The sequence below is a fragment of the Labeo rohita genome, chromosome 5 (genome assembly GCF_022985175.1).
Source record: "Labeo rohita strain BAU-BD-2019 chromosome 5, IGBB_LRoh.1.0, whole genome shotgun sequence".
Classification (NCBI taxonomy): domain Eukaryota; kingdom Metazoa; phylum Chordata; class Actinopteri; order Cypriniformes; family Cyprinidae; genus Labeo; species Labeo rohita.
The window spans coordinates 10,106,894-10,215,834 of record NC_066873.1 but is presented as its reverse complement, the minus strand read 5'-3'; the positions used below and the strand labels follow the sequence as shown (position 1 = coordinate 10,215,834).

Sequence of the window (108,941 nt, the reverse complement as noted above, 5' to 3'; positions counted from 1 at the left end):
ATCGATTTCCACAAAGTGTATCACTGTGGAGCTAAAAATAGTCTCTCTCTGGCCAAACATCAAGGTTGCTTTCTGAAGGTGTGTTTTTAATGTTCATAAACCAGGTTTTTTATTCAATACTTCTAACAAATGACAGGTGAACTAAGCATTAAAGGAATACTCCACTTTTTTTGAAAATAGGTTCATTTTCAAACTCATGTTGAGTTAGTTGAGTTTTACCATTTTCAAATCCATTCAGCCGATCTCTTGGTCTGGCGCTAGAACTTTTAACATAGCTTAGCATAGATCATTGAATCTGATTAGACCGTTAGCATCTCGCTCAAAAATGACCAAAGAGTTTCAATATTTTTCCTATTTAAAACTTGACTCTCCTGTAGTTACATTGTGTACAAAGACTGACGGAAAATGAAAAGCTGTGATTTTCTAAAACCGATATGGCTAGGAACTATACTTTCATTCCGGCGTAGTAATCAAGGATCTTTGCTTCCGTACCATGGGTGCAGCAGGTGCAATGATATTGCGCAGCGCCTGAAAATAGGCTAACTTCCTTCAACATAACCCAGTGGTTCCCAAACTGTGGGACACGGCAAGGCTAGTGTACAGTCAGCCGATTTTTATAGAGATTCGAAAGAGATAAACAGCCAAAAATATCTGAAATCGGGAGTAAGATGTTAGTTCTAGATTAAATGTGAACATGCATTAATTCATCTCACTCACAAAAAACAGATTCAGTATTCCAAAACTGAAATTCAACTCAGAATATGACGCAAACCTGCAGTAATTAAATATGTTAAGTAATACAAATATCCTTTATGCATTTACTACCATTTTATTAACCAATGTCTTTGCTGATCCAATTCATCCATACTAATAAGCAAAAATTACTCAAGATAATCTAACATTTGTTTTCCTTTTTTATTGCTAAAGAGTTCTTTTTTTTTTCTGCGGTCTACTGTATAGACGTGAATTTGCTTTTCTCAAAGCCTGAGGCTTTTGGTGTGAAAAGACTTTTACATTTGCCAAAAATAGAACTTTTTATATTAAAAACAAGCCCTGCCCAGATTTAAAAAGTAACGCAAAAGTGAAGTTACGCATTACTTTCCATAAAAAGTAACTAAGTAATGTAATCGGTTACTTTTTTAGGGAGTAACTCAATATTGTAATTGCATTACTTTTAAAAGTAACTTTCCCCAACACTGCTCGTGACGGTAGGTGGTGCACGGGGCACAAACTAACGCGGGGTTAATTGTAACACACATGGTTTAAATATTTCCACACATGCTACCATAACCAAATTTATGGTATTTACTAGTTTCTATAGCAACACTATACAGAGGAAAAAAGTGTGCCAACATTCAAAAGCTTTTTGATGATATCGCTGAATATTTATTTTACCATAGCACAAGTAAATTTTTGGCTGGAGTAAATTTTTCTTCCCAGTTTTTAGCATTCATTTAAAATGAGACAATTGGGGGGCCTGAATTTCTTTTATTCTGCAAAAGGGGGGCCCAGCAGAAAATTTTGGGAACCACTGACATAACCAATGTGATCACCTGCTTGCACAGGGAGACTATTTTTCCCCCTTATTTGTTGCACAGTGGGCTATTATGTTTTTTTTTTCATTCTGTTGTCCAAACAAATGTGAGCAAATTTGGATACTGGCCTAATGGAAAACACAATCTATGGCAAAACATCCGTTGCTAAAGTCTTGGGCGTGGTGAACCTACGCATTTGTTTTTTCACTATGACTACCAGTAAGAACGTATAACAGTGACTGTAATCTGAAATAAAAATATCAGATCTGGCCACATATAAGTTGCAATTTTTGTCCATCAGATTTCAGGGAAAAAAGAAAATCTGATTTCCATGTTAACAAAGCCAATGAGAGATAAAATGTTATTAATACCCTTAAGGGGATAGCTTACCCAAAAATAGAAATTCTGTTATCACTTATTCATCCTTAAGTTGTTTAAAACTTTCTGTCTTCTGGAAACATGGAAACATGGAAAATATTTGGAAGAATTCTAAATGTGTGTGTGTGTGTGTGTGTGTTTTAATACAATGCAAGTCAAGCATAAAATATGCCCATTTTTCTTTTGTAGAAGTCTTTTTTTTCCTGTTTTTTTTTTCTCTTGCATTAACACTTACAACAAATAACATTGTTGTTAGGTAAAACTGAGAAATATTTGGGGCCTCCCAAGCAGCTTTATTAATCCCCAAAAATCTGGGTGAGGAGCATTTCCACATTGTGCCCATCCCTTGGCCTTCTGGCTGTAAGCAACAGGAGTGCATTGTGGGTGGGAGAGCAGTCTTGGCATATTCTGGGGGACAGCTGGTGACAGACTGTTTGTTCTTCTTTAGGACGACAGCCCGGCGCAGTCAGGGAGAGGTCACCTTCTCCACGCCTTACCGAGCTCTGAGAAGCCTGAGATTCAGATTCGTCTTTCTATTCACTGTCCTTCACGTTTCTCAGCCACCAAATTGGCACAGGTGCGAAATACGTGCAGAGATGCCTTGATCTTTAGCTGTTTCCGCGAACACTGGATGAACTGATATCTCCTCCAGCGATATAAGCGGATTAAAACTGGCAGGCAGAAATATTTTGTCTGAGTGAACGAGAACGATCATGATGATTAAATTACATTTTTATCTCTTCATTGTTTTGATCTCATGAAAATAGCTGCATAGCTGGTCAACAGCATATGTTTTAAATGTGGGTCCCAGCATGAGATTCTGGTGTGCTGGTGTCTCCATTAAGGTTTCTAGTTTTTTTTTTTTTTTAAATCAGTGTAGAAAATAGTTGTGACTCTGGGTATATAGGTGTACATGTTCTGAAAGAAGAATGATATGGGTTATTTATGTTTTTGTTCAATTATATTATGTGATTTATTCAAATATACCAAAACTGTGATTTAAGTGTTATATTTTAAATTATAATTAGACCTACACTGCCATTCCAAAGTTTCAGATCAGTAAGATTTGTAACATTTTTTTGTTTTGTTTTTTTGCAATGAAGTTTCTAATACTCATTAAAGTTCCATTGATTTGATCAAAAATACAGAAAAAGTAATATCATTAAATATTATTGCAATTTAAAATAAGTTTTCTATTTTAATACACTTTAATACACTTCAGAAATCATTCTAATATGCTGATTTATTATCAATGTTGGAAACAGTTGTGCTGCTTAATATTTTTTGGGAACCTGTCATACTTTTTTTCAAGAATCTTTGATGAACAAAAAGTTAAAAAGAACAGCATTTATTCAAAATAGAAATCTTTTCTAACAATATAAGTCTTTACTATTATGTTTTATCAATTTAACACATCCTTGCTGAATAAAAATATTAATTTCTTTCAAAGAAAGAAAGAAAAAAAGAAAATTTACTGACCCCAGACTCTGAAAAGTAGTGTATATTGTTACAAAAGATTTCTATTTTAACCCTTCAACTGTCACCTTCTATCTTGAACATAGACATGAAAATGCACTATCCAAAGTTACATTTTTATAATTCATGAACGAAAATATTTTGTAATATTATTTTGATGTACAATTTTTGAGATTTTAAGTTTCCATATATATATATTATAAACTTTAATTATACATATTTCTGACCACTTTTATATAATAGTTTTGGCAGGAAAGCCTTTCATAAGAATAACCTTAATCAATTAGACCAACACCTTGGCAACACTAACCAGCGTAAACCATACTGTGCCAGCATGAAAAGTGAATTGAAAAAATCTAAGTTGGTCTTTTAAGGAAGGTGAGTGTGGATGTGAGTATGCACACCTCTACCCATAAGCACAATAGAGGCGCGGCCCGGGCTGTAGAGCAGCAGTAATGAGCAGATTTAAGGAGGTGTGGGGCTCTTTCTATATTCTGTCACTCATTGAGGGGGTGTAGAGCAATATCCCGCCGCACAATTATCCCCCCTCAGGGTTAACAAAGAACCCTTAATGACAACTCCACTGGCACCCCTCCAAATACAAGTGTACAAAGCAGGACAAGGCGGACGGCGGCGGCTTCACAAATGTCTGTCTGAACATTTGTGCAAATGTGGGCTTTATCCATGCTATGGACCACATATGCATGCATGCATATGTATTTCTAAATATATCTGTGATATATTAAGAAACTGTAGATCTGTATTCAAGTTCAAAATAAATTACCTGCCACAAACTTTTACATCTTATTGCATTAGGTTTTATTTTATATAATGTTTCACAATATTACTGTTTTTACTGATTTTAATCTAATAAATGAGCCTTGAAAGGCCTAATAATTTTTAGATGTCTAATTTAACTGTGTATGGCTAAAATCTGCTTGACCCTCATGAGTTTGCAAAAGCATGGTGCTTCTAGAAGGGGCTTTTATAAAGGGTTTTAAGATGGTGGTCTGCTACCTCCTTCAGCTTTGAGGGTGTTAATGAAGCACTTCAAAGGTAAAACTGTCCCTTGAGGTCACAGCGCTCAGCTACTGGAATTGAAATACGTGAAATGCATGCATTCAGAAACAGAGTGTTTCTAGCACGTAGTTGGGACGAGGGATTCAATTTGCATAATTTAAAATTGTACCTGCAAAATTGTTCTTTGCAACTCAGCAATCTCTGTTTAGGAAAGGTACGGCTATGCATTTATTTAATTTGGCGTGTGTCACGCTCCTTTTTGATCATTAAGGTACAATGGGAGAACTAAAGAAATGCTTTAAGTCTGTCAAATTGAAATTTTATACAGAAATTATAATTAAATAATTTTTTATAATAAATTGCTTGCTTTTAATACAGAATAACATTAGCATAACAGTTGTTTTTTTTAATCAAAAACTGTGTTGTTTCATAATTTTTTAGAATGTAAAGTAAACATCCAACAAAAGACTTTTGAATTGTTTTCTTCTCATATTTTTCAGTCATGCATACCCTGGATTCTGCATGCTTAAGATTTAAGGTCACATTTCAAAGATCTGTCATTTTGAGACTTATAAAAAACAAAAAAGCTACATACATGTCAGTGCTGCAGTGCCTTCAGGCTGATACCATCTGCAGCATTATGGCACTGGCATCCAGTGGCAGCCATTTGAAGACATGCCCTACCTAAGAATGAGATCTCTGTTAACAGCTCATAGCAGTCGAACTATGCGGTTTGGTTGAAGGCCAGGAAGAAAATTGACCAGGTGTTACTGTGCTATGTACAGCGATGTAATGATATAATAAACACTGCGTGTTACATCATGCTACCTGGCTACTCTGTGAAAAATGTCTGTTTGAAAACAGCAATAAATTACATAAAAAAGGAAATAAAATAAAAAATGAATAAATAAATAGTAAAACTTTAGTATAGGGAACAATTCTCACTATTAATGTTGCTGATTAGCATACATATTATTAACATATTGGTTGTTTATTAGTGCTTATAAAGCACATATTTTGCATGACCATATTCTACATTCCTAATCCTATCCAAACTTAACAACTACCTTACTAATAATAAGCAGCAAATTAGGAGTTTATTGAGGTGAAAGTTGTAGTTAATGGTTTGTTATTAGTGAGAATTGGACCTTAAAATAAAGTGTGACTGAATAATTCACCCAAAACTGTAAATTTGCTGAAAACCCTCAGGCCATCCAAGATGTAGATGAGTTGGTTTCGTATTTATTTAGTATTTAGTATTACATCACTTGCTCACTAATGGATCCTCTGCAGTGAATGGGTGCCAAACAGCTGATAAAAACATCACAATAATACACAAGTAATCCACACCACTCCAGTACATCAATTAATGTCTTGTGAAGCTACATATTTGCAAGAAATAAATCCATTATTATGACGTTTTAACTATAAAAAGTTTTTGGCAAAAATGCCAGTCCCTAATCCATGTTAAAGGAGAACTTTTTGTCTTCAGTCATAAAGAAATTATGGTTTTTGAGGAAAACATTTCAGGATTTTTCTCCATATAATGGACTTCATTGGTGCCCTGATTTTGAACTTCCAAAATGAGGTTTAAATGCAGCTTGAAACGATTGGTCATTTTTTTAAAAAAAAATAATTTTGTATACTTTTTAAGCACAAACGTTCATGTAGCACAGGCTCTGGGATGCGCGTCAACGATGCTATGAATTAGTAATGGGTCATTCTTGAACGATTCTTTCATTTTGAATGAACCTTTAATGTGACTCGGGAAGAACAAGTCGTCTTCGGGAATGGTTCATTCAGTCGTGCATGCGCAACATCCTATTAGGATCTGTACTGAAATTAGTTCACCTGTTTCGAGTCTTCGGGTTTTTCGAGTCGTTCGTTCATCTTATGGGGCTGTCACGTGATGAACGAACGGTAACATGACCAGATGATGAACGAAGGTGAGGTGAGCTAATAGTAGACTAAAGACCCATGTAAACAATGAATTAATCTTTTCTGTTTCTTATAGCATTATAGTTTTGTCTTGTTTGTAGTGTGATTAACGTTTGTGTAAGCAGTAGATGTGTTAGGGAAGTAACACACAACATTTTAATTATATTTTGCTTAAATGAACGAAATGACTCTGAAAAAGATTCGTTCATTTTGCTGAATGAGACTCAAAGCTCCGAGTCGGTAAAATGATCCGAACTTCCCATCACTACTATGAATCATGTGTAAGTTCACCGTTTGTGTACTGAGTATGGCGAAAAACTCCATCTTATTTTCTGTTGCCACTTGGAGGGGGACATCATTGTACCTTTTTTATTGTAAACAGTGTTTACAAACTTACTTTCTTCGTCTTTGTGCGTTTGCTTTGTAAACACTGGGTCTGTGTTTCGCATATGTTCCGCGTGACATTTCAATGTGATTCAATAGTACGTAGTGTCGTGAATGTGCATCCCAGAGCCTGTTTTATTTATTTTCCGAAAAAAAGGACCGAATGTTTCGCTAGATAAGAGATCGTTTAGAGCCCTTTGAAGCTGCATTAAAACTACATTTTGGAAGTTCAAAATCTGGGCACCAATAAAGTCCATTATATGGAGAAAAATCCTGAAATTTTTTCCTCAGAAACCATCATTTCTTCACGACTGAAGACAAAAAGACATGAACATCTTGGATCTTGGATTGTGAGTACATTATTTGTGAATTGTTGTTCTCCTTTAACACTTCCTCCAGTGAAAAAGTCCATTCCTTTTCCTCTCACATCAAAATCTAGAGACATATTTGTTTAGAACTGTTTTCACTTTAATCGGTGCATATTTCTCTCCTGACTCAGAGACAACTCTTTGAGCAAAATAAACCAAAATATCTGATCATCCTCCATAACGTGGTCGCTATCTGCAGTACATCTCATTCCGTATGTAAACACTGGAGTTACCAATGGCAATAACTGATGGATCTGTATTACAATCTCAGTTATCAGCGCTACAGTGCAAAGCAAAACCATATCTATGCCACCTAGGCCGGATAGGCAACAAGAACGGTTCAGCACAACAGTGGAAAAACCAACCTGATCTCATGACAAAAACGTACCCGTGGAAACGTTTTTACAAGGCACGAAATACGTACCGCCATGTATGTTTCGTTACATATTCGATGTGAAATGTCCACTGGGTGGCGCTAAAAGAGTGTTAGTTTTTTTCCACGGAACAGATGAACGTACATATGGTATTGTATATGTGATGTTGGTTTTGTACTGTACATGCTGCAGTTCTAACTTTAAATGTTCGTTAAGTGGCGCTGTAACGCTAATGCTCCATGACGTTTTAAAATAATGTACCATCTGCGCTACACCTAAACCTACCGGACCTGAGTGTTGCCAAGTCTGTCGTTTTTCCGTGGAATTTGGCTACTTTAACACTGTTGCTGTGGGTTGTTTTTGATGTCCATGGGTTGAAGCGACCCCAATAATGTCATATTTAACACCTGAAATGCGAATTTACCAGGGGAACTTTGACAAAAAATGTGTATTTTATCCCTCTGAATGCAATTTTTAACGGGGGACCCCCGTTTTGAGTAGCAACTGGGTGGGTTTTGTTGTGAAAACCTGGCAACCCTGCTACCTGATAGTATGAAAGAAAGCGAATGTGACATAAATACACAATTGCAAGTATGGCGTTTTTTGATCTCTCATCTTTTAGCTCTTTCATCATGAGTCATGTTTTTCAGGGGATTCGTACCCAAGGATTCCACATCTGAAGTCAAATTCTGTCCCGGCTGAGCTATCGAGCAAGCTTACGCTTGGAAACCGAAACATATGGAGCTGTAATCAAAAGTGTACCAAAATGATAATAAGTGCTTGCTGTTTTATTACCTCTAGTGTTCATTTATTTTGGAAAAAAGAGGTGATATGTACTTACTGGTACATATTTAGTGTCTTGTGAAAACGTTTCCACAGGTTTTTTTTTTTTTTTTTGTCATGAGATCAGGTAGCAAAAAGCTAAAGGTTTCAAGTTAGAAATGAATTGATGCATTTTTTTTTTTTTTTTTTTAATCACAGCTTTTTACTTCACTTCAATTTAAGAACTGGAGTCTTGTTGTGGTTAGTTGTGGTGTTTTTATCAGCTGTTTGGACTTCTTTGGACTTAATCTGTTTCGATGAAGAAACAAACTCATCTACATCTTGGATTTCCTTAGGATGCGTAAATTTTCAGCAGGTTTTGGGCGTACTATTCCTTTAAGATAAGTTTAAATCTAGTGGTAGAATAACATGACAGTAAATTATAACAGTATTTTTTTAGCTTTGCAAGTAAATTTATCTTGTTTTGTTACTGGAATATTATGTTACTGGACAGCTAGATGGGATACTGCCGGGTAACAATAACATTTTGCAGCATAATGAAATTTAACAAGGCAGAGACTTACTTTAACATCTGTTTTTTCTATAGTGATGTTATTCACCAGTATTTCAAATCTGCACCAGACCATAGACTCACATCATCCTCTTAACACAGCACAGATAATGAGTCAGTAATTCCATTCATGTCATTGTTCTGGTGGGTTGCTTCAGGCTACACAAATGTAAAAGAATGTAGTCCACTTCATTTTTTTTTTTTCCCAGCCTGTATAATTAAGACTAGGTAACCGTTCTACCCATCTCTTTTGTCTAAACATGTCAGGTAAAATGCTTTTGAATAGTCAGGATGTCAGGAACAATTCAGAAGTTGAATATCATAGTACAGATAAAAATAAAGCCTTTCATTTCTTTCAGATGCTATAGAAACTGTCAGTTTGTGATTACAAAACAACGGAGGTCTCCGGTAATACAATTCCCAAAGCCTCTTTCCTGGTGTCTTTTTGTATGTTGTCTGAAAGCTAACAGCTTTATAGTAGGTAGGATGTTTTTTCCTACTTTTTTTGTACTTTGCAAGGATGATATACAGTATTCTATTGTATACACCATGTATTTATTTGTGTTATTGTGTTTGGAATTTGAATTGTGTTACTGTGTTACTCTGAAACGCTCTTCCCGTCGTGCATATTCAACATCGGGGTGTGGTGAACACATTTCAAATTCACACTCGTGAGTTGTAAGGGAGCCAGTTCTTAAATTATGAATTTTGTCCAATGTTGCCCTACATCTACAGTATGTGGGCCAAAGGTTTACTTTATATGCGAAGCCCATCAACAATCACATCTGAGATTAAACACCGTTTGAGAGAAATTCATTATGCACCCTTTGTTAACATTAAAATGATGAGTTCCCTTTACTAATGGAAGTCTTTATCACATTATGAGTCTGAAAAGCCATCAAGCCTGACGCTAGTAATTTATGATTTATCTTGCCTGCGTGATTGCCCTGAGGAAGTCTGTAATGGACGAATCTGAGGCCTCCTTTTGACAGCATATGCCTCTCACCCCCCTCAAAATGTCATTTCTGAAAGCTGGCTCATTTTGGAAAAGCTCTTATCAAATAAACGCACAAGTCGAATCTGTGGCTGCTAGCTGTGCCTTTCTGACTGCAGCGGTCATGTGATTATGCCTTTCTACTGAAAGTAAGGGCAATTCTGCCCCTCCTTGCAAAAGAACATGGCTTTCCACAAAGAAAAGACTGTGTTCAGGGACTTTTCTGCATGTGAAATGGTCCCCACCTACTAAGATCTAGTGTTAACATATCAGCCATTCAGCAGAGCTCTTTAAAGCTGGATCCGAACAAGATCAAGCCTGCATTTGGCCTGCAGATTAAAAAATAGTGTCTCACGTGCTTCTTTTCCACTCAAAGCCACACAGCTGGTTGCTGACGGGGCGTTTTTTTTCTAAACCTGCATAAGATATTTAAAAGAGACAAAAACAGATGCTAAGGCAAACATCACTTTAACTACTGCATTATCTCAGGGACTTTCAAAGCCCCCCCCAAGTAAAATTTTGGCGCATAACTTGTCCAGTGCAGTTTGTGTTATGAACATAAAAGGCCAAGATAATGGCAGTTGAGGAATTGCTATTAATTTTCTATTAAACTTATGATTTCTGGATAAAACAGGCATACAATTTGTAGGTAACACTTTAGTATAGGGACCAATGGACCGTTCTCACATTTCCGGGTTTCTCATAGCGGAAGTCGTCATAGTTAGGTAAAATCCAAGAGCAGTGAATGGGAGAGTACCACAAATATATTTTTTGCATTCCCATTTGCTCAAATAGCAAAAGAAAAACTACACGATAGTGTTTTCACGACTTTCAATCAAAGGAAAAAAAATGAGAGAGACTGATATCGGCAGTCAGAAGAAAGAACAATGTCAAATTTACCGTCCCTCCCATAGACGCAGCATTAGAAACACCCTCTCATAGCGTTAACTAGTTTTTTTGCAACTTTATGAAAAGGTGGTATAATACAAAGTATAGTGTTATAAATGTACATACATATTTTTAAAAATCAAAATATAAAAAACTTTAAAGGATTTATGATGATGATGACCATTGAAACGCATCATCACAGGCTTGTGAAAAGGGTCCATTCTCACTTTTAGCTAGTTACTTATTAGCATGCCTATTAACATATTGGCTGTTTATTAGTACTTATAAAGCACAGATTATAAAGCACAGTGTATTAGTACTTATTTCAACAAGCTTTGTTGTTACAGTGTCCATAATATATAAAAAAATGAACAATATGGACTCTTTCTCCTGCACCCTGATATCACAGTTTATTTATCAGCAAAAGTGATTCCAGGGTTTTTGTTAAATGTGCTGTATGTTTTGACTGAGCTAAAGCATTAAAGTACCATAATGTTTGCAGATATTTAGGAAACATGCTAAGTCCAATTCTAAGGGGATAAAAAAGAATTGCAACTTTATACCTCATTTCTAACTATAACTTGCAGTTATGTGTTATAAAGTCAGAATTTCTAATTCTGAAAAAAAAAAGTCACAATTGCGAGATATAAACTCACAATTCTGAGAAAAAAATCAAATTGCGGAATATCTCACAATTCCGACTGCAACTTTATGTCTCACAATTCTGACTTTATAACTCTTTTAACTAATTATACGTTTATAATGCAGTTTTGTTTATATTATGCAAAATGTGTGTACATTTGTACACAATTCTGAAAAAAAAAAGACAGATTTACGAGTTTGGATCACGCAATTCTGAATTGTGAGATGAAAAGTTGCAATTACATTTTGACATTTTTTATTCAGTGACAAAAATGGGCTTCCACAGTGTTCCGTGTCAGAATCTATGTTTTTGTTTTGATCAGTGTGATTCTGGCCACTGCCAGTTTAACCAATAGTATTTCGACACCCTGGGTTGCCAGTTGCTGGAAAACACAGCGTATCACAGACATTAAAGCCAGTAAACGAACTGGGTAAGAGATCGCAGATTCTACCTAACCTAAAAAGCCTTGGCACCATTCGTCCACACGCAAACGTAGTATCAGGTCACTGAAACCAAAACTTTGAAAAATAAAACAAAAAAAAACAGATTTTCAGAAACTCTGGTTGCAGTGTTGCCATATAGGGGATCTAATTTTAGAGTTTGACAGCGAACACATAACAACAATGTATGGGATGGCCCTGATTGCAACACACAGCTATACAGTATAGTTCAAAACAATGTGCGCAAATATATCAGAGATACACTCCCCTCCCTCCACACACTGCTCTCACAGAACTCGATCACATAAATGAGCCAAAATGCTTTAGGTTTGTTGAAGTATTAGTTTCTGAAATATCGTTGAATATCGATTGTCAGTCACCTGTTTCTTGTGGTTTCTCATTAATATCCATTAAAATAAATAGTGTAAATTACATCTCTAATGTCATAGAATAGCTGTCACGGATCTGGTCGGTGCTCCGCGGACCGCTCGCTACCAGATGTCACTCTCTCCTTTTCGTTCACTCCGACTGTTACTTTGCATCTCGGACTGCATCTCCCATCCTCCACCGCACTGATTGCGTCAGCCCCCGTGACCAATCAGGCGTTCTATAAAGCCCCAGTCCTTCCCAGTGCACTTCACGGATTGTTGTAGTTTGTATTGTTAGCGTTTCCTAGTTTCCTCGTTCCTTGTTCCTAGTTCCTAGTGTTTTTTGATCGCCTGGCTCCCCGTTCTCGACCGTTCGCCGCCTGCCTTTTGGATTCCTTCTCGTTTATTGGATTATTCTCTACATTTTGCCTGTGTTATTCCCGTTTGCTCCTGTTGGACTCTGCCTGTACGACCATGTTTTTGTCTCGCCCCTTTAATAAAAGCTCGCTGACGGATCCGCTCGCCTCTTGCCTCTCTTTCCGTGTAGCAGAACAATCCGTGTCTCCAAGCCACTCCACAAGATGGCCGCCATTCCTGAACCTGTGGCCCACGTGCTGGACTCACCCCTAATGTCGGTATGGGCAGCTAAAGTGGCGCTCCTTCACGCCGCGGCGGCTACCCCTGAGTCAGGTCGAGACACAGAGTCAGGTCGAGACACAGAGTCGAGTCAAGACACAGAGTCAAGTCAAGCCAAAGCTGTCGTTCTCCATGAGTCAAGCCAAGACACAGCCGTCGTTCTCCATGAGTCAAGCCAAGTCACAGCTGTTCCCCACGAGTCAAGTCACGTTACAGCTGTTGTTCCTGAGTCAAGCCATGTTGTTCCTGAGTCAAGTCACGCTACAGCTGTTGTTCCTGAGTCAAGCCATGTTGTTCTTGAGTCAAGTCATGTTACAGCTGTTGTTCCTGAGCCAAGCCATGTTGTTCATGAGTCAAGTCCCGTTACAGCGGATCTCCATGAGCCAAGCCAGGTTACAGCAGATCCTCATGAGCCAAGTCAAGCTGCTGCTGTTATTCCAGAGCCAAGTCAAGCTTCAGCCGCTGCTCCGGAGTCAAGTCAGGCTACAGCTGTAGCTTCCAGGTCCAGTCAAGCCTCGAGGTCCAGTCAAGCTTCCAAGTCCAGTCAAGCTTCCAAGTCCAGCAACGTCAAGGCTGTCGTTCCTGCGTCAAGCAACCTCAAGGCTGTCGTTCCTGAGCCAAGTAAAGTCATTGTTAACCTTCACAAGCCAAGTGAAGTCAGGGCCGCTCCTCCTGTGTCGAGCAAAGTCACAGTCGTGGTTCCTAAGTCAAGTAAAGTCATTGATCTTCACAAGCCAGTTCAAGTCACCGCTGATCTCCAAGAGTCAAGTCAGTTCACTACTGATCTTCACGAATCTGGTCAAGTCACAGCGGCACTTATTGAGCCAAGTCAAGGTATTGCTGTTGTTTCAGAGTCAAGTCCCGTCCTGCCCGACGGCCCAGAGCCTCCCCATGTTTCATCAGACCTCCCAGTGCCTCGTTATGTCTCGTCTATCTGTCCAGAGCCAAGTTACGTCTCGTCTGACCTTCCAGAGCCGTGCCATGCCTCGTCTGACATCCCAAAATCACGGCCTATCAGGATGGCCGGCGTGCTGGACCCACCACTAGCATCAGTGAGGGCAGTGAACATCCCAATGGCCTTAATACCTTCTAGACCCACCTTTAAGGAGGTCCTGCCACCCGCCGCTGCTCTTCCCGTAATGGCGGTTGCCATTTGGTATGTGTGGTCTGCACACTGTGCTCCTGAGGTCACATCTGTTCACAAGTCAGCTCCTGAGGTCACGTCTGTTCATAAGTCCGCCCCTGAGATCACGTCTGTTCATAAGTCCGCCCCTGAGATCACGTCCGATCACAAGCCTGCTCCAGAGGTCCCGTCTGGTCTCAAGTCTGCTCCAGATGTCCCGTCTGGTCTCAAGTCTGCTCCAGAGGTCCCGTCTGGTCTCAAGTCTACTCCAGAGGCCCCGTCTGACCACGAGTCAGCTCCAGAGGCCGACCCTGTCGGAGAAGCCGCACCAATGCCTCCTGAGGTGTCAGCTTCGGCTGTAGATCCTCCTAGGGAGGCGGCGTTATCCTTTGGTCTCTCTGCTTCTCGCCCCTATTCTGTCTGCCTTCTCTGTCCCTGTTCTCCCCAGGTCCCAGTCCATTATGCGGGTTCCGCCCTGGAGGGTTCCTAAGCCTCCTGCTCAGCCCTGGAGGGCTCCTGCCCCTCCTGCTCTTCTGTTTGTCTCCTCTATCCCTGCTCTCCCCAGGTCCCAGCCCATGACGCAGGTCCCTGCTCTGCCCTGGAGGGCCCCAGCGCCTCCTGCTCTGCCTCCTGTTCCGCCCTGGAGGGTTCCTAAGCCTCCTGCTCAGCCCTGGAGGGCTCCTGCCCCTCCTGCTCTTCTGTTTGTCTCCTCTATCCCTGCTCTCCCCAGGTCCCAGCCCATGACGCAGGTCCCTGCTCTGCCCTGGAGGGCCCCAGCGCCTCCTGCTCTGCCTCCTGTTCCGCCCTGGAGGGTTCCTGCGCCTTCTGCTCTGCCTCCTGCTCCGCCCTGGAGGGCTCCTGCGCCTCCTGTTCTACCTCCGGCTCCGCCCTGGAGGGCTCCTGCTCCGCCGCCGCCCTGGAGGGCTCCTGCGCCTCCTGCTCCGCCGCCGCCCTGGAGGGCTCCTGCGCCTCCTGCTCCGCCTCCTGCTCCGCCTCCTGCTCCGCCTCCGGCTCCGCCCTGGAGGGCCTTTGCCCAGCCGGTTCTGCCTCAGTCTCCTGGCCCCCCCACCGCTCCCCTGGACTGTTTTTTCTGCTTGTTCTGTTGGAGCGTCTGGAAGCCGCTCCTTGGGGGGGGGCTATGTCACGGATCTGGTCGGTGCTCCGCGGACCGCTCGCCACCAGATGTCACTCTCTCCTTTTCGTTCACTCCGACTGTTACTTTGCATCTCGGACTGCATCTCCCATCCTCCACCGCACTGATTGCGTCAGCCCCCGTGACTAATCAGGCGTTCTATAAAGCCCCGGTCCTTCCCAGTACACTTCACGGATTGTTGTAGTTTGTATTGTTAGCGTTTCCTAGTTTCCTCGTTCCTTGTTCCTAGTTCCTAGTGTTTTTTGATTTCCTCGCCTGGCTCCCCGTTCTCGACCATTCGCCGCCTGCCTTTTGGATTCCTTCTTGTTTATTGGATTAAATAAGGCCTCTCGCCTCTCATTCCGTGTTTTTGTTCCCCCTTTAATAACAATAGCATAGTTTAATAATAGTGGGGTACATTGTAAAGCAGTGTTACAATGTTCCCCACCAGCGTGACTGGAATTTAAAACTGGTTAGTGTCTTCTGCTGGTTTGGGAAGCATTAATGAATCGAAACTGATAAATTACAGATTGGTGATTAAAATAATAGCAGATTTGTCTCATTTTAAATCAATACTAAAAACTGAGATGTACTTTTACTATTGTAAAATAAATATTTAGTGATATCTTCAAAAGGCTATTGAATTTTGGTGCACATTTTTTTTCTATATAGTATTGACATGGCAACTAGTAAATACCATAAATTTGGTTACGCTAGCATGTGTGGAAATATTTAAACCACGTGTGTTACAGTTAACCCCGTTTTAGTTTGTGCCCTGTGCTCTCCTAGGCATTGAAACTGGAGATTTTGGCTTGTGACATCAGAGTGTGGGCTTTTTTCAGGCTTCTGATTGGCCAACATTGCCACCTGCTTGGAATGCTTATGACAAAGCTTCATAGTGTGTTTTTGCATTTCATGTGGATGAGACTTTTTTTTAAACGAATGAGGAAAAATAAAAAAAGAGCCGTGTTTGTGTGGACTTTGCCTAAAAATCTCTATGACCAGAGGCATTTTAAAACAAATAAATTAACTCATGAACTTACAGTATAAGGCTTGTCGTTATCCATTGTCAGTTGCGCTCAATCTGGCAACCAGCATGACCGTTGCATCTGAGGGGGTGGAAGAAACTATTCTCTCCAGTATTTTGAAATTGGACTGCAGTACCCATTTCAACCTCTGTTACATACTGTGCCTCTAAATCTATAGATTGAATATCTGAATTTTTTTTATTCCCACCCATGGACAGTTGACTCAACAGAGGAGTGACACCAAAAACCTGAAAAAGTGCATTATGGGTGTTGATTTTTTTTGGCAAAAGGAAATGCCACAGCCCTTTTTCTGTTTTTTTTTTTTTTTTTTTTTTTATAGTTTTATTAAAATCCCATATCTCACCTTTAGTCATATGTAGAAACCAAAATATCACTAATTTGGTGGAAATATATACATTCATACATACATTTATGTATGTATACAAACATATATAAACATTTGCATGGTTCTCTAAAAAGAATGACATGATGCATTTTTGGAAATCCTTCTTTTCCCTCCTAAAAGCCTTATTTTTTTTCTGACAGCTGTTGTCTGCCTCCGTCTCTCCTCCACTCCCCCGCTCTTTCTCTTGTCTCCACCCATAGCAGCTGCTCCCTTCTTATGGGCTACCATGTGAAACTGGCATAAACTGGCCATGAAATCACTCCACCATTCTTCACCAATCCACCCCCATATCTGTGAATGACTCCTCTACACCTAACATGATATATCCTTTATCTCAACACAATGCCTTATAGAATATACAGCATAAAACTGGATGCTTTACAGACACCATGACATCAACATGAATGTGGCTTTTAGTCCATGTCTGTTAGCTTTGAGGTCATCTATATGCTAACGTAATTCTAAAACCTGACAAAATTCACTTTTACCAGAGATGCATTTAAAGTTTGCAGTCTGAGAAAACAGACCAAAATATTTATGACTTATGCAGATGGCTAAAGGCCTGTTCACACCAACACAAACATTCAGCACAAAAATTTGGTCATCTTCACAAGTACTTAGTCTGATAAGGCTAATGCATAAAAAACAACAGAGGGGCTAAATAAATATTCAGTTTTGCTATTTGACAGTATGTGACACTAAAATAAAAGCAAAAAAACCTCTATACGCAAAGCGCTGTGCAACTTTCTGTTACTTTGAAGAAAGTAAACCAGTATTTACTGTTGTAGTTTTATGTAAGAGCTGCAAATCTGAGCATATGACCAAAAGCGCAAAATCTCAATGGCTGGCTATAGCTTTATTTACAGTGTGATAAAAAATATACACTTGCACAAAAAAATATACATGTGTGGAAAAATATGTTGCATTGAAGGCATGCAAATGTTCGTGTCAGGTCTGAACAGATGCATTTGAGCTTTTTTTTGCATTTGCATTTTTTTCAAATTAAAATGTTTATCACACCAGATGTTTCCACTGAACATTTGTTTTTGTGTGAACAGGCCTTAACTCTGGGTAAATGCAATTCTGGGTTATCTTGTTCCAAGTTTCACACTGTTCATATTTTACCCTAGTGTCAGAGCACAGGCATCACATACCCCCTCAGATTTTTGAGCCCAATGTTGTCATATTTAAGTTAATTTCACAGTACTTCTCTGTGGATTTTTGCATATGGAAAATGGAGCCCCGCACCTGACTGTCAGGATTCTGGACTTTGTGTTCTGTGTTTTACCTCCAGCCTTAGTTCCTGTTTCCATATTTGGTCATTTTCCTGTTCTTGTTTAGTTTGATTGTTAATTAGCCCCACACCTGTTTCTGTTTCCACTGATTATGTTGCAATCTTTATAAGCCCTGGGTTTTCCTCTGTTCCTTTGTCTTGCCTTTATGTTTATGTGGCTTGAAGTTGTTTTAGTTGTCTCCGCTGGTCTTTTGGCTTTATAATTAAAGATCTTTTTTGGATTTCCTCATTGCTGTGCGCTTTTTCCAAGGCTACACATGACACTGACATGCAGAAATGTATAAGTAGTAAGAATTCCCATGACTTAATTTGTTTCCTCATCTTAGTAAATATTGGCCACGTTGTTCTAATTTGTTCCCTTGTTTTGATTTAATTAAAATGAGGGAACAAATTAGTTCAACATGGCCATGGTTTTGAGGCAGCGCATTCTTAAATCGTGCCCAGATTTAACTAAAATTAGGAAATTAATTATTAAAAAAAGGGGACAAACTCTTAATTTATGGGAACAAATATTTCTTAACTTTCCCAATTGCCCAAAGGACTACAGAGAACAGACTCTGATTTGCCAAATGCAATGTGGAATGCAAAGATAAACTGCCTTGTGTCTGGTGCTGATGTTTTAAATTCACTTGTTTCTATAAGCTGAATTTGAGTTGAATCAATGTAGGACAATGCAGCCTAATATTCTTAATATTCTGGAGTAGCGACAGTTAATGCATAATAATGTATGTTTTCCAAGAAAGACAAGCAGCATGCAATAAAATTGATTGGACACGTAGCCTACATCATGTAATGAGCAACCTGTTTGTATTTAAGTTTGTATCTAATTGAGTTATGATGTTTGCTTCACAGTTTAACATTTTCTCTCAAACACTAAACAGCACATGAAATGTTCTGCAACTGCACAAAGTTGCAAAAACATTGGTTATATGTTGTTAAAAAAGCAATGTTTCACATTCTATACTTTACTAAAATTCATGATCACAGAGTTAGCATTATTAGCACAGAGTAGCTATGAGTAGGACTTAATAAAAATAACAAATGTGACAATCATTTAACCCAGGGTCAAAGGTGTCATGACAAGCCTATAAGAGTGTGCGCTACATTTCAATGAGGATTTTCACGGTTTCTCGATTTAGTTCGAGTACTTGATTAGAAAAACAATCCTCCATTGTATTTTGCCCTCATTGAGCAACTGGCAAAATGGAAGTGGCGCATTCAGTGGGTGAGAATTAAAATGCATTATTGGAGCACTTTGTAAGGCTGCATGATATATTAAAGGGGTCATCGGGTGCCCATTTTCCACAAGTTGATATGATTAGGGTCTTAATGAAAAGTCTATAATATACTTCTCATCTCATTCTGAGGGATTGTTCCTTTAAATGGAAATGAGTTCTGCTCACCCCGCCCCTCTCTACTCTCTGTGGAGTGAGGTGCTGCTCTGAGAGATTGCTTGAACATATTTATGTAGATCGGGAGGCGCATTCCCTTCACAAACAAGCGTAATCCACTGCATCTTCAGCAGCTCAGATGTCGGGAGTAAATGACGACCACTGTGTTCATTATCACATCCAGCAACACAACACCTCAGTCACTCAATCTGAGATATTCTTATTTAACTTACATCCCTGCTCCGGCATCGAAACAATGGAGATTGGACTCTTACGGCTGAGGTAAAAAGCTCATGCCAATCAACTATCATGGGAGCGGCCTCTATCGTTGTGACGCCACACCGACAGAGCATCTAAGAACGGCTCAATTTAAAAAAGGGGATATTATTTTTACAGATTCATTAAAAACCACTGCATAGATTTTTATCATTATAGGGTAGATGTGTACACACACTGACAACACACATTAATGTTTAAACAACGTGTAAAAGTAAAGTTTGCATCTGATGACCCCTTTGAACCATTTTAAAAATCATAATAAAGTACAATACTACTGTGATTTCACAAACGCTACTACAATTCAATTAAATAAATATAGGCGATGCAGGTTTAATGGTTAAGTAAATGCATGTCAGAGCGTCAAGTGTTTTCACTGAGGCACTGAGTGTAAACAATGCCACTGAACTGAATGAAACTTGCATATTTTGCTGATTATTGCTACTGAAAATTAAAATAGAAAATAGTCAATTATTGTCACGGGCTGTGCTAATCGGTTGGACTGGGAAAAACATTTGGAGCACTATAGACTGACAAAAGTTATTATAAATCAAGAAAAGTGCAAAAAACTGTGCAAAAAAAGGAACAAAATACATTCGTGGTTGGCCAAACTGAACCAGGATTTCCACATTTGTGCTTGTTCTTATCATTTCCAGGCAGGTAGATGAAATGTCAGGCTGATAATCTAATAAGTACTGCTCGTATGTATCTTTACCACCTATTAAATTTACTTTTTCAAAATATTTTGCCATTTCCTGCTTAATAAGCCCTTTCTATATGATTTGGCAGCTTCCACACATATTTTCCATGGTTTAGACAGCATAAATTCGCAGAACAAAGTAGGCCACTTTCACACAGTAGCAGAATACGGTTGTCAGTCCTGTATTTGAGTCCTTAATACAGTTACGTTCACGCACAGTACGGTTATTTATGGGTATGACAACCGCATTCTATAAACGAACTCACATCCATACATCTTTAGGACTCACAACCGTATTCTCAGAGCACACGCGCTGTGTGAACAGAACAGGACTGGACAACTAGCTGTCTGTCACGTCATATGGTACGAGAGAGCCGCTCTGCCACACAAGCGTGCGTCTAACGTGTGCTGCGTGCTTTAATTTGTGGTTTCGGTAACTTACAGCGACGGACAAATGTTCTCGTCAGTTTTGTGTTTTGCGCACGACTCAAATGCTCTGCTCCCCACCCAAATATAAAACGACTGTTGGTTAATGAAGGTTTAATTGATGAACTTGTGGCTCAATTGGACTCTTGTCGTGACAGAAAGTGTTAAGACTTTCAGTTTTACGGACGTCGCCATCTATCACTTTGGTCACTCTTGCTATATGGCTACTAGTAAGGAATACGGGCTTGACTCCCGTTGCAAGTTCATACAGACAGTAGTCCAGAAGCTTCTGTAAGCTGCTGTGTGAATGGGACATTTCGAAACTCACACCTGTAAGTAAATGCGGTGGTCAATCCCAAAAACTGACAGTGTGAATGTATCCGTATTCAGTAGTACATTACGTGCAATCCATGCTGTTGTTTACATCTGAGTATCTCCAATATGGCTGCTTATCCAGGTAACTGACCAAACTGTGACATAAGTGCAAACCCTCTATCCACCTAATTTTTCAATGCGGAATTAAGCTGTTTTCTGGTAATGTGTTAGAAATAACAACAAGATAACGAAGTGCTGTAAATGGTAAAACTGTTTGGACTACAAATCATTGTTCATAATTGAGATAATACATTAAAATAATATGGTAAGACACACCAGTTTGCAATATCAAGCAGCTGGAAGACAGCTGGAAGCGGATGAGACCGGAATACGGACACATTAAGTTTACGCCCACTCTTACAGGAAAAATTAAGGTGGATATGCTGCTCCACGCAAACAGTTACCAGTTATCAAACTCTGCATATTGCTGTGAGTTTGGGTTTATTATAATGTTCATCTGGGAACGCAACGTGCGCCATTTCATCAGATGTGTAAGGTAAATCATTTATAAACCTACACAAACACAGGGGAAAACTACTTATCTCAATAAAACTCATTATCTTTCTAAATATGGTAACTGTTCATCGCAATTTCAAAATAAAAGCTCAAACCCTTTCTGAAATTACACGTTTTGATGTCCACATATTCAAGAAATTACAGTATCTATAGCTTTTCTGTCGCAAAGCAATGGCCAAATATTAAAGATTAAGTGGACATTCGAATTAAGTGTTGTTTATTAAATATTAAACAAGGAATAGATAGTGTAAAAACAATCGTCAGGCCTCTGCAGGCCTTTGATATAATGCACAACGTATGTTCGTTTTATTGTTTAACACATTATTTGTTTTCACAGTTTTGTTCACTAAAACCATATGATTACCTTATTTGAACCAGTTATTGCCTCATTGCTATTATACATGCATTTAAAGTAACTTCAAATGCTGTTGTTTGCTTAGGACTATTTGTATTACCTTAAAAAAATGAATTATCTGATTACTCAATTAATCATCAGAATAATCAACCAATTACTCGATTACCAAAATAATCGTTAGTGACAGCCCTAATTATAACCTTTGCCTTGCCTTTTAGTTACTCTTTTTATTATAAAAAAAAATAATTGTATAGCTAAATATATAAAATAATGTTTGCATTCTGTCACGTAGTTCTAATTTCAGCCTCAGAGAGCAAATTAAAAAAACAAGTTAAGTTCAAGAATTCTACTTTATTATGTGAACTCATGGTATGTTAGCCGTGAGCAGCTCTATACGAAGAACCTGCTAACTGTGGCTGCGTCTGTTTGATATGCAGCCATCTGTAGTTTCATTGAGCTGGTGTAATTTCTCAGAGCTCAGTCAGAAGTCTGAATGAGATTGAGTATGTAGAGGTGCAGTTCACAAAGCCCAGAGCACAGCGCGCTAATGACCGCCACCGCCTGCAGGCCGCTCTGCAGCGCTTACAGCAATCACGGCTGTCACTGCTCCACAGACTGTAATATTAACCATATTTGTTTGCTGAATTTGTTATCTCCTGGGCTTTGTGGCAGGCCGTGTCCCCCGAACAGCTGAGCTCTAATTGCTTTTCTCGCTTGATGCTCATGGCCCACGCCGAAGGCAGGGTTCTGCTGATTTTGTTACCCTTGTCAATTGGGGAAATTGGGGACCTTGTCTCGAACATCTCAGAGGAGCCCACGGGTTGACCTGTGCCTGCAGCTTTTTCCTTTTCTCCTCTAATGGGTTAAATCAAAAGCAGTACAGGATACCAGTCAGCATGCATTGCCTATACTGTACCTCACGCTCCCCTTTTGGAATTAAACACTACGCAGTTTGTTTGTTTATTTATTATCAGTTGTTAACTGCAAATAATTAGTAGTTTATTATTATTAATCATAGTTATGTAATATATTAATGTTTAATTTTAATGGTTAATTATTAGTAGTTATTATTATTATTTATTATTACTAGTATTATTAATGTTAGTAAAGTTTCATGTACTTTATTATAATATCCTTTTTTTCTTATTTAGTTTTAACTGTTAATAAGTTCTTCTTATTTTCATGTATTTATTTATTTATGTATTTATTTATTTGATTATAATGATTTATTAATCATTATTAATAATATTTATTATTATTGTTAATGTTAGCATTAGTATTAGTATTATTATTGAAATCATAGTTATGTAATATATTATTGTTTAATTTTAATGGTTAATTATTAGCATTACTTTTACTATTATTATTATTATTATTATTATTATTATTATTACTAGTATTATTAATGTTAGTAAAGTTTCATACACTTTATATTATTTATTTTTTCTTATTTAGTTACAATTGTTCATTATTTCTTCTTATGTATTTGTTTAATTATAAATGCTTTATATTTTTATAATTGTTAATATTCAATAATAATAATAATAATAATAATAATATGGTAATGTTGGTAACGTCTCATATACTTTTTATAATATATATATATTTTTTCTTATTTAAAATGTTATTATGTAAAAATTAAATTTATTACAATTTTTATTTATTTATTTATTTTTAAAGTATTTTATATTTTATAATTATTAATAATATTTATTAGTAGTAGTAGTAGTAGGATTGTTGTTAATGTTAGTAAAGTTTCATATACTTTTTTATAATGTTTATTTTTTTCTTATTTAGTTTCAATTGTTAACCATATCTTCTTCTTCTTATGTATTTATTATATTTATTACAATTGTTATTTATTTGTTTGTTTGTTTATACATGTTTTAAATTTTAGATTATTAATAATATTTATTATTATTCATATTATTATTGTTGTTGTTAATGTTAATGTTACTAAAGTTTCATATATTTCATTATAATATTTTTTTTTTTATTTCGTTTCAATTGTTAATCATATCTTCCTCTTCTTATGTATTTATTATATTATTACTATGAATTGTTTCTTAGTTATGTATTTACTTATTACTTTATTTATTTTAAAATGTTTTTATTATTATTTATAGATAATTATTAATAATCTGAATTTTATATATATATATATATATATATATATATATATATATATACATACATATATATAATATCAATAGTGACAAGGTGTCACTATTGCTCACATTAGGTTTAAACAAACCTCTAAGCCTAACATAAAATTTAAGAGCGTAACTCATCCTGCACTGTTTATGCTATAGACATGACTCAAACTTAAAATCATGAAGTTTAGTGTTGCCAGATCTCACAAAAAATAAGCACCTTTGGCTCCTGGTCTTACAAAATCAGAAGCACAGTACGTAACCACCTAGCAATGCGCTAGCAACCACATATTAATGCACTTTAGCAACCACCCAGGACGACAAAGAAACCACAGTCCTAGCAACCATTAAGAACTCTTCAACATCCACCTAGTTTGTAGCAACCATATATCAATGTGCCAGCAAACAAATTGCAAGGGCCTGGCAACCACTGACAATATTGTAATTGTGAGTTTTGCCTGAAGGGATAATTCACATCAAAATGAAAATTATGTCATTATTTACTCACCCTAATGTGATTCCAAACCTGTACGGCTTGGTATCCCTGGGTTGCGAAAGACAAAAGAAGAAATTTTGAAGTTGGTAACCAAACAGCTTAAGCCACTGACTTCCACTGTAGGGACAAAACAACTCGTTTCTCAGAGTATTTGTATTTATGTTCCACACAAGAAATTAAGTCATAGAGGTTTAGGAACAACTGGAGGGTGAGTACATTATGACACAATTCATTAAACAAGCAGCACTCAAATTTTCTTGAGAAAAATCTAGTCATCTATAGTTGTGGAGGTTGTTGCGCATGGCTTTTGTTACAATTACACAAGTGAAGGAAGGAGAACTGACAGCTACATCACTATAACAAATTTTGAATAATGAAGCATGTCCTTTCTTTTGTACCCCAGCGTAGCATGGATAAGTGATTTGAATGAGTCTTGGAGATCATAGAGAAGCGTTTCCACCTCTTACAAATCACCATTGTGAGATATCAAGTGTGAGTTCAAGGTTAAGGGACACTACAATCATAGTGAGGTGAATGTAATCTGTCCATCAGCCTAATGAAGATTAAAAGGTGCCAATCTCCTGTTTAATACTTAATATTGCCCCCTAAGTAGCCACCTGGGTCCCCGCAATGTCCCATCGTCAGTCTCAAGAAACCACCAGGCACTCTAGGGTGGACTATACTAGGGCTCCGCCCACTACCCTTTGTAATTTTCTGCTTTCTCCCACATTCAGCCAATCAGAAAGTAGCGTGTCAGTGGTGAATTTCCACAGTGTGATTTATTAGCCAAATATTGCCACTTCAAGGGCTGCTATGGTAACGACTGCTACGAGAGGTCAACCAAAACCTTCCTAACACACACACACGTGGAAATACTCACATTTATACACAGCAATACCCCCAGGGACTGCCTTTCACCCCTTCAGCAAACAGCCACACTCATATATCTACTGAGATGCACTTATGTGGTCACAAGAGAGACTGAGCATGACACTTTCAGTGAGAGGTTTGTTGCACAACGGGAGGAGAAACAAAATGTCAGAGAGGAAATTTTAAATCAGTATAGTCGATTATGAACAAAATTATAGATTCAATGCTTTTCTGAACAGATTACTAGCATATTGCTTACTGCATACTACTAATATGTTTAAAAATAGTATGTGAGTATACAATGATACATCTTTGCTGCATTGTTGTCACATGATGACCTCATTATGCAAAAAGTATACAAGTATGCTATTCTGAATGTAGTTATTTAGTGAAGAAGACGTTAAAATGGCAGTTGAAATTATTTCTGGTTCATTTGTCACATTGGAAACTGAAGGTCAAGTCAAGTTCATTGCATTGCTGAATACTGTATTCCCCAATGTGTACTTAAACTGCACCTTTTAGCAAATGTAGAAGGTCATCTTTTTATTTGATTCAGAAAATTTGCATATTTTGCTTTTGCAGAAATAGTAGGTGTTCTGTGATTTTCCAAAAATTATTTGGAAAGCCTACTTCCATTAGTACTAACATACTAGCATACTAACAATGATCCTAAAATATTGCGAAAAAAAAAAAGTAATCAAAAATGTATTTAATTAGGGACCAAGCACCAAAGGTGCTTTGGCACCTATTGTATCCGTTGTTTTTTTTCTTTGTCATCACCTTCTTCTTCCACTTTGGGAGTTTATGGCAGCCCATAGAACCACTTGCGGGTAAGTTATGAAATTTGGCACACAGATAGAGGACTCAATATTAACCATAGCAAATTTGGAGTCTCTAACTCAAACTCTCTAGCGCCACCTATATGCCATATTTGCACTCATATTTTTGCTAATAACTTTTGAACCATGATGTCTAGAAGCAACATTCTTTTTCCTCTGATTCCTTGGCTCATGCCAAGTCAAATATATACCAAAATGTAAATTTCTATGTGTCAAGATGTTTAGCAATTTTGAATTTTGAGAAAAATCTACTTTCTAACTTTCTAATCCTAGACGGTTTGTCTGGGTTTCACCAAAATTGGCTCAGGTCATCTTTAGACAATGTTGGCAAAAAGTTTTGGTAACACTTTAGAATACAGTTCCATCATTACTGAATAACTACACAGAGACAAATAATGACTAATGCACTATTAACATTCTAGTAACTACTATTGACTAACAAGAAATTCTGATTAACGAATCAGTAAATGATAGTGCTCAGTGGAATATGGTAGTTCAATTAGCTAATTAGTAACTACTATTTTTTTATATCTCCCCGAGAACTACTAAGAACTACTGTATACATGTTCATAATTAATGTGAATGATGCAAAATGTATAGTAAAGATCATGGTAACCCAGTAATACCATGAGTAATACCAAATACTTCAGAAGGAATTACTATCTTTTGGATCCGTATTCTAAAGTGAAGATCATGATAACGCTCTAGTAATGACTGAAATCATTGTAAGCTATTGAGGTATATGTAAGGTTTTGGATAGTAATGACTCAAGTGTTACTACATACTTCAGAAGGAATTACTAATTATTTGGATCCGTATTCTAAAGTGAAGATCATGGTAACCCACTAGTAACGACTCAAGTTGACGTTCGTTCAACTATGCTATGTGTGCTATGACTTATTGATTTGTTAATCAGAGTTTCTTGTTAGTTAATATTAGTTACTAGAATGTTAATAGTCCAGTATGTTAACAGTGCAGTGATACACCAAACCATTTTCGTAAATCCGAATCAACCGAATCAGCATACCAAACATTTTCCTATGTGAGCCATTTTGAGAGTGGTCCATTTCGAATTTTGTAGTAAAATGCTGTATTTTTCAACGCTTTAACATATTGTTATGAATCTCATGAATCTTACAGAATCATTTGCAAGAAAGTTATGAAATTTAGCACATGGATAGAGGACAGTCTCATCATTAACCACAGCAAATTTGGAGTCTCTAACTCAAACTCTTTAGCACCACTAACAGGCCAAATTTGCACTCATGTTTCTGCTAATAACTTTTGAACCATAAGGTCTAGAAGCAAAATAGTTTTTCCGTCTGATTTCTTGGTTCAAAAATTTAGAATTTTTTGAAATATTGACTTTTTCAAACTCATCCTAGAAGGTTTGTCAAATTTTCACCAGAACTGATTCCCAGATAGCACATGTACATCTGCAAGATGTCTGTTAAAGATCACCTGATCTGGAAAGGGTCTGCTGTGTACAAATATCTGACAGACGTCTGTAAGATGTCAGTTTTACATGCATTCTAAATAATAAACATCTTAAAGACATCTAATAGACGTCTATTTGACATTCAAAAGGAAAAGTCCTATAGATGTATTGCAGATGAGCAATCTAACACTCTAAAATATACATCTTCCAGATGTAAATGCAGACATCAAATAGATGTCTCCATGATGTATGTGTGCTGTCAGGGTTCAGATCATCTTCAGAACATTCTGGCAAAAAGTCATCAAAAGCTTTTATACCAAACCATTTTCGTAAAGTGCGCTAACGAATTTGATGAAGTTTGTGCAAAAAAATGATGAGGCTACATCTCCGCAGCACTTTAGCGTATTCTGATCAAATTTGGTATGTGTTATAACAAGCATGACCTGAGGGCACATTAGTTTCAGCACAACACCACCTACTGGTCAAAAGATATAAAATATTGACATTTCTGCTTATAGCTTCTGACCAGTTTGACCAAAAATCAAGATTGATTAGATTCAGAATCATTAGATTCAAAACAGCATGCCAAATTGAACAGTATGTAGCCCTATGTTGGCCTTTTTGGGGTTGCCTATTTTGAGTTTTATAGTAAAATTTTGTATCAACAAATGTCTTTAACATGGGTCTCCAACCCTGCTCCTGGAGAGCTCCCATACTGCAGAGTTCAGCTTCAACCCTAATCCAACACACCTGGACCAGCTAATCAAGGTGTTCAGTGCTACTTAATTACAGACATTTGTGCTGGAGCAGGATTGGAACTTAAGTCTGCAGGAAGGTAGATCTCCAGGAGCAGGGTTGGGGAACCCTGGTCTTTACATCGTAATTAAAGACAGCTCCTTAAGCCTTCTACACGCTGCACAATTTTAGCAATCCTATAAGATCATTGTTTATCACACTGTGTGACATGGATCTAATAAACCTGGGTACGACATGCATGTAAAGCGTACGATGATGACACCTATTGACTCGTAGGCTACGACATACATTATTATAGAAGAATAAAATGCCATCAGCATGTGCTAGTGCATGAGCACAATGAGCGTGGGTCGTGGCAGCAAACACAAGGTGACACTGTCAGAAAATGATCATAGGATATCTTTGGCTGTAAACAGCCATCTTTGAACCTTTCTCACTGTACGACATAGGACCACAGATAAGGAGCCACGATCACAGACATATCCACAATTGTTTCACAATGCCAATCTTTCATCTGGGACAGCCAAAAATCGTGCAGTGTGGTTCGGGCTTAAGGAAAGTGCAAGGTCATTCTTTCCACAAGTATAAATGGTATTTAACAATTCAGTTCGTAAACAGTTCGTAACAAATTGTTGGCACGTTTATATGAATTTGTACAATTTAATTTGTACATTTTTGCACAATCTTATGACCCATTGAGGAATAGGTGTCGAGGTGTGGTTAGAGGTGCTTTTCCCCCTTAAAATAATATGTTTTTGTACAAATCAAATCAAATTTTCTCATTTGATTGGGTTGGCACTTCTGTTAGAATACTGAATTTATGAATTGGAAGCTCTAAATAGATCCATTTCTCAAAAAAAATTACCATCATTATTAGCCTAATAATTAGCCAGTTATCCAATTGTTAGTGAAACAATATCATAGATTTTCCTCTCACATTTTGCCTCAACAAGCCACGAAATAGTAAACGCGATCCTTACTGGTCCAAAGAAACCCAGACATGAATACAGAAATAACCTTTTACACCCAAAGGGTCATTGAGGAGGGGTTTGGGGGCAGTATTGTTCTCTCTTGGTCAAACTCTCGTATTTCATCTTAACATTTGGCTGGGGTGAGTCTGACACCCCTGTTGTGACACGTACTGCTCTTCAGTCTGTGAAACTGGAGCTGGTGAGCATGACAGTCTCTGCCCTTCTCACAAGGTGGAGAATAGCCAGTCTAATCACATTACCCACAATCGCTGGCTTTAATCTGCTATGCCTGGTGTCAGGAAGCAATACGGCTGGATATTTTCAGGTGTAATGGTGTTACACCCATGACCTGCCCTGGTGCCATGGCAATGGCCAATTAAATGAGCTGTAAATAAGCTCTTTTAACAATCAGATTAGTGTTCTGACATTAGACGAAGCAGCTACGGGCTTGGAAGACACACTAAGAATATTTTTGACTTGGTGTCATTGAGAGATGACACCAGTAGATGGGATATTTGCCCAAAGGGGTGGTGTTGGATGACTGAATACCCAGGTTGGGACTGCAGGTGCTGGTGAGAATGGAATCTAGTCTTTGTGAGGTAAAACACTTGGATTCCACATGCACCCACACTCATTGCATCACTGCAATAACTGAACCCATGCGATGGGTGGTCTCGTCTATCCACATAAACCTTGTTAGATAATCATAACAGATAATCATCATGAACTTGGATGATTTTTTTATTCATTTAGGGTTTTTTTCACAGTTATCTTGTTTTCTTTAGCGGGATCTGGGAACCAAACCTGTATGACTTTCTTTTCTTCTGCTGAAAACAAAAGGAGATGTTTTGTGAGCTGTTTTTTCATTGCAGTGAAAGCTGATAGTGACCTGCTGTTGATCTCCAAAAAGGACAAAAAAATACACTGTAACACTTTAGAATAGGGTACACTTATTCACCATTAACTACGACTTTTCCCTTAATAAAATTTAATCTAATTTGCTGCTTAGTAATAGTTAGTAAGGTAGTTGTTAAGTTTAGGTATTGGGTAGGATTAGGGATATAGAATAATGTCATGTAGAATAAGACATTAATATATGCTTAATAAGTACTAATAAATGGCTAATATTCTAGTAATATGCTAATAAGCCAATAGTTAAGAAACCATAAAATAAAGTGTTACTAAATACACTACCATAAATGAGATCATACAACTTTGGTACTTTATTCCAAGTCTTCTGTGTGTTAGAGTTGTGACGTAAACATAACTACTAAAAGGATTGTGGAACTTACTGTCCTTGGCAAAGTAAACCAATGTTGAATAGATTGAATGTGCACACCTGTGGATCGACCTCTCTTAACCCAAGATATCACTCCATCAGTGACAGCAGACATCAAAATAACCCCCATTAACTGCAGACACTATAGTGTTACAAAAGTCAAGTTACATACAGTGGTCCCAGAGAGTATTTGGGTAAAGAAGACACACTTAAAATGTCTAACTCTCAGCCCATTAGATACAGAATATCAAACACATGCTTGCTAGAGCCTTTCTCAGAACTAACCTTTTTTATGTTGCTCAGTTTTTATGAACCTTTTAGTCTTTTGGTGAACTGTTCTGAACATAGTTTTTATGTATGAAGTCAGTTCTCATCATGTTGACATAGGTGTAGTTAATGTTAAAGAGACAGTTGACATATTAAAGGTGTTGTTGACGTAGAACACGTGTGCGCCGCACTTTGTTTACGTTCAGAGAAAAGCATGCATCGTGATACTCTCCAAACGGACACTAGGGTGACACAAAAGAGAAGAATTGTTTAATAAAGTCTTTTTTTGTTGTTGTTGTTGTTTTGTGCACAAAAAGTATTCTCGTAGCTTCATAAAATTATGGTTGAACCACTGATGTCACATGGACTGTTTTGTTGATGTTCCTCGTACCTTTCTGGACCTTGAACATTGTAGGAAAGCTCTTGGATTTCATCAAAAATACCTTAATATGAGTTCCAAAGATGAACAAAGATCTTACGGGTTTGGAACAGCATGAGGTTGAGTAATTAAAGGCACAATATGTAAGTTTTCAGAGGGCGCATATTCAAAACAAACAAAGAACCAAAGGCGTAGTTTGATGATGCTGTGTTTGAGTGTGGAATCATTTGAGTTGTCCTCTTCATCTCCACAGACTTGCTACTTCCAGTACATACACAGACATGCTGCTGTGAGCATGTAATAAATACTGCTGCTGCATATATAACATACATGAAATAACCCCCATGTATAACATACATGAAATCACCCTGTAGCAGATTTATACAGGTGGAACTGGGGAGGTAGAGGGTTTCTGAAGGGTGCTGCAACTGCTACTGCAAGCACTAGCCAAGTATTTGAATTTTGAGCTTCAAGCACATTGGCTGCTGATGTGGAAAGAAACCAATCAGCTGGAACACGTGAGTAATAATGTGATTATATCACATTATGTTTTATGATTATGTTTTACTAAAGAGGGAACATTAGTGCAAGAGCGCAATTCCAAAACAGCAAAGATGGAAAGGGAAATTTCTGCGGGTGATTTACTACCAATGGCAAATTAAAGAACACAGACGCAACATTTCATTTACAAATTAGTGTAGTCGCAAATAAAGAATAAAGAAATAAAGAAGCCACAGTATGTTGAAAAGAACCGGAGGCCAAAAAGTGAAGGTTTGCTAGAAGTTTTGATAGACCTGGTATTGCCTGACTCCTAGTTGAGGGTTCCAAGTCGTCTTTTACTTCCTGAAGCAAATTAAAAATAACATGGCTTGGCAAACAATATGCTTGGATAATGTGTTCTGGCATTCCAAATAAATTAATACATGTGGAGAAAATCCTCTCCCTTCTACCATGCATTCTCAGTTCTCCTCCTAGTAACAATAATAGCAGCCATTTCAAGCACAAAATAGTTTAAGATGCCAGTAATTTGACGAGCGCAAACATTAGTAAAATGCATTGTGTGATTCATTTGTATACTCTCCTCCCATAAATTTTGCATCTGAAAGGGAAACTCGTCCAAATGCATATTCTATAAGGTCCGGCACAAAAATAACTGTCCATGCCTTTTCAGCACTAATTCTTCACTGTGCAGTTTTAACACCAAAAGACGGTTTGTACTGGTCCTAGCCATCTAAAGTTTAATGACAGAACTGTGCATTTAAACTCAGCTGACAACACTTGTGGCATAATGTTGACCACAAAAATTAATTTGCACTTTTCCATTCTTTTCTTTTGAAAACAAAGCAAATATTTGGGTTGCAATGTGAACCAGGGCCAATTTGTAAACATCAAAATATCCCCATTTCAATAGTATAGCCACAATACATAAACAATATGCATGTTAACATGCAAAAAAAAAAAAAAAAAAAAAAAAAAAAATACTTGGCAACCATTTCTGTGTAAAGTGTGGTGCAAATGTCTTCTAGATACACATTTATACAGTTGGATTGGCGCTGATGAACACAGACAGATACTGTTTGGCATAGGTAGGCTACAGGTAGTGTTACTGAGAGCAGAAAAAAACAAAATTCACTGCATTCTAAGAAAGTAAAGGTGGTGCACAATAATCATGCCATGACATGAAACTGTCAACACAAAATGTTTTGCTCAAGACAAACAAATATTCCCAGCATGGATTTTCATCCAAGTTATCTAAACAAGTTTTCATCATTTTATGTAAGACCGCTCACTCTGTGTCATCATACTATATCTTCGTGTTCATGCTGGAATCCTTAAACACAAGAGGGTACATCGGGGTTTTTTAACTGCAAGTTCATGACATTGATTGATTGATTGATTGCTTGTCCCTACTATGAAAGTCAATGGGGTCCAGTGTTGTTTGGACAACAAACAGAGTTTGAACAAGATGGGGGTGGGTAAATTAAGACAGTTTTCATTTGTGTGTGTGTGTGTGTGTTTGTGTAGTCTTGAAGTCTGTGTTTGCCAATATGGCCCATATCTTCTGTTTGCTGGAACCTGTAACACCGCTATGAGAGATACAGATGGGCTGGTGAGATGAATTAACCCAGACAAGATAGTTGGATGTACAAAGGAAATATGGGACAGTTTGGGGAAGGAGGGGATGCAGACAGTGAAATAATACATAAGGATTGTTTTGAGAATGAATAATGTAAAATAATATATAAATAAATGTGAAATGTTATTTCTTCCCCTCAGTGTGAAGGAGAAATATTGTGGACAAGACGATGGAGCAGAGAAGAGAGGGAGATCTGGATTCTGGCTGAGTCAACATCAAAGCTGTACGATTCTCTTTTTTCCCTCTTTGGTCATATATGATTTCCTTCAGAGACCTCACAGCGCACTTATGAGTCTTAAGGCTCAGTGTGCGGAGCCCGTTAATAACACTGACCTGGATTTGGTTCACCGTTAGCTTTTGTTCTAATTACAGCTCAAGTGCACTCTCAAAATCTACAAAAATAGAGAGACTTTCCAATTTTCAATTACATGAAATTTTACACTTCGCTCAAAATGAGTTCAAGTACCATTTGCAGACTTTATTAAAGGGTTTGTTCACCCATCCTTGAACATTTTTGTTTTACATTTATCACCCTCATGTGGAGGTGTCACACTCCAAAAGGCACCATCAAACCACAATAAAAGTATCCATATCATTTGTGCTAAATTCCAAGAGTTCCCAATTTGGTAGCTTTGTGAGAGAAACAAATCTGATTCACTGATAATATATGATATGATAAACCATATTCTTGTGAATAGGGGAAGATTTTTTTAGTGGCTAGGTTACTCAAAAATAAAATATTTTGTCATCACAAACTCACCCCCTCATGTCATTCTAAACCTGTAGATATTCCAAAGAATGTTTTTCCTGGTATCATGGAAGTCAACGGGACTCAGAAACTTTGAAGCATGTCAACCAAACTGAAGCCTCACTGGTTTTCCCAGTCCCAACAAACAAATTTCATGCTTTTGATGTTCATTAAAGGAGAAGTTCACAAAATTGACAGATAATGAACAAAAATTGACAGATAATGTACTCACCCCCTCATCATCCAAGATGTTCATGTCTTTCTTCAGCCATAAAGAAAATATATTTTTTGAGGGAAACATTTCTCCATATAATGGGCTTGTATGGTGCCCCGATACTGAATTTCCAAAATGCAGTTTAAATGCGGCTTTAAACGATCCCAGCCGAGGGTCTTATCTAGCGAAACAATCGGTATTTTCATAAAAATAATACAATTTATATACTTTTTAATGTCAAACGCTCGTCTTGTTTTACACTGCCTGAGCGTTTTCTTCCGATTCATGACAGTTAGGATATGTCAAAAAACTTCCATCTCATGTTCTCCCTCAACTTCAGAATCGTCCTATATCGCTGTTTTACCTTTCTTGTTGATGGTGTTTGATCTTCTTTTCATGCTTACTTTGCTGGGTCAGTACTTCTGCAGTGTAGGATGGTTTTTAAATATATATATATATATATATATATATATATATATATATATTTATAGTTTTTTAATATGATATCTTTTTAATATGAAAGTAAATGACATGAATTTTCCTTTAATATTTAAAATGACCTATTCCTTTAGAGATGTTATTAAAAACCTGCTTTATTTTTGCACCTTTTATTTTGTATTCTCATCCTCAAGCTCTAAATTGCGGGAAAAAAAAAGACAAATCTGTTTTCTTTAATTAATTTCAAGAACTATGAGCATAGTCGTAAATGAATGTTGTGTTGTTATATGGCCCAGTTTTGAGTAAACGGCACATGGAATGATGGCAAGAGGCTGGGTAGACAGCTGGAGTGACAGCCCTCCACTGGCCCGCTCTCTCGCTCTACACACACACATGCACACATGCACACACCCCTCCCGCCAGCAGCTGTTAGCTGAGGTGATAGAGGAGTGGTGATAACAGTAGAGGTTGTTAACAACCTGCATGCTGACACACTGGGTTGGAAGAAGTCCCTGTCCTAAAACAACACACACAACCATCAACAACACCTCCTTCCAGAACAATGTGAAACATTTTTCTCTCTCATGGCTGAAGAGGTCTTTTTTCCCTCAAAATCTGTCTCCAGAGGAAACTCCTGACCACTGACTTGCCAGAAAATCATAATTTAATTTACAAAATTATTTTGTGCAATTGTAGCTTTAAGTCATTGTTTAACATAGGCATACCTGACATCTGATTTATTTAATATTTCAGTATTCAGTTCTACAATCCAATAGAATTTGCACTGACTATCCACCTTTTTTTCCCAGTAAGAGTGGGCGTGGCCATTTGTTAATTTTATGGGTCTAGCTTCCGGTCTCATCCGCGTCCAGCTTTTTCTAGCTGTACAAAACAGCTTTTTTTTTGCTTGATATTGCAAATTGGTGTGTCTTACCATATTATTTTAATGTATTATCTTAATTATGAACACACTGGTTTGTAATGCAAACAGTTTATTGCACATTGTTATACTTCTCGTTATTTCCCTATAGCAGCTAATGAACTGGAGGTCTCACTCATAGGCTTACTTCCACGTTAAAAAGACTTGGAAAAAGTACTGTGGTGCTACCTTGTATGTGATAGTATCAGATAGTAATCAACAGTTTTGGGGAAAGTTACTTTTAAAAGTAATGCGTTAAAATAATGTGTTACTTCCTAAAAAAAAGAGTAACTTATGGAAAGTAATGCATTACATTACTTTTTCTCATCTGGGCTGGGATTGCTTGCCTGTTTTTAAGTTCTATTTTTTATGTGCAAATGTAAAATGTATTTTACACATAAAAAAAGATACTTGTTATTTAACATATTTAATTATTGCAGGTGCGCACTTACAATTTCTCTCAACATGGGGACAGGAGAGTTGTGAGTCAGTAAATGTGAAAAGAAAGCGACTGGAGTTCTTGTTTGAAAAAGTAAGTGATATTTTATAGTAAATTAAACAGTAATGCTTTACTAGTTACTTAGAAAAAGTAATCTGATTATGTAACTCGCATTACTTGTAATGCGTCACCCCCAACACTGTTAATCAATACCATGGTACTTTGATGTAAATCATATTCACTCTTAAAAATTAAGGTTCTTGATTGGCATCCCTTCCAAAAAGGTTCCTTATAATGGAAAATGGTTCTTTGGATGATTAAAATGTTCTTTATTCTAACAAAAACCTGGTTATTTTAAAACTGTTCAGTGAAAGGTTCTTTGGGGAATGTGAAAAAAAAACAAACAAAAAAAAAACCTTTGTTTTGTTTTTAAGAGTGTAACATGGTACCATATAGGCCTATCGTATATACCATGGTATTTACACCGAACTCGAAATAGCTTCAAAGAATACGATGAAATTATTAAGGTCCATAAACGTGGTATGGTAACATGTCCAAAGCATCCTAGCATGTCACTTTTTTTGTTAGTAGTAGGCTATAACATAATCAAACACTAAGTCGTCTTACACTCTTTTACGCGCGGACACAATGAGCGACCAAAAAAATATGATTTTAACCTTATTGTGTAGGGTGAAGAGCATTAATTGAATGTCCCAAATTTCCTCCCACTCGCAGCAGGACAGTACAAAGCGAACAGACAGGCAGCATTTGTGCAACTCGACTCCATCTCCCTCCCTCTCTCCCGCTCCTCCTGGCCAAAACTGCCGTGCTCCTCTAGTGCGCTTCATTCAGATGGATAACTTCAGAAACATGGCTCTGCTGAACACCTCACTTTTACTGTTTGTGCTTCAAATATGCGCTCTGGCATGGCAAGGTAAGACAATTTCACCTTGTCTTTCCACGCGGTTCTGTTTTTTGCTGTGGTTTAATTTTGTGAGAAACTTTCTGGAGCGTTTCGACGGCGCGCGTTTGAATGGGATATTTGGGGATGCTGCAGTTACTGTCCGATAATACTGGGTTTAAACTGGGTTTAAAGTAACTGTTCTTTGTGTAACAGAGGGATATGGACTGTTTGAAGTCACTTAGACCCTATTTGTGACGCGTGTTCACCTTTTGGCTTTGTTATTCGCTTTTGAAAACAGTTTGTTATCAAAACACACTACATTAATATGTTAAGCGTGTTCAAATACAAATACATTTTTGTAAAGCAATACGCCGTTACTTTTAAACATGCAGAAGTCTATTTGTTTATATCCTCTTATGTTCAGTTTGCAGAAATCGCTACGTAAACTGTAAAAACTGGCATATATGCCTTCATAGAAAACAGCAGGTGGACTATGTGCACTGAAACAGACATACTGTACTAGAAAAGGGCATTTATCATAATATTCAATTTACTAATTAACCTGTTTTATCTTGTAAAGCCAAGCAAATGGTTTAAACGGATAGGTTTTATGTTTATAATTAGCCAGTTTGCTGTTGCCTCTAGTTGTTTTAATGTCTGAAGTGGTTCAGATCATGAGACTGGTCACAAATACAGGCTTTGTGTGTCTGTGTTCAGATACAATCTGTGGAACTCTATTAAATGGCGCTCAAAAATCTGATGATGTGAGAGATTTTCCCAGTGATAAAAAGCTGTTCACAATGTGCAATATTCAGTTTTTGAAATCATCTTTCATTAATGCATTATATTCATTAATAATGCTTATATCTGTGCATATTGCCCTGCAGGTCTCTGTGTTGTGCTCTCTTTAGTACATGACCTAGACAACTACTGAACTAGCCCTTCTCATTAGGGAACAGATGATGGACCCCCACTGCATAATCACTCCTTGTCCATCTCTATCTATTCCCTGTTGTGTCATCCGTCTACTTTTTTGTTTACCTGTGTACACTGTTTTTCCACCCTCATCCCTATTTTTCTCTTTCATAACGTATTTTGCTCAGTGTGGATCAGGATTGTCATGTAACGCTGGTTTCTCCAAAGGGTTTTAATAAGCCCCTATCCTACCTTCTGTTCACCCTTGTGTTAATAAGGTCCCACCAGTTCCCCAGCAGATGAACCAAAGCTGTCTGTCCTGGGATTATTGACCGAACGCCCCGTTAGATAACAACCCCTATGATTAAGAGGGGTCACCTTGCTATCTCAATGTAGGGGGGCGATTTTTCATCCAAGAACTTCACATTGAAAGTGTCAGCCTTACAAATTATGGTGAATGTGATGTGGATGATAGAACATGTACTGAAAAAAAGGCTTTGAAAATTATTATTATTAGTAGTAGTATTCATTTATTAGTAATTTTATTCATTTTATTTTTTACTATATTTTCATTACCATTTCATTTTCATTCACATTTTTCATATATATATATATATATATATATATATACTACAAATGATTACATTATTATTACATTATTATTAATATAGTCATTTCTCATCCATTACTCATTTTTGTGTAAATCGTAACATTGACAACTTATTTGTTTTAATTAACCATACAAGACCCAATCTCAAAAACAGTACAAAATTAAAATGTAAAATTATTAATATTCTTTTTATTATATTAAAAAAAACATTAATGTTATTATATTAATTACCAAAATAACTGACATATTTGGAATGACAATGCCCTGTCAATCAAAAGTGAAAACCAGAGCTTGAATGAAAAATCCTAATATAGGACATCCGCCAAAATATGCATTTTTAGCCCAGATGTCTGTACTCATTCCTTCAAGTTTATATGAGCTGCATTGTGTGCCAGTGACAAAAATGCCTTGCGTTAGACTTCCTGCTTCCCATAGCAGCCTGTGACCCACAGTGGAGGCGATACAATTGAGTGGCTGTTTCTGGTTTGAGAGGGTTTCTGTGCCCACAATCCTGGGTTGAGCCCCTGTCTGTCACTCTTGACATTGAATGTCATATATACGCCTGTGGGCTTATTGTTTTGGTTTGGCAGAAGGTGCAAATCTGTGAAGACCTCTGTTTATAGATAATCTCCATTGTTGTTTTGGTGTTCAGCTTCAGTGAGCAACAACGTGGATTAGATGAAGGTTGAGAGCCTTACACAAAACTGTCATTATTTGCATCTATGTGATATTGAGTATTGTTGTTTATGCACAGTTGTGTGTAATGGGCACAATGCAATTTCAAAAATCACTGATGCCTATTGATTCTGACTGATGGGGAACGCGATCTTGAGTTAAGGGTAATCTCCTCTGTCTAATCCAATCAGACTGAGACTTTAATGAGGTTTACCAGCAGGGGGCAGCAAGAAGGCAATTACCTGAACAAACTAAACACTGATATTGTTTGTAAACATGTAGGCATGCAACAAATATGCTTTATGTCAGATTGTGTTCTGCAAGTCTTGAATTGTGCACTTGTCTATTTTAGTCACTCCTTACCTCATATTCAACTTTACTGCACCATTACTGCACATATTCACCATTCAAAGTTCATTTTGGAGCAATCAGTGCTGCTTTGTAGGGTGTAGCTGCAGATGATCTTGTCAGCATCACATTTACACATTTATTCAAAGAGACATTAATGTTTATTAACATCTGCTTTTTAAACAGACTAAATTTTTGGAGAATTCCAGAAAGAAGTCTGTTGTTTCACTAGAAGATCCAGATACAAAGTCAAAAGTTTACATACACCTTGGAGAAAATGTTAATTATTTTACCAAAATAAGAGGGATCATACAAAATGCATGTAAAAAGCATGTTAGAAAAATCCTTCAGCTCCCTAAAATTCTTGGTTTTTCAGCATTTTTGTGTATTTGAACCCTTTCCAACAATGACTGTATGATTTTGAGACCCATTTTTTCACACTGAGGACAACTGAGGGACTCATATGCAGCTATTACAGAAGGTTCAAACACTCACTGATGCTTTAGATGGAAAATTATGCATTTAGAGCAGGCATGAAGACTTTTGAACAGAATGAAGATGTGTACATTTTTCTTATTTTGTCCTTCAGAAGCTACAGAATATACTTATATGTTCTCCAGAAGACAAAATAAGTTACATTTACCCTGATCTTCAAATTCAAAAAGTTTTCACCCCCCGGCTCTTATTGCCTTGTGTTTCCTTCTGGAGCATCAGTAAGCATTTGAATCTTTTGTTGCATATGAATAGTTGCTCCCTCAGTTGTCCTCAGTGTGAATCTCAAAATCATACAGTCATTGTTGGAAAGGGTTCAAATGCACAAAGAGTCACCCGCTTTGAAAAACGAAAGAATTTGTGGCATCTGAAGGTTTTTTCAGAAGAACAACAGGCAGTTTAACTGTTCAGGACAAACAAGGGTCAGTACTAAATAAAAAAAATAACAAGCATGATCCCTCTTATTTTGGTAAAATAATTAACATTTTGCAGATTCTGAAAGGAGTATTTAAACTTTTGACCTCAACTGTATGATAATTTGGTTACAAATTATGGGAAATATATACAAGGATGAATCTTTCTCAACAAAATCATTATGATGCATTTAGAAAATAGTGTGAATTTCCATTTCATTGCAACTTTACAGGTGAAATTTGTCATTTCTGTGCCTCTAGTAGTGTCGTTAAACGGAATTACAAAAACAATTATTGTTTTTCACATTGTCTAGCATTGGTTGGCCTGCACACAATGGCTACATAACAAAGAAAGCCCTGTATAATTAGGCTGTTTAGATGCCTTTCTTAGTGTGTGTTTGTTACTGCATTCAAAAACCATTAGATCAAGTGCAACAGAATGAAACATAATGCACTTTAAAAAAAAACTGAACTATTTTTATGTGACATGCAATATTAAAAGTACATGAGGCCAATCTGAATGTGTGTGGTTGTATTGAAAGCAGGCCTGTTTAACATTTAAATCAGTCTAATTAGGTATGCTAAATATTCAGCAGGACAATTGTGTTAAACATTGATAACATTAAGAAATGTTTTATGAGGAGCAAATCAGCATCTTTGAATGATTTCTGAAGGATCATCTGAGTAATGATCCTGAAAGTTCAGCTTTGCCATCACAGAATTAAATTAAATTTAAATATATATACAAACAGAAAAGGGTTATTCTAAATTTTAATAATATTTCACAATATTACAGTTTCACTGTATTTTTGATCAAATAAATGCAGTTTTGTTGAGCATAAGAGACTTCTTTCAAGTAGGGAGTACAGAAAAATTGCTTGGATGCATCTAATCTAACACCTGTATGTCACATTTATCATATTTGAATGGTTTACCTTGTGGTAATATACTGTAGCTATATGAATTGCTGAAAGGTCAAAAAGTAACTTTGTTGACCATTTCACTCAAAATGAAATATTTTACACCTGTTAACAAAAGACACATCCCAACGAGACGCCTCAGTGCTCAATCAAAGAACAACAGCCCTTTGCTTTCAAGCATAATTCAGTATTAGATCTCTTTTGATCACATCCCTGAAGTCAAGGTTTTTGATCCTTCCGCTAAGATTTCCCTACAGTGATGAGCTGAGACACAGGCTAGACGAGCGCACTGCGGGCCGCTCCTTGAAGTCACCCACTTTGAGTTTAGCCAAAACAATGGCATGGCATTCCTCAGTTAAATGCCCTCAATGGGGGATGGTAGCTGGAGGTGTGCATATCTAAGATCCACAGGTGAGTTTACAGGGTTAGATGCCTATCTGATAGAGATTGTGCTTATCAAAGCCTTTGTGACTTGACAGTTGTGTCGTTGACAGGAAAAGGCTCTGTGTTTGTCATCTAGTCTTCATCTGAACTCTATTTGAACAAGGGGATACCTTAAAAGCACTGACTGTTTCAAGATTGAAGAAAACTGTGTCTAGCCATTTTGTGAAGGAATCCAGCCCGGCTCAGTCTGGCTTGGCTGCTCCACATTTTTTGTTGGCTTACATTTAAATATTAGTATGGTCTGGGAAGTGTGTCAAAAATTTGCTGTTGCCATGAACTGACAAGGGCCGTCGGAGCTGCCAGTGTGTTTTATGTTACTTCATTCAATGATCTGTGTGTAGATTCTAGATGCTCTGTGTGCCACAACCTGCCATTGTAGTTGTGATCTAACTATTGAATACATTTGTAAAGACGCAGGCATATGTGGAATATTGTGATGGCATGTTTATCAAAGTCAGATGTGGAGACTGACCATTAATGAAGCGTGAGAATGAATAACAATCATCCAAGTGCAACGAAGGGGGTGAAGAATTTACAGTGGACGCATGCCAGCTCTTTTTGCCCCTCTCCCTCACTTTCTCACAGACTGTTTTTTTTTTTTTAATTTTTAGAAAGAAGAATCCCAAATTAGGTTTGTCACGCTAAAATTGTCCCCGTAGTTTTTTTTTTTTTTCTTACAGGCTGTTTAATAATAAGAAGTGCAAATACTCCAAAAAGGATAGCTTATTGTGAATGAAAATTCTGTCAGTAATTACACTCCCTCTTGTCCTTTTTTTTCTTAAATCTGTATGACTTACTTTCTTCTGTGGAGCACAAAAGGAGATATTTAGCTGAATGTCCTGGCTGTTCCTTTCCATACAGTGGGAGTGAGGATGGATGATGTTCTGCTTCAGAAATGTAAAAAAACTCCACAAAATTGGTCCAAAGTTAGTTCAAATCCTCCAAAGGCCCATATAATAGCTCATGTTCACTGAAATGATGCACTCAAATCGAATAGGGGTGTGCGATATATATCGTGTGCAATAATATCATAATTGTTGTTTTAACAATGTCTAAAATATTGATTTTATACAACGGTACAATAAACAAGAAGTTAATACTAAGATACTACATTTTAGACACCATATTGCCTATTTTTTTTTTATTTCGGCAACAAAAAATCATTCCAAACACAGCCATAGCACTGTTTTGCATTTCTGAGCAAAATTTTGGTGTTTTGTTCCTGAATAAATCCACCGTTTAATGATTTGTCTCAATCGCAGTGACTCACTTAACAGTGACTTGCTGCCACCTACTGTGCGGTTATAATTTCACATTTAAAGGAGTCATCGGATGCCCATTTTCCACAAGTTGATAGGATTCGTTAGGGTCTTAATGAGAAGTTTATAACATACTTTGGTTAAAATTTCTCAGTGGTAGTGTAAAAAACCCCACCTTTTTTACCTTGTCAAAATCCTTTTTAGAGCGAGCTGTTTTGTTGCATTTGCCTTTAGATGCTGATGAGCTCTGCTCATGCTGCCCCTCTCTTCCTTGGGGTGATGAGCAGTACTGTTTACTTTAGCCACATTTAGCTGCGTTTAGCAGTGAAACCTGCTAACTAGCACATTATTAAGAAAGGCGAATTGCAAAGATGCATAAAAAATCCTTATACTCACTTCTGCTGTAGGTGAAGCTGGATCACGAATGATTCGCTCCAACATAGACACATTTATGTAGATCGCCAAGCACATTTCCTTCAAGAACGATTGACAGTAACGTTAATCGTCTGCGTCTTCAGTGGTTCAGATGTCAGGAGTAAATGATGACTGCTATGATCATTATTACATTCAACAACAAAACACCTCAATCACTCAGTTGGAGACACTCTTGTCTTCTGGAGTCGAAACAATGGCGGTCAGATTGGTCTCAGCTCACTCAGGGCAGGTCTAAAGTAAGACAATCGTGTCAATCAACTATTGTGGGAGCGGCCTTGGTCAGTGTGATGTCACACAGACAAGATGCTGAGAATAGCTTGATTTGAAAAGGGGGATATTACTTATAAAGATTTAAAAAATACCACTGGGTGGATTTTTATCATGTGGTGTGGTTGTATACACACACTGCCAACACACATTTATGTTCAAACTACATATAAAAGTGAGTTTTGCATCCGATGACCCCTTTAGAGTATATTTTCAATTTTAAAATAATTTCAAACATCATTTAACATTTTCTGTATAAAATATTAAAACATTATTTATGCATTTGAAACTGCAGGTTAAAGCATTTCATGTCCCTCTAAGCTGCCTTAAACAGTGTGTAAATAAATGTGTCTAAATGACACTTCATATGCAACTTCTGTAAAGATGAATTTTGTTGATACTGATTTCATTTGTTTGGCAACAGCCTAAATGTATTATTACTATAATTGACTGATTAAATGCAAAAATCTGACTGAAAAGATGATGCACATTTTTAGAAAAAATGGCTTTTTAAAGGTAAAAATGCCCATAAAAGGTAAAAATCAACTTAAACTGACCACATGGATATATAAAGAATATCAAAAACATTAGGAGTCAGCTGTCCACGGTAGTCCTTAAGATGTCAGCACAATAACATACTCAGTAAAATATTGTCTAATTATCATTATTGATAAAATCCCAGAAAATATTGAGATATTATAATATTGAGTCTATATTATTACATGCTAAATCACATTTTTGACTGAATATCATCAGTGGCTGAGACTTTATACCTAGAATATACTGCATGTGGTGGACGATTGTTGTTCATGTATGATGCTTTTTTGATCTCTTTGGAGTTACTGCACTACTGTTCAAAAGTTTAGAAACAGTAAAAAGTAAGAGTAAGAGTAAAAAAAAAATCCACTAAAATATTAAGCAACAAAACTGTTTTTAACATTAATAATAATAAGAAATGTTTCTAAAAATTTAGCTTTGCCATCACATGAATAAATTACATTATAAAATATAATAAAATAAAAAACAGTTATTTTAAATTGTAATATTAAATTGTAATTTTTTTTTTAAATATCTCCTTTTGTGTGTCACAGATGGATGTCATAACTTGAGGAAATTTATTTCTAGTTAAACTATTCCTTTAACATTTAAATATGTAATTATTAGACTACTGATTTTTGATTTCTCTATTCCTTTATTTGACATAGAAAGTACAAGAGCATTTTCCCCACCTATACCATTAATTCAAAATAATCTCCTTTTGGATAAGTAGCAATTATATGGTTCATGCAACAGTGTTAAAGACACAGCTGTAGACAGTTTTTCTAATGCTATTAAAATAAATAGGAAATACATTATATGTACTGATAAAAGGCTTAATTTTGCAGACCACGTCCCTTGTGATTCTTCAGCTTTATCTCATTATTATTCTCTGCACTTATAACCAGCTTAGCGCACCCTTCCAAAATGCACAATTTAATTGGCTGAACGCGGCCCGTCACTTTTGGAGAGCCCCATCTGTGGGACACGTCACTGGCCAGGAACCGTTCCGGGATCTGGCAGAAGTCCTCACAATGCAAAGGGGGATTTCGGAAGTCCTCGGATAATGTTTTCTCCAAAATCTCTCTCTAAATCACTGCCTCTCGTCCCCCTCAAACCTATCCGTCTTTATCGCTTTCCATCTCTCTGTCTTTCTCTGTTTACCATAAAATCCACAGACAGCTGCAAACACCTGGTGGCTAACTCATTTTTGAGAAGGCAGATGTGGATGTGTGTGGTTTTTTTTCTGGATGTGTGTGCATGTGCGTGAGTTAGTAGGTTGCTCATGTTACCGAAATCACACACCACAATAGTAGCACCTCCAGTCTTGCTGTCTGCCCCCATCCCCCACGGTCTTAGACGCCTCCTCCCACATCTCCCTCATGCTCACATGCCCTTCACTAAGGCTTGGCTACCGGCCCATTCAGAGGGGGCCAGGGGCTTCGGGCCCTTCGTATGTTTTACTTTCTCCAAAATCTTTATTGATTTTTGCAGACATTCCTGCAGTTGCTGTGTTTGTGTTTCAGATGGTTGCAAAGTTGCCAAATGACCTGGATGAAGCCTGTTTGCTTTTAAGTAATGTTATTAGTTCATTTGATTTTTGTGTTTTCTTGAGTGGGGTTTTGCCAGGGTGTTGCTAAGCAGCTCCCAAGGTGTCGTTAGTGTTGTTTTTGTGTGTTGGTGGCCGGTTGTTTGCCTTAAAGGGATAGGTCACCCAAAAATGCAAACGCTGTCATTGTTTATTTATCCACAAGTTGTTTTAAACCTGTATGGCTTTCTTTTTTTTTGTGGAACATAAAAGATTAAAAGATATGTTTTTTCAGAATTCAGTGGGAACTCTTTGCTTTTCAGTTTTGGGTGGACTATTCCTTTAAGAAGAACCACTTATGACTATTTCCAAACATAAATAAGCCTACAGGGGCCAATGATAGGTCAATGATATGACCGGACATTTAATTTTTTCCGGATCTATTAATTTATTCAAAAATACATAAAAAAGCTATTCATGTACACAATGACCTGAATTCACATCTTCTATGATTAGCATTGTTTCAGCATTAAAATTCATTCAGAATTTTCCATTGGCATAAAATTGTCAGGGTGATACATTATAATGAAGTAAACATATTATTAATAATTGAACTTTTTAAAGAAAAGAAAACGTTGTCCACCAATAGTCATGTGAAGTGACCAACATGCATTAGCCTACATTCTTCTTCCTTTGCCATATCTCCATGCAGTTTATTGCGCTTCAAGGTAGGCTCTCACATGAGTCGACGCTAAATACCACCTGTCTCTGTCTTGTACAATTCTCATTAGAACTGTGGTCTAACATCATATCTCGCCAGCACTGATGACATCATGTTTTTGTGGTACCCTCAACTCTTCCATGCAATGCAATGTTGGCAATCCTGTTTTTATCCATACAAAGTACGTGACCAAGCCACTGATGTTGTCTTTCATGTACTTTTTGCATGATCGTTTCTTTCTGATTAAGAGCCTTTCTGATGTCATCGTTTCTCATCTTGTCTATGTTGCGAACTCCAAGTATTTTTCTAAGTGCTGCCATTTCAAATACAATTAGTTGTTTCTCTTCAGCACTCCTACGTGTCCATATTCCGCAACCGTACAAGGCAATCGGGAGTATTAGGGAACTGTACAGTCTCATTTTGGTCTCATTCTTGATGTTTTTCCAAATGTTGTTCAGGTCACTCATCACTTTCAAGGCTGTGGCTGTTCTTATTCTGATGTCTGTAGAACAGTCACAGTTTGCAGTTAAAGTCATTCCAGGATACTTGAATCTTTCCACGTGTTGCAGTTCCTTCCCTCTGAGCAACAGTCCTTCTTTTATTCTATTTTCCACTGTTCGCTCAGACTTTGTACTTAGCAGCATCCACTCCATTTTGGAGTCACTTATCTCTGACCTTGTCGACTCTGTCCAAAAGGACCTGAGCATGTCTACGTACTTGGGTCAAGAGACCAGTATCATCAGCAAAAGTAAGTTGTTAATAGTACTGCTATTTACACATGCTCTGTGGCTCTCCAGATCATCAAGTGCCTCTCGCATAATGTGCTTCAGGTATAGCCTACATTATAAGACTAAAAACTAAAATTATAAGACAATATTATTATAGAAATATATCATGTGGTGCGACTAATGATAATTAGGACAATTATAATGACAATTATAAGTCAATAATTACTAGGGGTGGGGAAAAAAAATTTGATTTACATAGAATTGCGATTTAGCAATAGAAAATGTGTGGTAAGTACCACCACTGCGTAGTAAACACAGAGTATGTGTGATCGCAAACCTTGAAAGTGAAAGTAAAAAGCATGCGCACATTCAAAATTAATAATGGCTCCCTGATGCTCGGAATTTATAAACATTGCAATTACCCAATATAATTAACAATATAATGGCGACAGAAAGCATCAAAATATATTTTTCCTCCTATCCCGTATTTATTCCCATTAGGGGTTCCATAGTAAATGTCATTTCCTTTCCGAACATGGTATTTGGATTTGGACACATCCCTAATGGGAAGTGAAAAACATTTTTGATTTAAGTCAGGTGTTAGGATCACCCATACACCCAGTGTTTTTGTATTAAAATACTGGTGCATTTTTGCGAAAAATTGCAAAATTGTGATTAAAAATCGGAGAAATCGTGAATCGATTTTGATTGAATCGTGGTCCCCAGAATCGCTGTGAACTGAATCGTGAGGTAAGGAAAGATTGCTACCTCTAATAATTACCATTATGAATATCATGAAAATCAAGAGTGAGGTGTGTACACTCAAATGTTGTGCAGAAAGTACGTTATTATAAGAGTACACTCTTGAAAATAAAAGCGTTTTTAAGACACAGTTCTTAAAGGGGTCATATGAAGTTTCAAAATACACATTATTTTGTGTATTTGTTGTAATGCAGTGTGTTTAAGCGGTTTGAGGTTCAAAAATCACATTATTTTCCACTTACCGTACATTATTGTTGCTCCTCTCTGCCCCGCCTTTCTGAAACGTGTCGATTTTTACCAAGCTCATCATTCTGTAAAGTGCGGTGCGCTCTGATTTGCATCGAGTGGGGACATACTTACTGAAATTCTTCATGGAACCAAAGATACCAATAAATAACCTTTATTTTTAAGAGTGTACATTTATAGGAACTTGCTATGGGTGTTTGTTCTTTGTTGTGGACACCATTAATTTCTTTTGGAACAACCATTATTTATTGGTTCTATTTAGTGCTGTTAGTGTTGTAGAATTACACTCCTTTAAATATACAAGATATGTCATCATAAGCTCTTCAGGTGTTAGTGGCATGTGATCCTGCACACGTCTTATTATGTGGTGGAATGCCACAAGATGTATTTCAGTGCTTTTTGAAACCTGATCAAGACATATGTCATCCTGTATCTCTATATGAGTATCTTTCTTGACAAAGGAGGTGTCGAGACATTCATTGTGATCCTCTGCTGATCACTGAAGGCAAAAATTCCTCCAGAAGTACCACGCCCTTCACATCTCTTTGTCCTCCAGCATGTTATACTCTACTACCATCTTGTCCTTACTTTCTTTTCATCATTCCTAAGTAAAGAATTTTTAAAAAGTTCCTAAAATCTCGGACATTTTAAAGATCTAATAACAGAAACCAAACAAAAGTCAATTTAAAATTTGCAGTTTTATTGTTTGGCATTGTACAGTATTTACCAAGACTACTTATTTTAGTGCATCACTAATAATGTTGTTATTTTGTCAATTGTTTTTGTTTTTAAAGATAATATGTCTTTTCAGTGCCATATGCTGTTGCAGACACCAGATTGTGTGGGCAAATGATCTTTTGGCTATGAGCGATGAGTACACAGTCTGATAAATATCATGTGGGTAAAGGTTAGCGCTCACTTATTTCAGTCAAATCAGTAAAACAGAAGCTAACAGAACGTTCTTCATCTCTGAAATGTCATCCAGAACCACACAAACAATTTGCCCTTTCTCTTCTAGAGGTACGTCTTGTTAGAGTCGGATTTTGGGGAGTGTGCAAGGACTCAAAAGTAGGCTTCTGTAAAGATATATCAATACGGCTGTTCCGGCTAGGATAGATTTCCTTTTTGTGACTAGAACCTTGCCATATTGAAAGCCCATATGCTCTGCAGCGGTTCAGACTAGACTGATTCATGCTCGGTATCTCGCACTCAAACTCTAACCAAAATACTGTAGGAGAGAATATGCAACTGATCAGAGATCTGTCGAATGGCATAATATCACCCAACACCCACAGTGGTGGGCACTATGCCAACATCCTGCCATCAGCGGCCCTCTTTTCATTCTTTCCCGTACTCCCCGTAGATCTGATAATCAAGCATAGTGGGTTCATACTGGCAGATCCCGTACCTAGATATGAGTGTGTGCATATGCACATGCATATTCAATAATGTACTCCCACAATTCATAGCCCCACTCAAACCCCGCTGGTGTGCTAATGCAGGTCTTTGTAGTTGCTCTCAGCTGGGAATATGACTGGTAATGAAGGCCTGTATGTAATATGGTGCCATTGGACTGTAATTTATAGACGTTCTTCAGGAACAAAGTCATTGAGTAAAGACCATAGCAAAGATTGCTTTAGGCATTTAATGTCTTATGACGTTTATATTCACAAATCTGCAGTACTGTTTTTTTTAGATTCTGTTGTGGAGTTTAAAGCTGAAGGGTGTAATTTCCATGTGCAGCTGGTTGGGCAAACAAGTAGTTGCATTCAAAGGTTTACATGCACAACAATATGCTGAAAATAGATAAAAAATCAGCTCATTGTAAAAACCCAACAACCCACACACACACACACAAAAGCATGTTTACATTTAAAAATATCGCTGCAAGCAGCAATTAAGGGGCCAGGCACAACAGAGGCAAACTGAGGAGCTAAGCATGGTAGGGAGCATCAGACCAACTGATGATTTTCACATTCACTTGTAATGTGATGTAAATGCATACTGCTTTTTTGATGGGTTGCACTGCTCCCAAATTGATGTGGTGTGGTCAGTGTGCGACGACAATGACACACATAAAGTTTGGTGTCGATACGCCAAAGAGTTGCAGAAATACATCCTCAGATCCATTTTGGCATCATGCCATCAACTTTGAATTTTTTACATTATACAAAAACAGTTAAATATGTCAAAAAGCTTTTAATACTTTTTTGCCAGCATGGTCTCAAGATGGTCTGAATTCACTTTGCATGGACAAAAAGTCTATGACAACTTCGAAAAAGTAGGTGTTTGACTCAAAGGGATAGTTCACAGAGAAGTGAAAATTCTGTCTTTAATTACTCATCCTCATATCGTTCCAAACCCGTAAGACTTCATCTTCAGTACACAATTTAAGATATTTTTAATGAAATCCGAAAGCTTTTTGACCCTGCACAGACAGCTAAGATAAAGAAAGGTCTTATGGGTTTGGAACAAAACGAGGGTGAGTAATTAATGACAGAATTTTCACTTTTGGGTGAACTATCCCTTTTAATTACAATGGCCGGCAGACAAAATGGCCAACAGTCAAAAAAGCAAACCACTGAACTCTGTACGACCCAGGGAATAGTAGAGGACATATCTACAAATATGTTGTAGGCATATTTTTTCAATTTTGTTATATTTTTTGACCACTAGAAAGTTGCATACGTTAAATAACCATGTGTTTGTAAAATGCAGCATTTTACTACAAAATTCAAAATGGCCCACGCCCAAAATGGCTGACACAGGAAGATCGGTCACCATTTGACTTGGCATCTAAACAAACCAATGAAACTGCTCATGTACCCTCAGGTCATGTACCCTCAGTTTGGTCTGACTACACTAAAGCATTGTGAAGATATAGCTTCACGTACATTTCTGCGTCCTCTTCATTGAATTTGTTGATACACTATGCCAGAATGGTTTGCGCTATCAAGAATCTTTTAGCAACTTTTTAGCATCACAATCTGAAGATAATCTGTGCTAATTTTGGTGAAAAATGGACAAACCGTCTAGGATGAGTTTGAAAAAATACTTTTTCAACAAATTTAGAATGGAGAATTTTTTTTTTATGACAGAACATATTGTTATAGGGTCATTCTGGCAATATATCCTCCTCTCAATTCATCTGATCATTTTGAGATCTTCAAAAAACTACCAACATCCTTGTCGATGGATAGTATAAAATATACAGTGGCGATCAAATTAAAGAACAACCTATAAGTTAAATAAATGTCAGGGTCACTACTTCGTCCTCTTTGAAGTTATCCTAACAGATGTAGAAGGGCAGTTTTTTAAGCATATTTCATAAATGAATTGTATTCTGAAGCACAGTATAAAAAACTCAAATGAGATAAAAGAGCTGATCAAAATTAGAGATTACTTACAGATACTGCCAATTTATTGGTGTTAATGTGGCACTGCAGCTGGAATTGTTTGCCAGTTCAGTTCTGAACAGTGTAAGGATCTGTCTCGACATGTTTAAAGCCAGGCTCACACTGTACGAATTTGGCCGTCTGAGACAAATTTCACAAATCCTAAAAGATTCCTATAATCGTAGGCTAAAATCTGTAGTCTTTGATCATTAGTTTGACATGTTCACCGCCAGCTGATTAATGACCATTGCGATCAAATTTTAACTCCAACAAAATTCTGGCAGTGTCAAAAGATTGGCGCACAGTCCTGCAGTTTGACTTCTCCTACGGCAAATGTCAAATTGTCAAAAAAAGCCATGATCAGAATTAATGCTAGAGATTTCCTCTAACCACCATGAACTCTGACGCTCCTGTCTTCCACTCACGGGATTCCTATATGTTGTTGCCTTTCATATGATAAACACCGGTTGCGTTTTCATGTGGATGTGTAATGCTGCTTACACTGCTTGCATCTTCTTTAATACAGCGGTATTGTTGCCCTTCATAGACTTTTCATGATATCCAACATTTCCGCCCCACGTGTAATGCAGCTCGTAGTCACTGAATGTGTACGGGTTGATAATGTAAAACTCCATACAAGTTTTCTTGCACGCACCGATTTTTAACATGTCTTGACTGTTGTACAGTCTGACATTAATGACACTGAGGTCCCACAGACGTGATGACATGATCATCATTTTCGTACAGTCTGACAAACAACAATCGTAAAGGACTAGAAGTCAGACTAAGAGTGCACTCTACAATGACTCTCATTAGCAAGTTCACCTTTGCCGAGGAGCATGTTGTGTGGATAGAGGAAAACTGGGCCAAAGATTAACTTATTTGGGTCTGTTGTGAAACATTTTGATCGGCGACAAAATGAGGAAGGACTGAAGCACAAGTGCGTAAAAATATCAGTGAAAAGTGAAGGAGAAAGTGTGATGGTTTGGGTGATGTTTTCTGCAGCCTCAGTTGGGCCTCTTATACAGCTTAATGACAGGGTGAATGCAAATGTTTATCAAAACCTGCTTCAGCAACGTGCAGTTCCTTCCCTGCAAGCGTTTCATGCAAGACAATGCTCCCGTCACACTGGAAAACAAATAAAGCAGTTCCTTGAAGCTAAGAACATTTAAATAATGAAATGGCCGGGCCAGAACCCCAATTGAAATTCTCTGGAAAATCCTTGGCGACAAAGTTATAAAAAGTGTATATATATAACACAATTTATATAGAAAAGTACCACCACACAACACATTGGAGCACACACTTCACCCAACAGACCATGTATCCTGTAGCCCATGGCATATAGTTTTATTACAAAACAAAGAAAACGCCAACACAAATACAAAACTGGAAACTACTAGTGGCTAGTGGTGAAATTGTACTGGTACACATGGTGGTGGTTAATTCTGTATGGTGGTTAAATGTAGTGAATGTACTGTGACCATCAGCTGTCTGAGTATATTTAAAAAAGTACCCTAGCAGAAATCAAACAAAGAGCAAATGGATCATTAATGACAGCATGCCATATTTTACAGCAGAAACCTCAAACTGCCAAAAGTTGGATGGTTGCAGCAAGCCTATATATTAATATTTGACAGTGGCCATTTTGCTTCCAAGGTTCCCCCTGGATTCTGGATGCAACTTTTGTTATTCGATCCCAATGTTGACATGATCATTTTATCTGGCACTGAAAGGTAATATTATACAAGGAATATTTTACACTGAGGCCAGGGATAATCTTTGTGGTGAGGTAATTTTTTAAAGCTTGGAGCTGCACAAAACTTACACAGCAAATGTGGCGTTACAGTGTGAGAATTGTGAACATTTGTATTATTCTGCTTGATGGATTGACTATAATTTATTTAAATGTTGTGTACACTAAAATACCTAACCTTTCGGAATGTTAATATGAGCTAAGGTGCCATTTAAAACAGAGAAAGACAGATAATGTTAACAAAACACCACCAGGCAGTATTACTCACATGGAAATGGTTACCGGTCAGAACAGCTGGATTCAGCCAAAGGAGACGTCTTACTCGAGCCTATCAGACTAGACGTGACATGAAGAATTATGTCAAAGCCATCGAAATGAATTGAGTTTTCATGTACAGATCAGACTGTTCAGATTATTCTATGTAACTTATGCTGATCGTAACTGGCAGCTCAGACATTTTAGCTCTGCCTGCAACACCAAAAATCACAACTGAGATCTCTGTTGTCTCAAATAAGACTACATTAGGAGCACATTTAGATTCTTCTCCCAAGAAAAAGACCCCAGTAGTCTCACAATAGAGTTTCAGATGACATCTCAATCTTTGAGTGGTCTGAGATTTCAATATGAACACAAACATTTGTCATCAAATTCTTCTTTGTGTGAGTGGTCTGAGTTTTGCTGTCCACATTAATTTTAACTCTGTATTCTTATTGTATGTCAACAACTGCCACATTTCAATTTTAATGTGTTATTTAAGGGGAAACATCTGATGTTCATACTGAGATGTTCAACTTAATTGAGAACACACATTACTTCCTCTGAGCAATGTCCTTGTAGCATAAATATATAGAATATACATTACCATTTGAAAGTTTTGTGGTCGGTTGGACTTTAGGTTCTTAAAGGGATAGACGCAACATGTCCCTTTTTAAGCCCTTTTTATACCTTACTGGGCCTTGAATGTGTTGCATTGCTGTCTATGCAAAGTCAGAAAGCTCCCGGATTTGATCAGAAGTATCTTAATTTGTGTTCCAAAGATGACCAAAAGTCCTACAGGTTTGGAACAACATGAAGGTGAGCAATTAATGAGAGACTTAACATTTTTGGGTCAACTATCCCTTTAAAAGAAGTCTTTGATTTGATCTACAGTATCACATGATCCTTCAGAAATCATTCTAACATGCTGATTTGGTGCTCAAGAAACATTTATTATTATTTTCAGTGCTGGAAACAGTGCTACTTGATGTTTTTTTTGTAAATGTTAGAATGGTCATGGATTAGCGATCACCACATAAAACTGATTGTGCAGACCAAACTGTAAGTCGTAGAGACTTGAAACTTAAAGGGATGGTGCCGCCTACGTGACCAAGGCTCGCCCCAGTTGGCCTGACAGGGGCGCTACAGCGATCAAAGGTACAAATACACTCATAACTCTTAAACCGTCAGTTGCAGGCTCATGTGTCTTATGTTGTTAGAATCCTTGGCTCATGCCAGACAAAACGCCTCTGTTTCGATTGTGAGCCTTTTTTTTTGAAAAACCTACTTTTGCGCACTAGTCCTAGGTTTTTCACCCGACTGGAGCCGGGTGAAAGATTTTCTGGAAAGTGAATATAAATAATTATCAAAAAAAAGTTGAACTTTCAACTCACCGTCGCAAAGGGGTGCCAAAACGTTCGAAAGAGGCAGGGCCACTTTTAATAAAATGCCTGTAACTCCCGAACAGAATGAGATATCTCTGCCAAACTCAGAACAGTTATGTAAGAGCTCAAGTCACAGGAAACAAATTGCGGAGCTTGGCCACTTGGTGACACTATAAGGAAAAAAACATAAAAATGGCTTGTTTTTCCATTTGTTCTATCAACATGAAAATTGGTGTACATGGCCTGGGTCCGCAGTGACCCAAGTGTCTACAATATCACATTTTTCAATCCATAAACAACGTCAGGCAGTTTTCGCACATACGTACGATATTTGTACCATACGATAGAGCTCCTCGTTCCAGATAACTTTGCTTCTAGAATCACTGCTGTCATTCAGATTGTTTGTTAAATGATTGAGAAGATGTAAAAAAAATTACTTCCTAGGTCCTCAATCAAATGTTTATTTATTTATTTTTTTTTTTTGATCATTTTTTTTTATCAGGATTTTTTAAAGAATAGGATAAAATGGTTTTATTTGAAACAGCTATATAAAACTTTATATATAAACTGTATATATATATTATATAAAACTTTACTGTGAATAAATCAAATGCTGAATAAAAGTATTAATTAATTAAAAAAAAAACTCTTTTTGACCCCAAACTTTTGAAAGGTAGTCTATAAATTTAATCTCTTGAAGATTCAGGTATGACTTTCAGTCAAGAATTTCAGTGCAAAAACTTGCATATTCATTAACCACCCACTATCCAGTTCAACTAGGAGGTAAATGAACTCAAATAATTCTGTGCTTTGAATATTTAAATATTTAAAGTCAGTGTCATTACTTTCAGATACACCATCAATGGAAGTTAGGATCGTGTTAATTAAAATGAAGTCATTTTGTTTTCATTTTCTAGTGATCATGATGGGTGCCATTTTTCAAATGATGGAAAAGAGCATTGCATCCAAGAACTTGTAATAAGAAACAATTAAGATTATATTTTTCACTTTTTGCCTTTATCATCACAGAATAGTTCAAAAACGGAGAGGGAAACAGAATTAGGAAAGTCTAACAAGAGGGACAAGAACTTCAGGAGCCCAAAGACCTTTTGCCCAGAAGTCGAATACGCTGATTCCATCTAAATGAACTTCATGAACATCAAACAAAAGCTAGATCAAAAAAGATCACTGATACAGTAGAAATTAATTTGAATATTAGCAGACGAGATGAATGACAAACATCAACAGATGCAGCTGTCCCACAGCTGTCACATGGCTTCTTTCACAAAGTCTTAAAGGAGACCCTTGTTTTTAAGACACTAATATACTGTTCATCTTTACGCTACCTCAACCAGGTGGTGTCAACTATACACATATGCATTTAAACTCTTCACGTCAGGCTTAATCAAATACATGCCTCTGGACAACTGCCAGGGAGGCCTTGAGTTGAGCTCGCCCATGTTGACAGAATTCGTTTTCGAAGAGTAAATCAGAAAGGCTGTGAGTATGTTATATGGACTGGGAATATTTAACAATAAAGTCAGTCCATTAGTGGAATGAAGAGCTATATAAATCCTTGATGATAGTGAATAAGTGCAGCCTTTCCCTCGCAAATTATACAGACAGCATGGCGCAGGTCTTCATGCAGTGGGAAGACTTCTTGGTGGGTCTTGGGGGCCTGTATTTATGTCTGATGTCTTTTGTCTTTAACCTCTCACCCTATAAGTGTCTGCTTACCGAGTCACTCTCATGGGCCCCTTTTTGTCCCTTAGGGGCCAGATTTATGATGTGCCTTCTGGAATTTATCCCAAAATTTGCCTCAAGAGTCCTCACTTTCTCTTATCATATCATACGGTTTGTTTGAAAAAGTTCAATTTGAAATACATTTAGCGCAATGTGGTTTTTATTCCCACTTTCACTATGTTTGTTATCATGACCTTCAGTTTGCGCTTGAAGCTTTTTTTCTTTACTATGATGTCAGGACATTTTTGTTGCATGTCCATAATGAGGTGTATTCAAGTCATATGAAGTGCATTTTTGAGGTTTTTAAATAAGTGAATAGATCTGGACCTAAAACGAGCATGTCACACGTCATTGACCCAGATATCGCCTGACACTCTATTGCGACTTGAAAGTATGTGCATATTATGTGTCTTGGCTGCAGTATGACCTCACACCTGTACTATCAGGTACTGCTATCTGCTGTGATACATGATACGCTGGACAGGTCCTACTTTCACAAAGGCAAATCTTTTATTTTTACATATTTCTTTAATAAATGACAGGGTGCAGTCTGTCATGAATAGAGTGGTTGAGACCAGTGATCCCATTCCCACTGTCTCAGTATCCATCATTGAGGCAAACAGTTTTCCTCTTGGTTGGTCGGAGTGCTGCCACATGTACAGAGCCATTGTGGGTTATTGTGTAAACTTATTTGATCACAAATGAGCCTGAAAAAGCAGTTAATACCTTCTCGTCTGACTCTTTTTTTGCGTATGTTAAACAGGCTGTAACCTTTGTGGTCTGCATCCTGTTTCATTTCATCAAGGTTGCTTATAAACGTCATTTATATGCACTTTGCCACTGAAACAAAGACTTTAAAGTGCTTTCAAATCCCATATTCAAACAGTTGCAAATTTCTGATGTGTAAATGAGAGTTCAAATGATATGCATCCTTTCCATTTATTGTGCAAATTATTAAGGGATAAGTGAGAAATCATAGCTGTATATTGTTAGAATCTTCGATGTCCCTTACAAACTGCTGTCCTTGACAAAATTAAAGGTAATATTTAATTATTCCCAAGACTGTTCCATAACCATTAATTCATCATAAATGTCAACACAAATGACTTGGAATCAAAGATTAATTATAATGATAATGTTATAGCAGCTGTGTCTTTCTAGACTCAATTTATGATATGCATGAAATCCTTGGTGTTGTAGATTTGTCTGGATTACATACACTCTTTCTAGTCTGAATCTGCCAAGATCTGCTAAATCTGAATTGGATGAAAGCTATTTTATTGTGGGGTGATCATAAATTCATTTATTTATTTAGTAAAAAACAATTTCATCATAATATGTAGGGTTGCCCCCTAACAGTCGACTAACTGTTAACCGAAGTAGATTTATTTATTCATTATTTATTCAAATAGATTTATTTATTCATTTATGTAGGCCTGTAGGCCTGTATGGAATCTGCAGCAAAGTTACACAAATTTTCACACAATTGTACATGTCCACCACACATTGTGTGTTTGTTGTCTGCATTTTAAATGTTTTGTATAGATGTTGTCTAAACCTGACATAATTTTATGTCACATATACACTGTAAAAATTTGTAACTTGCAATTGTGAACTTAAAGAGCTATTTCTATATGATTTAACATATAAAAAAAATGGTTCTCTTTCAGTCGGTCACTCTCGAAGTCAATTAAGATCCCAAGTAGTCAATCATACCAACGTGACAACTCCGTTCTCTCCTTCAGGGAACAGGGGTTACATACGTAACCAAGACATTCCCTTTCAGTCGGTCACTCTCAACGTCACATTGGTATGAATGACTAATTGGGATCTCAATTAGTCGGTCATACCGACGTGACGTCTCTGTTCCCTTCTGTTCCCTTTTTGTTGATATAACTTAATGTAAGTTAATTCAGTGATGTCAAATAATATTTTAGACCAGTTAATTTAGATGTTACCGTTTTCAGGTTACCATTTTTCCAGTGAATAACAGCAGCAAATAAAATTGCAAATATTATGACTGTTTCCAAACAGGTCCAAACAATCCACCCACCTCCCATTGGTCAGACAAATGGTTGTCCCGCCCTAGGCTCATGCCATTGGTTGAGCTGGACCACAGAGAGACAACGTTTACATTGAAATCAACCTATAAATGACTTATTTATAGTTGTCTATGCATATTATTAGGGCTGCCCTTGACTAAAGATTATAACAAACTAGTAGTCGTTCATTTTAAGCATCGACTATTAGTCACACATTTATTAATAAACCATATAAATCATATTAATGATCCTTTAATTCCCTACATAGCCTAATAACCTAAGTGTTTAAGCGCACACAAACAAAAAACTTGCCACAGCGCATCGGCAGATATAATAACTATGAATGTTACATTTTAATCATTTGTTGATAAATTAGTGCTTTCTTTGTTTTCGGCTTAAAGGAGAGGTCCGGTGTGATATTGACCTAAAGTGTATTGAATCATGATACCGAGTGTGAACTAACCTTGCATATCTCATCTCGGCTTGTCCACTCCAGTCCGAAATCTGGGGTCAGTTAGCCGATGCTAACAACAGGTTGTCGATGAGAGTAAATGGGGCATCGGGCTAGCCATGTAAATAAATCACTGTTTTACACCATTTACGAGGCACAAAGTAGCTCCACACTTCATTGGTAGACTTCCAAGGGCCCTGGCATTTAAAACGAGACATTGAGAACTCAGAATAACCACCGGTAGTTTATTTACAAGAAGACTTATACAAACAGTACCTGCAAGAAAATGACGGGCCGCCGCCATCTTCAATGTAGTCACGATAAGTTGAGTGTCGAGCAGGAACGAAACTACAACCTGATAAGTCACGTGAGTCCTCGCGTTTGTTTTGGACTGGAGTTAGTGCAGACAGTTGGCAATTGCAAGGATGTCGGACGATGAAGCTACTGAGTTTTATGAAGACGAGGATGAAACATTTGAGTTTGATGGGCGTCCTTATTTATTTACTTATTTACTCACGTGACTTATCAGGTTGTAGTTTCGTTCCTGCTCGACACTCAACTTATCGTGACTACATTGAAGATGGCGGCGGCCCGTCATTTTCTTGCAGGTACTGTTTGTATAAGTCTTCTTGTAAATAAACTACCGGTGGTTATTCTGAGTTCTCAATGTCTCGTTTTAAATGCCAGGGCCCTTGGAAGTCTACCAATGAAGTGTGGAGCTACTTTGTGCCTCGTAAATGGTGTAAAACAGTGATTTATTTACATGGCTAGCCCGATGCCCCATTTACTCTCATCGACAACCTGTTGTTAGCATCGGCTAACTGACCCCAGATTTCGGACTGGAGTGGACAAGCCGAGATGAGATATGCAAGGTTAGTTCACACTCGGTATCATGATTCAATACACTTTAGGTCAATATCACACCGGACCTCTCCTTTAAGAGATGAAGTCAGTGACACTAACTCATCATCTTCGCAGTAGTGATGCGCCTGTATGCATGTTTCATATGGATTACATAATCGAAGAATATTTGTTTTCTATTTGAATTGGTTAATTTAAAAGTATACATTTCACTCTCTATAGATGTGAAGTGGCGTGCTCAAGTTCACAAAGACCGAGATGGCAGAAAGCGTATCCTGTTTGCTTTCATTATTTTACAAAAGCACAATGTTTTGTTGTTATTGTGAGTGCACACAAATAAACATAGAGTCTTTACAGATTCTAATGATGTATTACTCTGACCTGTATGACCAAAAATGACGGAGTATTTTAAGTGACCGCACCAGCACCTCCACCAGCACCTCATGCGGTGAGCACGCTACTCCTTAGCTTCCACGCTCCGCACAGACACTTCAATTGCACACATATTTCTAGGTTAACATTTGGTTGAGCGACCATGTAAAACTGCTTACATATTTCAGATGAATCAAGGTCGATGAATGATGGGCAAGCCTTTGGATGCCCTGCTCGAAGTACTATGTTACCATAAAGACCAGCCGTTAATGATCTGTCCGTCATGGACTGCGTGACTTTGGAATTATTTTTTACGACTAAGCTAATAAAATTTTGGTCAACCAAGCCTCTACTTGTCGATTAACAGTTAGTCGACTGTTAGGGGGCAACTCTACATATTATGATGAAATAGTTTTTTATTAAATAAAACATTATACAATATAATTATATAAACAAATTCTAAAATATAATAAAAGTAATTACACAGTAATTACACAGCGATAGTAGGCCAGCTTTTACCATTGTTTAAAATAGCCAACCATATTTGAAATATTCTCTCATAATTAATGCATAAAATGTAAAGAAGTGTGTGGATTCAGTGCGGGCCTTAACATCAGTAACACTTAACATCACTTAGCAAAGTATATTGGTTTCTTTATGAATAAATCATTCGGAGACTCATGCAGGCTGTGAAAAACCTTGTTAAGACTGTCAAGTGTAAGAGTATTGACATAAGAAAGCACCCTCCGTATCAGTTATGATTAGCACCTTATTAATTATTCAGTTTTCTGGGGAGCACAGCTAGTTCCTGATGATCCTTGACACATGAAGAATTTTATCCTGTGGTTTTTTCGGACACAGTTTAGCATTTTTGAAATACCATATCAATTTCCTTTCTCTGTTTGAGTGGCTGCAGAAGTGGAATTGAAGCCCTGAATTATTCCCAATGCTTGGTCGTGACGACAGAGAAGCACTTTTGTTATAGTCTGGCCCCTGGGGTATAGATTTCTGTAAAGGCCAACAAGTTGGTCAGGAGGATGAGTCAGTGTGTGAGTACTCACAGCACAGCAAGCCGGCTCCGCCTCCGACCGACTGGCATCTGCTCTCACAGCTGACGCCAGGAACTCTAACACTGAAAGAACCAAAACAAACACACAACATTTAATTATTGAGATGAGGGAAACAGGTAAAGGAAATCACTCCTCTCCAGTGGGAAATTGGAGTGAAAAACTCATTTGAAGAACTGATATCTTTTTTTAAACATTAATGTTGTTGTGAGTGACACCTGCGGAAAATTTGCTGGATGTTCAGGGTTGAATAAAGCCACAGAAAATGATTTTGATTTGTTTGATTTGACAGTTTATAATAGCAATCTAGTACAGTACTGTATACACTGGTGTTCAAAAGTGTGGGCTCAGTAAAATTTTAAAAATTTTCTAAACTTCAAAGTCATCTACATCGCTGTTTTACCTTTTTTTGTTAAGGGCATTTGACCTTCTTTGTATGTTCACTTTGTAAACACTGGGTCGTACTTCTGCAACGATGTAGGATGATTTTGAAGTTGGAGCAGAAAATGAGATGGGAGTTTTTCGACATACCCTAACTGTCATGAACCAAAATACACAGAGTTCACTCAGAGCTAGACAAGACGAACATTTGAGGTTAAAAGTATATAAATTGAATTTTTAATAAATTTGAGCTCTTTGAAGCTGCATTTAAACTGCATTTTGGAAGTTCAAACTGTGGGTTACCATAGAAGTCCATTATATGGAGAGAAATCCTAAAATGTTTTCCTAAATATATATATATATATATGTATTTCTTTACGACTGAAGAAAGAAAGACATGATTATCTTTGATGACAAGGGGGTGAGTACATTATCTGTAAATTTTTGTTCTTTAAGTGAATTAAAATAACTGTTTTCTATTTGAATGTACCTTAAAATGTAATTAATCCTGTGGTCTTCAGTGTCACATGATTCTTTAGAAATCATTATAATAAGCTGATTTGATGCTATTAAGATGACGTCATTATAACTGAATAAAAAATTCTAAAATATAATTATAAAAGCTAAAATTAAAAATAATTACACAGTAACAAACTATTCTTTAAATGAGGTACAAGGTTTCATATTTTGACTGCAGTAGGCTAGCTTTTACATCTGTTTAAAATATCCAACTATGTTCGACACTATTCTACAGATTATCTCCCAGAATTAGTGCATCAATGTGAAGACGTGTTTATTTCACCAGCCTACAAAAGTACTTTCATCCCAAAATGACAACATAGATAAATTTAAAGCTCAAATAACAAATGTATTTACTGAAAAATCCATCTTCTGCTTTTAAACCTCTTGGTGCTATCGCCTGCTGGGCTTTCAGTGAGCATCACTGTAAACATGTTTTCTGTTATTTTTTAGAAACCGAGTGATGGTTTTCTGTAGTAACTGAGAGCAGGCTACAGATGCTGCTGATAGAGCTCAACTTCTTTTCAGCTTGAATGACTGCTTTAAAATGAAAATCTCTTTCATTTGGGTTGACCCACCTTTGGTTGAAGTCACTGTGATGTCTAGCTGGTTAAAATGTTAAAGGGGATATCGGATGCCAAGTTGGTATGATTGTTTAGGGTCTTCATGAAATGTCTAAAACATACTTTGATTAAAATTCCTCAACAGCCCCCTTTTTTATCTCAAAAACAGCTCTGTTCACAGCGACCCATTTAGGTGCTTGTCTCTTTAAATGATAATGAGCTACTGCTCATACAAAACAAAGCTAAGACTGCGTCTTCAGTGGCTCTGATGTTGGGAGAAAAGAAAGACTCTTATGTTTACTTTTACATCCAACTTCAAAACACCTGCATTGCTTATGAGACGTTGTCACTACAGCTGCTTGAGCACAGAGAAAATGGCGGACAGCATATAACTGGCTGAGGGCATAAATTAAAGCAATAAGCCCCAAGAAGCCATGTTTTTTTATAACAGCCGTGAATTTATAACAGCTAAGGGGAGTTGTTAAACACATGTAGACCACAGCTTCACGGGGCTTATTGCTTTTATAAAACAGTTATTCCATATACTTAGTAAGATTTCACAATATAAAACAGAGCAATGATAGTGTAATGATATTAATGCAAACATTATTCTTCCGCCAAACAATGTAGTTCCTCTGGTCCTGTTTACACTAGTGCGTTTTTGTTTTAAAATGGCGTTTTAAAATGAAAACGATCCTTTTCTATACTGGCGTTTTCAGAAACGATCTCTGTCTGCACTACATAACTAAAAAAGCACATCACATGACCATTCGTGCAGGTACAACCATAGATATGTATAGGCAGATGTCCTATTATTTAGATGGCGGACGTGTCTACGTGCTTGAAGCAGTCGAATGGGGCATCTACCTATACATATCTACATGGGTACAACAATGACCATGATGTTATTGTTTACACGGTCATCAGGGATATGCAGAGCGAATGTGGGCAGCCACGCCATCATTTTCAAAAGTCTCAGTTTTGGTCCATTTACATTGAAATGCAACCCTGGAGTTTTCAAACTAAAACGGGGTCTGCAGTGTTTTCGAAGTTTTTGACGGTCGAAAACACTGGAGTAGTGTAAACGATAGCACAACCGTAGCAAAAGTAATGTTTTAAAATGAAAACGCACCAGTGTAAACATAGCCTCAGAGATGACTGTGGTTACAACAAAGTTGTTGCCAAACAACACACAGATGTAAACAAAGGTATATGTTTGTAGAGTAATTTACAACAGCTTCGAACGCGGCTCAACCAATCAGAATCAAGGACCAGAACTACACATTTTATAAATGCTAATATGGGACAGTCTGTCAGCTGTCGTGGGCGGGGCCTGAGCAGTATGACATCATACTGCTCATAAAATCAAAACGGCTTGATAATTGCGCTTGTTAGGTTTTTCAGGGATTAAAAAAAGGAATAAATGGATTTTTATCAATGTAGGGTGGTTGTGTCCACACACTGCTAAGACACATTTATATGCAAACAACACTTTGTAAAAGTAAATTTTGCATCTCATGTCCACGTTAATTTTAGTTGGAGGACTGTATAGTAGATAAACAAGGCTCATTACACAACATAACAGCACATTTTTTCTAACTCTCAAATGAACAATGACCTGATGAAACTTATGGAAAGTATGGAAATGTTTAGAGTGAGATAAAGGTATCTGATTCTTTTTGGTAAGCTGTTGCCATTAAAAGATTAGATATAAGATGTATTATTAGTGAACCCATTAATCAAATGAATATAAATATAGGGCAATTAAAATTCCGGAGTGCAAAAGTCTTGGAGAATGAAACGCTGAGAGTGTCCTAAAGAAGAAAAAGATGTCTTTCAGCCTTGACTAGATCCCAAACAGCTCTTTGGATTCACTCCATTTCAGCAGGGTGGCAAATGAATTTGACACTGGGTCTGATGGAGTCTAAATGAACTGGCGAGACTTCACAGGAAGACCTCCAAGACAAATGTCAGCCATATTTTATAACGGTTTTGAATGGCACCAAACCACATAGCTGAGGATATATATTGCAGGACTGTCGAAGATCCATGCTAATCCACCAGCTCTGGCACAGGATGCTAACCAAGCAAAGCGCCTTTCAGAATAACACAGATTAACCCAAAAATACAGAAAGAGATATTGACCAGAGACAGCAGTCTTTGTGCTTGAGTATTCTAGGCTAATATGCCAATAATGAAGGACGTCATTCAGCTTTCGGCCACACAGAAAGGAGCGCTCTGACGTGGAGTGTTTTTTGGCCCTGAGATGAGGGTGATTGATGTTATCTTTAAACTTGACGTTTGAAGAGATAACTAAATATCACATGTCTCTCTCTGTATTAGCTGGTGTTAAAAGATCAGCTGCAGAGCAAAGTGACGTGAAATTGTTTAAATGTTCAAACAAATATTCTTGGAAATGACTGTATGTGATGAAGCTGAGCAAATTTTAGACAAATTGAATTGTTATTTTCTGTTGCTGTTGAGTTGAGGGTCAAGCTAGGTCAAGCTGACAATGATACGATACCTTGAAAAATATCGATATTCGATACCATTTTCGATACCACTGAGAAAAAAACTGCCACAATATTAAGGGGGTACATTTTTTTTAATTTAAAGATAAATATAACAAATCTAGAACATGACAATGAGGTAATAGATATTTGTTAACATTAATTAACATGAATAAACAATGAAAAATACTTCCAAAACATTTATTAATCTTAGTTAAAACATTTAACATTTAAACATTTAAACTTCACAATCACCGTTCCACGTGCGTTTGCATCACACACGAAAACAATGCTCAGTTGCTCACTGGATTGACATAAAGACAAATTGCAGAATTTAAGTAATATTTTTTTTTAATAAAGTTAAATAAGCACAAGTTAATTTACATTTGACCACAGTTGAAGTATTTACTTGTCTAAGATTCCTCAGTCAGATTATATTAACTTTAAGAATTACAGTGAAAAAACGAGACAACACTCATATCAGCAACAATACTAGGCCATCTTGGTTAATGATTCAGTAATGTTAAAATGAGAACAGTTACCAACCTCTAGAAATTCTTTATATAGATCCAGGTGTCTGTCTTTCAGGTGCTTTACTAAATTAGAGGTGTTAGCGCCTTTTTTTAGCACTGCTCTGTAGCAGCTGTTGCATATTGGCTTGCTTGTGTCCTTCGGCTTTCCATGTTCATTTGCTTCATATCCAAAATATTTCCAGATAGCACTCCTGCTGTGTTCTTTATCAACTAAAGCCGGTCGCAGGGGCGCCGCACTCGCCTTCTTTCTGTTCGCTTTACTTATGCTATTTAACCAAAGCGAATGAGACGAGACAGGCACTGCGGTCACGTGTGGTGTTTGTCAATGCGCCTTTGGAGAGAAGTGAAAGTGACAGCTCGGCTAGTACTGGTATATAGATACGATCCAAATTAGTATTGGTACCGTTCAGATATTTCAGTATCGATATTTATTGAAATATCGATATTTTTGACAACACTAATGCAAGGTTGTTTTTAGAATGTGCTGGGTCTTTGCTAGGGTGTTGCTATTGTTAATGGTGGTTGCTAGGTTGTTGCTAGGGTATTTTGGGTGGTTGCAAGGATGTTGCTAGAATGTGCTGAGTGGCTTTTAGGGTGTTGCTAAGGTGTTCTGGGCTATTGCTAAGGTGTTGCTTTTGGTAATAGTGGTATCTCGGTTGTTGCCAGGGTATTTTGGGTGGGGGCTAGGGTGTTGCTAGGTTGTTGCTATTGCATTAAGGTTGGTTAATGTATGTTTAGGGTGGTTGCAAGGCTGTTGCTGGGTTGTACTGAGTTAAGGTTGGTTGTAAGATTGTTACTAGGATTTGCTGGGTGGTTGCTAGGGTGTTACTAGGTTGTTATTGACTTTAAGGTTATTGCAGAGGTGACTGTGTGGTTGCTAGGTTGTTGCTATGATGTTAAGGGTGGTTGCAAGTTTGTTGCTAGAATGTGCTGGTTGGTTGCTAGGGTGCTACTAAGGTTGGCTGGGTTGTTGCTATTGTTAATGGTGGTTGTGTTGTTGTTAGGTTACTGCTTTTGGATTTAGGTTGGTTAAGGTAAGTTAAGGGTGGTTGCAATGCTGTTTCTAGAATGTGCTGGGTGGTTGCTAGGGTGTTGCTAGGTGGTTGATATTGTGTTATGGTTACTAGTGTAGTTGCTAAGGTTTTGCTATATTGTTGCTGTTGAGTTAAGATTAAAGCTAGGCTGTTGCTAGGGTGTTGCTGTGGAGTTATGGGTGGTTGCAAGGTTGTTGCTAGAATGTGCTGGGTGGTTGCTAGAGTGTTGCTATTGTTAAAGGTTACTGTAAGGGTGTTGCTATTGTTAAGGGTAGTTGCTAGGTTGTTGCTAGAGTATCCTGGGTGATGACTAGGGTGTTGCTAGGTTATTGCTATTGAGCTATGGGTGGTTGCAAGGCTGTTGCTAGAATGTGCTGGGTGGTTGCTAGGGTTTTGCTAGGTTGTTGCTGTAAGGTTAAGGGTGGTTGTAAGACAACTGCTGGGGTGTTGTTAAGGGTGGCTGCTAGGTTGATGCTAGAGTATCCAGGGTGGTTGCTAGGTTGTTGCTGAGTTATGGTTGTAAGGTTGTTCCTACAATGTGCTTGTGGTTTCTTGGATGTTGCAAAGTGTTCTGGGTGGTTTCTAGGATGGTACTATTGTTAAGGGTGGTTGCAAGGTTGCTGTTGTTAAAGATGTTGCTAGGGTGATGCTAGAGAGTTCTGGGTGGTTGCTAGAAGGTTTACAACAGCTTTGAATACAGCTCTACCAATCAGAATCAAGGACCGTAACAATCTGTTTTATAAATAGATGTATCCCATTTTATCCTTTGCCAGTTAAATGTCTTCAAAGCTAAGCATAAAGAAATTAGCTAGAGCCTAATTTTTCTTAGAAACCAAAAGTTGAAGTTAAAGTTTTAAAACCAAAAGTTGTTGAAAAAGAATAATGTAAGTATACCTTAAATCAAATCTGTGTACTACAGTTAAAACTTGCAAGAAGCATTTACCAGTATCATCTGAACTCTCCTGTTTTTCCATGCTGGTGTCACATCCAGTCAAGCAGGATGGAGATTTGAGCTGGAGAGCAGCCAAACCGTTAAAACTTTGCTAAAACACCTGCTGCCAGGAGCTCAGTGGGGACACCGGCCAGTTCCGGATTCCATGACAGCAGTGCCGTGAGAGAAACCATGAATGAGCCGCAGGACTGTGGGCCTCCACTGGCCCGAGGTCACATGGGTCTTCCTTTGGCTACATCTTTGTAAGAGAAATAAAGGTGAAGAGCGGGAAAATAGGAGCTATGCTTGTCACTCATAGTGTGTGGTCCCACCCCCTGCCTGTCCACTGGCTTTCTCACCAATCCCGCAAATCACTTGACAAACGGACAAGCAACAGGTGTCACAAAGGAAACTCCTTTTGCCCAGCTGTGACTGTCCTTTACACAGGAATCAGAAAGATGAGGCTGTTGTTTGCCACTGTGTGTCATGTCAGGGTCACCCTGCCTCTAGTGCTCAAAACCTAAATGCTGTGTTTATCCCATAAACCTCTTTCACAGTGAGTCTGAAACGCAGTAAACACAGTAAAGCCCAAACAGAAGATTTTCTTAAAGGGGACATCAGATGTTTTTCCACAAGTTGATATGATTCTTTAGGGTCTTAATGAAAAGTCTATAATATACTTTTCGTAACAGAACGGTGAGAATAGATATGAGGTTACTGTATAAGCCTGTGTTATAACGAGAAACAGTGTGAGTTTGTTGTGAGTACAGATGGGGCTCTGCTCTTGTTTTTTCAGCATGTTGCTGAGGTCTGTTGCGCTCTGAGCTGGAGGGGACGAGAGTTCACAGTGTGGGCGTTTAATGAAATAAACTTAGCTCTGGGAAGAGCAGAATTTAGAAAAAAACAATCGTTTATCTTGTTGCTCTCACCTTGGGGCACAGGGTTAATGTATAGAGATCACCCTGAAAACTCTGTTAGTGCCAGACTAACCTGCGGGGCACTGTTTGCAGAATTAGGAACAAGTCATAATGTTTCCTGTTTGGACTGGATTGTTTTTGTATGGATGTGACTGCTGCGTTGAGCCCTCAGTGATTACCTTAATCACAATTGCTCCCGATTTTACTTCTTCCCAGAAGCAACAAATTTGTCTGAACTTGCACTAGAAAATAACAGGTAGGCCTGCACAATTAGACATTTTGGGCCTGCACTTGGCTTGAGAAAGCTAAGACAGGAAATTTGAAAAAGTTTACCACAATAACCAGTATGATACTGATATATTGTGTGTTCCTAATAATTTCCCTGATAATTTTGTATATCCCTAATTAATTTTCATTTACACTCATGTTGTTCCAATCCAAACTTGTATGAATTCTGTGGAACACACAAGAAGAATATATATATATATATATATTATGGCAAAATGTTAATTTTTTGGGTGAAGTCTTCCGAAAATCTCAAAATGAACACCCATTTTAATGTTGCGATTCTTTTTTTTTAAATTAAAATTCGAGAATAGTAATATTTGCTATTCATTGGTTATGAGACATGTTTTATTTTCATAACATGAAAGTAGTTGAATTTTGTGGATGCCTAAGTTATACATAATATGGTCATATATTAAAGCCTTTGTCAGACGGGTTATTGGCTGGTTGGCTAGTGCTCCTTTTAGCAGATCAGCTGATCAAACTTTACATCATCTAAATAATATTTATAAAGTGTTCATGGTTTGTCTCCCCACTTTTCAGATGGTTCCTGCACTTCTGCACTGTACAAATATCACGCAATAAGTTATGTGCTGAAGTTTAACAATTGCGGTTAGGGTTTTTGAACAGTCCCTAAGTATGAGTAATAAGAACAGTTCACCAAGAATACAAACCACTAACACTGTTGAAGGCATTCTTGCAATTGTTCTCAAGGCCTGAACAAATTAAAGCCAGCTCAGACCTATTAATATCAAATACACTATAAAACAAATAATTGGACGTTTAATGGTGAAAGGCTACAGCAAAAATTGGTAATTGTTAATTGGTTAACACATTCCCTTACCCCAGGGATGCTCAACCCTGTTCCTGGAGATCTACCTCTCTGCAGAGTTCAGCTTCAACCCTGATCAAACACAACTGAACCAACTAATTAGTATCTGAAGGAGCACTTGATAATTATAGACAGGTGTGTTTGATCAGGGTTGGAACTAAACTCTGCAGGAAGGTAGATCTCCAGGAACAGGGTTGGGCACCCCTGCCTTACCCTATTGGAAAAAAACAGCATATGTTGGTTGGCTATGTTTTGAAGCATGGCAGCTAGTTTGAGCTGGTTTAAGATGGTTTATAAGCTAGTTTAGGCTGGTCCTAAGCAACTAGCTTCTTCTCAGGACCAGCTCATAACCAGCTTAAAACCAGCTCATGACCAACTAAGGACCAGCTTTAACCAGCTCAAACCAGCTGCCATGCTTTAAAACATACCTAACCAGCATTTTTAGGGGTGTGGGGAAAAATCTATTCACATACGAAACGCGATTCAGTCTTCTAGTGATTCGCATCGATTTTCAAAAATTGATTTTCTAGTTAATGTAATAATAATAATAGCATGATGTTGTCAGAACAAAACAGCAACAGCAGTGGAGGAGAAATAACAAATACATCCTGCCCCATTTTCAGCGAAGGCATGTTTTTGGAAAAATATTATATTAATTATTGATCTTTTGTTATTATGGGAAGAAGGGATGTGCCCAAATAGTGAATCCGTATTTGGAGAGGCAAGGAAATCAAACAACGCGTTTTACGGAGCCACTAAAAGTGGTTAGCTGCTTGCTAGTGGTAGCCTGCTACATTAGAGTAGGCCTACATAATATATATTTCATTTAGCACATAAAGAGAGTAAAGAGAGATGACTGATGGGATGATGGCGAATGATTTGTAGATCCTGAACACCACTGAACTCCACATATTTTAATCTCGTAAAATATGTGGAAAGTAGGCCTATTGTGCTCCGTGTGATTGTGAATCTTGAAAGTGAAATTAAAAAAAAATTGCTCCGAAAATTGATAACAGCTCTCTGATGCCCGCAATTTAAAAATAGTTATTAGGAAACACTGATTTCTTAAGTCAGAACTACCCATACTATAGACTGGTGTGTTTTTGTATTAAAATACTGGTGCATTTGATGTCCAGCGTGCACAAAAAAAAAAAAAAAAAGATCAAATCATGAATCGATTTTTAATCACACCATGACCCCAAGAATCAATATGAATCGAATTGTGAGGTGCAGAAAGATTCCCATAGTTCCCAAAGCCATAGTTTACCCTAAAATTAGCATTTGCTGTTACGTTACTCACCCTCAGGCGAAGATGTAGGTAACTTATTTTTTTTCAGCAGAACAGAAAAAATTATTTTTAGCTGAAGCAATAATTATTGGTGATTCCATAACATGCAGATTGGTTATTTAAACCAGTTCAGTGAAAGAAAAGAATAGGACTACCCTTTTACCTAAGGCTTACAGGATTACAGGTAATAATGTTGTAAATAATGTTCAGTTTCTTGCACGGACAGATCATTTAGCTTCTTAAGACCTCAATATATCGTCAGGAGCCACGGGTATTAATTTGGTGTTGCCTGATACACTTTTTACCTTTCAAAACGACAGTAGCTATTGACTAGCATTTTATGAGTCATTAAGGATTATAGTTTCAGGTTAAAATCTACTATTTTAATAAAAGAAAAAAGGTACAACTTGAAGTAAATATACAGCAAATTTTCGTCTATCCCTTTAAGGTGGTTGTCAGTATATTATAAAAGTAAAAACTGATTTTAGTAGTTTTGTGTATTAAAATTATTGAAGTTAATGAATTTTAGCTGGACATTTTTACCGTAAATTTAAAGAGATATTGTACATCCAAAAATAAAAATTCTGTCATTAATTACGCATCCTCGTGTCAGTCCAAACCTGTAAGACCTTTGTTCATCTTCAGAACACAACTTTAAATTTTTGATGAAATTCGAGAGCTTTCTGACCCTGCATAGACAGCAATGCAACTACCACGTTCAATGCCCAGTAGTAAGGAAATCGTTAAAATAGCCCATGTACCTTGCATGTGGTAGTTGCTGTCTATGCACTTCAGCTGGTGAAAATTTAAATTTTAACGCTGTACAGTTAAGTTCTGGCAACCACAGCTGCTGTTTTTTTAACAGGAAATAGATTTTTTTTGTAAAACTGATATTTTTTTTACAATATGGACTGAGTGACAAACACTGAAGGAGACTGAATGAGAGGGTTACAGGAGGGACGAGTGGAGCAGGCAGCCGTGAGCTCATTAGAGATGGAGTGAACCTGTGATCACTCTGTAATTCTCTTTGAGGGCATTAGACTGGCTCTGCAGGGGGTGGCAACAGCCCGGCACAACGCTCGCTCGCTTCGGTACGGTATGGGGTGCACTTAAACCCCCACCCCGGCCGGAGCTCTCTGATGGGTGTGATGAAAGGCATGATGGAATACGGATCTGGCTTTGTTGTGGGCTTGTTAATATTTGTCAGAATATAGAGGAGGACTGGGGGTTATGCACACGCTGATCGTCTTGATACCTCGAGCGATGGAGAGCCTAATGATTGACTGGGCTGTGGCATACAAGGACCTTAGTGGGCCCCCAATTCTAGATTTCAGACTTTTTTATCTTCCAGTCACTTTCAACTTCATAATGCTATTCCACATGAAAGCTGCAACCCATAAAAGTCGCACTAGGGTTGTTATGAAATATACAGTAGAGCAGAAGCATTGATTTTTTTCACGCTGTGAGCGTGGTATTCTGTTATTCTTGGACCGAGAGTCTCTGCCAGCGAAGGGTTCCTCACACCCTCTTCCTCTCTCCCTGCTTGCCAATCCATCACCCTTTTAAGCACAGTCTTCCAGACAAGAGAGCCTTTTGTTAAAGTCCGTCTCGTCATGAGAGTTGACGTGATACAGGGCTGCTATTTATAGGCCTGTAATAACAGAGAGTCAGAGCGGCTGATATAGGTTTTGTCTTAAGTCTCATTTTACCTGACCTTCTCTGTTTAATGTCAGCAAAGCTTTTTTCTCTATGCTGTGATTTTTAAGAGATGATAACATGAAAAACACCTTCACTTTCCTCTGAAATGCCATGTTTGTTTTTTGAGAGTCCTAACAGAGCTGAAAGTATCAAATATAAAACGCATAAGTGGGTTTTGGATGTTTCCTCCAGTTCTTGATGAATCTTTTAACATTTTACTGTATTACTGTATACTGTTTAACTGTATTACATTGCAGCAATGAGAAATGGATGTACTTTATTATTAAAAGAGAAGTTCACTACCAGAATGAAAATTTCCAGATAATTTACTCACCCCCATATCTTCCAAAATGTTCATGTCTTTCTTTCTTCAGTCGAAAAGAAATTAAGATCTTTGAAGTAAACAGGATTTTTCTTTAATGGTGGTCAATGGGTTAAAGGTCCAAATTTCAATGCAGCTTCAAAGGGCTCTACTCGATCCCAGCCGAGGAATAAGGCTCTGCCATTTTCTAAGAATGCATGAAGACATGGATGCGCATTGCAGAGCTATAGTGCAAGACAAGCATTTGTGGTTAAAAAATATATCAGTTTTTATTTTCTTTAAGAAATTGACAGATCGTTTCGCAAGATAAGACCCTTATTCCTCGGCTGGGATCATGTAGAGCATTTTGAAGCTGCATTAAAACTGCAATTTGGATCTTCAACCCATTGATCCCCACTAAAGTCCACTGTATGCACTATACTATTTCTAGAATTTTTTCCTCAAAAAACGTAATTTTTTGTCATTAAGAAACAACTTTTTTTCCCCAGAAAATATAAAAACCAAGTTTTGCACCACATTGCTTTTAAAAGATGAAACCTTGAGACTAAATTGCTCGTATTCATGTCGTGGGACAGAAAAGTGGAAATGAATTTTAACATGGAATTCTCACTTGTGGTTCTGCCCCATTGGGCAAATAGCTTCACCCTCATCAGGGGTCTTGTAATAGAGCAGTTATTATTTAATGTGCCTGGGGGGGTATTCCTGATTGCCCCCCTTTGTTATGTTAATCAGGTTTTGATTGGCCTCTTGGGATCAGATGTGGTGTTCAACTCGATCAGCTTGTAACGGCCCAGAGCGCCATCCTTGTACGCTGACATTGTACTGAATAATAGCATGTAGAGATCAATGTAAAAACATTCAGAAAAACATTCAGCCATGCAAACTTGATTTTATTGTGCACTAAATGTTTGCTACGTAATGGTTTTGGCTTGAATGCACGATTTTCACTGAATGTAGATGGCCATTAATCTACTATGTGTCTCGCTGGACACTCAGTGGAGAGAATATTGATTAAGCGGCATATTTACAGTGTGTTGTCTGTAAATAAAACATTAATTTAGCTCTTGAAGGGGGCTCAGCTTGCATACAGGCTGCTGAAATATTCATGAGGAGGCGTGCTGCACCAGAGGGAGTAATTTTTCGCTCTTTTTAAAACAGCACTCTCAGCAATATTTTGTGCAAAACTTGTCATGACAAACAAGCAAATTAGCGATGCATTAAGTCTGGCTTGTTACCACAGCAGTTCAAAATGCTAATGATAATGAGACAAACTGCCCTGTTGCTAGCAGAAACACTGTACAGTAAATGTTGCACAGACATTTGTATTATTAAAGGGCTAGTTCACCCAAAAAATACAAATTCTGTGATCATTTGCACTATAGTTAGAGAAAATATTTAGAGTGGATGTCAATGGTCACCAAAACAGTTTGGTTACCAGCATTTTTTAAGCTGTTTTAAAGGTGTTGTGTGACTGTGCACATTCAAGTTCTTTGATTTTGTGCATTTGTGCTTGTGCATGTTGTAAGCTGTGATGCACTGTTCAGCTGGGTTTAGAGGATCTGATCTGATGGTGGGCCGCTCAGACGGATTTGTGTTTGACCGAGGAGGGAGGTGGCAGACTCTGAATGGCTGTCTCACTCAAGAAGCTCCATCATGAAGGATTTGTGCCAGTTCCCGCTTCACAAAGAGAGACCAGATCAGGAGGCCACATAGCTCAGTGTGTGGATACGTGCATGCATGTGTGTGCATTGCATTGTGGGAAATTTGTTAGACCTGACTGATGTTAGTTCTGAATATTTGTGTATTGGCATAAGATACATATACAGGTTTTTAATAGATGAGATTGCGTTTGGGTGTATGTAAAGGAACTTTGGATCATTGTCCAAAACCTGGGAAACCTAATATGGCATTTAGAGACGTCAAAATCCAGTGTTCGTGTAATATCCTAGCTTCTAATATGACTTGGTTGATATTGGTTGTATTTCTACTTAGAAATAAAGGATTAGTTATGTTCATGTCTTTCTTTTTTTCAGTTAATAAGAAATTAAGGTTTCTGAGGAAAACATTTCAGTTTCAAAGGTCTACAGGATCCCAGCCGAGGAACTAGGGTCTTATCTAGCGAAACGATTGGTAATTTTCTAAAAAAATAAAAATAATAAAAAAAATTAATTATATACTTTTTTAAACCACAAATGCTCGTCTTGCTAGTCACGTTGACAAGGTCATACGTGACGTATGCGGAAGTACCGACCCAGTGTTTACAAAGCAAAAGTACAAAGTGAAACACTCTTTACAAAAAAAGATAAAACAACAATGTTGGATGATTTTAAAGCTGGAGGAGAAAATTAGATGGAATTTTTCGCCCTACCCTACCTTTTTGAATCAAAATACACAGGCTAACCACGCGTGACCTTTCCTACATGATTACATAATGCGTGAAGTTACGGACGCGTTTGCATGTCGTAATTTATTTACCTGTATGTTGTTTCAAACCTGTATGACTTACTTAAATGGAAAACAAATGAAGATTGGACCCCATTAACTTGATTAAACCCCATTAACTAACACAATTTTGTGTTTCATAAAAGAAAGAAAGTCATACAGGTTCATTTTTGGGTTAACTTTCTACAGGAAAGAGGTTGTTTTAGTTGTAGGTCACAGGTCACATGAGAATACCAACATGCCGGATGGTATGACTGAATTGAATTCATACTTTGGGCATATGCAACTATTATATAAGGTTCAAACACTCACTGATGCTTCAGAAGGAAAAACGATGCTTTAAGAGCCAGGGGTGAAAACTGTACATTTTTCTTATTTTGCTTAAATATTATTTATTTTTTTCATTAGTACCACCCTTCAGGAGCTACAGAAGATACTTACGTGTTTTCCAGAAGACAAAATCAGTTAAATTTACCTCATGAACAACTATCACTAAACACACACAAAAAAAAAACAGCTGTGGATCATTCAGGTCACAACGCAGTATTAAGAATCAAGTGTATGTAAATTTTTGAACCGGGTCATTTTTATAAATTCAGCTATTATTTTCTCTTGTGGACTATATGTAAACGTCTTTATGTGAAATATCTCATTCAGGTCAGTACTAAATAAAAAATAACATGCGTTTTGTATGATCCCTCTTAATTTGGTAAAATAATTAACATTTTGCCGATTCTGCAAGGTGTATGTAAACTTTTGACCTCAACTGTACTTATAAAACACTTTATTACCTGTTAAAAGGTTTTCAACAAATGTTGTAAATACAGCAAATAATGCGTATTTTGAACACATTTCCCCCTGTTAAGTCATTTACTAGGTGAGCAGTGAGGCAGCAACACAGCCATTGTGTGTGACCTCTTTGATCCCAGGTGCATGTGGGGTGTGATTGGTGATTCCCTCGCTGTCCCAGAGCAGGTCACGCTTGCCTTTCTCCAGTACTCTTCACCTTTCTTTCACAGGGCTTATGGATTCCCGACTCAACAAACTTTAAAGAAACAGGTGAAAGAGCCTTGATTCAGAAGGTCTTGAGCTATAGATTAGCAAACTTTTCTTGGATTTCTAGATCAAACGGCAGCTATTGACACTGAGATAGTTCAAGATTAGCAAATCCTTCAATGGGCAGGTTATCTTTGAGAAAACAGTCAACTCAACAGATCGAACACAGAGGTTCATTTGGTGCCCAGTCATACTAATGTGCTCTGTATGGGAGGTCTGTTGTGACACATTAGTGCCAGAGGGGGAGGGTGGGCACCATGTTGAAAACCAGCCTGTTCACAGCATAAAGTAACAGAACACAACCCAGGGATGTAGCTGAAGAGATAGTCCAGCCAAAATTTTTTAAATTGACACTCATGTCGTTCCAAACCTGTATGACTTTATTTTTAATGTGCAACACAAGAGTTTAGACGCTCTTTTATTGTACAATGAAAATAGATGGCGATTCACACTCTTGCACTACAAAGAACACCATAAAAGGGGTCCATATGAACTGTGTGCTATAGTTCGAGTTTCTGAAGCCATATGCCATAGCTCTCAAATTGTCACATGATGGCCACAAGAAGTCAAACCTGGCATTTAATGTCTTAAAGCATCATGTTTTTTGCACTGATTCTTCGTAAAATAGGTTTCATTGTGTTTAAAATAGTTAATATATACAGTGTTTCTTTATTCCGTGCTGCTTTGCCATACTGGATTCTGATTGGACAGTCTTACTCCAACACAGCCCTATTTGTAAAGTTAGGTTAAGGATGACAGAACTTTCATTTTGGGGTCAAATGCTGCTTGAAATGTTTGGCAACACAAAGCCCTTTCTATTTAAAAAGACAGATAAGGCCCATTTGCTTATCACAGATCATTGAGAACTGACTGTTTTAAGACTCAAGTCTCTAAGACTCAAGAGTGAGAGGAAGGGAGTTTATGTTTGCTTGCCGGGGTTTGCATTTGTCTTTAAGTCACACTGCAAGAATAAAAAACAGCTGGAGATGTAATTCATCTCAGCTGGGGCTGAAACAGAAGCTGATCTTTGTTGCAAAGTAGAAAGACTGATGTTGTGACTACTGTCCACGTTTGCGTGTATAATAGGGACGCAGTGTATATGTGGCAGCAGTGTATCCCATTGTTAGGCTAATATCTTGGTTTTTGGAGAAACTGGCTTTCAGCTTGTGGCCCACAATTCCTCCACCCCTGCGTTCTGATACACAGACAGACACACACATAGCTAGTCATCATCCTGTGAAAACAATGTGGTTTCAGGCGTCCTTACTCTTGTTATTTGAAACTCTGTCAGCACGTCCAAATATTCACCGGTGGTTTCCAGACGTGGGTTTGCAGGGTACGTAGGCCAACTGCCCCGAATGTTAATAACACAGAGCAGCGGTTTGCCATACATGGGATTTAGGTATCTGTCTCTTCTCTGTTTCAGTGTTTCACTGTGTCGGTCACATGACCCACATTGTTGGATCCGGATATGTGTATTTAGTCAAAAACACATCCACAACTTAAATATACCCCGTCTATAATGAATGTATAAAAACAAAAACTCTAAGGGGACATAAAGATGCAGAATAAGGTGTTAATATGTGATTTATAAGTACTAATAAACAGCCAATATGCGAGTAATATACACTACCAGTCAAAAGTTTTTGAAAAGTAAGATTTTGAAGTCTCTTCTGCTCACCAAGCCTGCATTTATTTGATCCAAAGTACAGCAAAAACAGTAAAATTGTGATTTTATTTTACTATTTAAAAGAACTGCTTTGTATTTGCATATATTTAAAAATTTATTCCTGTGATCAACGTTAAACTTTCAGCATCATTACTCCAGTCTTCAGTGTCACATGATCCTTCAGAAATCATTTTTATATGCTGATTTGCTGTTTAAGAAACTTTTTTATTATTATTATCAATATTTAAAACAGTTGAGTACATCTTTTCAGGATTCTTTGATGAATAGAAAGATCCAAAGATCAGCATTTATCTGAAATGAAAAGCTTTTGTAACATTATACACTATACCATTCAAAAGCTTGGTGTCAGTATAATTTTATTTTGTTTATAATTTTATTTAGCAAGGATGCTTTAAATTGATCAAAAGTGATGATAAAAACATTTATAATGTTACAAAAGTTTCTTTTTTAGATAAATGTTGCTCTTCTAAACTTACTATTCATGAAAGAAATCTGAAAAAATTCTACTCAGCTGTTTTCAACATAATAATAATAATAATAATAATAATGATAAAAATAATACATGTTTTTTGGAGCAGCAAATCAGAATATTACAATGACTTCTAAAGGATCATCTGACTGGAGTAATAATGCTAAATTCAGCTTTAATATCACAGAAATAAATGACATTTTTAAATATATTAAAATAGAAAACATTTATTTTAAATAGTAAAAATATTTCAATTTTTTTTTTTTTTAATCTCAGATAATTTCATACTTCTCAACTTGATTTGGCTTATTAACCCCTGCCACCCCAGACACAGAATATTTTGACACTACATGATTTAATTTTGTTGATCTGTCTTTGTTTTATTTATTTAGTTTTAGTATAAAATTACATTTTCACATATTACTTTTATCATTACCTCGCTTTGTCTCGTTTTTGAAGTTGTTTTGGTTTGCATTTTTGTTTTATTTCATTTTTTGTTTAGTTTTGCTGTTTTGTTTCAATGTTTCATTGTTTCACTGTTTTATTGTTTTTTGTTTGTTTTGTTTTATTTCGTTTTACTTTATTTCGTTTCATTTCATTTCACTTAATTTTGTTTTGTTTCATTGCTTTTTTTTGTTTTGTTTTGGTTCGTTTTACTTCATTTTGTTTCATTTCATTTCACTCCATTTTGTTTTGTTTCATTTCACTTTGTTTTGTTTTGTTTTGTTTCGTTTTTACTTCATTTTGTTTGTTTGTTTTAATTTCATTGTTTTGTTTTGTTTTGTTGTTTTTGTTTTCCCACCCTTTTTGTATCATAAAAAATGTATAACAAGGCAAGGTTAGTTCAGGTCATAGAATATATAAATTGTTATTTTTTACTATGAAAGGTAGTAAACATTTTTTGAAAATGTAATAAAAACATATAAAACCAACATACAAAGTTTGCGTTTCTAAGAACTTGACAGACATTTTTTAAACTGCATTTTTAAAAGCTCTTTATTGTGGACACTCTCGTTGACCCCTCTTTTTCTCTCAGATAAGAAAACATCACGTAGGTCTTTGCCTTAGATTTCCTCTGACAAGATATTCTCCACCTTTGCTAATCCGATTATCCGGTCATGTTTAAGGAACAAGCATTGTTAACTTGTTTGTTCCAGGCTATTTAAAAAAATATTTGTTGGAGGAGATAAGAAAAACACAGCTTTGGGGCACACAATGAACTTCGGTTCACCTTTCTGTTTACCTGAAGTCTTAAACAGGGACATATGTGAGATACTTCAGAATGTTTTAAGCTTAGATAAGGCAGGGAGACAATCAGGGAGAAGGAGATTTGCTCCCCAGGTGTGGGAACAATGGCTTGTATCTGAAGGCCATGGGTGGATGGACGCAGTCGGGGGGGCCTCAGTGAAGCTGTGCTAAAGGACAGAGAGGTCTAAGCAAATAGGGCCAGCGTCTTGGTCACAATGAGTGGGGCGGCTGGTCTAGGCTGGGATGGGGTGGTCGAGGGAGGGGGAGAAAGAGAAAGGCAGCAGCCCTGAAAATGGGGTGCGAATACAGAATGAAACCAGCGGGATGTGACTGTGAGTTTAATAAGGCTTTGTGTGTGTGTGTTGGTTCACTTAGCTGTACTATAGGGACCAAGTTGTCCACAGTTGTTGCAAAATCTGACAAAATCTCTCATTGGGGACATCCTCGAATGTTAAAGTAATTTTTTTTTACTCGGAATATGTGAAGAGCTCATTTTTAGAGGCAGGATGTGGGTTGGGGTTAGTCTGAGGTAATTACGATCAGCTTTATATAGGCTAAAAACTATGGTTATGGTATGTACACATTTAGATATCTAAACCTGTGTAGCTCTTCAGTTTTTACTAGAAATATCCACATATGAGCTGAGGATTCAGTGAAATTATATTTTCATAGTTCTGATTTTCACTTTAAGTGGCATTTATGGCTATAGTCCACATCTAGTGCAAATAGCCTCTAAATATGTGACCCTGGACCACAAGAACAGTCATAAGGGTCATTTTTTTTTAAAATTGAGATTTATACATCATCTGAAAGTTAAATAAATAAGCTTTTCATTGATGCATGGTTTGTTGGCCGAGATACAACTATTTGAAAATCTGGAATCTGAGGGTGCAAAAAAATCTTATTTGGCAATCAATTGTTGAAGCTATTAAGGTATGCTTTATGCAAAAATGCATAAAAATCTTTTTTTAAAAGTTGTATAATGAATGTGTTTTATTTTGGTCTACTGGCAAACTTTTTTGTTCTCAATTTTTTTCAGATGCAAGCATCATGACTTCAGTTTTAAAGAGTACAACAATAAAAGTATTAAGAGAACAAGTGAATAAAATAAAATATAGCCATGATTAAATTAAAATGAGGGAATGAATTAATAAAATGTAGCCACGCATTAGTTGTGAGAATGTATTCCTAATTTGAGAATATTTCAATATGGTTAAAAATTGGATTTAGCTGAAAATAATTTTTTGGGAGTGCATTTGAAAACTATTTGATTTGGAATCTGAGGGTGCAAAAAAATCTAAATATTAAGAAAATCGCCTTTAAAGTTGTCCAAATGAAGTTCTTAGCAATGCATATTACTAATCAAAAGTTAAGTTTTAATATATTTACGGTAGGAAATTTACAAAATATCTTCATGGAACATGATTTGTACTTAATATTTGTACTTATATCTGTACATACTGTACATACGTACATACTTATATATGTATGTATATTATATCTGTACATAATGATTTTTGGCATAAAAGAAAAATCAATCATTTTGACCAATACAATGTACACTGCCCTCCAAGTTTGGAAACGTCCTAGAAAAGTGGGGTTTTGGACAATACTGGCATGAATCCTTTTTAATTTGTGGTAATTTTGCACTGATAAGGGACAACAAAAACTACGAAAACATATTTTATTACATAAACAGTTTATACATAGAGAAAAAAATTTTGATTCATCAAAATATCCACCATTAGCAGCTATTACAGCTCTGCATAATCTGGGCCTAAATTCATTGTATTCTAAACTTAATTGTCAATCAATTGTTGAAGCTATTAAGGTGTGCTGACCCAAAAATCTTTTAAAAACCTGGGCCAAGTTTAAACCAGTAACCAGGCATCACAGCTGGCAAAGGGGCATGTCTGACTTTGACATGTATATATTGCCATTATTATGTAATCAAAATGAAAATTATTATTGCTGGTCTTCAATGATAATGTCAACTTACTTTAATGTATTTGCACCAAAAAATGGATTTATGCTGATATCATCCAAAACCACACTTTGCCAGGGGTGTTTCCAAACTTTTGGAGGGCAGTGTATTGTTGGCTATTGCTACAAATATACCCATGCTACTTATGACTGGTTTTGTGGTCCAAGGTCACATGTATCAGTACTTTTGTCTTGTTTTATAATAAAAATCATTGTCTAATCATATTTAAAACTAAATTAATATACTCAATAAGTAAACTGCATAAAATATTTTTTAAAAAGTGCAAATGCAAGCTCCATGACTTCATATGAAAGTTTTAAAGAGTACAAAAATTAAAATATTGAGAGAACAAATGAATAAAATATAGCCATGATTAAATTAAAACGAGGGAGTGAATTAATAAAATGTAGCCAGTTGTGAGAATGCATTCCTAATTCTTGAATATTTCATTATGTTTAAAAATTGTATCTATTTGAAGAGAATTTTTGGGGAGTGCATTTTCCATACACAATGCAACTTGCTGCTTAACTAACACAGTACAATGCATTATTTTAGAAGTATCTTAATTAATCCATTTAATATTGCAATTAATGTCAGATTATTATTGTAGTATAATAATTAGTAGTTAGTCATGGTAACATGCAATTTGTAATTGCCATACAATTTACTCCTATATATTCATTAAGTCAGCATCTTTCTCCACAGTGCATTTTCCCTAAAGAAAATGCCATCTGAGGACTACTATAATAGTATGTTTTATTTGATGTTTGATTCATTAAAGGGATAGTTTACCCAAAAATGACAATTCTGTTATTAATTACTCACTCTCATGTCATTCTAAACCTTTAAGACCTTCATTCATCTTCAGAACTCAAATTAAGATATTTTTGATGAAATCTGAGAGCTTTCTGACCCTGCATAGACAGCAATGCAACTGACACATTCAAGGCCCAGAAAGGTAGTAAGGACATTATTATAGTAGCCCATGTGACATCAGTGGATCAACCTTAATGTTATGAAGCTACAAGAATACTTTGTGTACGCAAAGAAAACAAAAGTAACCATCTTTCTCCATAATTTTTCATTTGTTTATGTCATTCGCAATGGTAGTTCTTTCCCTCATTAAAGCCATTCCCTCATAAAGTAAACGTTTTGCCCAATTTTGTGCTTCAAACAAATTTGTACTGTTTTGATTGACCTTGTAGCTGGTTGGCTTGGTTCATCATGGCTTATAGTGCTCTAACGAAGACTTAAGACTTAAAATCCGTTTGGGAAAAATGAATGGAAAAAATGCTTTTGGAACCAGAACCAGCGCTGTTGAAAAGGAGGCTACGCTCTATTCAGGATCACACATTAAATTATTAGTGCATCTCGATTTAAGCAGTGTTTAGTGATGTTTATTAAACAAAGATAGTGATTAAGCACAGGATTTTACATCTCATTGATCACTCAATCACAAACACACCATGGGCTTCGAGGTCAACTCATCTCGGGTGTTGTTGACGCGGTCAGACCCCCTCCATCCCAGCAGTGGCTGTGCCACTGACCTCATAGCGCAGAGGGGAGGGAGACGAGTGATGAGGTTGTTGTGCAGCCGCTTCACCCCTGAACCCTCGCCAACGTCTCTCTCCTCCACCAGTCACTCGCCAAGGACGTGGAAATCCCATAATAACCCGTCTCCACGGCACCCCACCAGTCCAGCTCCCCACTTCCCAGATGTTTCCAATTAAAAAGGAGGCCTTTCAGTCCGAGCCTATTTTCTGCATGCTGAGAGAAAGAGCGAGAGAGAGACAGAGAGCAGGTTGCAGAGAGATAGAAGGGCCGAGGGGAGGGAAAAAATGACTTTCTTTTAATACAAAAAGGCCGTTGAGGGCAGAGAGTGACATTTGAAAAGTCACAGTGGCTGGATGCTTGTTTTGATCGCAGATATCTGAGGAACGGAAGATGTGAAGATGAATGGTATCACTCATGTCTGAGTCAGACAAAGGTTTGCCGATTAAAATCATGCCTGTGGTCACAAAATCTGGGTCTTGTTTTTAAAATGCTGTTCTTTCTCTGCTTCATTGAAGGTGTGCTGCCAAATATAATCATGACACACAAAAGACACATGGTCTGTATTTTTTCAGTTGGTGTGGTGGTAGCCGCCGGCAGATCTGTGTTTGCCACTCAAAACCTCAGTCTTGCCACAAAAAAGACGCCAGAAAGTAAAGAGAGGGAGGATTTTAAATGAATAGTTCACCCAAAAATCAAAATGGTCTTCATTTACTCAGCCTCAAATTTTGGTTCCACACACAAAGGTTCTGAAGACTTGGAATATAGTACATGAGCCATATATTTTGGTCTTATTATGATGTACCACTTTCATTGTATGGAAAAGTGCAGCTTGGGCATTTTGCTAAATATATATTTTTTGTATTACATTATATATATATATATATATATATATATATTCATATATATATAAGGCCGAATTTGTTTAATTAAAAACACAATAAAAACAGTAATATTGTGAATTATTATTAGAATTTAATAGAATTATTTTCTATTTTAATATACATTAAAATGCCACTTATTCTTATGATGGAAAACCATTTATTACTTATTCGAAATATGTTTATAATATCTTTATTTCACTTCAGCTCAATGTAATGCACCCTTGCTGAACAAATTATAAATTATTTAAATAAATCAAAATAAAATAAAATCTTACTGACCCCACACTTTTGAATGGTTCTGTACATTAATAATAAATAATTTCTTTTTTGTTGTTGTTGTTGTTGGGTGAACTATCCATTCAATAACTTTTATTATTAACTTATTTGTCAGTAAGTCTCTCCGCTCCCATTTCTCCTTACTGTAATGCAGAATCTCATTCTCTGTAATACAATAAGATTTTTTTTTTTTTTTTTTCCGAAAATCAAAAAATGTTATTTTAAAGTACTGGACACATTATAGTAATAAAAATATGGAGGAATATGGGAACTGTTTTTAATAAGTCCCAACGCAAACATTTTTCTTAGATCTGTTCCATTCTGAATTATGCTATTATTTCTTTCTAGCCTGGACATATTTTTGTGAGATTCAGCTAAACGGCTTAAATGCATATGGATAGTTTTTATATTCCTGCAAAGACAATCTACTTTATGCATTATGAAGTAAGTTAATGGTCCATGTTTTATCCTTTGTTTTCCATGAAAATGCATTTGAGAGCCATAACACGTAATATGGGGAATAACTAGTATGAAGTTAACGTTTTTGTCTATTTTCCTATGATTCGGTCAGTGCTGATGTGGTATGGTGGCCTAGAGCAATCTTCAGTGTAATATTGCCAGCCGTGTAAAGCTCTGCCAGTGCGGTTTAGCGTTCAACTTCTGTGAGATCAGTGCATCTACAAATGTGGGTCATCGGCAAGGCTGCAGAGAACCTGCCTGCAGAATCACCAACAAAAAAGTTCTGCAGAATCTAGGCATTCCTCAGTCAAGTTATGCACCTCTTATACCTCTTGTGTATTTGTTTACTAAAAATGTTGGCTAATTTGGTTATCAGTAAATCTGACGGATGTGCGTTGGAATTACATTGATTTTCCACAAAAAGTGCTGGAAATTAAAAAGACCTGCATAGATACCGTGTAACCTGTAATGATAATAATCACAACAGGATAGCAACAAAAACTATGACTCACTGACTGTCTGATGTTCTCGGTTGGCCCGCATGCAGTCTACAGTTACCGAATTCTGCAGAAGTGTCAACTGACTATGAAAAATGTCAAAACCTTGATAACATCATTAACATAACAACATGAAAAACTGTCACCAGCAAAACAAATACATCCCGTCACTGACAAACTTATACACCCCTTTCATGCCTTATTTCATTTTCAGTTTTTTAAAAATGTCGTCTTTGCCCTCTTTTTACTATATTAAATCAATCCTAAATTATTTCACCCCACAGCAAGGCCTTGTCATCATTTACAGACTTTAATTGACCCTGAACAATTTTAACAAAGAGAGTGTTTTACTGCTCCTGACCTAACACTGTTAGGAGTGTAATTGAGTTTTCTCTAAGGCTGTGGCTTAAATGTTAGTACACAATCTAAAATGCATTAAAAGCTTGTTAATGTGTTTATTCACGTGTTGATAAAGCAGCCTTTGTTCTCACAAGGCCTCAAGCACCCAATCTCAATGTGTTTTCTTTGGCAGCTGCGGCGCGAGTGAATTTGAGGATGGAGGACACTCTAGAGGTTTACATGGACAGTTCTGCAGAGATCCACTGCCTGTACAACTTCACCGAGAAGCCCACGATGGTCATGGTTCAGTGGTTTGTGGTGAGTCCCGAAAGCTCTCAGACTTTTTGATTTAAAGGGATATTTCACCCAAAAATGAAAATTCTGTCGACTCTCCCTGATTGTGTTCAAAACCTATGACTTTTTTAAAAATACAAATATTTTTAAAGAAACCTAAAAGATTTATGTCCATGCATTAAAAAGACCCTGTAAGCAAAACTTTGACTATTCAAAAAGTTTGCAAAGACACTTTAAAATTCATCTATATGAATCAAGCAGTTTAATCCAAGTCTTCTAAAGAGACAATCATATGGAAGCTTGTTTCCACTAAAAATAAAAAAAACATAATTGCAACTTTTTAGCTCACAATTCTGACTTTTTATCTTGCAATTGCGAGTTTACATGTGGCACTTCTGACCTTTTCCTCAGAGTTACAAGCTCACAGTTGTAAAAAGAATTGTCATTCTTTTTTTTCTCAGAATTGGACTTTATAACTCACAATTACAAATTTATATCTCATTATTCTGAGAAATGATTTGTGGGATTTGTGAGCTATCAACACATTTGCGAGAAAAAGTCAAAATTGTGAGATACAAACTTATAATTGCAAAAAAAGTCAGAATTCCAATATAAATTCACAATTGCAAAAAAGAAGTCAAAATTGTGCGCTATAAACACAACTGCGACAGAAAAGTTAAAATTGTGAGATATAAACTTGCAATTGCGAAAAAAAAGTCAGAATTGCAAGATATGAACTCACAATTGCAAGAAAAAGTCAAAATTGTGCGCTATAAACACAACTGCGACAGAAAAGTTAAAATTGTGAGATATAAACTTGCAATTGCGAAAAAAAGTCAGAATTGCAAGATATAAACTCAAAATTGTGAGGACAAATGTCAGAATTGTGAGATGTAAACTCACAATTGCGAGGAAAATTGAAAAATTGTGAGATATAAATGTACAATTGCGAGAAAAAAGTCAAAATTGTGAGCTATAAACACAATTGCAACAAAAAAAATCAAAATTGTGAGATATAAACTAAAAATTCCAGGAAAAGTCAGAATTGTGAGTTGTAAAATCACAATTGTGAGAAAAATGTCAAAATTGTGAGCTATAAACAATTGCGACAAAAAAAGTCGAAATTGTGAGATATAAACTCAATTGCGAAAAAAATGTGAAAATTGTGATATAAAGCCAAAATTGCAAGAAAAATGACAGTATTGCGATATAAAAACTCACAATTGTAAGAAAAAGTCAAAACTGTGAAATAAACACAATTGCAAAAAAAAATTGTGAGCTATAAACTCAATTGTGAGAAAAAGTCAGAATTGTGAGATGTAAATGTTTATGTCTCGCAGTTATAACGTTTTTTTTTTTCACAATTGCAGGTTTACATGGATGAATAAATGATGACAGAATTTCCATTTTTGGGTCAACTAACACTTTCCATATATGTTCAGACCTTCGAATTTCATTAAAATGATTAAAAGTCCCTTAGACTTGCATTTGAATGAGGCACTCGAGTCATATCTACAGACCATTTACCAAGTTTTACTTCCCGTAATTCTCAGCGGGAGCGTGAAGGTCATCGGGTGAGGATCTCCTTCAGCGACCTGACCATGCAGAAGGTGGATGAGAACACGAGCTACAGCAATCGTATCAGTGTGCGAGCAAGCAGCGATGGAGAAACTCTGACCATTCAGGACGTTAAGCTGTCTGATGAAAGAGAGTTTTTCTGTCAGGTCAGTGGACTGGCAAAAGGCAATGGAGAGGGCAGGACTCTCTTGAAAGTTTTTGGTAAGTCTCTCACTCTAATCATGTCAGTTGAACATTCTTACTAAATGTCTCAATACTGTTGCTTCATTTCCTTCACATATAGGAATAAATATTATCTTGCTGTTTTCAGATCCCCCAGAGCCTCCCGTCATTGAAGGTGTCCTCTCTGGAGTTTCTGTGTCTGGTGACTCTCCAGCCAGGGTATGTCATGAACTCAGATTCACTCTGTGTGCATATATAATGTTTGTAAGGTTTATATATAATGAGTTTAAGCTGACACATCTCTTATTTGGATAGATTGCATCTTGTGAGACCAGAGAAGGCTTTCCCAAGCCAAACATCACATGGTACCGTGATCACATCCCCATCCACCCTGCTATTGGCTGTGAGTAAAATTAATACTGGATGTTCCACACAGACCTCATCACTGACAGATTTATTACCTATGTGCTGTGTATTATTATCATCATGCATTTTTTTGCATTTTTTAATTGGTAATATTAATAATACCAATTCATATTAATTAATTTCTACAACCATCCTAAAGTTTGGGGTCAGCAGGTTTTTATTATGAAATATTTTTACAATTCACTCAAACCATTTTAATATGTTTTAAAATGTAATTTATTCCTGTAATGGAAAAGTTGAATTTTCAGCATCATTGCTCCAGTCTTTAGTGTCACATGATCCTTCAGAAATCATTTGAATGTGCTGATTTGCTGCTTTAGAAACGTTTCTTATTTTTAACAATGTCTTATTATTGTATTTATTTAATTTTATTATTTATTTAATTTTATATTATTATATATTATTTATTGATTGATTGATTGATTGATTGATTGATTGATTGATTTGATTGATTGATTAATTGATTGAAATCATGATACTGCTTTCAGGATATAATCTGAAAAACATAACTGAAAAAAACATAATTTTTAATTTCCAAACTTTTAAACAGTATATAAACATTCATGACCCCTACTGGAAAATCTAGAAAAACCAAGCCAAAGTAACATCAAATCAACCTTAAAATTTCCTTATTTACTTTCTAAACACACATTTAATTTGCACATTTTTTACATATTCATATAGCTACTCCTTGTGTTATTGTACAAAACTCATTAGTGTAAATTATATGAAGATAATATGAATTTATATGTGTAATTCTACCTTAAAAATTTACTTCTGAGACTAGTAATGTACATAAATTAAAATTATAAGCTGAATACTTTTTATGTTGTGGCCATTAACTGACAAATGGCAGATAAATAAATAACAAATTTGGTGCAATTTTTATATTTTTGTTCAAATTAAAAATATAAACCTTAAAGCTAAAATGAATAGTTTTAAATACCACAAATAATTTAAGGCATCACAATATTATAATATACAATATGAAAAATAGGCATTCAATTGGAGATTTGCTAAAGATTACAATTAACTTTCATTTCAAGTTAGTGTTAAAAGACAATTAAGGTAATCTACATATAAAAGATAAAGTAAATAAACATGCACAATTAATTATCTAATATCATCTTTTATTGATTAAAAAAAAATCTCTGTTGTTCAAAATCCAATTAATGCCCTATAAAGAAAATTCATATCTTTACTTTAGAGCAGTAGCTGGTTATTAGGTCATTGGCTGGTCCAGGCTTTGATGTTTGGTCAGCTGGACTGCCAGCTGGTAAAACTTGTATTGGCCTGGTAGACCATCTTAGTCAAGCAGTTTTGAGTTGGTAAACCACACTAAACAAGCTACAGTGTTCCAAAAACCAGCTAAACTCCTAAAGATGGTTTGACCTAGTTTTTCCAGCAGGGTTTTATGAAGAATTAAGTTCTGTTTCTTCTTATAGTTTGCCAGTAATGTGAATGTACGTCTGGTTGTGCGTATGTTTGTGTCAGTGGCGAACGTGGTGACGCTAGTGACAAGGGAATCCAGCGGTCTATATACAGTACAGAGTGAATTGCATTATAAGGTCACCAAGGAAGACAAAGACGCCCACTTTTCCTGTGAAGTCAGCTATTTTGTCCCAGGAGCTGTCAGGACATCCGAGTCCAAAGGCATCAATATTACAGTTCACTGTAAGTCCATTTATGATTAAAAGTTCTTGATGAAGTGGAATGTGATATCTTCTAACTCTTAAAGCTGTAACAAGCTAAATAACACTGCATGGATGCTTGGGTTTTTATATCTGTCGCATTGTGATTCTATCATTTCACATTGTGTTTACACTTTCATTGAGGAAAAACTAAATTATTTAAAGCTGATAACACTCTTTGTGTATCACATACAAACTATTAGATTTTTGACTCGTCACATTGATTTAAATAGAATTATTTTGTATCACAGTGATATAAAAATAGAACGAGAAAGAAAATATGTTCCATTCTTTGTTATCAACAAAAAGAAGTTCATTAAACATCATATTCGGTTAGGGTTTCCCAAATTACATAATCCAGATTACATGTAGTGATTTACTAGCCAGCACTAGTCAGAGGTTTGAGTTGTGTTTATAATGATACAGCTACAAAGGAAGCTTTGTCAGTGCTGACTAAATAACTATGAAAATTATGTTGCCTATGGCGAGATACATTTGAATGAAATAAGATTCATGGCCCCTTGGTCTTTGTGTATGTGCGTATGTCATGTAGACCCCACGACCAGTGTGAAGATATGGAAAGAATCGCCCGAGGGCTTGGTCAAAGAGGGGGACACAGTGGAGATCCGTTGTCAGGGCGATGGGAACCCCCCAGCACCCATCATTTTCAACCGAGAACAAGTGAGAATAGCCTCTTTTTCTCTTTTATCTGAACGCGTTTTTTCTGAATGGGAGGCTGTAAAGCATTGAGAAGAAGCGGACATAGCAGACGTCTGGCCTAGACAATGTGCTTGATGGGCGGAGGGTGAACAGTACCAATACTGATTTGCAGCTCTAAGTATGTGTTTAAAATGCAATTGCTTTAATGACAATATGACAAAAACGTTTTTGAATACATTCAGCCAATCTCTGGGTCTAGCGGTAGCATTTTTAGCATAGCTTAGCATAGATCATTGAATCTGATTAGACCATTAGCATCTCGCTCAAAAATAACCAAAGAGTTAGGCACAATGATATTACGCATATTACTTTCGTCAACATAACCAAAGTGACCACCTGCTTGCACAGGAAGACTATTTTTTAGGCGCTGCATAATATCATTGCGCCTGCTGCATCCATGGTACGGCAGCAAAGTTCCTTGATTATTACGCCGGAATGAGAGTATAGTTCCTAGCCATATCGGCCTAGAAAATCGTAACTTTTCATTTTGCGTCAGTCTTAGTACATGATGAACAAGAAAGAAATTAATACAGGTTTGGGACAACATGTAAGTAAAATAATGACATTTTATTTTTGGGTGAACTATTTCTTTAATGACAATCGACACCATGTTTTGTTCTGTCGCTTTAAGAGCTGAACGCATCCGTTTCTCTCTCAGCAGTTTACTTTCATTTTAAGACACAACCTACTGTGTTTAGATGTAAACCTTATGCGTTTTTGACAGTACACTGTAAAAAATAAAAAACAATTTGTTGAGTCAGCTAAAAATAATTTGTTACCCTGCTGCCTTAAAATTTTAAGTTCAGTCAACTCAAATAAGTTTAGTCAATTTGAAATGTTAAGTTGTACTAAGTAACAACTTAGATATTTGTGTTTGCTAAACTTAACAGATGGGTAAGTAACCCAGCTGCCTTAAAATTTTAAGTTGATTCAACTCAAATATCTAAGTTGTCACTTAGTATAATTTAACATTTCAAGTTGAATAAACATTTTTTGAGTTGACTGAACTTAAAATTTTAAGGCAGCCAGGTGAGGTGGATGCGCCAGAACTGCAACTGATAGAATGTGCGTTGTAGCACAGTACTACGATATTTCTTCAAAAAAAGATAATGGAAACATCTCAACCATCCACGATCAAAATTCATCGTACTAACAACGAAAAACAACTAAATTACTTCACACTTCTAAGCGGCTGTGTAATGAACACGCAAAGCTGTATCGCACGTGTGCTACAGTGGTAAATTTATTCATCGCACATACCTGATTTTTCGTAGCATGTGCAACGATATATGTCGCACTGTACAGCCCTCAAGCTATGCTAAAAGTGCTACCACCAGACGTGGAGATTGGCTGAATGGATTCGAAAATGGTAAAACTCAAGTGTTTAACTCTAGGGGAGTTGGAAAATGAGCCTTTTTTAAAAAAAAAAGTGGAGTGTTCCTTTAAATTAGAGGAATAGTACCAATTATCTCAAAACAACTGCCGTTTTGTAGGGAACCCTGAGTATTAAGACTTTTATGGCTTAATATACTATAAATGATGTCTCTTACTGAAATATATAGTAGAAACCCCATGAAAGATTTACGTTACCAAAAAATCGTTATTTGCATAATGATGTGAGATACTGGCACTATCTGTTGCTATTTTTACTGCAACACAACTCTAAAAACAAAATTCTGATATGATGACCACAGATACTGAAAGAGATTATACGTGGTGACGGATATAAGAATAGGCTTAAACCAAATCCCATACCATCGATTTTGAAACTCGAAATGCGAAAACTTCTTCAGTGGCTGTGGTGTCATGACAAGCGTTGTCATGTTTACATCGTGTATAAGCTCTTTCAGCAGCTGTGGTCTACTAAAAGCCTCAAAGGCATCAGGGATGAAGTGGAAAGAACAAAGATGCTGGTCTTTAGGAAGTTTTATTTGTCCACAGGCATCTTCCCATTCTTTTCTCCTGGTCTTATTACTAGGAAAGCAATGAAGACTTATATCGCTTCTCTTGTTGCCTTTTGACTGACAACCAAAATCCGCACAATGATCATATCTGTATTTTATTTTCCAAGTAGCTTATTCCTAATTGTGTTGCGGTAAACAAAAAAAAGCAACAGATAGCTCACAGAGTGCAACTGTTTTAAGTAATCAAAATAATGGTGCCCCCCATAGTCCAAAATATGTATAAAACGATGTGAATTTTTAAAATAACGCAAATCTTTCATAGGTTTTCTACTACATATTTTAGTAAGAAAGAGACATAATTTACGTTATATTAAGCCATACAAGTCTTAATACCCAGGATTCCCTTTAAATGACGTAAAATATTCTATGCCAATCTATGCCAAAAAGGCGGTCTATAATTGTGTCTAACTGCTTTTAGTTAATTTTTTTTCTAAAATAACTAAATTATAGCTAATGAACCTTATTAAAGCAGACTGTTTTCATAGCTAAAATCATTTGGACTGAACCATTACATACTAAGTCACATACAATGCCCTCCACTAATATTGGCACCTTTGGTAAATATGAGCAAAGACTGCTATGAAAATAAATCTGCTTTGTTTATCTTTATGATCTTACATTCAAAAAATTCACAAAATGCTAACCTTTCATTGAAGTAAAACAATTAAAAGTGGGGGGAAACTTACATTATGAAATAAATGTTTTTCTCATATGCATGTTGGGCACAATTATTGGCACCCTTAGAAATTATAATGAGTAAAATATTTCTGAAGTATATTCCCATTCATATTTGCATTTATTTAGCACACTAGAATGAATAGGAGTATGATATTGTCCAGCAATAACTTCCTGTTTCACAGGATTATAAATATGAGGAGCATAAAGGCCAAATTTTCTTAATCATCCAAGGAATAAAACCAAATAATATAGTTCTGATGTGCAGAACAAGATTGTTGAGCTTCACAAAATAGAAAGTGGCTGTAAGAAAAGAGCTAAAGCATTGAAAATCCCAATTTCTATCATTAGGACAATAATTAAGAATTCCAATCAACTAAAGATGTTACAAATCTGCCTGGAAAAGGATGTGTGTCTATATCGTTCTAATGCATGATGAGGAGGAGAGTTTAAGTGTCCAAAGACTCTCCAGGGACCACAGCAGGAGAGTTGCAGAGATTAGTTGAGTCTTGGGGCCAAAAGACTAAAAAAAAAAAAATTCAAACAGCCCCTACGTCACCACATGTTGTTCAGGAGGGTTTTAAGAAAAATCCTCCTTGCTCATCCAAAAACAAAAGCATATTCAGTTGTCAGACACATCTTGAATTTCAAATGGGAATGGCTTCTGTGGTCAGATGAAACTAAAAAAAAGAGCTTTCTGGCAGCAAACACTCAAGATAGGTTTGGTACAAAAAGTACCCCATGCCCACGGTTAAATATACTGCTGGATCTTTAATGTTGTGGGCTTATTTTCCTGCCAGAGGTCCTGGACATCTTGTTCAGATACATGGCATCATGGATTCTAGCAAATACCAGCAGATAAAAAATGTAAACCTGACTGCATCTGTTAGTAGTTCTATAATGAGCTGTGGTTGGATCCTCCATCAGGACAGTGATCCAAATCGAACATCAAAATCAACACAAAAAATGTGTCACTGAGCATAAAATGAAGCTTCTGCCATGGCCATCCCAGTTGCCTGACCTGAACCCTATAGAAAATGCGTGAGGTGAACTGAAGAGAAGAAGCACCAGCATGGAGCTGTGAAACTGAAGGATCTGAAGAGTTTCTGTTTGAAGGAATGGTCTCTGATCTCTTGTCAGGTGTTCTCCAAACTCTTCAGGCATTAAAGGAGAAAACACAGAGCTGTCATCCTGAATAAAGGACGTTGCAATAATTGGGTGCCAATAATTGTGGTCAACATGAAAAACAGAAAAACAGTTATTTCATAAAGAGATTTTCCCCCTGCTTTCCATGGTTTTACTTAAATGATAGGTTAGAATATTGTGAATTTTTTGAATGAAAGATTAAAAGGATAAACAATGCAGATTTATTCTTACAGCCACCTTTGCTCATATTTACCAAGGGTGCCAATATTAGTGGAGGGCACTGTAAATGTCAGTGTTCATTAATGTAACATTATTGAAGGAGACAACAGTAATTAACACTAATTAGTCCAGAAATAATGTTAAAATAATCATAGAGTTTTAATTAATTAATTAATTAATTAATTAATTTGTCAAAGAATTCAATGATGGCGCTTTTTTTAACAAATATATTATATAACTCTAATATATAATAATTGTAATATATATCGTTTTTTTATTTTTTGAAATATTTTAATTTTCATGTTACTCACTGTATAATATTACTTGTGGTTTACAGACAAAAAACAGTTAAGGTGTATATTTTAATTGCACATGCATGCGTGGTATTCTTGTGAATGTGCATCGAAGACTGATGAAGAAATTGTTGAATAAAGTCATTTGTTTTTGTTTTCTTGGCGCAGAAAAAGTATTCTTGTAGCTTCATAACATTACGGTTAAACCACTGATATCACATGGACTATTTTATCGATGTCCTTACTGCCTTTTTCGGCCTTGAACGTGCCAGTTCTGTTGCTGTCTATTCAGGGTCAAAATTTCATCAAAAATATCTTAATTAGCGTTCCAAAGATGAACAAAAGGTCTTACAGGTTTGGAACAAAATGAGAGTAATCAATCAATGACAGAATTTAAATTTTTGGGTCAACTATCCCTTTAAGTAGAAATATTTAAACAGCTTTGAGATCATAAGTAAAATCTTAATTTCGGTATGACAGACATTCACACTGTTTGTATCTTGCTCATAACAGTCAGATGTGGAGCTGGATTCCTATCAGGGGCTGCTGGTTCTGAAAGAAGTGTCTCGTGCAGATAGTGGTGTGTATGAATGTCACTCTCTGGACAAGCGTGTTGTGAACCATGACGAGGTGGTGGACACCCTACAGCTCACTGTGCATTGTAAGTTCAACTTCCAGCTTCTCAATTTTACACACACAGATCTGGAAACTAGAAAAAAATCACACCACCATAACCTAATCAACTGTCAGTATTGTTGCTGGATAATTAACATTTACTCCACTGTTCAAAAGTCTGGGGTCAGTAAGATTTTTTATTTAATAGTTTTATTGAGAAAGAATGCATTAACATTTTTAAAAATAATACTAAAGACATTTGTAATATTACAAACACATTCTATTTGAAATGTATGCTGCTCTTTTGAACTTTCTATTTATCCATAAAAATCATCCATGAAAGAAAAAATATATTATGGTGTCCAAAAACAAAATTCAAAAAAAAAATTTCAACATATTTATAATAATGTCCTCCAAATTTTCTGAATGGTAATAATTATTAGTATTAGTATTAATTTTACATTTTTTTTTTCAAAGTGATTGAGAAATTAGAAAAAAAGGACAAATAAAGGGACCAATATTATTAGCAGTAAGAGTTGAAAATCAAAACAAAAAAAAATAAATAAATAAAAATTTTGACTACACCTCCATTGTTCCACATTTTCAATTTATGTTCCAAAATATATACATTTGTTTCAGTTCTATTACTTCATTCTTATAATTAATTATTTCATTAAATAACTGTCACCATCCCACCTGTGGGACGCTTGGCATTGTTTTTTTCCTATTCTTTTTTCTTTATCAAATAATAAGTAATAGTGATCATTATCAATTATATATAATTTGAAAGCCCAAGATTCATCCTGTGAAAACTGTTTTAAAATCAGACATTGCGTCACTATGGTACTTTAAAATCATTTGGCCGTCTCCTCCCCTTTAGTGGGCAGTGCCAAGTGTCATATTACAAAATGCATTACAGTATTTTACAATCAAAACTTTTTATAATCTTGACAAAAAAACATTGGAAAGGTCTGAGTCTCAAGATTCCATATTTGGTGGTTACTTTGTGAACAGAAATTTAGACATTTGTAACAGAAAAATGCACCCGGTGGCTATTTGTGGTAAAACTCCCTAAATAAAATCTCACAGGAACCTCAGTTTTTTTTATATCAACTTCAAATTCGGAACATAACTTATTTAGACACAAGGCTTTAATTTTATAGCAATTTTAGAGTAAATCCTGTTATGTAAAATATTTATTGTATATAAAATACAATAAAATCAGTACAGTAAATTTTCTATACAGTAAAATTAAACTTCTGTAGCTTTTTGGTACTTTAATATTTTGAAAGGATTTCACTTTTGCAATAATCCGCTGATTGTCTTCTTTAAAAAAAGAGTCCAACCTTAGGTCTGTATTCAGAAGCATTCATGAATTATAACAATTTAATTTGGATAGTGCACTTTTACGCCTATGTTTAAAAATGGGGGGTGACAGTTAAAGGGTTAAAAAAAGGATTTTTTTTTTCTTTTTAAAAGTGATATTTTGCTGGAGCAATATGAAAGAAATGCTTCATCCCAAATTAACAATGCTGTCATCATTTACTCACCCTCATTAAATGAAGCTGATATAATTCAAGTCAGGCTCACAACAAGACTTTTTCTCTGAATTTCTGACCATTTATGTGTGTGTGTACTCAGATCTGGACCCAGCTGTGGTGATGCCCAAAGACTCAGAGGTCATGCTGAAAGGAGAGGATCTGACAGCCACCTGCAATGCCCTGTCGTCTTTAGAGACGACTACTGTGTGGTTTAAGGTAACGCTGCAGTGTGATTCACGCATCTTTCGGCAGTCTAGACACGTTCATTTGATCTCCCACATTCTGTTTAGAGCTTCGTTTCACTCGTCCGTTCTTCACTACATTTGTTTGCACACGTTTATTTGTGTGTAGGATGGGATTGAGGTCGAAAGAGGACACGTAATGAAGCTGCAGGACGCCACGTTTGACACAGCTGGACAGTATGACTGTGAGGTGACTGTTGCGGCTCTTCCAGGCCTGCTGACCAGCGGTTCAGTCCATATCATCGTACAGGGTGAGGAAGAGCTCAAGAAGAATCTCACCACAGAGCTTTAACATCATTATATTTCTAAAATTGTTACTGGATTTGTTCTTCCAGGCGCGCCTCAGATAAAGGATGCGGAGAGGGATATTGAGCTGACAGAGAAAGTCGGGGGTTGGGTGAATTTGAGCTGTGAGGTGAGAGGTCAGCCTAAACCCACCATCACCTGGAGCATCACCGGCAGTCAGGTAACACAGATTTCCTCTCAGCCCTCTGCTCATGTTACACTGACCCGTGGATTGACGTTTTGTTGTTTATGTGTGTGTGTTGCAGTCTCAGAGCTGGCGAGAGGTTGTTAAAAGAGAGACAGAGGATCAAGTCCAAAGCGTTGTGACGCTTAAAGTCACCACTGACACTGTTGCCATCTGCAATTCCACAAATGACTTAGGAGTAGAAACCAAGACTTACAGCATCACGAGCAGTAAGAGTCGAATTTTCGTATTTACACTGAAAATCAGGACATCCAGTTGATTATTCTTACAAAAAACTGTAATAATAGTGATTATTAATAATTATTAATCATTAGAACTGGGTAAAAAATATCGAATTCTCGATTTTAATCAATTCTCGTTTTTTACGAAACAATATCGATTGTCAAATCCCAAGAACCAAATAATCTAGCCTGTTTTCAGTTAATGAACAGAACATTTTAGCGCACCTCCCATCCAATGAATTGAAGTAAAAACTTTGAGTATAATTGAAGAATTTCTATACAAATCAGTTGATTTTAACCTTCAATAATGTGGTAATGTAGTGTAGCAGTAATGCAGTACCAGAGGAATTTTGGCATGCACTGTGCCTGAAATACAGTTGAAGTCAAAAGTTTACAAATACCTTGCAGAATGTTAATTTTTTACCAAAATGAGAGGGATCATACAAAATGCATGTTATTTTTTGTTTAGTACTAACCTGAATAAGATATTTCACATAAAAGATGTTTACATATAGTCCGCAAGAGAAAATAATACTTTATTTATAAAAATGACCCCGTTCAAAAGTTTATATATGTATTTTTAATACTGTGTTGTTACCTGAATGATCCACAGCTGTGTTTTTTTTGTTTAGTGATAGTTGTTCATGAGTCCCTTGTTTGTCCTGAGAAGTTAAACCAGCTGTTCTTCAAAAAAATCCTTCAGATTCCACAAATTCTTTGGTTTTTGAGTATTTTGTGTATTTGAACCCTCTCCAATAATGACTGTAAGATTTTGAGATCCATCTTTTGACACTGAGGACTCACATGTAACTATTACAGAAGGTTCAAACGCTCAATGATGCTTCAGAAGGAGACACAATGCATTAAGAGCCAGGGGTGAAAACTTTTGAACAGAATTAAAATGTGTACATTTTTCTTATTTTGCCTAAATATCGTATTTTTTTTCATTTAGTACTGCCCTTCAGATGCTACAGAAGATGCTTGTTTTAGGGGTCGACTTCCGGACTGCAGATGGAGTAGACGTGTTTGCATGCATCTCCCGATCTATTTTTTGAGCCACTCCATACATGAATTTTACTTTTAAACGGATCGTAAGGACAAAATGTATACTCTTTCGTTAACATGGCTTCAAAAGCGGTAGAAAGTAGAAAAGAAGATACTTGTTTCCCAGAAGACAAAATAAGTTAAATGTACCATGATTTTCAAATTCAAAAAGTTTTCACCCCCCAGCTGTTAATGCATCATTTTTCCTTCTGGAGCATCAGTGAGCGTTTCAACCTTCTGTAATAGTTGCATATGAGTCCCTCAGTTGTCCTCAGTGTGAAAGATGGATCTCAAAATCATACAGTCATTGTTGGAGAGGGTTCACATGCAAAAACCATGGAATTTGTGGGACCTGAAGGATTTTTCTGAGGAACAGCAGGCAGTTTAACTGTTCAGGACAAAATAAGGCACTCACCTATCACTACTCAACTACCATTAAACAAAACAAACAAGCAAACATATCATTAGACATTAAACATTATAACCCAGCCCTATTGTAATTGTATATGTAACATATTTGGAATTTAATATTAAATATTTCATTTAAATATAATTGACTAAATGTATTGTAAATATAAATATAAAAAATATTTTTATATAAATGTAATGTCTATACATAGATTACTGTTACATTTTACACATCACTTATAAATTTATTGCAAATGTATAAAATTAATATGACTGAGTTGGTAAAATTGTTTTATGCTCACCAAGTCTGCATTTCTTTGATCAACAATACAGTAAAAGCAGTAATATTGTGAAATATTATTACAACTGTTTTCTATTTGAATATATGTTAAAATGTAATCTATTCCTATCAAGCGAAGCTGAATTTTCATTACTCCAGTCTTCAGTGTCACGCGATCCTTCAGAAATCATTCTAATATGCTAATTTGGTGCAAAAAAAACTTTTTTATTATTATTATTATTAATGTAAAACCAGTTGTGCCTGTTAATATTTTAACATGCTTTTGTAACTTTAGGAAGTCATGTCTCATCATTTGATTAATAATGCATTTTAACTATGTAATTTATTAAGCCATAGTGTCAGAGTGAATAGGATATGTTTGATTTCTTGATGATACTGGTTCTGTGGAATCAAAAATATTAATGTCGTCTGTTGTTTTCTCCCAGTTCCATTCTCCCAAACTCCAACCGCCAGAAAAACTTCAGGTAACATTTCTTTCCTCCTCGGTCGCCCTACTTATCTGTTAGAAAGGATTGTATGCTATAAATCAACACCAAGTCCATTTCATCCCTGCAAAATCCAACCCTAACAAACAATGAAAGATCATCTAATGTACGTGAATAATTCATAGATTTTATATGGCGAAGCCTCCGCAGCAGCTCGGTTAGCTTGGCTCTTCGTGTCGGCCTCTGGGCATATTTAAAATTCTGTGTGAAGAAAAGTCATAGAGCCAGAAAAAAAAGCAAGCAAAAATTGAAGCAGACATTACTTCAGATAGCAGGGGCAGATCCAGCGCTGAATGTTTTCCAAGATGAATGTATAATTAGTTGTATGCGAATATTTTAGCAAATGTTTTGAAGTGCTGGGCTGCGACTGAGACTGTTAAACTATTATGGTGAAGATTGTGGTGGCAGCCTGCTGTTTTATTGACTAGATTTAACTCGTAAAATTCATTCCCAGACAATAGTTTGTCGCCTCTCTCTGTTTATTTATAGCATTTGATGACGCTTTCTCTGAATGGCGCTTCTTTATTTGACTCTGAGGACTCTCAGTCTCTTATTCCATTTTACTAAAACACTCTAATTATGTGTTATACCAAACTCGTCTCATTTACAAAGACATGCATTCTTGTCATGTGGCATGTGTTTTGAATACAAATGTTGCAGCCGTTGTTGTGCGGTGTAATGTGACCCAGTGCTCATTTTGTGATCTATTATGGTATTTCACTTTTATATTTTGCCTGAAAGCTGCATGAATGATGTGTCTTGTTGGAATGGTAATAGTTCTTTGTTTATTATAAATCATTCAGTTATGCTAATGTTGGCTGTTGTTCTGTCTCCCCAGTTGATAATAGTGGAGTGATTATTGTGGTGATTATTGTCAGCATCCTGTTGCTGGCCATCCTGGGCAGTGTCTTCTACTTCCTGTACAAAAAGGGCAAGTTACCCTGTGGACGCTCAGGCAAACAAGAAATGTATGTAATACTTTTTACTTCCATCCAGTTTTTTAGTACCTTAGTACAGGGGTTTTAAAGTGGGGACCCTCGGGGGCCACAAGGAAGAGCTAGGGAATTGGTGGAAAAGATTAGAGAATAACAACAACAAAAAAAGTAAATAACAAAAAACAACATTACACCAAAATATAACAATAATTTGGTTAAAATAAAAAAAAAAAAGGAATAAAATAAATAATTAATACATCTAACATTAGGGTATTATAGTGAGAAAAAATTAAAACACAATAATGTAAAATAATACATTTAATTATTTCCTAATAATATTTTACACATATTTATAATGTAAATTTGTGTTTTTATGGATGAAAGTACAGTTACTTTTTAATTTTATGTACCATGCACCGTGGTATTATTATTATTATTTATTTGTTTGTTTTATTTTTAGTGCCATGATATTCTTTATAGTATCCTGTAGAATCATGTAAACATGATATATGAAACATTCATAGCCAGTCAAAACTTTGGGCATCTCTATTATTGTTTCATGAAAACACTGAATAATATGAAAATTTTTATTAATATTTTACCGTCAGTTTCAGTATAGGTGTCATGACGTAAATGATTGAAATGTTTTTACACCATTTATTAATCTAGTTTAATGCTATTTTATAAATTTACTTGTTCATACTGCATTAATGTTAATTTATATAACTTAATAAATTAAATATGTGTATAAATTACTATTCAAAAGGTCAGCAAGATGTAAGTCTCTTGTGTAAATGATAGAATAACTGTTTAGAATAACTGTGTTCTGTTTTTATATATTTTAATATACAAAATGTAATATATTTCTGTGCTGGTAAAGCTACATTTTAAGCAGCCATCACTTCAGTCTTCAGTGTCACACAAACCTTCGGAAATTACTCTAATAAGATGATTTGTTGCTCAAGAAACATTTTCAGTTATGTAAGTTAAAAATAGTTAACATTTTCAAGATTCTTTGATGAATGTAAAGTTAAAAAGAACTTTTTGTTTTACATTTTGTAACATTAGAAATATCTCTACTGTCACTTTTGATTGATTTAATACATTCCTGCTGAAAAAAAAAAAAAACTTAAAAATAGAAATGAACTTTTTACTGACCTTAAACTTCTGAATGGTGCTGTACATAGAAATTAGCATTAACCAATATTAATAAATAGTAAAAAAAAAAAAAAAGTAGTAAAAATAAAAGTGTGTTAAATAGTTGGGAGGGGTTAGAAAAGAAAATCATACACAGGACTTTTGATTGTCTGCAAAAATATTTTCAAGCGTTCAACCATAATATTTAGATCTAATAATCTCCAAACATTTGTAGGGGTAATTCTAACAGCAAACTGCATATGCAATACAACTATTAAGGTTCAAATGCTCACTGATGCTCCAGAAGGAAAAACCATGCATTAAGAGCCGGGGGGGTGAAAACTTTTTGAAAATGTAAAACTTATTTTGGGTACCTTATTTTGTCTTCTGGCAAACAAATATCTTCTGTAGCCTCTGTAGAGGAGTACTAAATTAAAAAAATTAGCATATATTTAGCAAAAATAAGAAAAATGTACATCTCTATTCTATTCAAAAGTTTTTTTACCCCCCGACTCTTAATGTATAGTTTTTCCTTCTGACGCATCAGTGAGTGTTTGAACCTTCTGTAATAGTTGCATTTGAGTCCCTCAGTTGTCCTCAGTGTGAAAAGATGGATTTCAAAATCATACAGTCATTGTTAAAAAAGGTTCAAATACACAAAAATGCTGAAAAACCAAAGAATTTGTGGGACCTAAAGGATTTTTCTGAAGAACAGCAGGCAGTTTAACTGTTCAGACAAACAAGGGACTCATGAACAACTATCACTAAACAAAAAAACACAGCTGTGGATCATTCAGGTAGCAACACAGTATTAAGAAACAGGTGTAAACTTTTGATCCGGGTAAATCCAACCATAGTAAATCCAACTATTATCTTCTCTTTTATAAACATCTTTTATGTGAAATATCTTATTTAGGTCAGTACTAAATAAACAATAACATGCATTTTGAATGATCCCTCTATAATTAACGTTTTGCAAATTCTGAAAGGGGGATGTAAACTTTTGACATCAACTGTACATAAAATATCTGTGCAGCCAAATGTTGCAGTCTGGTGTATCAGTGTGTTAATCTCTACAGCATTAATGCCTACAGCGCCAAGGAGAAAACTAACAAAGACATCGTTGTAGAGATGAAGGCAAAAAAGACGGAGGAGTCAATGCTATTGAAGGGCGTCAATGGGGAACAGAAACCTCCCAATGACCAGGTAACCATATGTACTTAACTCTTATTCAAAGAACATAGCAATTACCATGATGAGATTACCCAAGGAACATCTCTTTAACTTTATTATATGGTGCTTTTTCCTGAAATAAAGAACAGCACCCTTAGCTCATAAGCGGAGACTTGTGGGCGACTAAAGATGGCGTCTGTACCTCCCTGCTGACCCAACAATCAAGTCTTAAGAGTTGGAGGACCTCTTGTGGAGCAGCCACCTCTTTTGGATAAAGTGGACTGTACTTTTGTATCTGGTGTGTGAGCAGCAGTATTCATGCTTGGATAAACGGGACGTAAACGTTAAAAGAAGATTGTTCTCTATTTTCTACTGTTCTCCGTTGTTTTTCTTCAACCAGTTTCAAGGCCATGAGCTTCATCCATTAAACATAAGCAAAATGAATCACTGAGTAAAAAGATTCGTACACCCTGTCTACATCTAATGTGAGCACAATGTTGAATCAAAAACCAATAGAGTGCAGCAGGGATGACATTTTTGTAGGCCAAAATCTGGAAACGAGGTTCCATTGTTCTGAACTCAATGGTCTTTTTGAATGTGTTTTAAGTTAATTGTCTGAAATAAGGTATGTGGTTAATACAAGCTCAGGATATTTTCATGGTTTATTCTATGACTTTTGGAAATTCAGTAATCCAAAAGTCAATGGAAAAACCCTGTCGGTTATTTTCAAGGAAACCAGGGTGATGCTTACTTCCGGGTTGGCCTACAAAAATATGTCATCACCTCAAGCTGTTGCAACAGGCATGATGTTAATTAACGCGTTGATTTAAATGTGATCGTTTACGTAAAAAGGGTTTTTACGGTGGAATTAATTTTGCTTGTTTCACAAATGAGGCCCAGTGTCCTTTAGAGACCACAAAACATGTATATATTATACAAATGTTTAGCGATTGATCCTACTTGTGACCTTATTCGTTCCAGTTGTGCTTTTCTAAGCTCTGTTCAGAAAATATTTTAGTTTTTCAGTCCTTGCATAATGCTATGGAAGCCCGTTTCCGCCACTAAATAAAAAGTAAATGCGATTGCGACTCTTTATCTCACAGTTCTGACTTTTTTTCTCAGAATTGCGAGAAAAAAGTCAGAATTACAAGATACAAACCTGCAATTTCAAGAAAAAGTCAGAATTGCAAAATATAAATTTGCAATTGTTGGAGAAAGTCAGAATTGCAAGAAAAAAGTCAGAACTGTGAAATACAAGCCTGCAATTTCAAGAAAAATTTAGGAATTTCAGAAAGTCAGAATTGCAATTGTAAGTTTATATCATGCAATTCTGAGAAAGTAATCAGAACTGTGAGAAAAAAAGTCAGAATTGCAAGATACAAACTCACATTTGTGAGAAATAAGCTACAATTGCAATTCTGACTTAATTTTTTAAGTCAGAATTGTAAAAACTTTGCACAATTTGCATTTGCGAGAAATAAGCCAGAATTGTAATTCTGACTGAATTTATGTCAGATTTGAAAAAAACTTGCAAACTCGCATTTGTGAGAAATAATCCAGAATTGCAAGTCTGACTTTTTTCTCTGAATTGTGAGTTTATCTCACAATTATTATCTCAACATTGTGACTTAAACTAGCAATTTTGAGAAAAAAAAATCTGAATTGTGAAATACAAAGTTGCATTTGCGAGAAAAACTCAGAATGGCAGTTGTGAGTTTTTATAACACAATTCTGAGAAAAAAAATCAAATTGCAAGAAAAGTCAGAATTGTCGAACTGGCATTAGCGGGAAAAAAGTCAGAATTGTGAGAAAAGAAAAGTCAGAATTGCGAAATACAAATTTGCATTTGTGAGAAATAAGCCAGAATTGCAATTCTTTTCTTAGAATTGCGAGTTTATGTCATGAAATTCTGAGAAAAAAAGTCAGAATTATAACTTTATATCTTGGAATTCTGATTTTAAAAGATGTTAAATCATGCATTTCTGACTTTATAACTCGCAAATTCCAAGTTTATATCACGCATTACCGAGAAAAAAGTCTGAATTGCGAGATACAAACTCATATTGCGAAAAAAAATCTGAAATGCGAATTTGCATCATGCAATTCTGAGAAAAAAAGTCAGATTTGTGAGATAAAAAGTTTTTTTTTTTTCAGTGGCAGAAACAGGCTTCCATATAATGCTGCAGAAAGCTTACTTTGATTTGATTTTATTTTATATGTGCATAGCGGTTAGTCGTGTCCTGATTTTCCAGTAAATTCCAATGGACCAAATACTAAATGTCAGTTCAGTGTCAAAAGCTGTTAATCAAAAACCCCATGTAAAGACACTGAGAATAACAGATGCTAAGTCTTCATAAACACACAGCCCTGATATTAAGAAACTCAGCCCAACCTGGATAACCGGATAAACATGACCCCGGGATTCAGTCAATAATACTGAGCTGACACTTAATACTGTGTGTACGGTCCAACTCAAACTACTGCAGAGCTCATGTACTGTTTGTAAATAGTTGTAGGGAAAGAAATTGTAGCTCTTTGTGTTTTGACTGCTGAGGGGAATTGCAGCTCCCTCTGTTTCTGCCTCAACTGCAGTGCCTGCGGAAATGCGTCTTCATTTCACATCAATGTTAGTTACACTGAAGCCTTTGTGTTGTCTCGTTTGTTTTGCGCATGTCTTTGTATTTGGTGAAGGGAAAGTTATGTTGTTTTCATAAATGCCGTGAATAATAATACTTCTTATTAAGAGAAGCAGTACGTTTTAGCCTAAAACCTTATGGCTCCTATACTTTTTTTTTCCCCACTTTTGTTACTTTTACAGATTTTGAGACCTGTCATTCAGTCATGAATGTGATTTGTTCAAATGTACAGAGTTTTCTTGTTTCATGTTGAATGTGGCACACATGTTATCTACATCAAGAAAGCTGAGCTCTAATAACTTCAGGACTATTGTTACCACACTAAACCACACTTGGACAATTCATATTTGATTATAGCTGTGCTCATGCATTCTTTCAGCCTCACGTTATGCTTAAATTCCATCGAAAAATCGAAAAAAGCAAGCTGATTTGGTCTATTTTTGTGTTCAGACTTATTTTCCTCTACAAGTCATGTTCACTTCACAGCCTTTGGCGTGTATTGAAGTATAACAGAAACACAGGAACCTTTTTTGGAGATTAATAGTCTTTCCATTGTCTAAATATTAGTGCGAGCCATTTGAGACTGTCAGAACACTGTCGAACCACTGCATACTACACTGGCACCTTTTTCCTGCTTGTCCTCGTGAGTGAATTATGTTGTAATAGCGCAAACTATCATTCTCATTGTAGATTGTTCGCAAACACAGTTACGCAATGTTTTATGTTTGATTTCACTTATGGTTGTAAATTAAGTACTTGTGGTTTGATGCGTTTGATGCTTGCATTTTTTATATCATTTTTGGCCAAAAAAATAAAGATATGTTACATTCAGTGTTTGTCTCAGATCATTTTCAGTGCAGGTCTTTCCTCCAGGCGCCCGGTTGTGTTTCCGCTGGCAGATCTGAATCTAGAAGCACAGAAGAGTGTTTTTACAGAGTCTCTGTCTGCTAAAGAGAAGCATCCGGCAGCACTGTTGACAGTATCTGCTGATCCAGGCTTTGTTTAAATCACAGTTTCCATGATATCTGTTGTTGAGATGATCGTTTGCAAAGGGCACATTTGCATTTGTCACTCAGTCTCAATGCATAATTACTGTGTTGTTTTGAGTCTAATTCTAAAAGGATATATACCAGACACGTAATTGTTAGAATGAGATGAGAACTTATGTCTGCTTATGACAGTAATCAAAAATGTCTGAAAGACGTCACCAAAATCATGAAATATATGAAGATTTAAGATACAAAACCAGCTAAAAGCCATCTCGTCCAAAATGACATAATGATACTAATGCTCCTGACACTTATTATACGTCCATCAAATACAAACTCACTAAATTCCAGCCTCAGCCCAATCAGAAGTGCCAGTACTTACATAGAAACCTATAAAGAAATACGTCAGATGGATTTATAGGCTTTTGCATCTGAACTTTTCATATTTAACTTAACCTAGTTTAGTTTTTAGGCTTACTCTCTACTCTCCTCAGTTTTATAACTGGGCAAAACTGAAAGAAATATAGAGGAAGGCTGCCCTCTACAGCTTACAAAAATCTCACACACAGGGATCGGGCTGTCCTGAATCTGGATTTATTTGTACAGACTAAGTCAAAAAATAATAAAATAAAATAAAATAAAATCCTGTGTGAAGTTGGTAGCTAGCTTCAGCAACACCTGCACCATTTTAATTATATTTCTTTCATTTTGATTCTCTTTTATCGACAGACTATCGAAAGTAGTCATTCTTTCCATTGAGAAAACACAAAACCTTAAATACCAAGGATTTGTTTTTGTATTCTGTCTACATTTTCAAGTTTATGTAAACATGCACTGAAGTCTTTGGATGCTGCATCACATCTTGCTGGATTTCAATCATGAGTTTGAAGTGTTTAAATCAAAACAACACAAGAATCATTCAGTTTCAGCTCTGAGTTTTTTGCATTTCATTGAATTTAATGGTTTTGAACTATTTGTTTTCCTCATTACTCTGAATATTTGATTCCTATTTACTCATAAATATGGTTTATAGCAGGTGTTAACAGTGATTAACAACCATTACTAATGAAGAGCGGGGTCAGGTGGGGTTGCTATAAACCGTTAAAGCACATTTGGTTAGAGAGAATAACCACCTCGCCCCTCCTGTTGTCAATCACAGCGTCACACAGTGGCGGAT

General features: G+C 36.6%; 1 protein-coding gene across 3 annotated transcripts; it reads left to right on the top strand.

Annotated features, from left to right (window-relative positions):
* The first annotated feature begins 36,902 nt into the window (after positions 1-36,902).
* On the top strand, positions 36,903-107,606 carry mcama (melanoma cell adhesion molecule a). Of its 3 annotated transcripts, none has more exons than XM_051108811.1 (16): positions 36,903-37,074; positions 86,573-86,697; positions 88,227-88,452; positions 88,562-88,632; positions 88,729-88,816; positions 90,334-90,513; positions 91,084-91,211; positions 96,061-96,208; positions 97,804-97,919; positions 98,055-98,196; positions 98,281-98,411; positions 98,497-98,644; positions 100,835-100,873; positions 101,733-101,862; positions 104,046-104,172; positions 104,289-107,606. In XM_051108811.1, the coding sequence occupies exons 1-16, from the start codon at positions 36,993-36,995 to the stop codon at positions 104,295-104,297; spliced, it is 1,890 nt and encodes a 629-aa protein (XP_050964768.1). In that variant the 5' UTR covers positions 36,903-36,992; the 3' UTR covers positions 104,298-107,606. The 3 variants fall into 3 exon arrangements, with proteins under 3 accessions (XP_050964768.1, XP_050964769.1, XP_050964767.1); XM_051108812.1 differs by having other exon boundaries at positions 36,904-37,074; positions 104,061-104,172; positions 104,284-107,606; XM_051108810.1 differs by having other exon boundaries at positions 36,904-37,074; positions 104,284-107,606.
* Positions 107,607-108,941: the final 1,335 nt, after the last annotated feature.

Excerpts from the sequence above, each read along its gene's own strand:
- mcama (XM_051108810.1), top strand. The coding sequence starts at position 36,993 with ATGGATAACTTCAGAAACATGGCTCTGCTGAACACCTCACTTTTACTG. Across the intron at positions 88,633-88,728 it reads CTGGTGACTCTCCAGCCAGG|ATTGCATCTTGTGAGACCAG; the intron begins GTATGTCATGAA and ends TTATTTGGATAG. Across the intron at positions 91,212-96,060 it reads TCATTTTCAACCGAGAACAA|TCAGATGTGGAGCTGGATTC; the intron begins GTGAGAATAGCC and ends TGCTCATAACAG.